Below are 144,179 nucleotides of genomic sequence, written 5' to 3' on the forward strand. Positions count from 1 at the left end.
AACCGACCGCTATCTTAAACCTGTCAAGGGTCACGTGATAATCAGCATCGGACATAATCTGAGACCAGTTTCTCTTATCGTGCTGGTCAGACAGAAGTATGCTAACAGATCCAAGGTGCAGCTCATTTTACTGACTGACTGACTGAGTTTGGTTTTACGCCGCTTTTAGCAATATTCCAGCAAAATCACGGTGGGGGACACTAGAAATGGGCTTCACACATTGTACCCATGTGGGGATTCGAACCCCGGGTCTTCGGCGTGACGAGCCAACGCTTTAACCACTAGGCTACCCCACCGCCCGCAGCTCATTTTAAAAATACGTGTATCTCCTTAGTATGTATATGAAAGGGAACGTTAATATTTCTTCTGTATCACAGCCATCAATATTCCAACCATATTGCTAAGGCATGCATATAGTTGTGTGATTAAGCAAACTACTGGTTGGAGAAATGGGCAATGATAACCGCTGCCTGGGAACACGACATTGTTACCACTCACTCACTCACTCACTCACTGGTATTATAAACCCTCTTCAGTAACGGGTGGTCAGGTTCGCTGACGTGGTTGACACATGTCCCAATTGCGTAAATCGATGCTCATACTGTTGATCACTGGATTGTCTGGCCCAGACTCGATTATTTACAGAGCGCTGCCATATAGCTGGAATATTGCTGAGTGCGGCGTTAAACAACCAACCAACCTTCGTCTCTATAATGTGAATTAACACTCCTTACATCTGACGTATGTAATTGTACGAGGGGTCAATGACCTTGCGCCACATGACGTAATATCTCTATCTATAAAACCTTACAGACACTGTCAGTTAGGGACCGAGTGCGAAATATGCATTATGTCGGAAAGCGCACGAAAAATCTCCAAATCATCACCAGTTAGCGTGACGGGCCCAACTCATCGACAGAAGTGGACTGTGCAGATAATCGTGGCGTCGGCCACAACGTTGCCTCACCAAAATCTACGTCGACGATGAAGAAGTGATATCCGACGTCTTACAGGTGTAATAATGACAGACTCCGGAATGAGTGAGTTTAGTTTTACGCCGCTTTTAGCAATATTCCAGCAATACCACAGCGTCGGACACTAGAAATGGGCTTCACACTTTGTACCAATGTCGGGATTCGAACGCGGGTCTTCGGCGTGACGAGCCAACGCTTTAACCGGTACCCTGTAACCTCTAGGCTACCCCACCGCCCGACAGACTCCGGCACACTGGCCTTTGGTCCCGATGTGTGTTAATCATTAGCATGTACCTTTTCGACCACCATTCCGCTTCAACAATAAATATCTGCTGTCGTCCTAAACTTCACTCCTTTGTCTTCCGGTATCACTTTAAACAGCATCCGAGGGCGCAAAACTCTCTCCCTTGCACAGTCACACCAAGTCAAAGCCTGTGTAAAGCTTTCGTTCAAATCTCTCACACACTGTTTTCTTGCACAAAACATTGGTGATATTTGGTATCATATTATCTTGGAGACATGGACGGAGAAACATTTGTCTCGTGTCCTCAGAATTCAATAGCACAGCATGAAGGCGGTGTGAAAAATGTGATTTTTGTGAAACAATTTTGAAAATCAATACAACTGAGCACTTTTTGAACATGCGATGTCACTGTAAACTAATTAAAGTCAGCTCCACGCAAATTCTGTAATGGATTTCACGTCAGTTCCCCAAACCGTGTTCGATGCTTTTGATAATTCAACACTGAAAACTAGTGCAGATAGAAGCATAGTTGTCACCATTTTTCGGTATTAGAATACTTCAAAATTATTTTCGTTCACGAAGCATTCCTTGAAAGGTTTCTGGACATTTTGGCTTGTTTTTGTCTTAGAAATGCTCTGAAAGATCGACACAGGGTTTAAAAGAGTGCCTGTGTAATATTAAAGTGCAAGGAAGTTTAAAGTAATTTGGCAACACTTCGTCCAATATGGGGTGAGTACTGAAGAACTGAATGCAATCATGTGTACTTGGGCACACTCTAGTAAAACACTCACGTACATTCTAATTGTATACGCAAAGTTACAATTTCCACTTACAAAAATTTCCTGTTATTACTCGAAAATCATCATGCGAAATAGGTCATCAAAAACGTAAAAATAAACCTCTCAGGAATATATTTTCAGAATCACCTAATGCAATCGGTGCAGTAAATATGAATGTTTCGCCACTTAATGTGACCCATTAGCGTCTGTACCTAGTTATTAAGTCGTAGCCTGTAGACATGGCGAGGTATCCCGTGTGGAACTTGACTCCCTACGAATTATGAAACCTATATGCAACATCAAAGGAATGGCACGGTGGAACAAGACGCGACTGGGGGATGACTCTTAATGCTCGTATAAAAAACGCTCATGAGTGTGCAGTCTAGTTTTTATGGCATGGAGTCACATATTATGGCGCAGGTCGACCTTTAATAAGCCAATACGGCACTTGGGACTTCCTACTTGGTGTAGAATAATGACCCCGTAGAGAGAGTCTGCTTTCAATAGGAACCTACATGCTAGAAAGGGATAGGCCTTCTCAGTTTCAATTTCATTGTCCGACATCAAGTATTTCGATAACGTGCAGTGCGGTTCTTTAAAATGTTAATTGCCCCTGATTCACGATTCGACACCTCCGAGATACACCGACGCCAACAGAAGAGGCTTTACATTGATAACCCATGTTTGGGTTAAATCTATGGATCTGTTAATTTACTGACTGCTGTACCGTATTTGACAAAAATTGTAGCTTAGGTTGCTGTGAGTGAGTTTAGTTTTACGCCGCTTTCAGCAATATTAAAAAACATTACAGCGGAATTGGGCTATACATATTGTACCCATGTGGGGAAAAGAACCCGAGTCTTCGGCGTGACGAGCGAACGATTTACCCACTGGGCTACGCCACTGGCCCCCGTAGTTTACTGGTCAGATTTGTGAGAAGAAACAGACACATGCATTGAGATAGTCTTAGATGAGTGAGTGAGTGAGTATGGTTTTACCCCGCTTTTAGCAATATTCCAGCAATATCACGGCGGGGGACACCAGAAATGGGCTTCACACATTTTACCCATGTGGGGAATCGAACCCGGGTCTTCGGCGTGTCGAGCGGACGCTTTAACCACTAGGCTACCCCACCGCCCCTATTCTATGAGGAAGACATCGGGGTGGTTATGACTGACGTGATAAAATGTTATTTGTCTAGATCTGATGTAGTTACGAGTGTGTTGTCTATGTATTGTTTGACCTGTAAGGTGAGGTGAAATTGGGTTAAAGGTCGTACACAGAATATGACGACGTGCATGCGTGTGTATGTGCGGATGCTTGTACTAGCCCAGACTTAAGCTGGTTTTATAGTGCAAGCTCACTGAGATACCATGCCGGATGAATACCCCACTCAGACACATTATACTGATTCCGAGCCGACCAGTCCTTGTTGTAGCCTTTAATATCGAACGCCAGGCAGGGACCAACAAGTACCATATTTTAACGTCTTTTGGTATGATGCGGTCGGGGATCGAACACCTTCCGCTCTCCTTGCGGACGGAGGCGGTGTAGGTTTGACGTGTAAGTTGACAAGGTCTAGTGTGATAAAATGTGGGCTGACAGGATATGATTCGATGAAATAAGGCCATTTACCTAACTCCACGCCGCTCGGATGTGATCAATGCGCATGCAACATAATTGACATTATTGGCCCGGATAACCCTAGCTGCCTCTGAGGCGCTAGAAGATTACTATGACTTATCCCACCAGGTACCCATTCACTGCTGGGTGAACAGAGGACCTTTAGAACAAACTCGCTTGTCTGAGGTGAAACCACATGTGCTTTGTTGTGGGGCAGAAAAGTAGTCCTAGAAACTCTCAAGAGTCAAGCTGCCAAACACGGTCACCCATCCAAGGACTCTCCATGACCAACGTTGCTAAACTTCAACTGAGTTGTGACCTGGGCTCTATGCACAGGGGGCGGTGGGGTAGCCTAATGGTTTAAGCGTTGGCTCGTCACGCCGAAGACCCGGGTTCGAATCCCCACTTGTGCACAATGCGTGAAGCCCATTTCTGGTGTCCCCCGCCGTGATGTTGCTGGAATATTGCTAAAAGCGTCGTAAAACCAAATTCAGTCAGTAAGTCTATGCACAGGACCACAACCATCAATATGGGCTGCGATGAAGTGCCTTTCGTAAAGATATAAGTGCAGGTTTGCCAGGTCTGTTTTCATGAAGTAAGTTTTGATAATGTCCAATGTGATGAAGTCTTTTGTCGTCAATGTCTGATATGATGTAGAGTGACTGACAGGAACACACTCCTTATTTGGTGGAGAGTAATCCTCGAGCAGCTATGGGACATTCGTGGGTGTGGGGGACAAGTGTGAAGAATTTGGGGGACGAAATATTTAGTGAAATGGTTTCGGGTGATGAGGTTCATGAGTCAGGATGTCAGTGATGAGGACAAGCTCTTAAGTTAAGACGTTGAAATAAATGAAAAGTATTAGATCGATTTTTGTAACTCAAGTGTCAAGTAAACAAGACACGCCTGTCATTCTCTGGGTTTAACGTCTCACTATGCCAGTCGGCAGCTATGTGGCGAGGAGGAAGTGACTGACTCCAGACATACCTGTTATCGAACCTGATGACCTATTCACTTGACTCTTACGACGAGCGGGGCGCTGGGGTAGCCTAGTGGTTAAAGCGTCCACTCGTCACACTGAAGTCCCGGGTTCGGTTCCCCAGATTGGTACAATGTGTAAAGCCCATTTCTGTTGTCCCCCGCTGTGATATTGCTGGAAAATTGCTAAAAGTGGCGTACTCACTCACTCGTCACGCTAAAGACCCGGGTTCTATTCCCCACATTGGTACAATGTGTAAAGCCCATTTCTGGTGTCCCCGCTGTGATATTGCTGGAATATTGCTAAAAGCAGCGTAAAACCAAATTCAGTCAGTAAGTCTATGCACAGGACCACAACCATCAATATGGGGCTGCGATGAAGTGCCTTTCGTAAAGATATATGCAGGTTTGCCAGGTCTGTTTTCATGAAGTAAGTTTTGATAATGTCCAATGTGATGAAGTCTTTTGTCGTCAATGTCTGATATGATGTAGAGTGACTGACAGGAACACACTCCTTATTTGGTGGAGAGTAATCCTCGAGCAGCTATGGGACATTCGTGGATGTGGGGACAAGTGTGAAGAATTTGGGGACGAAATATTTAGTGAAATGGTTTCGGGTGATGAGGTTCATGAGTCAGGATGTCAGTGATGAGGACAAGCTCTTAAGTTAAGACGTTGAAATAAATGAAAAGTATTAGATCGATTTTTGTAACTCAAGTGTCAAGTAAACAAGACACGCCTGTCATTCTCTGGGTTTAACGTCTCACTATGCCAGTCGGCAGCTATGTGGCGAGGAGGAAGTGACTGACTCCAGACATACCTGTTATCGAACCTGATGACCTATTCACTTGACTCTTACGACGAGCGGGGCGCTGGGGTAGCCTAGTGGTTAAAGCGTCCACTCGTCACACTGAAGTCCCGGGTTCGGTTCCCCAGATTGGTACAATGTGTAAAGCCCATTTCTGTTGTCCCCCGCTGTGATATTGCTGGAAAATTGCTAAAAGTGGCGTACTCACTCACTCGTCACGCTAAAGACCCGGGTTCTATTCCCCACATTGGTACAATGTGTAAAGCCCATTTCTGGTGTCCCCCGCTGTGATATTGCTGGAATATTGCTAAAAGCAGCGTAAAATCACACTCACTCATTCATTACGACGAGCATGTGTTACGAAGACAGTCTACCCGGGAATGCCCTTGAAGCATTGGATGAAGAGAGAGAGAGATTGTTTGTGATGATATCTTCGCATATATAGGTTGAAGTGACAAGGCAATCAGTTGTTCAATGGCTTGTTTGGTGGAATGGGTTTTGACGGGACTATGTTATACAGTAAATATATTCATCCTTATCACCTCCAAAACATTTACACGCAGCAATACAACCAGACTTTATAAACCCAATTACTTAACTATGTATTAGCATAACGATTCATGTTACAAGGGAACAGTGTTATAACGTCTCAGATAGGTCATTCCGACATTGAACAGGAAGTCAATCAAAATAGATCGATAATCTCCCAGAAGATCAACTGCTTTAGACATGCCTGCATAGAAACACATCCCGATCGCTTGTCTTTTAATAATGCATGTTTTGTTATTACCTTGAGATTGCACGATGGGACTGGCCATATGTCACTGATCTTAACAACTGAATATCTAAAATATTGATGTGATATCCCACCGCACCAGTACCGCCGACCGGGGTTTATCCAGTGCTGAAAGATGTGAATGTCGTCATGGTTACCGGAGTATTAAACAGAAAAATAACGGCTCTAGCAGCATAATGTATCTAAAACTTAAATCTGTGAATGGCATTTAGAAGTGATACAAGTGTACGAGAGAAACGTTCCTTATAATATAGACGTTGACGTCAATGAACTCTCTCGTTAATTTGTATTAGTTCTAAATGCCACTCAGTGTTTCCTTTGATGAAGAAGTTGACACGCAGAAATTCCTTACTTTATATGAGACATAATTCCAAAATCACATTCAAGGATCTAAGGTTTCACTATCCCCGACGTTAATTATCCCACCCCCGCCTTAAAAACAAAAAAACAAAAACGAAACAATTGTGAGTGTTTGAGTTTTGTTTAACATCAATTTGAACAGTACACCAGATATACCACGTGATCAGTGGGATGTCAGCTTCGGTATCGTACTGACAAACCAAGAAACACTTTTCGGGATTCGAACCACCCGATCACAGATTTCTGGTACGCATAAAGGGTTCTGTTTAACATGCATGTGTTTATACACCTGTGCTCCGTTTCACAAAGCGATCATAGTTAAAAAATAGGAGTTACGACAGTCGCAGTGTTACATTCGCTTTGTGAAAAAGGGCCCAGGGCTTAGATTTTCGAAACGTTCGTAGCCCTGCGAACTACTTAAGCCCATTCGTATCACACTGCCTACGATCAAAGTTAAGAATTCTTGGGGTTACGAACGTTTCGAAAATCTAGGCCCTGGATCCCGATCCACGAAGTGTTCGTAGCGCTATGGCGTTCTTAGGCATATGGTAAACTGTACAGTTACGAGAGGTCGTAACGTTACGAATGCTTTGTGGATCGGGACCCTGTGCTTTACGGATGTGTTTCAAATACCTAATGAATTAAGATATACGATGATAGTAGTTAGGTACAGTGTACGCTGTTGAAATCTTGCCTCTTAATACATCGTAATATAATCCTGTCCAGATTGTGTTATTATCATGAGGGCTGATCGATATCTCACTATTGTGATCGATAATCACAATATGTTGAACCACGTGGAATGTCGATACCGATTCTTGAAACCGAAAGAATGTTTCTTTTTTATATGAATACGCAATGCCATTTAGAAAGTGGTCAAATGTAACATATGTTATATTTGGGATTACACTTTCTTAGTAAAGTACAGATTCTAGTACTTTTGTTGAGTCCCAAGCCGCGGTGTCTGAATGGGTTAGGCCTTTAGGTGCCTGGCTCTGAGGGCGTGGGTTTGAATCCCGGATGCGACTCAACCCCCAAACGTAATGGAATCTGTACTTTACTAGAAAGATTAATCCCAAATATAACATATGTTTTTTAGAAGGGTCTCTTACTCTTACCGTCACCAGTGAAGACCCGGGTTAGAATTGGTCTTCAGCGAGTTAGTCGTTAGAGGCGACTAACGGGATCGGGTGGTCAGGCTCGCTGACTTAGTTGCAGATGTCATGGTATCCCAATACGTAGATTGATGTTTATGTTGCCAATCACTGGATTGTCTAGTTCAGACTTGTATTTTTACTGACCGCCGCCAAAAATCTGGAATATTGCTGAGTGCGGCGTTCACCAACAACAAACAAATTTTAGGTTCGTCATATAGCGACACGTTGCGCGTGGGTGCTGTAACTTGGGCTGGCATAATGAATGTTTTGAAGATTTTTCTCACAACAAATATAATTCGTCACAAAAATGTTGTGTGGGAAAATATTGCGGAATTATTTCTCTTTTTTCTTTATCCCTATAATTACTTTAGTAATTACAATGACAAATGACTAGTATACATGTTTCAGTCCGGTTGATGAATAGTGATGATTATGTCAAGTTACAGGTTGCTGTGCGTGGTGGAGTCTGGTATGATAATGGGCTAGTTTTGTGGAATCTCGATTGTATAGAATATATTGTCGTATTTAAATTCAGTGTTCGTTTGTGAACTTGGTGTCACACATGCCTAAATGCCCGGCGTTCCTTTTCCGACATCAAGCCTTATTAGAAATATGTGACACTTATATAATCTTATATCATCACCATCATCATCATCATCATCATCACCTTCACCATCGTCGTCATCACCACCACCAAGACCATCATCACCATCATCATCATCATCATCACCATCACCATCATCATCATCATCATCATCATCATCATCATCATCATCATCATCATCATCATCACCTTCACCATCGTAGTCGTCATCACCACCACCAAGACCATCATCATCATCATCATCATCATCATCACTATCACCTTCATCCATCGTCGTCGTCACCACCACCATCATCATCATCATCATCATCATCATCACCATCATTACTTTCACCATCGTCGTCGTGACCACCACCACCATCACCATGACCATCGTCGTTGTCATCATCATCATCATCTTCTTCTTCTTCTTCTATGTTAGATGCATAAGTTTAATTGTAGAAACCCGAATCTAGAAATTAGTCACAACGATCAACACACCATCACAATAGTTTTGCACAAGTATCAAAGGCAATGATAATTTGGCACAATTCCTAGATTATGTAAGACCGAACCTTCTCAGGAGTGTAGCGTTTCAAAACAAAATTACCCAATCTAAAATGATTGTCGTTTTTGTCTCCCTGGATGTAAAACACGTCAGAATCGAAGGCTTAAAAAACCACAAGGACTTTGTCTCAACCAGATCAAAATACATTCAACTTGAAATGTTCCCAGAGTACACAACAGAGTTCAGCTGATTATCTCACAACCATTGTTTTCGCATCACGTCTTCCAAAAACAAATATAAAACAAATCAGGCAAATTGCAAATGAATTTCAAAAAAGTAAAAAGCTTTCAAGACATTTCACCAGCTCCGTTAACACTTCAAAACAAAAAGCCTGAACAGGAGCGAATGATCTTCTCAAATGTCACTTTGAGGTGTCCTTTTGAGTAAGACCTGGAAAATGTGTTTATATTGATGCAACGTGTTTGTCACCTATCCGCCTGTCAACACTGTCCTACAGGTCCAAGCCGGTGTATAGATTATGACCCAGTCGTTTCACATACCCTGGTCGTTTACGCAGCTGTATGCAAAATGCAAATGGACGAAAAATATTCTACGGGTATGGAGATTTCATTTCTGTTAGAACGCTACGTCCGCGATTCATTTACGTCATAGTAAAGGATACTGTCAATTTGCTGAAGATCTCAATCTCTTTGAAGGACGTGTTTGGTTCAAGTTCTCGAACTCTGTGTCTCGTTCAGCATGAAGATGACTCTTTAATGTGTGCGATCGAAAATGTTAGATATATTTCCTCTTCATTCTATAACAACATATATACATCGTTTGTATTTCCGAACACATTATAAATAAAGAAATTGTATTTGAGAAGTCATCTCAATATTTTCTTAAAATATTCAATGATGATTATCATAATAAATATATTGCAAACAGGACTAAACCCAGTATATGTTCTTGATCTATTGACATTTTTTATCAAGAAAGTCAATAGAAACTATTTGACAAAATTAAATCTTTGTTTTCCTCCCTGTTATAAGTGTACTTGCAATATGAAATGTTTTTCGTGTTACTGACATTTCTAACTGAATTGTGTATCATTTGTAGGAGTTATAACATTGGCATTATTACAATATAGCGGAAATTCTTCACTATATATACAGGATAACATTGTGCCAGTAGTTGTGTGCAGATCTGTCACTTATTTCATTTAGAAGGGAAAACAACGATGTTGACATGACATTCCATATTTTCTTTGACAATATTGATTAACATTATAACACATGAATATCAAATCTATGACCTACCTGTAAATCTTCTTAAGCTATAAACTCGTCAACAGGTAAAGACTTTCGTCTGTTACTTCCTTGTATTAAGCATACTTATTACCTTGAACTTAATTACGCCCAGACAATAACTACTTGATTAATCAACAAACTAACCACTTAATTGTTAATGACAACCTTGGCATGTTTAACGAGAACACCAACAAACTGTCCAGGTCAGTGAAAAGTAGTCAGCTGACAATCTCTGTGTTCATTTTATAACGGCCTTCAAGAGCGAGTCACAAATAAAAACTGTAAATATCAAAATGTAATTATCACACCAAAGCAAATGGTTCATAGTTGCATCTGTCACATCAGTAAACATAACACATCGACCATGTAAGGCTCCTCTTTGAGTTGTGTTTGAGAGATGGTCAATATTGACCGGGCGGTAAAGCGCAGACGACAACTGTTGCTTGCACTATGACGCCAGCGTCGTCTGTTCGCTTCAGCAGACGATACTGAAGGCATGAGTGCAGAGGAAGCGGATTTCAAATACATTTTCCGGGCTTGGTTCAATAAAGTTATGCCCTAAACAAGGATAAGTGATATAGCTGACGGGCTGAATGCATCCAACGCGCACAGCAGCCGACACTGTTCTGATTGGCTGGCCGAGCACCTCAAACAAAAGGAACATCCTCAGCGAACAGATATGTCGACCCTCTGGTATGGTGTTGACTTCTGCTGCATGTGTCTACAACGATCCGGGCGCTTTGAACGAATAACCACCTGACCGAGCGTGCTTTAATAGAGTGATGTCGACATTTAAATCACGTTTACCTCTTTCTAAGTTCATTGTCAGTTAAACAATGAAAAAGATGGTACCTGGAAGTTCGGAAGTGGTCTGTGCTGCCACTTGTGCATAGCTGTAGTATACAGGACACTGTGATCATGGATTTTATTCTCCTTTCTGTATATATCCTGACCAACCTCTGCTTCTCCCTTGGAGGGATGACACCCAAGACTATCATCATCGCATCAGGTGAGGCTAGCCTTTATATTCTGTATCCTACCACACCATTCCATATCTATGTAACATGTATTAATGCAACAAGTTCTTACATTAAGATTACAACGAACTGCGACCGTTCACTTGCATATAGGGGCGGTGGGGTAGCCTAGTGGTAAAAGCGTCCGCTCAAGACCCGGGTTCGATTCCCCACATGGGTACAATGTGTCAAGCCCATTCCTGGTGTCCATGACGATATTGCTGAATATTGCTAAAAGCGGCGTGAAACCATACGCGCTCACTCACTCCCTTTCATATAACCAAATCAACGCTCAAATAATACTTTAACTGCATATTCATTATTCCTTAAATGCGACACTTTCATATCTTATCATGTACATTCGAAACTTGTATAACATTTTCCATACCACCATGACTATATTGTGTACCAACTCTTGTTGATGTTTAAGTGTTGCTGCAACGTTGTAATTTTGAATTTGAAATCACACAAATGACATATGTAGAAATGTACTTTTCTTATAACCTTGTAGCCTACTTTCACTTTTTGAGAATATTTGAATCTTCCAGTATTTACATAATACGAAGGTGTTCATGGCAACTTCTACTGTATACATGACCGGTGTGGTGTGTATAGATCATAGTAACACTAATTACCTTTGGAATAATAACATGTAACACTTACTATATACTGTGTATGTATATTAAAGCAGTTTGACAGGTCATGACCCGGTTCATGGAGTACCGGCAATATGGAATTACTGCTTACGTAGTCACAAGTATAAATGATCTTCAAATGATGGTTCAATTTTGTTCAAAACACACACATCACTCTGTATAATTTCCACTGGTCTGTTAAACCATGCAGCGAAACACTATTTACGCTCAATAGAGAAAACAATCCTCAAACAGCATTATTGAAACTGTCTCTTTTACTCGATTTTTCGATACCGTTTGTATGAATATGGCATGTGGCTCTTTAGCACGTTGGATATCAGTAAACATTCTACACAGGAATTTGTGGGATAGTTTGCTAAGCAGACATCTTCGCTCACGTTAATAAAAATCCTTATTGATTGTTTCTATGCTGTGGTGTCAAGGGCCTGTTGGTGATATTTCTCAGTGTTTCACGGATATCCTTCTCAAGGTAAATCGTTGGTCGTTACATGTTCAAGACCTTGTAGACACCTGGTACTTATAGATACTTGTGCTTCTGAACATAGTAGCCAAACAATTTAACATTGACAGAAGATTATGAGTTGACGCCACGTTCATGTATGTTAAGATTACTAAGCTCGACATCCTGGTACCAATGTCTGAAGTTGAAACTGGTATTGGTAAACTGTGTAGGTTGTGTTCCTATGTATTTAATGAAATCTGTTATGTTTGTATGGAAATGGGTTTACTTGAGTAAGTAAGCAGCAAGTGCTAAATGTACCAGCACATATACCGACATAATGTGCTGAAAGAATAAACGTATGTATTGAAAGCACAGTTCCCAAAGTTCGTACCACTTAGAGATGTAGTTAACTGTTGTAACAGGACCAGAGGAAAAGGAATACTTGCTTGACCATTCACAACATGTTCAAAGTACAGCTCATTTGAGCATATACCTCCTATTTAAAGTAATTCGTGTCTGAGCCTATTACTCCTGTTCAAAGTAATATTAGTCTGAGCACATACCTCCTTTTGAAAGTAATACTTAACCACTGGGATTTGTCGTGTGACCGATTGTTCATTACAGCTGTCTTCGTTAAAACTAGTTTACAATTTAATTGTTTGCATAAAGACCCACCATCCCACCACCACCCACACCCATCACCACCCACCACCTTACCCCCACCCATCACACATCATTCCTCCTCCCAAACCAACATTCTAAATGCTGTTGTTAGTAATTATAAAATGAATTTTAAAGTTATACTGCACACTTTCCTCATTGCTGAACCTTTATCATATAAGAGTAAACATCCTTCCCCTTTTCTAGATTTCAATTTGATATTCATATCCTGTAAGTCCCATTTATCTGTCCTTGGTCGACCAGGCAGATATGCCGGGAGACAAAAACTTTCACGAAAATCTCTTCAAACATAATGAAACTATCGCGCACATAAAAGTTAATAAGTTTAAGCTCCATTGATTTTTTTTCTCAATGCAAAACCTCGAACACAAACCGGACATCATTCTGGTTAAATTATCTTAAATTAATTTTATACTGTTGTTAGGAAATTAAAATTCCAAATCAAACCTGAGCATGTAAGCTTGTTTTAATGCAGTAGAATAGGAATGGGACACTCTGAACGTTTGCAGAACAAACTGTCAATGCATCCGGTTTCAACATATATAGGTTCGAGGGGTATGAAGTTTCAGAACAAAAGAGGAAGAGGTTATTTATGAACATGATATGAACATTATAATCTACAACACCACGCCCTTGACGGTCACGTTTACAAGAAACAAGGAAATACATTGTTCGGTCACTCGCACGGCTTCCTTCCGTCTGTCAGATTTACCGCAATAACATTTCGGCGAAATACGTTACTGTTCTCGAACACTTTTATATCCCTGCATTTTCCGGTATATATTTTGTTACGTCTTTGCTCATTAATGTATATACATGGACTGTTTTATTACATTGAGATTTTTTCTTGCGTTTTGATATCCAATATATAAACACGAGACGATAAAAGTTTAAAACTCTGAGGAATGTTTGATATCAAAAGATACGCGGTGGGATTCTATTGATCCTCCCAAACCAGTCCTCCAAATTTTAAAGTTTGTGTAAACAGCATTAACCACTGTCTTGAGTGGGGCGAGTTCAGCTATCCGGTTTCAGTGGCAGACATAAGAGGTGTCAATTTATCAGGGTTTTGTGGTATTACAAGAGTCAATAAAAAAGGGGATTGATTGTTTTAAAGACTCTCTTTGCATCCCTAGCAAAATAGTTAATGCTGGAAATGATATGAAGCATTTTCAAAATGTGTTCAAAATGTACACAGTATATAAGTAGTAACAGATAAATGTATAAACGGGACGTTAAACTTCATTTCACCTCATATCACTGCCATCAGTTCATCAATCACCATCAAATAGTGTTTGCGAAAGGATAAAAATTTAACCAGCCCAGTGGCCTCCGTCAGAAAGATCTTCATAAGGAGCAACCACATAATGGAGTTTCATGTGCTGTAGAGGGTATTTTACAGAACTTAGAAGTTTCCCTTTGACATGTAGTTGTTGCTGATTGACTCGTGGAGACTACAGCATAACCAGCGATGCTGAGATGAAATCAGAGACGCATTAGTGGTCGACGAAGCCTTGAGTTTCTGTGCGGAGTCGCATCCCTTTGAGATGTCATGATCCTGTGATCATGACTTCAGATGTGAGGTTCACCCTCATTCACTCACTCATTCACTCACACATGATGCTGGGACTCCAGCGTTGCAACCTTGCTCCTGTATTTTGCTGTACTTGTTACAGAATGGTCAAACAAAATGTCATCATTTGGAGTTTACCTTAAATTATGTATGTAACGAACAGGCCTATAACATAATGACAGATATAACGAACTGTGTCTTTTACCTCCAAGTCACCTGCTGTATATTTTAGTAGAAATGCGTATAACGAACTGCGGATATAACGAACTACGGTTATAACGAACTAAATGTAGTGGACCCATTGAGTTCGTTTTAGCTCGACCCGTGAAGGTCCGGGTTAGAATTGATCTTCAGTAACCCATGCTTGTCGTAAGAGGCGACTAACGGGATCGGGTGGTCAGGCTCGCTGACTTGATTGACACATGTCATCGGTTCCCAATTGCGTAGATTGATGTTCATGCTGTTGATCACTGGCTTGTCTGGTCCAGACTTAATTATTTACAGACCGCCGCCATATAGGTGGAATATTGCTGAGTGTGGCGTAAAACCAAACTCGCTCACTCACTCGTTATAGCTGTAGTTTGCTGTCTGTCAACTTCCTCATTGAAAATACAACGAGAATGCAGTAACGTTTCGTTATGTGTACTTTAAAATCTTCTCCCAAAATCTTCTTGCAGTGGAGTAGCCGAGTGGTTAAAGGTCTCTCGTCACTCCGAAGACCCGGGCTCGAACCACGATTCCCCATATGAGTACATCATAAATGGGCTTCAAACATGTCCTCATACAAGGAGTCAAATTCAAGCTTTCCCTGTAACAACGAGAAGGCTTTAACATCAACACTACCTTACGGCTCCTAAATGGTTCTTAACCCCGTGAGAATTAGTGGGGAGACTTTAGATAGTATCAGTTGCAAAGTGTACCTAGAGCTAAAGTTTATACAATCATATACAATACGGAAGTATCACAAACGCACACGGCTTGAAGTGGGGTCGAAATATCAGGCACATGTGAACAGGGTGTACAGATCGGAAATAACAAGAGGTTTCAGATTATATTACTTTCCGCCATTGAGATATAGTTTTTATATCCCTGCAGTTTCATAAACTGTGAACATAGGACTGATGACTGGCTTCTGAGTCACAAATTCAATAACAGGCTATGAAATTGGAGACACGCCTCGCAAAAAATGCTTGTCTGTAATTAAAAACGACAAAAACATTTCTATACTCAAAACATACATCTACTACGAGTTAATTTAAGACGCCTGGCGCTCGGCATTAATGGGTACAACAAGGACTGGTCGGCTCGGAGTCAGTATGATGTGTCTGAGTGGGGTATTCATGCTTCACTGCGGCATGGTATCTCAGTGGACTAGCACTATAAAACCAGCTTAAGTCTGGGCTAGTACAAGCAGCTGCACATACACATACACACGCATGCACGTCGTCATATGAGCGAAATATTCTCAAGCACGACGTTAAACACACTTTCACCTCACCTCATTTTAAGACTCTGTCTGTAGTTAATCATGTGTTCATGAATCATTATGAAACAGTAATGACACCAGGTGTTAACGACAGGTTTGAGTACCCGTCCTCACTTGTCGCAAACACATGCAACTCCAAGTCAATTGTTCACCTGGAAAACATGGGAACCTATGGTCCAAGTAAAAGTAGGGAATTGCAACAGCGATCATTTTTATCATTGATGCGTCAGATTAGAAAATGTCCCCCACATGTGTGCCAGAAAACATTTTGAAAACCTTACTGAGGCCTTACATGTTATACTTAGATCAAAACATAACGTGTATCAACAAATCAGACAAAAGCCTTTCCATAAGCGTCAGACTAATCTCCTTATAAGACGTTCCACCTTCCTACGCAGAACACGATTTCGACGTTATTGTCAGAGCAGAAACATACCATTCCTTGAACAAGTCAGGATGTCTTAAGGTATCATCAAATCAAGGAAGGATATTAAAATCACGATGAACAGAATATTTTGTGTCGGCTTGAATTGAATACTTAATAAATACAATGGCAAATTCAATTGTTCATAATCATATATATAGCTGTAGAACACACACAGACTCTCTGTCTTAAATGTCCCCTAATCACGCGTCACCTCCACTGAAGTACAGATACTGTTTTGATGCCAAAGCGGAAAGTATGTAGACTTTATTTGACATCGTTATGAGGTATCTCTATTTCTTAACATGTTCATGTTGAACTGGCTTTACGCTTGCACTTCATGGTATACGAAACATGTCATATTATGTTTGCTGAAACACAGCTATGCTCCTTCAATGCTTCCTTACCATGGACTCGCGTTCCAGGAAAAATACGCCATGTTTCCCATGTACATTATATACGTGCTTTTATCCGGTTAACCCTTGAAAGCCATGATGCATTATTGATGAGTTCACATTCAAGACAAAATCCCATAAGTGTACAAATGATGTCATATCCTTTGAGTCAGTAATCTCAAAATGCTATCATCAAAGGCCGTCTTGAAATATTGCCATTCCAATCGACATCTCAGTACTTTTTAGAAAGTGTTCTACATGTTGCACCTATGTGTGTTTCCCTGTTCCCTTAGACGCGAATAGTTCCTGAAAACATCATATTGATCAGAATAAGATGGTTCTGTCTACTATCCATAGTTGTTGAAGCAACAAATATTTAAATACACTTTGCTTTTTTAATATCACAAGAAAATAGACACTATTTACCTATCTCTTTGCTTCCATTCCTGACACTACGCCTGCAAACACGTGTATTGATTTATATGAAAACAGAAAACAATGTATGTAATTCAATTTCCGTTTCCTGTTTTAGAAACAGATGAAATCTCGTGCTATTTGTATTTAGTATAGTCTAACTTCCTATTTGAATCTCGAGAAAATAAACCATCACTGACTTTAAATTTTGTGGATATTTTTACTTCCCCGTGGCAATAACAACTGGGTCTTCTTCATTCCTACCCCCACCCCTTCCCCACATATTTCTCCAATAGTGACCCCGGGGCTGTGTGAACAATGGTTGGGAGGGGTTGAGATGGCAGGAAGGTGGCAGGGGAAAACAGTCCTGATATTGGGAATTACAACAAGGATTTCTTCACACGCACATGCCAAGGCCTGGTTGGAATTTGCGTTCCCGTTGATAGGCGTGAAAGCTAATTTAGATGAGGCCGTTAAATAAAACAATGTTGTAATGTACCGTTTCGACTGTTCAAGTATTTTCTGGAATGGCTGCGTTTATTTGATCAGTTTCGTCAGGGACTGTTCAAATGGTATTGTGTCAACTGACAGGGCTAATGACTAGCATGCCCACGAAATAGGTGGAAATGAAAAAAACAACTATAACCATCAAAGATATTTTTCAGTTTTTTACTTAGGTACATCTCAGCTATTATTCAATCAATCCATATTGAACACTATATAATTGAATTTAACGTTTCCTTTCTAAACTCTCTCAATTCAGTTTGAACACAGAACAGAACACTATTTGATTGAGTATAACATTTTCTATCTAAACTATCTAAACACATGCAACTCCAAGTCAATTGTTCACCTGGAAAACATGGGAACCTATGGTCCAAGTAAAAGTAGGGAATTGCAACAGCGATCATTTTTATCATTGATGCGTCAGATTAGAAAATGTCCCCCACATGTGTGCCAGAAAACATTTTGAAAACCTTACTGAGGCCTTACATGTTATACTTAGATCAAAACATAACGTGTATCAACAAATCAGACAAAAGCCTTTCCATAAGCGTCAGACTAATCTCCTTATAAGACGTTCCACCTTCCTACGCAGAACACGATTTCGACGTTATTGTCAGAGCAGAAACATACCATTCCTTGAACAAGTCAGGATGTCTTAAGGTATCATCAAATCAAGGAAGGGTATTAAAATCACGATGAACAGAATATTTTGTGTCGCCTTGAATTGAATACTTAATAAATACAATGGCAAATTCAATTGTTCATAATCATATATATAGCTGTAGAACACACACAGACTCCAAAATGTCCCCTAATCACGCCGTCACCTCCACTGAAGTACAGATACTGTTTTGATGTCAAAGCGGAAAATATGTAGACTATATTTGACATCGTTATGAGGTATCTCTATTTCTTAACATGGTCATGTTGAACTGGCTTTACGCTTGCACTTCATGGTATACGAAACATGTCATATTATGTTTGCTGAAACACAGCTATGCTCCTTCAATGCTTCCTTACCATGGACTCGCGTTCCAGGAAAAATACGCCATGTTTCCCATGTACATTATATACGTGCTTTTATCCGGTTAACCCTTGAAAGCCATGATGCATTATTGATGAGTTCACATTCAAGACAAAATCCCATAAGTGTACAAATGATGTCATATCCTTTGAGTCAGTAATCTCAAAATGCTATCATCAAAGGCCGTCTTGAAATATTGCCATTCCAATCGACATCTCAGTACTTTTTAGAAAGTGTTCTACATGTTGCACCTATGTGTGTTTCCCTGTTCCCTTAGACGCGAATAGTTCCTGAAAACATCATATTGATCAGAATAAGATGGTTCTGTCTACTATCCATAGTTGTTGAAGCAACAAATATTTAAATACACTTTGCGTTTTTAATATCACAAGAAAATAGACACTATTTACCTATCTCTTTGCTTCCATTCCTGACACTACGCCTGCAAACACGTGTATTGATTTATATGAAAACAGAAAACAATGTATGTAATTCAATTTCCGTTTCCTGTTTTAGAAACAGATGAAATCTCGTGCTATTTGTATTTAGTATAGTCTAACTTCCTATTTGAATCTCGAGAAAATAAACCATCACTGACTTTCCCAACTTTTTAAATTTTGTGGATATTTTTTACTTCCCCGTGGCAATAACAACTGGGTCTTCTTCATTCCTACCCCCACCCCTTCCCCACATATTTCTCCAATAGTGACCCCGGGGCTGTGTGAACAATGGTTGGGAGGGGTTGAGATGGCAGGAAAGTGGCAGGGGAAAACAGTCCTGATATTGGGAATTACAACAAGGATTTCTTCACACGCACATGCCAAGGCCTGGTTGGAATTTGCGTTCCCGTTGATAGGCGTGAAAGCTAATTTAGATGAGGCCGTTAAATAAAACAATGTTGTAATGTACCGTTTCGACTGTTCAAGTATTTTCTGGAATGGCTGCGTTTATTTGATCAGTTTCGTCAGGGACTGTTCAAATGGTATTGTGTCAACTGACAGGGCTAATGACTAGCATGCCCACGAAATAGGTGGAAATGAAAAAAACAACTATAACCATCAAAGATATTTTTCAGTTTTTTACTTAGGTACATCTCAGCTATTATTCAATCAATCCATATTGAACACTATATAATTGAATTTAACGTTTCCTTTCTAAACTCTCTCAATTCAGTTTTGAACACAGAACAGAACACTATTTGATTGGGTATAACATTTCCTATCTAAACTATCGTTCGATCAAGTCCATAAAACACTTCTGGATTGCGATTGCCATTTCCTACCTACAGTATCGTTCAATCCAGTCCATAAAACACTTTTGGATCATGATTGTCATTTCCTATCTGAAGTATCGTTCAATAAAGTCCATAAAAAACAGTTCTGGATTGCGATTGCCATTTCCTGTGTTAAGTATCGTTCAGTCCAGTCCATAAAAAACACTTTGGATTGCGATTGCCATTGCCATTTCCTATCTATAGTATCGTTCAATCAAGACCATAAAAACACTTTTGGATTGCAATTTCCCATTTCCCATCTAAAGTATCCAGTCCATACAGAACACTTTTTTGATTGCGCGTAAAAGTTTCACGTACTAACATACAGTGTGTAAAATATTTCATGACACAATGCATTACTTAATACTTTCTTCCCATGCTACTTTCAGATACAGATAGCATATGTTATCATACATTTTTATCACTGTAAATGCAGGCATCTTACACAAACTATGCAAGACTCGACTCTTGGGGCAATGTTACGAAAGACATGGCTCCATGATGTGATTCTGGGCTGATAAACAAACAGGTTCCATAACAGAACTCTTTCCAAACGCATCTGATTCTGATACGCCAAAAGTTTAACCTCGTTGACATCCATGATAGCCTTCTCTTCACACCTTGCATTATTTAGCGTACTTGACAGTAACATTGGTGGTAACTACAGAATCATGCGTGGTTTGAAGCTGAAATGATATCTACTTATAGCAGAACGTTACTATGATCATTTTCTGATATTCTTTTTCAAACTGTATACGTGTATTTTGTTTAACGTGAAGCTTTTTAGCGTTTTATTTCAGTTAAAATAGTTACTTCAAACTCAATCAAATTAAAAATGTCACTTTTAAATCCTGCTTTTCATCACATGACTAAATTCAGGAGAACTACTGTAAGAATTAAACGTCCACATCGACATTCCCAAAACATCTGAGCCAAATGTTCCGTTTTGGTTTTTCAAAGTCGAGCTAAGCAGTATAATTGGGTGAACTAATTCCAAAGATTCCCAGCACTATTTCTGACCATTCCAGTCACCCTATAATCCTAACATTTGCTAGCATCACCTTAGCCTTAACCTTGACTCTTAAGCTATTGTTTGAGATTAGGATGGTAATTTCATTTATGTGTTTATGGATTTGCTCAAACAATGACACTTTTTCCTCGACCTTCCCAGTTTCACATAGAATGTAATTAGTGAGTTTGTCAAAAGCGCTCAGCTGTTTATAACTGGTCTGCAACTAGTAAAACTACTCCGGCACATCACACACGGGCAAACAGTTTGTTTGGCTCAACTGCCGTCGAGTGCCCAAGGGCCCATTAACCATTTGTTCAAATATCAACAAATGCTTTGTTTTAAACGGTGTTTTGTTACGGTCAATTTACAGAGGGGTTTAGATGTTGGAATCCTTGAAACTTCGTCTTGGTTCCTCATTGTTCGCATTTGTTAGTACATGTTATGTTTGCATGTTGTGGTAAGGTGAGCAAAATGAAAAGGAAATGCATTTTGCACTCAGCGTTGCATGGGAAAATGTGTATAAGCACACTGTCCATTATTTCATTCTTACGTAAGAAGTAAACGTATGTTTATGAAACCGAATTGTATGTGTCGTGTTATTTCCCAACATGTTTTCTTACCGCGATCTCCACAATGAAACGCGTTGCAGTTATAACACACTGAGAATAGACAGGCACTGTTCCTTTCTGAAACAGATCGTTCTATATTTTCCCCTCTCAATCTTGTGATAATTTCACAAAAAATACCAGCAGGGCCACAGAGGGTCGTCCCAATCATTCCTTGAACATATTGCATTATGCTGAAGAATCTCATGAAATCTAAAATAATCAACGTCAATGCGACTTTAAAGGTTCCCCATGGCCTTTACAGAGGCATGTCATCAAACAGCATGCGTAGCAGAAATCCTTTTAGTGTTTGTACAGATGCATGTATTTGTCAGACGTATTCTGAAATAAAAACATGTCGTCAATTTAGGAATATCTTGTCACACCAAGCACGTTGATGACAATGGTAGTATTATTCAAAGGACATCTTGAACTGACATGTAAAAACCAAAAATAGACGTTATCGGGACGGGATCATTTTGCATCTGGGCGATTAACCAGATCAGAATGCTATGACAATCATGTTAGCGCCATTGAATGAATCCAGAACTAAGCTTACAACTTGATAACGGTGAAGAATCTGCTTTGCAATAACAAGAAGTTCTTATCAATATGATTGTATGCTTCGTTATTTACCCGTCAATTTATGGATCTTCTTTCAGTGCTTGGCAAATGGAGATACGATTGTTTTTTAACTTGATTTCAACAATTCATCGTTGTTTAGCTACATCCAACTACGAATTCATTACAGTTTTATAAAAAACAACAAATAATTCATAATTGCAGTTGTTTAAAGGCAGACTGCAATTTACTTTGTGATTACATGTATATGTTTTCGCATGTCTCCTAGTAAATGTGCTGATAAAGATTGTAACTAGAAGTAGGTAAAGTAGGAGATATCTGTAAACAAACTTTTTTCTAATTGTCAATGCGGTCTGCGCAAGTTCTCTCTGAACTAAATCCCCTTGTGTTACACATTCAGAAGAGAAATCCTAAGCACAAAAATAGTTTGTGGAGCCTGGCTTAACAGATTCCATTTTTAACAAGGATCGTCCTTCGACGTTACGTTTTCTTTTTTCTGAAACAACGTTCCAGTGAAACGTTTCTCTGAACTAATGGCTTTGCCACTTTGGGTAATATCGGTTCCTAATTATGGCGAGAATGTGGTACTTGGTCTAGTTTTTAATTAACACTCACTTGACAAGCAAGTCCTCCTCTTGTTAAATGTTTAAAACGCTCTATATCGGGTCTACGGCAAGGAGATCGTTTTGTCCGGCCGTTTCACTTAACAATGAGAAAATACTCAAGCACGTTTCAGTTGGGCAAAGGAGTTCAGGAATGCCTCCTCACAGCCTTTCAATGTAATCGAAACTACAAATTTAGAAAAGCAGGCCAACATGAAGCAGAAACACTCAGCCCATTGTAATTCGCTTGCGATAGCTGCAAACAGGGGAGCTGGGGTAGCCTAGTGGTTAAAGCGTTCTCTCGCTGAGACCCGGGTTCGATTCACCACTTGGGTACAATGTGTGAAACATTTATGTGAAATTTATGGTGTCCCCCGCCGTGATATTGCTGGAATATTGCGTAAAACTAAACTCACTCACTCACTCGATACAAACACCACTGTGTCGAACTTTTCGAATTTACGGTTGCCTTTCAGTAAAAGCTGATAACTCGAAGTTTTTACGAAGGAACGCTTCCTCTTCGACACAACGGTGTTTGGCTGTATCTTGTGTATTTATGACTTTCTTTATCTTTGTTCTTTTCACATGAGATTAGGAATTCCGAACACACAGCCCCAGTGGGTAGACTTACGCGTAGTCTTTGAATACATACGATTTTGATAGTAACAAAAGAAAACATTTAAATTGAAAAGGAGAATCTAGACTTGCTTCATTTAGGACTTAAGCATTGCAGGGAGGGCTAGGTAGTAGGGAAAATAATGTGGTTCAGGGACTTTGAGACAGACCACCCAGTGGGGTATGTCCCAACAACCAGTGCTGGTCCTCCTTTGTTGGTGGCGTGTCACCGAATCCATGTCAATGATAGCAAATACTGGTGTCTGGTCAATCCAGATTATTTACAGGCCGCAGTCATAAATCTGGACTGTTTAAACAATACCCAAATGAAATGTACCATGTAATAGACAAAGATGAAAAGTTGATTTTTGACGGATTCTTCAATTATGTTTCTTATCAGTACTATTCAAGCCATTTCCTGATGTGTATGTCGCGTTGGCCAGCGGGATGTTGACTTTAAATGAAACGGTTGTCAGTTTTCAGTTATGAAAGTATCACACTGACTAACCCACTCACTCACTCTAAATACATGGTGCATGGTCTGGTGGAACCGGAGGTTACATGAAATTAAACGAACAATGATGCAATATTTCTATTTATTTCATTTATACCAATACTCATCATCCACAAAGTGGCATAATATATTGCGATAACTAAAATCACTTCATCTTTCCATAAAACTGCTTTCATTCAAGACTTTTATCCGATATAAATCATCCTATTAAATTTCCCCATTTACATTTAAATATAAAGTCTTCGTTCACCACGCAGAGCCAAACACAGATATAATGGGCAGAGCGGCATGTCTAAGACTGCGTGAGAGAGCGAGCTGTATTTGCCAAGAGCATGTAACGGCACATATGCACAATAAGACTCCTGTGTGAATTACTCGCCGTGTTTATACAAGATACATCTTTGACATGTTTGAAATAGTTTGCTGCACAGGGATGAGGGCTTCCTTAAGGGAGGATGATGAAAATACAGGAAACGGTAACTGCCAATTTTTTAAAAACCTGCTGGTGTTTGTTAATCCGCATATATGATGGAACCATTGCACGGACGGAACTCGAAAGATAATCGTGTACGTAATGCCTAGTGTTCTATTTTTGTAAACAATAGTTGTCGTGCCATAACGAACTAATACCCATTCCGGGATAATCTACGATCCGACTGAGTGTTCAAAGAGTAAACTATTCAGTTTTTAAAAGTTAGGACAAACAAATCTCCAGAATATATAAAAGATAAACTTGTTTCCCACAAAGCATATTTATTTCGACAAGTTATGATAGTTTTGTTTTGAAGGAAGTAGTTTTTTGCTCTTCACTAAGTCCAATTTGCTATACTTCCATCTCCTGTGACGTCTCGTCTAGCCACGCGAGCGGTGCCGATACTTCACGGTGTTTCCTCAATAGTACAGCTAGTGTTTCCTTTATTTCTTCAATAAAAGCGCTCATGTAATGCCGTGAGAACTACAATAGATGCGTATCGCTGTTTCCGTGGGAGAAATAGGGCGAGGTTAATTAATGGCGCAGAGGAAATTACCAGATTCTCTGCCACGTGCTTATGTATAGGGAATGCAGTCGAGGTAATATCTGGCCTTATCTACCGATAATCTATGAATGGGGAGATACGTGAAAAATTTGCTTCATAAAGGTCAATAGTAATTGAGCGAATTGTGTTAACGTCACTTTGGAAGGATATACACATGCATTTTTATCTCATATCATCCGAGTTTTATTAAGCTAACTTCGCGTATATCTATTTTTTCTTAAATCCATTGCTGTGTTGCTGACTGATCAAGGCTATTAATGAAGTATTATACTCGAACTAACATAGGATACTGGCAACTAAGGGGAGTAACTCTGCAGAGGGTTACTGGAATATTGATAAAAGTCGGCGTAAACCCACACTCACTCACTCTGTCGGTGAACTTTGACACGCAATTAAGCCTGTCACTGAACCTGATACCTGAGTCACTGTTATAACGAATCGTAAGTTACTGTTGGGCTACATAATCCTGGAAATTCCCTAGGTTCATAAGTTATGAACTGGAACTCGGTTCTCCGATCCTGGTAGCTAAGGGAGGGCACCCTGCACACACAGACTGCCGATGATCCGTGTTCCTTGGATTGTAACATCAACCGTGGTTAAAATATGCATCCACATGAAGGGTGGTCAGTGAATGTAATGAAAACGCACACAACGTATAAAGATAACGAGCAGAAGCTCGGTAGTTTCACCCCAAGACGTGTCATAGCAAATGACGTCAGAAGATTGTACTTGTTGTTAACCTGTCTGGTGTTTTTCATTATGATATTTAGACAAGTACAAGTCGCCTCGGAGTCTAATAGGTCTGAATGGGATATCCATGTCAAAAGTCGGGATGTCTCAATGGGGCAACTCCAAACAAACTGGCATGTGAATGCTTGTTGATTTATCAATGAAATAGTATTCAATGCGACCTTGAACTTCATTTCACCTCACAGCATCTATTCTTCTTATGGTGACCTCGTGTCACTGCCTTAGTGGGCGTGTATTGATGTGCCTGGAATTGGGATTGTCTACATAGGAATGAAATTGATTGTTTCAAAGGCGATCAATTACTTCCTTTGAATTCCTAGCGAATTGTTTAAGCTGGAAGGTCGATATGCCATATGGCATATTTGTTCGATTTTTGTTCAGTTTTAGCACAAAATACCTATAAATATACACTGGATTCATGAAGTATGTAGATATCGACTTCTGAATTATGCAAATTCAAATCACCAAGACATTCTGTATAAATTAAATAGGGTCATTTTAAGTTCAACTAATCCAAGTAACGTAGATAATAGGGGTCAGATAAACCAGTGTTTGATGACACGACTATTCCCTACGTAAAACCATCAGCCAGGTTATACCACGTGATCTACTCTATTCCTGAGACACTTGAGGGAGAAATACACATCGTGAATTACACTCGGGTGTTACAACATCTACAACTTTCCGTGACAAATTGTTTTGGTGATTTGACACATTTCAGGGCGAAATATCGCAACGTTTCTACGTTTACCTTGTTGACTGTATGACCACACCCAACAACTACAAAATGTCTACACAGTATGGCGTAAAACCACTCAGAATAACTGGAATTCTTTAAATTTGAATTGCTTTCACCTCTCGCCATTATCTTATGTACCAAAAAGTCAATAATATGTGAATAATATACGTATACAAAAAACCGTTCCGTTTTTAAAATGTTCAGAATAGTTTCAAAGAATAACAAACCTCGGGCTATATTGGCTGGTTGAAGCGGGTTTTATTAGTCGCTGAAACATCATTTGTTGTCTCGAATGCAGCGTGTGTTATCTATATCCAACTAACAGATACAGATTATACTAACATACCCAGACAATCAACATGGCATAGCCTGGTGTCTCTGCTTACAAGACATGCCCACAGTAAGGTTCTTGTCTTGCTGGACCTGCATGTGAACATCTGTGCCCACGGGTTCTGTTCTCCCATATTCCTGGTGTAATGCACGTTTAGGAAAAGTGGAAATCAATGGCAGGGGCTATTTCGTGTTGGAGGAGGCATATGGTACAGATTATTGATGGAAACCAGTGAGATCGATGTCACAGCTTTCATGACAACAAGTTTACGCCTTTGATATTGAAATCACAGCTCCACCTAACGAACTGACGATTCGATTAATACGGTGCATTGCCCACATAAACCTTATTATCTATCTATCTATCTATCTATCTATCTATCTATCTATATATATATATATCTTTGATAAAGATATATATCTCTGAGTGTGCGTGTGCCCGTGGGTGGGTGTGTGCGTGCGTGCGCGCGTGCGTGTGTGAAAGAGGAGAGGAGGAGCGGGATGAAAAATCAACATGGTCACCTTACACTTCATCATCTCTGTGAAGTCCGGGTAGTTTTGGTCTTCAGTATGTCACACTTGTAGTAGAAAACGACTAACGGGATCGGGTGGTCAGGCACGTCATCGTACCCAAAATACGTAGATCGATGCTCAACATGTCAGTCAATGGTTTGTCTGGTCCAGACTTGATTCTTCATGTGGCGTTAAACAACAACCAATTAAACAACCTGGTCCGATCTTACTGACCTCTGGAGACCTTTTGTAATCCGAATCCCACGGGTACACGTTTTATGAGAACATATCATGTACGGAAATACATCTTTGTACGTGAAATGTTGTACCGGTATAACGGATGTCGAAACAAGAAACTGTAGGTAAATATCACATTGTGTTCAGGCGTCACAGGACGGATGAGTGAGTGGAGTTCAATCAATAATCGAACATACACTATTTCGACGATGAGTGCGAGTTAGTTGGGTTTTACGCCGCTTAGCAATCTTTCACCGGTGACAGCAGAAAAGGGCTTTACCCATTGTACCCATGTAGGGAGTCGAACCCCGCCTCCAGTGTGACGAGCGAACACTTTAATCACTGGACTACCCCACCGCCCCCATTTTGACGATGACGTCCCCAAAAGACACATTAGACCTACACACACTAGAGGATGCTGCCACATGATCTGTCACTGTGTCTTTCAATCTGCAAAACCAAACATATTTAGCTTAAGGTTTTCAAGATACCTTCTGAAGTACCTGTTAATAAATAGATTTTTCACCAGCACTTTTTTTCTAACTGTAGGAACTCTAAACTTTCTGTGTGAGTTTCCGATAAAAAAAATTTCTATGATCATTAAGCTGAGAAGCCTAATCTTTGCATAACACTTGAACAGATCTATCAATTTTTCTTTATCCTGTAAAGATCATAACTGAAGAAGACTTCCGCCTTCGATCGACGGTACGGCTCCAAAGCATCTTATAAAAACTCTAAGCCAAATCCCTAATGGGGAAAAAAGCTTTAAGACTTGTACTAAGTTATCCCGAGGTAGGATTTCTCAAAATCCTTTTTCTGATTTTATATAATATAACCTATTTGATGAACTGTGTGACAAATCGACCATACGTTCCCTTTGTGTAGGGAATAGAGAAAGATAAAAATGATCAAATATGATTCGAATTAATTGAAACTATGAATTTCATACGCAGCTTATGATTGAATTCGTTTCAAAATGTAGACTGTCTCTTTTGAGACGTTCCCTTCGCATTGCTTCTAGTCCCAGACATCCGCACAAAAGGATTATCCTAACAACAAGTTGCTTTTTAGCGCCTTGGCACTAATTCCACTATTTGACATAGACTTACTAAGGGTTTTCGGTGCTGTGCGGCTCGCGGTGACAATGCACTGTCAACAAGGGGAGATAACTCTCATTTTGGCTGGGGTCATTTCCGTATGGTTGACCTTTTGCTGCGCACGTCAAAGAGCTTCAACGTTATGGAAGTTGTAGGAACAAGTGGCGACTTCCCTATGTTAATTGATTGTTGGAGAATTTGTGGTGTTAAATCGAGGGACAATCGGAACAAGTGTTAAATGGCCGGACGATGGCCTGTGACAAATATAGAAGCGTTTTGTTCCCTTTTGGACAACAAACACTTTACGTAGGCGCCTAGCCGTCTCGTGTAGACGTGGGTGCGTAACTGTAAGCCTGGACAAACAGCTAGTAGGCAGATTCGTGAAATGTATCACACTGATTGTTAGGCTTCAGTACGTGACGGTCAAAGTTGCAGTGGAAAACACATAACCCATGTTGGAGCTGTGACTTGATACAGAAGATGTGTCTGATACCTACTTATATTATGCCTTCCTACAGTTTATATGTAGGCATGTCAATCTCTGGAATTGTACTCCAGCACTTTGTCACCGTGCTGTCTCGCGGGATTTAGAGACCGTCTATGTCACTCTCCTACCCAGAGTTCCATGCGGCCAGCCAGCATAGTACCTCTGCCACAGGCCAGAAAGATGTGACGATTCGTCACATCTTGCACATTCCATTCAATATAATGTACATATTTCTTAACTCTTTTATTTTTTACGAGTCTACACATCTAATTAAGCATCTTTGATAGAATGGTTTAGTTTCACTGAGAAAATATCTTAAAACGTAAAACTATTTCGATTTGCGTAGCGATCCTTTGTTTACATAGGTTGTACGGCTCCACGTGCTGTCATCGAAGTCGACGGAGAGCAAACGATGCAGCCAGTTTGATATCTAAATATGTACTGTCATAAACCTTGTGGAAGAATATATATGTAACAATGTAAAACAGTATGAAGAGCGCGCCGAAAAGCTTGCGTAAGGCCAGTCTCTTCTTATTATGAATATGCGCGTTTGTTTACAAACAAGGGAAAAAGTCCGGTCACGTGATATGCAAATTAGCCTGTGGCAGTGATGTTATGCTAAGTCCCAGAAAAGAAACGAACATTAAACTTCAGCCTATGAAAAATGAAATAATCTACCGCAATATCTTCATTGGGAACGTTTTGTCTTTTTAAAAATACGCACACAGCTTTAATTGAAAGAATATCTGGTTTTGCAGCTGTAGCTGCAGCTGTAGCTGTACGTCTATGCACACGTGAAGATCCGGGTTAGAATTGGTTGTCAGTAACCCATGCTTGTCGTAAGAGGCGACTAACTGGATCAGGTGGTCAGGCTCGCTGTCTTGGTTGACACATGTCATCGTATCCCAGTTGCGTAGATCGATGTTCATGATGTTGATCACTGGATTGTCTGGTCCAGACTCGATAATTTACAGACCGCCCCCATACAGTTGGAATATTGCTTAGTGCAAAAAAAACGTGACTCATTCACACTCGCTCTCCTCTATACCAAATGCCAGCTCACCCAATCCCGTTAACTCGTTCTATACGCTCCTCCGATCGGTGTCTGGTTTGTTCAGCAATAAGTGAACTGCTGTTACATGAAGCATTCGCGTGGATTAAACCACATGAGCAAACTGTTTACAGTCGTCATTTCACCATTTACATTTGGTTTATTTTAATATGGATGTTTGTATAAACCAAAAGTTGGATCAATATATGCAAGATGTTTCTTGTCAATCTGACGTAAAGGTTTTATCGTATAGATCTCTATGTATATAACGTTTCAGCAAATAAACCGCCTACGTATTTAGTGGACAGAGTACTTTCCTTGTGCGGGGAAGGTCGGGTGTTTTTGCGAATACCTGGTACCATCACTATTTCATAGTGATTCATAAACACATGCTCTGTCATTGTATTGCATGGTAACATTCACTGGATTGTCTGGTCCAGACTCGATTTGTGTACAAAGAGCATCGTACAACGTAATACTGCTGAAAACAATATACTCATGGAATAAAGGAACACATTAAAGTACAAGTGTTCCTTTATTCATTCCCAGAATTTCACCCACTTTGCAATACATATCTTGCGAAGAAACCTGGAAAAGTATAAAGGACAACTTGTACTTTCAAGCGTTCCTTTATTCATTTCCATTTGTATATATATACTCATAATACAGTCACAATTGTACAATCGAATCTGCTTTTAGCAGAGATTTCTTATGGTTGGCTGTATGGGGTATCCATGATACAATGCGTCCTGATATCTAAGTTGTTTTGCGCAATAACACCTTTGAAGATACGGCTTAGAATTGATCTTCAGTTACCCATGCTAGTCCTAAGAGGCGACTAACGGGATCGGGTGGTCAGGCTCGCTGAGTGGGTTGACACATGTCATCGTATCCTAATTGCGCAGATCGATGCTCATGCTGTTGGCCACTGGATTGTCTGGTCCAGACTCGATTATTTACACACCGCGTCCACATAGCTGGAATATTGCTGAGTATGGCGTTAAAGTAAACTCACTCACTCACTCTTGCGCAATAGCACCAGCAGCCACGTGAATGCGCGTCGACATCAGTCAAATAGTGTTAAATTCGACGTTGAACCCCCTTCACCTTCAACACTTCTGAAGGAGAGATTAACCATCATCCTCAATAACCATGAAACAAAGGAACCATATATAACTTGGGTTTGGACACAATCACACGTAGTGTTTGTTGGCTTTGACTCAAATTTACTAGGACTGATAACTGGCTCAAATGTTGATCTCATTGAAGTGCACTGACTGATTCATGTAGATATGTTTTTCAATCGTTTCCTTATTTGGACACTATGCGAGACGTACAGGTTTGTCTGATGCGTCCTCAAACAGCATCCCAGTACAAGCCTCGGTCATGGGGAAACCTCGGTCGTGGAAAAGCCTCGGTCATAGAGAAGCTCCTTGCAGTAGCACTGTGTTGACACTGTATAGCTCCCGGTGTTAGGTCAGGCTGTGAGTGTGTGCTGGTGTATATTCCACTTCCTGTAAGAATACACTATCTGTGTAGAGAGGAAAGGTAGTGACGGCCTTGTATCGTGTTTTCACTAACCACAAAACTTATCCCCACCTGGACATGTTGATATTTGGCCGGACTGGGTTGGACTGACCATCGTTAAGTAGCTGCAGGTTGTGTACTGCCCCTCCCCCTTCCTCAATTCCCCCTTCCGTGATGGACAAGCTAAGAAAATGTAGTTTAACCGATATTTTCGCAGTTTTGTAGGATATGTAAATAGGACGTCCGTCTGTTTATAATCCAGTGGTTGACATCACGAGCATCATGGGATACGATTGCATGCATGATAAGTCTTACCACCCGATCCTGTTTGTTGTACTATACGACATGCATAGTTTGCTGAAAACCACTGACTGACTGAGTTTGGTTTTACGCCGCTGTTAGCAATATTCAAGCAACATCACGGCGGGGGACACCAGAAATGGGCTTCACACATTGTACCCATGTGGGGATTCGAACCCGGGTCTTCGGCGTGACAAGCTAACGCTTTAACCACTAGGCTGCCCCACCGCCCCTGCTGAAAACCAATTCACGGCGGAGTGAGTGTGTATGTGGGTGAGTGAAGTATTACGAAACTTTCATCAGTAGCAGATATATCGCTCCATGGCAGAAAAGAAAGAGATGCAGAATAAAAGCACTTATGGCACTTCATAGCACATTAGTGTGAAGCTTATCAGAATAGTTATCGTGTTGACGAAACAAGATAACTGATAAGAATCTAGGATTCGAACCTACGATCATGGGAGTTTAGCATATCTGAAAGACTTTAATTTGCATTCATGGATTGTTAGCGCTTAAGACCAGGGCCCTTATTCTCGAAACGTTCGTATCCCTAAGAATTCTTAACTTTGATCGTAGCCAATGTGTTAAGAATGGGCTTAAGAAGAATTCAGAGCTACGAACTTTTCGAGAGTAGCTAGCCAGCCTGTAACGTTTCTCGTAACTACGGCTGGATGATTGGATATATTAAAAATATTCATTTTGTTGTGATCAGAACATCGATAACTCGTTAACCCAAACTCTTTCTCACACAATGGTCTGATGGCCAAGTACCTTGAACCCGATAAGATTCCAGCCAAGAATGCAGGCCCCTAGTAACCTGTGCTTGTAGTAAGATGCGACTATCTGGAGCTGGTGGTCGTCACGGAATCTCTGCCAAGTGTATGACATCGTATTCTGACAGCACCAACAGATGATCATGATGTCAATCACTGAATTGTCTGGTTAAGACTCCATGTTTACAGACCGCCGTCATAGAGCTGGCATGCTGTTGATGTGTGGCGTCAAACAACAAAAAACAAATGTACACACAGAACTCTGAGTTAAGATAAAGGTCTGAACACAACAACAATAATAAAACCAGTGATACTGATATTAAATTAGATGTTTTATAGCGCTGTTTCTAGTGAGTGAGTGAGTTTAGTTTAGTTATACGCCGTTCTTAGCAATATTCCAGCAATATCAGGGCGGATGACACCAGGCACGACCTTCACTCATTGTGCCCATGTGAGGAATCGAACCCGGGTCTTCGGCGTGACGAGTGAACACTTTAACCACTAGGCTACCCCACCGTCCCCGCTCTTTCTAGACAAGTACTCCAAAACGTTCTTGGTCATAAGCTGTAAGACACAAGTAAGCTTTGTGCTAAGATCTGAAAGTGTTTAGGTATTCGCAGTTCCTCATATAGGGAAACGCTTCATACCAGTTGGACTTGGCTGTTCTTGCTGAAAGCAGTATCAGGTCTGTCGCCGGGAGTCTTTTGTAACGCCTGTAGATGTGATTTCGCAGCGTTTTGTAACACACTGACTTTTCCAAAAGACGTCAGTGTCAAGTTTGTATCGTTATTTTGTTAAACTACCCGTACAGCAAATGCCATATGTCCATTTGTCATTTATGGATTAAAAATACGATCGACTGGGCGATTGTATCAGAATCGCGGACGGCTTCCTGGCAGTGGATGTATCAAATCACTTTCCAGGTTAATCCTACATGTAAACAGCTGTGAACTTACGAATTCCGACAGTCTTCATCAATGAAATATCCCTTTAATCCTTTCCGTGCTTAACAATTGTAATCTAACTAAAACACCGTGCTTCGTTTCTTTGTGTCTACATCATCGACTGCACTTACTTTGTGCAACACTTTCCAAATTAAGTTCATCTGCTTTGAGAAATTAAGTTCTGTGATTAAATTAGGATGAACTGCGTTAAATCTTAATCTCCTTTAATTCATCCAGAGCCTCAGATGCGGGAAACACGCCTCGACAACTGAGGATCAACTACTCCCCACGCGACAGGATGTGGCCATTTCGTTGTATTTACTGTCTACAAAAGTCCTCGTGTTTGAAAGGACGCTGTGATATTTTAACATCGATTTTTTAACTTGTAATTACATCGCTGAAGGCTTTCCTTTATATAGTGCTCACATTAATCTGAGAGCAAACGCCCGTCTTGGAGGAAAGATAAGAACTTAATAAAAATTCCTTTGCGCATAATCACGCGTGATGACCTATCTCTGAGAACATCAGTATATGTGTATGATAGTGAAGAAAATGAACTTACACTCACTTCAGAGGATCCTATGTTCTCTGTGGTATGTTTAATGACTGGTTCGTGCTTCCATGGGAAAGTAGAGCCGGTTGTCTGTGTATATGCTAAGATTAATGCTCTGCTCTTTCTCGTGTAGAATTTCAGCGCAAAAAGATGTTGTGTGTTTTTGGAGATTGTGTGTGAAAGGTAGAGATAATGACTGCACAATATCATTACGCCTAGCTGTGTTGTGTTTCGTTAGTTTACGAAACCCCGCGATAAACTGAGGTGACATATCGCATGGCTGCTGTGGGCATATATTCTGGGATTGTTGTTTCTAGAAGGTCATTCTTTTTGTGTGCCTTCGACGCAGCACATTCCTGGGAAACAAGTGTTTGAACCTATGTACATGGGAAATAGCGTCCGACTGATCAAGTTCTTAAGAGCTGGTTAAGTTTTGCCATTATCATTATCGATTAGTTCATCGTAGACTGTCGTTTTATAAGGACAATACTTCATATTTTTCTTCTGAAAAGAATTTACGTGTAAGGTCAGTACATTGTGTAATTACTGACATCTTATTGTCATTAACTACCTCAAGTTATCTGAATGGACATGCCATCACCGCGTTGTGTCATTATTTATCACCTTTTACCAGTCCGGACACAACATCATCACGTGTCATTATCTACCACCTCATAACAGTCGGACATCACACCATCACGTGTCATTATCTACCACGTCATAACAGTCCAGTCATAACATCATCACTTGTTATCTACTACTTAATACCAGTCTGATCATAACATCATCACGTGTCATTATCTACCACGTCATAATCGTCCGGTCATAACATCATCACTTGTTATCTACCACTTAATACCAGTCTGATCATAACATCATCACGTGTCATTATCTCCCACGTCATAATCGTCCGGTCATAACATCATCACTTGTTACATACCACTTAATACCAGTCTGGCCATAACATCATCACGTGTCATTATATACCACGTCATAATTGTCCGGTCATAACATCATCACTTGTTATCTACCACTTACTACCAGTCTGATCATAACATCATCACATGTCATTATCTACCACGTCATAATCGTCCGGTCATAACATCATCGCTTGTTATCTACCACTTAATACCAGTCTGGCCATAACATCATCACGTGTCATTATCTACCACGTCATAATCATCCGGTCATAACATCATCACTTGTTACCTACCACTTACTACCAGTCTGATCATAACATCATCACGTGTCATTATCTACCACGTCATAATAATCCGGTCATAACATCATCACTTGTTATCTACCACTTAATACCAGTCTGATCATAACATCATCACGTGTCATTATCTCCCACGTCATAATCGTCCGATCATAACATCATCACTTGTTACATACCACTTAATACCAGTCTGGCCATAGTATCATCACGTGTCATTATATACCACGTCATAATTGTCCGGTCATAACATCATCACTTGTTATCTACCACTTAATACCAGTCTGATCATAACATCATCACATGTCATTATCTACCACGTCATAATCGTCCGGTCATAACATCATCACTTGTTATCTACCACTTAATACCAGTCTGGCCATAACATCATCACGTGTCATTATCTACCACGTCATAATCGTCCGGTCATAACATCATCACTTGTTATCTACCACTTAATACCAGTCTGGCCATAGTATCATCACGTGTCATTATCTACCACGTCATAATCGTCCGGTCATAACATCATCACTTGTTATCTACCACTTAATACCAGTCTGATCATAACATCATCACGTGTCATTATCTACCACGTCATAATCGTCCGGTCATAACATCATCACTTGTTATCTACCACTTAATACCAGTCTGGCCATAACATCATCACGTGTCATTATCTACCGCGTCATAATCGTCCGGTCATAACATCATCACTTATTATCTACCACTTAATACCAGTCTGGCCATAACATCATCACGTGTCATTATCTACCACGTCATAATCGTCCGGTCATAACATCATCACTTGTTATCTACCACTTAATACCAGTCTGATCATAATATCATCACATGTCATTATCTACCACGTCATAATCGTCCGGTCATAACATCATCACTTGTTATCTACCGCTTAATACCAGTCTGGCCATAACATCATCACGTGTCATTATATACCACGTCATAATTGTCCGGTCATAACATCATCACTTGTTATCTACCACTTACTACCAGTCTGATCATAACATCATCACATGTCATTATCTACCACGTCATAATCGTCCGGTCATAACATCATCGCTTGTTATCTACCACTTAATACCAGTCTGGCCATAAAATCATCACGTGTCATTATCTACCACATCATAATCATCCGGTCATAACATCATCACTTGTTACCTACCACTTACTACCAGTCTGATCATAACATCATCACGTGTCATTATCTACCACGTCATAATAATCCGGTCATAACATCATCACTTGTTATCTACCACTTAATACCAGTCTGATCATAACATCATCACGTGTCATTATCTCCCACGTCATAATCGTCCGATCATAACATCATCACTTGTTACATACCACTTAATACCAGTCTGGCCATATAGTATCATCACGTGTCATTATATACCACGTCATAATTGTCCGGTCATAACATCATCACTTGTTATCTACCACTTAATACCAGTCTGATCATAACATCATCACATGTCATTATCTACCACGTCATAATCGTCCGGTCATAACATCATCACTTGTTATCTACCACTTAATACCAGTCTGGCCATAACATCATCACGTGTCATTATCTACCACGTCATAATCGTCCGGTCATAACATCATCACTTGTTATCTACCACTTAATACCAGTCTGGCCATAGTATCATCACGTGTCATTATCTACCACGTCATAATCGTCCGGTCATAACATCATCACTTGTTATCTACCACTTAATACCAGTCTGATCATAACATCATCACATGTCATTATCTACCACGTCATAATCGTCCGGTCATAACATCATCACTTGTTATCTACCACTTAATACCAGTCTGGCCATAACATCATCACGTGTCATTATCTACCGCGTCATAATCGTCCGGTCATAACATCATCACTTATTATCTACCACTTAATACCAGTCTGGCCATAACATCATCACGTGTCATTATCTACCACGTCATAATCGTCCGGTCATAACATCATCACTTGTTATCTACCACTTAATACCAGTCTGATCATAATATCATCACATGTCATTATCTACCACGTCATAATCGTCCGGTCATAACATCATCACTTGTTATCTACCGCTTAATACCAGTCTGGCCATAACATCATCACGTGTCATTATATACCACGTCATAATTGTCCGGTCATAACATCATCACTTGTTATCTACCACTTACTACCAGTCTGATCATAACATCATCACATGTCATTATCTACCACGTCATAATCGTCCGGTCATAACATCATCGCTTGTTATCTACCACTTAATACCAGTCTGGCCATAACATCATCACGTGTCATTATCTACCACATCATAATCATCCGGTCATAACATCATCACTTGTTACCTACCACTTTCTACCAGTCTGATCATAACATCATCACGTGTCATTATCTACCACGTCATAATAATCCGGTCATAACATCATCACTTGTTATCTACCACTTAATACCAGTCTGATCATAACATCATCACGTGTCATTATCTCCCACGTCATAATCGTCCGATCATAACATCATCACTTGTTACATACCATAATACCAGTCTGGCCATAGTATCATCTCGTGTCATTATATACCACGTCATAATTGTCCGGTCATAACATCATCACTTGTTATCTACCACTTAATACCAGTCTGATCATAACATCATCACATGTCATTATCTACCACGTCATAATCGTCCGGTCATAACATCATCACTTGTTATCTACCACTTAATACCAGTCTGGCCATAACATCATCACGTGTCATTATCTACCACGTCATAATCGTCCGGTCATAACATCATCACTTGTTATCTACCACTTAATACCAGTCTGATCATAACATCATCACATGTCATTATCTACCACGTCATAATCGTCCGGTCATAACATCATCACTTGTTATCTACCACTTAATACCAGTCTGGCCATAACATCATCACGTGTCATTATCTACCGCGTCATAATCGTCCGGTCATAACATCATCACTTATTATCTACCACTTAATACCAGTCTGGCCATAACATCATCACGTGTCATTATCTACCACGTCATAATCGTCCGGTCATAACATCATCACTTGTTATCTACCACTTAATACCAGTCTGGCCATAACATCATCACGTGTCATTATCTACCGCGTCATAATCGTCCGGTCATAACATCATCACTTATTATCTACCACTTAATACCAGTCTGGCCATAACATCATCACGTGTCATTATCTACCACGTCATAATCGTCCGGTCATAACATCATCACTTGTTATCTACCACTTAATACCAGTCTGATCATAATATCATCACATGTCATTATCTACCACGTCATAATCGTCCGGTCATAACATCATCACTTGTTATCTACCACTTAATACCAGTCTGGCCATAACATCATCACATGTCATTATCTACCACGTCATAATCATCCGGTCATAACATCATCCCTTGTTACATACCACTTAATACCAGTCTGGCCATAACATCATCACATGTCATTATCTACCACGTCATAATCGTCCGGTCATAACATCATCGCTTGTTATCTACCACTTAATACCAGTCTGGCCATAACATCATCACGTGTCATTATCTACCACGTCATAATCATCCGGTCATAACATCATCACTTGTTACCTACCACTTACTACCAGTCTGATCATAACATCATCACGTGTCATTATCTACCACGTCATAATAATCCGGTCATAACATCATCACTTGTTATCTACCACTTAATACCAGTCTGATCATAACATCATCACGTGTCATTATCTCCCACGTCATAATCGTCCGATTATAACATCATCACTTGTTACATACCACTTAATACCAGTCTGGCCATAGTATCATCACGTGTCATTATATATCACGTCATAATTGTCCGGTCATAACATCATCACTTGTTATCTACCACTTAATACCAGTCTGATTATAACATCATCACATGTCATTATCTACCACGTCATAATCGTCCAGTCATAACATCATCACTTGTTATCTACCACTTTATACCAGTCTCGCCATAGTATCATCACGTGTCATTATCTACCACGTCATAATCGTCCGGTCATAACATCATCACTTGTTATCTACCACTTAATACCAGTCTGATCATAACATCATCACGTGTCATTATCTACCACGTCATAATCGTCCGGTCATAACATCATCGCTTGTTATCTACCACTTAATACCAGTCTGGCCATAACATCATCACGTGTCATTATCTACCACGTCATAATCATCTGGTCATAACATCATCACTTGTTACCTACCACTTACTACCAGTCTGATCATAACATCATCACGTGTCATTATCTACCACGTCATAATAATCCGGTCATAACATCATCACTTGTTATCTACCACTTAATACCAGTCTGATCATAACATCATCACGTGTCATTATCTCCCACGTCATAATCGTCCGATCATAACATCATCACTTGTTACATACCACTTAATACCAGTCTGGCCATAGTATCATCACGTGTCATTATATACCACGTCATAATTGTCCGGTCATAACATCATCACTTGTTATCTACCACTTAATACCAGTCTGATCATAACATCATCACATGTCATATCTACTGCCGTCATAATCGTCCGGTCATAACATCATCACTTGTTATCTACCACTTAATACCAGTCTGGCTATAACATCATCACGTGTCATTATCTACCACGTCATAATCGTCCGGTCATAACATCATCACTTGTTATCTACCACTTAATACCAGTGTGGCCATAGTATCATCACGTGTCATTATCTACCACGTCATAATCGTCCGGTCATAACATCATCACTTGTTATCTACCACTTAATACCAGTCTGATCATAACATCATCACGTGTCATTATCTACCACGTCATAATCGTCCGGTCATAACATCATCACTTGTTATCTACCACTTAATACCAGTCTGATCATAATATCATCACATGTCATTATCTACCACGTCATAATCGTCCGGTCATAACATCATCACTTGTTATCTACCACTTAATACCAGTCTGGCCATAACATCATCACATGTCATTATCTACCACGTCATAATCATCCGGTCATAACATCATCCCTTGTTACATACCACTTAATACCAGTCTGGCCATAACATCATCACATGTCATTATCTACCACGTCATAATCGTCCGGTCATAACATCATCGCTTGTTATCTACCACTTAATACCAGTCTGGCCATAACATCATCACGTGTCATTATCTACCACGTCATAATCATCCGGTCATAACATCATCACTTGTTACCTACCACTTACTACCAGTCTGATCATAACATCATCACGTGTCATTATCTACCACGTCATAATAATCCGGTCATAACATCATCACTTGTTATCTACCACTTAATACCAGTCTGATCATAACATCATCACGTGTCATTATCTCCCACGTCATAATCGTCCGATTATAACATCATCACTTGTTACATACCACTTAATACCAGTCTGGCCATAGTATCATCACGTGTCATTATATATCACGTCATAATTGTCGGTCATAACATCATCACTTGTTATCTACCACTTAATACCAGTCTGATTATAACATCATCACATGTCATTATCTACCACGTCATAATCGTCCAGTCATAACATCATCTTGTTATCTACCACTTTATACCAGTCTCGCCATAGTATCATCACGTGTCATTATCTACCACGTCATAATCGTCCGGTCATAACTATCATCACTTGTTATCTACCACTTAATACCAGTCTGATCATAACATCATCACGTGTCATTATCTACCACGTCATAATCGTCCGGTCATAACATCATCGCTTGTTATCTACCACTTAATACCAGTCTGGCCATAACATCATCACGTGTCATTATCTTCACCACGTCATAATCATCTGGTCATAACATCATCACTTGTTACCTACCACTACTACCAGTCTGATCATAACATCATCACGTGTCATTATCATACCACGTCATAAATAATCCGGTCATAACATCATCACTTGTTATCTACCACTTAATACCAGTCTGATCATAACATCATCACGTGTCATTATCTCCCACGTCATAATCGTCCGATCATAACATCATCACTTGTTACATACCACTTAATACCAGTCTGGCCATGGTATCATCACGTGTCATTATACCCACGTCATAATTGTCCGGTCATAACATCATCACTTGTTATCTACCACTTAATACCAGTCTGATCCATAACATCATCACATGTCACTGATCATAAGTATCATCACGTGTCATTATCTCCCACGTCATAATCGTCCGGTCATAACATCATCATACTTAATACCAGTTGCACATAGTATCATCACGTGTCATTATATACCACCAGTCTCCGATCATAACATCATCATCTACCACGTGTCATTATCTATCCACGTCATTAATCATAATCGTCCGGTCATAACATCATCGCTTGTTATCTACCACTTAATACCAGTCTGGCCATAACATCATCACGTGTCATTATCTACCACGTCATAATCATCCGGTCATAACATCATCGCTTGTTACCTACCACTTTACTACCAGTCTGATCATAACATCATCACGTGTCATTATCTACCACGTCATAATAATCCGGTCATAACATCATCACTTGTTATCTACCACTTAATACCAGTCTGATCATAACATCATCACGTGTCATTATCTCCCACGTCATAATCGTCCGGTCATAACATCATCACTTGTTACATACCACTTAATACCAGTCTGGCCATAGTATCATCACGTGTCATTATATACCACGTCATAATTGTCCGGTCATAACATCATCACTTGTTATCTACCACTTAATACCAGTCTGGCCATAACATCATCACATGTCATTATCTACCACGTCATAATCGTCCGGTCATAACATCATCACTTGTTATCTACCACTTAATACCAGTCTGGCCATAACATCATCACGTGTCATTATCTACCACGTCATAATCGTCCGGTCATAACATCATCACTTGTTATCTACCACTTAATACCAGTCTGGCCATAACATCATCACGTGTCATTATCTACCACGTCATAATCGTCCGGTCATAACATCATCACTTGTTATCTACCACTTAATACCAGTCTGGCCATAACATCATCACGTGTCATTATCTACCACGTCATAATCGTCCGGTCATAACATCATCACTTGTTATCTACCACTTAATACCAGTCTGGCCATAACATCATCACGTGTCATTATCTACCACGTCATAATCGTCCGGTCATAACATCATCACTTGTTATATACCACTTAATACCAGTCTGATCATAATATCCTCACGTGTCATTATCTACCACGTCATAATCGTCCGGTCATAACATCATCACTTGTTATCTACCACTTAATACCAGTCTGGCCATAACATCATCACATGTCATTATCTACCACGTCATAATCATCCGATCATAACATCATCACTTGTTATCTACCACTTACTACCAGTCTGATCATATCATCACGTGTCATTATCGACCATCTTATATCAGTTAGGACATAATATCATCACGTGTCATTATTTACCCCGTCATAACAGTCCGGCCATAAAATCATCAACTGTTATCTACCACGTCATATCAATCTGGTTATAATATCATCGCGTGTCATTCTCTACCACGTCATATGTTCTGGTCATCATATGTTAAATTCCCCTCATGGCATCGCCAGGGAGAAAACCTATTGAACATCCGTGACTGGCCCGGCCAAAATATCCCAGTGCCTGATACTACCTTTATCGTATGTTAAAACTTCCATTGTGTTGTGTTCTCTTGTACCACCGTGGATTTGAGAATGAAAATTGATCGACTATGTTAAAACATAAATATCCCCGATTCCTCCTCTCGCCATAAAAATCATTTTCGATTACTTGACTTTACATCCGCTGAAATGTTTTCAGTGGCCGGTAGAGATTATATATAAACCATTGTATCTTCGGGAAAAATCCGTTAAATTTTAGAGTGCATGGCAGCTCTGCCGACACTGCAAAATGGCCTCTTGGCGTTATCAAGTTGAAACCGTTCGATGAAGAGATGCATCGGCTAAACATCACGTATTGTTGCAAAATAAAGAGAGAAGCATGCGTATTGTCCTTCCTGATTATTTAAAAACGAAAAACATCGGTGTTATTCATACACACCAACGTCTGTCACGTTTCTGTAACTCACAAGCACGTGTTGACATTGATTATAATTATATCCCCTAGACGTCCATCTTCGTGACACTGGCTGGTAAACTGAGTGTTTGGCGAGAGGCACATGAAATTGATAGGAACAATATAATTCGTCGACGGTAGCTATTTGACTAACAGTTCGAACTGAAGATACACACAGCACCGAACGCAGGTATTTCGTGTCCCACAAATGACCTCTTGACTGCCGATAACGCCACTGACTTGATCAAGACAGGTCAACCCCGATATTATGGACCTCCGTTAATCCAAAAACCAACATTCCGGACATTCGCTGAATACATAAAAAACATAACCCTGTAAATGTTATTTGATAATCCGGAAATGTGTTTATTCGGATGGTGCTCATAGTTCCCTCATATCCTTATACTCCAATTTTTCGAACATATTCAAATTATTTAAACCGCTTATCATTAATCACTTAACTTTAAACCAATATTAATTTGTCATAATTTATAGAATATTGAGAGTTCTATAGGACCCGCATTTGGGTGTTTATTCTTGCCATAGCAATTTTGTGGCATGTTTGAAACGCCTAACTGGTTCGTTAGGTTCGAAAAAAATCGACACAAGCCTATCAGCAAGCTAAGTGGACGCTTGTGTAAATTCCAGTATTTATTTTCCGTTTAGTGTCAAAACACTCGAGCAGGGGAAAACCTGTCATATCCGGTCAGTATTTGGGTGTATTTCAACTCTAATGAGTTGTTACAGATCAGGAGCTGGCACTTACGTTCGCCTCAGAATTCGTTCAAACACATACGTGAACGTGGAGCCCAGGGCTGCGGCGCATGGTTTGACTTCCATAGCTCAGCATTATCTTACAAACGTTGTACGCCGCACGTAATTAAGTTTAAAAAATAATCTGAATCCATCTTGCTTGATATATGCTGGTGTTATCTGACATACAGTTTATACACATTTATCACAAGCACACGATACATGTAAACATTGTAACTCGCTGTTGTGTTGATTAGACATGAAGCGATAGGTATGTTTTAAACATGTGGAGAGGGACATTTTGTTTACTCAGATGTTCCTGATGAATGTCTATTGTCGCGAACCCCTGGTGTTATCAGTATTTAAGAGTGATTCATAACATATAATTATGATATAGTCGGAATCGTACAATATACGCTGATTTTAGCAGATAGTATTGCTTATTTAAATTAATACTCTTGAATCTGTCTGTAATGGAGTGAGTGAGTGAGAGAGTTGGGTTTTACGCCTCTTTCAGCCATATTCCAACATCACGGCGGGGGACACCAGAAATGAGCTTCACACATTGTGCCCATGTGGGGAATCGAACCCGGGTCTTCAGCGTGACGAGCGAACGCCTTAACTACAAGGCTACCCAACCGGCCCGAAGTTGTCTGTGAAGACACTATCTTCAGGGAAGACTGTTCAATTTTGTCACACGTTATAAATGACCATCTATTTATTACAGGTGTACAAGGGCATTTACCTTTAAAAATATAAATTCATTGCTTTTTTAATCCATTTTCCCCAGAAGCGCGAGTGCATGATCCATTAGTGAGTTAGTAGGGATATATGCCGCTTGTAGTAATATCCCAGCAATATTACAGTGGGGAATACTATCATGAATGTGAGGAATCGAACCCGGATTTCGGCATGAAGAGCGAGCGCTTCTACCACAAGGCTATCTCAGCCCTACTTTATTCATGAGGCTTTATGGCACTGACAGATAATTGTAAATCTACACTGTTGCCATTATTCATGAGGCTTTATGGCACTGACAGATAATTGTAAATCTACACTGTTGCCATTATTCATGAGGCTTTATGGCACTGACAGATAATTGTAAATCTACACTGTTGCCATTATTCATGAGGCTTTATGGCACTGACAGATAATTGTAAATGTACACTGTTGCCATTATTCATGAGGCTTTATGGCACTGACAGATAATTGTAAATCTACACTGTTGCCATTATTCATGAGGCTTTATGGCACTGACAGATAATTGTAAATCTACACTGTTGCCATTATTCATGAGGCTTTATGGCACTGACAGATAATTGTAAATCTACACTGTTGCCATTATTCATGAGGCTTTATGGCACTGACAGATTATTGTAAATCTACACTGTTGCCATTATTCATGAGGCTTTATGGCACTGACAGATAATTGTAAATGTACACTGTTGCCATTATTCATGAGGCTTTATGGCACTGACAGATTATTGTAAATGTACACTGTTGCCATTATTCATGAGGCTTTATGGCACTGACAGATTATTGTAAATCTACACTATTGCCATTAAGAAATCGGAAAGGAAAAGGATATTCAGAACAAGTGATACACACTTAAAAATTGTATTTGACCAAAACAAGTGTTATCAAAAGGCTACCAGAATGAATCCATTTACAGAAAAACAAACTTGAGGTCCTAAACATAAACACAAATAATACATCAACTTGGAATACAAGTAATCATTTTTGTTTGTTTCATGTAGGCACCTTCACACATTGACGTATACTTTGTTTTGTCCAGCAATTTTTGTTACAGATAAATAATTGTAAACAAACTGACCCCTCTTTTTCTCCTTTGTTCGTCTCATTTGTATAAAAGTGAAAAATTTAATTCGTGAGTAAAACTAATTTTAACCTCAGTACATAATTGAAATGTCAATATGGTTAATGATATCACGAAATACATTGACTCATCGGTAGATGTAATGTAAATGTTGAATAAAACGGATTTCAACTCCAGTACATTATTGAAAAGTTAGCATTGTTACTAATATCATAAAATATCACTCTTTGCACTTTAAAGTAAGGGTGTAAAATTTTTATTCTTGCACAACGCCGTACATATAAGTCATGATATTATCAGCCCTGCTGTAGTCAATAAAACAAGCCCCCAAGAGGCCACATGAACCTACGCCAGGAAATATAGCACTTCAGTACGGATCTGTCACGTATCTAACTACTTCCTTTACAGAGTAGTACCAATTTGTCTTGACAGTGAATTAAGTTTTGATGCGGTAACACGCTACCTCTAAAGAGAGAACTGTGGTATCTAAATAACACGTCGGGGAGATATTCGAAAGAGAAACAGACAGTAGTGTTTACCTTCAACAAATCCGGATACTGTTTCCACAAGACGCAAATGAGAGATGTCGTGAGGATAATCCAAGGCTATTTATTTTATCCCCGAAGCATTTGATATGGGAAGCTGTGTGTTGACTTTCGAGCAACTGGGATCTGTTAATTGTTAAATATTGTCTGATGGCTGTTTGCCTGTTTACAGTTGTGTCTGGATCGTGTTCTTGTCAGGGAATATCAATGTTTGAGCAATGCTGACAGAAAAAAGTGCTTTGACAGCATGTATATTTTAAAATCAAATTCTTAAATGTTCTATAAAAGTTTTATGTCTTTATAAAAAGAGACCAGTCAAGGCCCGCGTCTTCAGCAAACCATGCTTGTTGAAAGAGCCGACTGACTTAGTTCCGTAATGAGTGAGTGAGTGAGTAAGTGAGAGAGGGATAGAGGGTGGAGTAATTGTGTCTATTTTGTGTGCAGCTCTTATTCATGGGACTCTTATATGTGTAGCAGGTATATACATGTACGTGACCCATATGTGTGCGGCTTACAGGTGTGACTTTCTCAACATGAGGCTCATATATCTGTGTAGATTAACTTTGATAGTAACGAACAAACCCATTTACATTGAAAAGGAGCCCCAGGGAGACCAGAGCCTGAGGAAATCTAGACTTGCTTTATTTAGGGCTTTAGCAGTAGGGAAAATAATGTGGTTCAGGGACTGTGAGACAGAGTAATATCTATGTTGAATATGTGTGCCACGAAATACGTGATCAAGACTAACAGTTGTCAGTCTTCCATCCTTGTGGAAGCCGAGTTGGTTACATCGCAGACTCTGTATGCTGGCGATGATGTGTCTCACTCCGAGGGTGTGGGTTCGAATCCTGGATGGTACTCAACGAGAAATGCACTAGAATCTGTACTATCTTCGAAAGTGTAGAAAGAAATTCTGGTGTTGATTGAGTTCCCTCGGAATACCTGAATGATTCTTATGACTGTAGCTAATCTGCCATATCAGTTTAACTGTAGTCATGAAGAATTTCTGGTGTTGATTGAGTTCCCTCGGAATACCTGAATGTTTCTTATGACTGTAGCTAATCTGCCATATCAGTTTAACTGTAGTCATGAAGAATTTCTGGTGTTGATTGAGTTCCCTCGGAATACCTGAATGTTTCTTATGACTGTAGCTAATCTGCCATATCAGTTTAACTGTAGCCATGAAGAATTTCTGGTGTTGATTGAGTTCCCTCGGAATACCTGAATGTTTCTTATGACTGTAGCTAATCTGCCATGTCAGTTTAACAGAAAACCTGGCATTGTTAGCGTCCCAATGGAATGCTCTAAGACCATTGGTATATTGCGTTAATCCTATTCATCCATTGCCCGGACAATGTCGCCATTGTTCGCTTGTATATACCAGTCATGAATTAATGTTCTTTGCTTACTTTTTGCATTGGACGTTTCGTCAGTATATACTGCCTACGAAGGTCGGGGTGAATAAGATAAAAAATATCTATGTCACTGACGGTAAAACTATCAACAGAGAAACTGCATAATAAAAGGTGTTCTACATTACATGTACACCGAAGAAAACACGTCTTTCAACGTCTATTCATTTGCTCTTTCACTGAGGGTTTAGCCTCGTGAATACACCATTCATTCGTACGTACCAGACAAACAACCTTCACACTAGATGTCAAGGGCTTTCGTGATATTTACCCAGGTGTCAAACAATATACTACAGTATGAGAGCCATCTTACTGGAGAAAAGGCATTCCAGTTTAACTCTCATCTGACCTTTTTAATTCCAGTTTGATCGTTGATTGTGACTTATTTACACAAAATGTGCTACCACCTTGTGAATGTCATTGATAGCAGCATTGGCTTGCCAGGGCGATGACGATCATATTTCAGGATCGCCCACATTATCACAGGCTTGTTCCCTTTATAGTCTTCTACAGTGGCTGACACCTCTCTGGAGTTGAGACAAGCGGTGGTTTGATAAAACGCTAGCAATGCCCCTCCTGTTTGATAAACAGTGCTTGGTGAAATTGTGAATCATGGGCATGAGATTTTGCCGAACGTGCGTTAAATTGGCATGGCGACCTTGAGTGGTGGTAACAGGTCAAACAGAATATGAACAAACAGTATGTTGGTTTGAGGTATACAGGGAAATATTCAAACACGTATGAGTTTAGAGCAGTTAATGTTACGAGTTCAATATTTGATTAGCAAACTGTGACAATGAGTCGAGGATGTGAAGAATAATCACTACAGGTGTGGCGTTGATGAAAATGTTATTAGTACATTTAGCAATGCTTCTGGTTTCCTGTTTCTTGATGTGAAGAGAATGTGTGGTTCTAATAGATATGTAATTAGCATATTGAGGCGATACATCTTGTTCCCAGTTCAGAAAGAGGGTTTTAACGTCGTGCTTGAGAATATTTCGCTCATATGACGATGTGCATGCGTGTGTATGTGTATGTGCGGCTGCTTGTACTAGCCCAGACTTAAGCTGGTTTTATAGTGCTAGCCCACTGAGATACCATGCCGCAGTGAAGCATGAATACCCCACTCAGACACATTATACTGACTCCGAGCCGACCAGTCCTTGTTGTACCCACTAATGCCGAGCACCAGACAGGGACCAACAAGTACCATATTTTAACGTCTTTTGGTATGACGCGGTCGGGGATCGAACCTGTGACCTTCCGCTCTCCGGGCGGACGCTCTAACCACTACACCACGGAGGCGGTCAGTTCAGAAAGATAATAGTGACCTGACATAATTAGAATAACATATCTTTTATTGTTGGACCCACTTATCTTATCAAACGAGTCATAGCACTTTGCTGGACAAGAAGTTATTTGGGGGCTCAGAACCTTGATCATATTATTCACTGAAGCAAAATGGCAATGCAAAAACAAAGACTAAGCTGCCTTTGCTGATACAACGAATGCAGAATACTTTTTTTCATATAAAACCACATTAATACACAATTAATACCAATAATACTATTGCGTGCGTCTATTAGTATAAATTCTTACTAATCACAAAAGATATAATACATTGTCAAATATAATGTTTTCAATATGTAAAATATCTTTAAAGTTTTCACAAGGATTGCAGGATCAACTTCTTTACTTTCAGAAACAAGTCGATGGATTCACCAGTCCGGAACACCTCCTTTGACGGATTATCATACATCCAAACAAATGTCATCACACAACAGAGCATCACCGTACATGACTATGACATCAGTTCCGGTTCAGACGTCTATCACCTCATCCAAAACTTCCTCAATATCTACCACGACTTCTACCTCGGTAAACCAACCAATTGTGCCATCCCGATCTACAACATATCACCAAGCAAGCGCAAGAAAGGTGATCTCTCCGAGGTATTCGGTTAATCATACAGATTCAAGTACAAAACATCCCGTGTTTAGTGATTCAGCATTAGATTCGTCCACACACACAGAGTCTGTAATGCACTTGACTGGCAATGCACAAAGTGAGCTCCTACTCCAGAGTTCCATGGTCGAAGAAGAATATGATAGTGATACACTTGGCACAAGTAGAGGTACCAGTACCAGAACTGTAAATACAGAAACAGTGGACAATCTTTTCATCGAGAAGTCTTTGGGAACTGTAACAGACAGTTTGAAATTAAACAACCATCAGACACAAAAGTCTACATCTTCTATATCAACGTTTGACATTTTGAGAGACTCTAACTTCACTGCTTCTCAGATAGCTGATTGGTTTGAGTCTGTTGTTTCTATGTCTACGTCCAAATCAAACACCACATCAGCATCCGGTAATTCTTCCCAGACTGACGTTATTGAAGCCCAAAGTGATTCTGAAAACCATCACACTTCTATATACTCTGAAGATGGTGATCAAATATCTGAAACTCTTTTGACATTATCCACTACCCCAACCAGCATTCGCAGTACGTTAGAAAGTTCTGTCAATAGCAGATACTCATCCAGCGATTTTAGGTCCACAGATGCTGAGAACATAGTCAAGAAAACAGATTCTATCAAATATTCATCAGCATCAGATTTCTTAGTAACCTATTCTCTTATTAACGTATTCAAGGCGCAAAAAGAAGAAGAAACACAAACGACCAAGGGAACCTATTTCGCAAATGATACGTCTCTGTTAGGTATTACGTCACTTTCCGAAACTTCGCGGGACGATAGTGTATCTGAAACGAGTGATTTGCAGAAAGATGAGGAGACATCTCTAAGTCGGGATCTTCAGTCTTCTTTACAGACCACTATATCGACTTCAGCATCACCATCTACACAAAATACAGACTTTTTGAAGACTCCATCTCTTCAATCACACTTTATGAGTGAACCAAGCAGCCGCCAATTCAGTACAAAATTATATGACAATCCTGTAGAGATTCGAGGACATAAAACATCAGAGTTAACTGATACTGATAATAGCCTTTCAGTAATGGAGTCCAAAAATGCTGGGTCAGCGTTTTCATCTCCATCAGGGAGGCCCACTCTTCCAATTACATCCTCAAGAGCTTGGGGTACTGATGTAACAAGAACCAAGATTTCAGAAATTATATCTGTGTCAGAAACAGGAGATGCTGACATTCCCAAAACTGCTGCAGACCTTCATTCTTCTATTCTGCCCGATACAGAAGAGGCCTTTGTACCTGCACGTTCTGAAGATGTCATTGTAACTTATTCAAGGAAGCAAGCCTTTAGTCAAACCAGCAAAACGTCATCCTATTCCAGCAGTAAAAGCTTCGGTGACATCAAGCCATCTGCCAGTAGGAAAGCATTTAACAGTACTCTGCTTATCAGTGACAAACACAGTTCAGCGAGTGATATGACAAGACTTTTAAGTAATCAGCCAATTGGTGAAAATAGTTTGCGAAATCATACGGTAATATATTCCAGTGATCAGTCCCTTAAAGTCTCTGCAACGGATTTAGTGATCGACCCCAATGATCTGCCTGTCAGTGATATCAGAGTGACTGCAAGTGATGTGGAATCATTTTCGAGCTTGGAGTCCATCGATGGCAATACAGTGTCAACAGTTGATATGAGTACATCTTCCAGTACATCTTCCAGTTATCTGCCTTTTGATGTCAGCACAGTGTCTGCGAGGACTCTGAAAAGTTATTCCAGTGATCTGCCAGTCAGTGGCATTACAGTGTCGTCATTGTCAACACAGCGACATGCATCCACGTCCATGGATATGCACTCGTCTGAATTACATTCAAAGTCAAATGCTGAACCATACTTGCAATTTCCATCTATTTCAATAAATATCAAGACAAAACATTCCAGGCAGAAAGGTACCAGCGAGAACATTCCCAAAGATTCACCAACAGCTTTGTCAACAGCACAAGAACACAGCACAATCTTTGTTAGGAAAGAGAATACACCTGACATAGCAGTCGCTTCCATGCGTACCAGCATGTCTACATTTGATTCCATCTCAAGTGATAACAAACTGTTTCCAAACTCACACAGTGATGCTGGATATATCGAATCAAATTCAAGCGAAACAAATCCCAGTGATTACAGTATGGTTGACACAGTAGCAGATACACTGTATTCTAGTCAAGCCGCTCTAGATTCTGAGATCAAAGTGTCATATGCTGCAACAATTAGCCACACGACCATCAGAGAAAATGGGTCTATCCTCGGTGGTGAAAGTTCATCTTTTCCTATCTCATCATCATATGAAGATAATCACTCACAAAAGATACAGAATACCAAATTTGGCCGTGAGATTCCTGATGTTAAGATGTATTCATCAATGGTAGATTCATCACACAACCAACAACCCCAATTAGCCATGACTGTGTCTCAAACTAGTACATGGCCAGAATCTTTTGAAATTTCAATTCCTAAACATTCAAATACACGGAATGGGGATGGTGACTCGACTGTACACGAAGTATACAGATTGACATCTGATGTTTTGTATGACCATCATCCGTCTTCCACCTATCGGCATAAAGATCAATTAGAATCAAGCAAATTCCAGTGGGAGGGAAGGGAAGGCGAATCCACTGAATCCTCATTACCTTACGTTGGAGAGAAGTCTCATAGTGTGTCCACATCCTCGACAGCTCTTAACTGGGTCTCATCCAAAACAGCTTCATATACACACACTCACTCGTACCTCCCAATGTCAACAGATACGATTGTTAGTAGTTCAACCATGGACCAAATTATGGAGCAATCGCTGATTCTTAGAGTAAATCAAGTTGCAGATAAGATGATAGCTCCCCAAGATGATAGTGCTTCACTAGGTAGCTCTACATATGACGGCCAAAACATTGGATCCAAGACGAGTGACCAAATCCATTCATCATCAGTGTTGCTGTTTGATCACACAAAGTACAGTACAACACAACTTGCCAGAAGTACCACTCCTGTTCTCCACACAAGCAAAATTCTGGAGCAAAATGCCCCTTCATCACATATCATACAATCAGTTTCAGTCGTTTCCTGGGTGGAACATCGAAATTCACTGATTGGCTCTGATGCCGTTGACAAGCTGGAATCATTAGGGATTAATGTTGAAAGCAGTGATGTACATAGTTCCAGAGCTGGAAAGGCAGGAGAGACCCTCCAGGCAACACTTTCGTCTACAGACACATCGCATGATCCCACATTAAAGTCCACACAGAGCAACAGGCAGACTTTACTATTGTCAGAAATGCGAAGTAACCAATTAACCTCAACATATGTAAAGTCACTTCTCCAAACACCATCTGTAGTTATGACATCATCATCTAATCTACATGCAACTGATCACACCCAAGGTCCCGAAACAGAAGCACAAGAGAGTGACTTTATTCTCAAGTGGGTGTTCGATCCCAAGGGAGAAGATGTAACCTCTGCAGAATTCCTGGCTAAGGTAGTAAAAGGTAAATACTGGTCCCCCCTACTCTCACGCCCAAACGTTTCGTAGCTATCCAATTACAAGTGTTCAAATGTAAATCACATCGTTTGTGCAAAAAGGAAAAGGAATTCCACATCACTAAATGTTCATTTCTCTCATGCTAAAATTTGCCTCATTTCAGGTCTTGAGCTATCTTACGAAATTGGCTTAAAGAGTCAAGTGAATGTAAGATTGCGGAGAGACACCGCCAGCACAAATAACGTCAATGTACAGGTGGGTACATATTTCTTACGAAACATAATATATGGAAGAGAGTTTTTTTATGGATGTCAACTTCTTTACGTTTCGGAGAATATCTGATGAAGGAGTAAGGATATACTTTGAAACGTTGTGTTCCTCATAATAAAGAAGTTGACGTCCATAAAAAAAGTCTCTTCCTTACGTGTATCACTTCCAAATGCCATTCGGGGCGGTGGGGTAGTCTAGTGGTTAAAGCGTTGGCTCGTCACGCCGAAGACCCGGGTTCGAATCCCAACATGGGTACAATGAGTGAAGCCCATTTCTGGTGTCCCCCGCCGTGATATTGCTGGAATATTGCTAAAAGCGGCGTAAAACCAAACTCAGTCAGTCAGCAGTCAGTCCAAATGCCATTCAAAGGCCTGAAACATAGTATGAGAGTACCAGAGCCTTCTAATATTCTGTCCTTTAAAATAGTTTCGAAATGAAAATGAGACATGAAAATGAGATGTTTTCCCCTGTAGTAATACGAACGAAGGATCGCGATGGCAAACTATTACTGTGTTTGCTTGTTGTTATATATTGCTGTCAGGGGGTCATGCAAATAACCGTGTGAAGATCCTGGGTAGAACTGATCTTCATAAACTATGCTTGTCTTAAGAGGCGACTGACAGGATTGAGTGACGTGGTTAGTGCAGGACCAGATACTAGTACTTACAGACGGCTGTCGTATAGCTAATAAATTGCTGAGAGGGTCATTAAATAAACAACTGTGGTTCAAAGTCCGAAGTGATCCACCAATTGATCCAATATAATAACCTCTCACATGCAAAAGTGCGCTGTGGACCAATCTTATATCTTGGGTTCAGATTGTGACGATGTTTTTATCCACAAATTACCCACACACGTTCAATATTGATAATCTGTAACACAAGTATGGACATGTGTTGATAAATATCTAACGAGAACTCTTTCTTTATAGATAAAGAGTACCAAACCTCGGCCAGACGGTAGTATAGAAATGGAGTTTACAGTTACCAGAAATGGACGAAAGATCCTTGCTAGGGATGCAGAAGCAGCGTTCAACAAAATATCATTAGAAGAACTCAATCGTAATACGGGAGTGACGGTAAGATCTGTCAGGTCTTCTGCTGTTTTTCGTTTTGCACAAATTCCAGCACCTCCATTCCCTCCTGAAGCGTGTCAGTAAATGTCTCATAGTGTCATCAAAAAGATTCAATTGTACATGTTTGCTCCTGGTGTATGACACAACTCCACTATTTGATTTATGCAACAATATTCCTCTGTGTTTATCTACTTAACACATACTAACTTTAATGTTTCTTTATGCAGGGGCCGACCCGCTTTAAAGCCTTTTGAATATAAGTTGTATTTCTATTACGGATTTATGTATATACTATTATAGAAGCTGTTCATATTTTGTCTCCTGTAATCCAATGTATTATTGTTCCATTTTATCATGAAATATGATGAAGCCATATCTACGAATGATATAATGCTATGTAAACATGCGAAAGAAACCTGTGAGAAGATCCTGATAAGATAGTGGCATGATAGACCCATTTCAAAGACATCCATGGTACCTACCCTGTTTGCTAAATGCAATGTATAATGCAGTGGATATTTGAGGATGTGTATGTATACTTTCTGAGATGAAGCACTTATTCACAAATGTTTACCGTTACAGAGTCTTGGCATGATGGGGTTAACGTCACTGCAACAAGAACAGGTCTTAGTTAATGATCACTTTGGTGAAGAGCCCCAGCGAAAAAGCAACATTAACTCAAATAATGGTATTCAACCGTCTGCCACTCCTGCTGTCGAAACAAAAGACAGTCATGGTGATGTATCATCTAAGTCCAAGATTCCGTTCAGACATTCCACTGGTACATTTGTAAGTTCTGATATTGCTGCACAAACTATAACTGACACAAATGTCATTGACCACGTGATGACGTCTATTGATAATAGTTATGTATCCAGTGACTACTCAACTGATGTGGTAATTGAAATGGTCATCATATCCAATCAACAAGAGCCAGATATCCCAAAAGAGATGTACTCCGTATCATCACCTGATATTTACAACGGATCCCAACAGAGCACCCGGTCCATATCATCCATAAGCACGAATATTCGGCCAAGTGTAACTGTGAGTGAAAGTGCCTTGATGTTTGAGGATACCACATATCATTCCGTGTTGGAGCAAGTCAGAACATCACTTGAGTCAGAACTGCAGACATCTTCAGAAGAACCTTCTCCATCTCTCGATCATGACCATCAGGCCACAGTCTTTAAACCTGTAGAAACTGAGAATGACACAAGCTTCCCGAACGCAGCTGCTGCTTGGGATGACAAACTGGTCACAACGTTTTACGATGAAAGATTACTGTCATCGCCCATTTACATTGAATCATCCTTGTCAGGGATAGATGTGACAAAGTCCACAGCAAATCAACTAGTATATAAAAGCATGTCACAAAGCAGTTCTGATCTATTTGTCACGTTGGCTACAAATGGACCTCAAATGTCTTCTTATACAGCTAGTGTCAGATCATCTTACGAGCCATCATTTTCATCATCACCATCCATCACAGAACTTGTCCAAGAAACACCACTGATGACATCAACAAATGGAGTGACGTTGAAGCCAATGACATATGGATCCTCCAGTGTTCCAGACCCCAAGACTTATCCATTCTCTTTGGCATCCAAATACTCTGATGTAACATCGCCCTCCGACATGATTGATGACTTCTCCTCATTTTCAGCTGACATGGATGCTCTTGCATCATTACCAGGCACAGTTTCGATGCCTATCAGTGTTGGATTTAGCTTGACGCTCGTTCCATCTGAGTCTCGGAAAGATTCATTATCTTCGTTGATGCCATCGGATTATGGATTTGACACGTTATTTGAAGCATCTGGGAATAAAGAAGAGATTTTTGTGTCCCGTGCAGAAAGCACCTCATCACCAATCTCATCTACATATGAGCCTTCTCCTCCTTTACTGAATATAACCAGTTTCCCACCAGCAAATGAAAGTAGTGCAACGAGAACGAATTTACCTTTTCCTTCCAATGAAAGGATGGACTCTAATGGCGCGTCCTCATTTCCTTCCATGTTTGAAGACGTATCTAGTGCTGACCTTTCAAATTTTGAAATATCAACTCCCGTCTCTGATTTAACCCCAACGTATGATGCATCAAATGATGCAATCTCATCGCATTCTACAGGTTTGAACATAAATCCAACATCAGGTGCATTTACGAATGGCTGGAATCCCAGATCAGACGCTATAGACTCAAATTTATATGGAACGGATACCATACATTTGACTGAAACAATCCTGCCTTCAACTCACTTGAGATTCTCTTCCATTTTGTCTCCGGAAAGCAAGGTTTCACAGATGGTATCAAGCAAGTACATTGACGCTGCTCCGTCAAAAGGAACAGTTTCATTGCCTAGAGAAACATCATCAACATTACGTGTATTCTTTGATGCCTCTAGCCCAATTACAGCTCCAACTCCAGTTGAGACAGCATTTTCTACAAAAGTCAGTGGTACAAAAGGTTTTATTCATAGTTCTGTATCTCAAACCCCTGATTTGAAAACCTCAGTGTCAGGTACGCCACGTTTACTACCACAATCTACTTCATCATCTCCGATATTACCCCTTTCATCATATAGAATATCAACTGCAGATGTATCAGAACCACCACCCACCATGTTTTCGGGAGATATGGATTCATCTGAGCATATCATATCCTCTAAATCGTTCACGAATGTGCCAATGACAAGCTCAGGTACAACGCCCACAGTCAATGCAACGAATGGTAGATATTCCCTTTTTCAAAGGTTCCCATCAATGACGTCTACAATATCCAGTTCACCAGTCATGTATGCCACACGTTCTTCTACAGATATCCTATCTATTGAATCGTCAACAGTGTCGGTCTTATCGTCAACTATACCAGTTATTTCTGCCTCAGGGTGGACATTGTTGTCGGTATCTTCTTCACATTTGCCAAACACTAAGCGGTTTTCATCTTTGTCAGTTCTGCCCCCGTCTATTGAGGCGTCATCAGCGTTATCAACAAAGGCCTTGTCTACTGAGGAGATAACATCCTCTGAGAAACCATCATCATTAGCTGCACTGCCACCCTCTACTGAGAAGACAATGCCAATGTCCATATCCATGTCTTCTGAAGGGTTGTCGTCTTTATCAACAAGGTCCCTGTCCGCTGACGGATCACCATCCTTATCCACAAGGTCCCTGTCTACGGAAGGGTTATCGTCTTTATTTGCACGGTCACTGTCTACCGAAGGGTTTTCATCTTTATCTACAAGGACCCTGTATACTGAAGGTTTATCATCTCTATTTCCAAGGTCACTATCAACTGAAGGGCTATGGTCATTATCTACAAAGACTTCGCCAACCGAGGAATCATCACCTTCTTCATTTCTCCTATCAAGTGAAGGATCTCTATTTTCATCCCCAATCCCATTTTCTACCAAAGTGTCGACATCATCTACAACAGTGCTCCTATCTTCAACTCGACCACTTTTGTTTGAACATTCTTCATCATCTGTGTACCCAACAATGACAGTATATTCACACGAGCTGACACGAGTTGATCCTTTTACAAGTTCACAGCCATCAGTTCTTCCACCAGTTTTGACTATTGTATCTTCATTGTCTTCATCTCCAGGAAAACCTTTAGTTTCAACTACAACTCTTCCCTTTAACCCATCATTTTCAGCAGAATCTTCGGCATCAGCTACAAGAACAATTCCATTCAATCAATCATCTTCCAGAATATCTCTGGTATCTGCCACAACAACTGGACCAATCAACCAATTATCTTCAGGACATTCTTCAGCATCAGCCACAATAACTGGACCAATCAACCAATCATCGTCCAGAGAATATTTGGCTTCTGCTACAACTCTTCCAATCAACCCATCAACATCAGGAGAATACTTGACTTCAGTCACAATCAACCATTCATCTTCAGCATCATCCACAACTGTTCCAATCAACCCATCAACTTCAGGAGAATACTTGGCTTCAGTCACAACAACTGTTCCAATCAACCAATCATCTTCAGCTTCATCCACAACTGTTCCAATCAACCCATCAACTTCAGGAGAATACTTGGTTTCAGCCACAACAACTGTTCCAATCAACCCATCTTCGGGAAAACCTTCCGCTTCAACCACAACAACCCTTTCCACCAAGTCATCCTCTCAAGATATATCTTTAGCTCCCACCGCAGCTCTGCCTATCAACCCCTCTACCAAATCCCGTACACCAGCCACAGGACAGATGTCCTCGAGTGTCCCCTTATCGACATCAGTACCTACACTGCAGCCTACCATGTCGGCCATGCCTACTTCAGTTCAGTCAGCAGGCCCTGAATCTTCAACCATCTCTACCGCTCATCCTGACTCATCTTCACCGCCTTCTACATCAGTTCCTGCTTCAGACGGTCCTCCTGTAGATACGTTGATGCTGCTGGTCATGAACATAGGCCTGGATGTCAACATAACGAGCGCACAGTTTAGCCGCCAGCTTGAGAAAGGTATGGTTTCAATCTATTGGAATGTATATATCAGAAATGGGAGTGCAGTAAACACATTCGTAAATAAAATGAACACTTAAGAAACAAACAATGCATGACGTCGGAATGCATCTATTTGATGTGCAAAAGATAATCAACACGTTTAATAGCACTAAATAGGCATAATTTTCATGAAGAATATTAATATATGTGTCTGAACTATATGTATATTTATCCGTGCATGTTTGTGTCCACCTCATACTAAAACGATTACAAATAACATCCTAACTTACATTCTAAATGCAGCGGTTAGAACGTTAACTTCTGTATTGCGGGCCAAAGGCCTCTATAATGTATAAATTGTCTTGTCTTGTATTGTAATGTATACAGAGAAAGTATTACCCTAGTGTCTTTCCTATCACACAAGTCGATAAAGGTTTAGAACTCAAGAGGCTGAAAATACATATATCATCATTCTTTCAACTTCCTCTGGTTTATAATTAAGAAATACAGTTCGCTATACCACCATGTATAATGTAATAAACCACACTTTCGCCCTGATCTGTTATAGTTCAATACGAAGACGCAAGCGTCCTCGCACTTTAACTATAATAGTTCAGGGCGAAAGTGTGCTTTATTTCACTATACATGGTGGTAGAGCGAACTGTATTTCTTAAATAAAGTACTGTCGGTGCCTTTGATCTTTCACCGAAGCGGTAATACAGAGCCTCCTGAGTTGCAATGAAAACAGCCAACGGTGACAGAGATAAGTGATTATGACGTCATGGTGTGCAAAACATTGTGATGTAATTCCACTGAAGCAGCATCTCCTCGGAGACAATGCTTGAGCCCACAAAGCTATATCTCCTGTCTAAATAAATCAATGAATGAATATGATTTCCCCAGCCGTGATATTAATGGAATGTTGCTAAAAGCGGTGTAAAATCATACTCAGTTACTCTCTTGGGGGTATTTCCCCGTTCATATCCCCAGTGACCTAGGCTGTTAAAAGTGAATCCGTTCAGAGTAGTCACGTAAGCCCTGCCATCGTAGTCCTGGAGCGATTTCCATGCAATATCGCACTGGTGCAGACTCGTTCATCAACAAGACGCCTCTGTAGGTCGAACATTGAGGACATTAACATCCACTCATTCACCAACATTGGTAATGGTATTAAAACGTGTGAGGTGATACATGCGTGAATCCGGACTCAAATCACTGATTGTCAGTGCCTATGATTCGTAGTTTACTAGTACCATACTCGTGTACGAGGCTTCGGTTAAAAGGTAAACCCGCAGTGGCAGAGTGGGTTTGATGGCTGACTTTATACAGGCGATTAGGCGCGATTAGACTCTGAGAGTGTGGGTTCGAATCCAGGATGGGACTCAACCCAACAAATGTACTCTGTCTAGAATCTGTACTTTATTGAGAGAGTGCAATCCCAAACAAAACGTGTCACATTTGACCCGTTTCTAAATGTTATTGTGTATTCATAAACTGACGTACAAAAAAAAGTACACACTTGATGCTTTGGTAAAATATTTTCTTAAAAACAGCGTTAAAATTAGAAAAGTGTTTTGATTGTGACTTACAAGTCACAAACATTGTGTACGTGTTGCAATAACACCAGATATCGTACCCAATTACAACGTTGCTAGCAAACTATTTATTTGGAAATAGTCTCAATACACCAGGTGTGTACTTTCTTTTGTATGTCAGTATATTTCACGTAAACGCCTAAAGCCTGCATATCTTCTGTCTTTTCTTACACGAAAAGCTATCATGTCTAGTTAAAACTGAACTACCTCTAGCACGACAACGACACAACTCACTCTCTCATTTCAGATCTGGCAGAGCTCTATGCGACTGCTCTCAAACAGAGAAGAAGAAGAGATATTACACAGCGGCTGGCCCGACACAAACGTCAGAGTGGAGTTAACGCTCAGGTATACATCGTGTACATTTTGCTGAAAACAAATATTTATCAGTTGTCAATTCTTCCATACATTCATCTCTCGTGTTTATTCAAAAGAGGCGTTTGACATAGGATTATGGAGGATTACGTGTGAAACACCTCCGTTCCAATGCAATTCTAGCACCGACATGTTTGTTTAATCACATTCCTCGAAAGCCAACCCATTTTATTTGGAAGTGATGAATAAAAAAATAGTTTTTAATTCATTTCGACATGTCAAATGCCTAAAATAGACATGACATTTCAGATGCTTCTGCCCAAGAAATTGTGTGATTTGCAAAAATCAGATTTTTGTATTCTTTTGAGGAATGTTAGAATTCTGTTTCAAGAAAGTTCTTTTGTCCCCAGTGTCACTTCAATGAGACTTGTGTTCCTGAAACAAGGTGTCCGGCTGTTGAGTGAATAACCCTATACTTTTGCAGAACATATAGTCATGCCCAGAGGCTAAATGTGTTCAAACTACAGATCAAACTAAAGACTAGGGTAATACGAGCTGATGTATTGACCAGTCAAGCTAATCACAAATAATCTGGCAGTTCATGTTAATTTTAAATGAATACCTCATGAATGAACGGGGTGTATCAGAAAAAGTAGATTTTGAAGATTTTCATTCATTGAGACGTCTTAAGAATTGACATAAATATCTTTTGAGTTAATGGAGATATAAACACCAAACCTATTGAGCACATTCTGAAAGTGCTTCGATAAATGGGCTTCAAACGACGTTGGGACAACAGCCCGCCACGAGTTACCTCCCATGTTACCACGATTTTACAGGCTATTCAATATTCGCAATGAGAAACATTTTGTCTTGAAGTCTCTGCCAAATACATGACCCCATGAACTGATGTAAAGTAATGCAGTATCATCCGGCGTACAGACGTGCAAAATTATTGATAACAAGTGTTCACAACAAAGAGACAATATTGTTTTTTGTCAAACAACTAACGGTTAAAGCTAATTTAATCAGAATCCATGCCCTTTTATTATTACTGTGAGATAGGAAATAAGGTTATTGTACTACTGAACTTTGTAAGGTGCAAAAAGTGGCTTTTTGACACAGGAAACTATATTAACTTGAAACAATTGAACGTGAAGTTAGAAATCTAATTAAAACAAAGCAGATCCTCTTTACCAACCAAATGAATGCCAGCACTAAATACATCATGGAGGCATCAACTGAATGTCCATATTCAAACAAACATTTTTGTTAAAAGAAATAGTCAATACGTTTCAAAATCTAAACATTTGGAAAGCCTCTCCGTGTCTGTTGACGGTGGTGCGGCGTTTGAAAAGCGAGAAACGTCTTGGGTATCGCAGACAGGTGTTGTATGTAAATCATTTCATAGTGAGTTCACTGCTTCCGTGATGTAATCGATCGGGCGTCTGACCGGTGAGCGGAAGGTAAGGGGTTCATACAAAACGATGTTGTTTCACTGCCTGTCACTCGGCAATAAGGGGCGGTGAGGTAGCCTGGTGGTTAAAGCGTTGGCTCGTCACGCCGAAGACCCGGGTTCCATTCCCCACATGGGTACAATGTGTGAGCCCATTTCTGGTGTCTCCTGCCGTGATATTGCTGGAATATTGCTAAAAGCTGCGTAAACTGTACTCACTTACTCGGCAATGAGATAAAACACAGACTCAAAGTCAATACCTTGTCTGGGTGGGGTATCCATGTTTGCTGAAGCATGGTATCTCAGTGTGCAAGCAGAATTAACGCATTATTCCAATCATGTGTAATCACGCACACGCACACACGCGCGCACACTCGTGTACAGTTCACGCCTATAATTTCAGAACGAATCTAAAGGAAGGAAAGCCCTACACAGCTTTATTATCGCCTTATTAGTCATATTACACCACCAGCCTTTTTTATTTCATGCCCCTAGGCTACCTTACGTAACAGAGACCCTGTCTTATAGTTCATGCATATTCATGCATTCCCAGGAGTGATTATGCTTCAGATATATACCAACCACATATATGGGTTATACACGCAAGACGTCGCTGTCTTACATCCCAAGAGACCTGTCTTACATCCCAAGAGAGTTTTCAGTATTCACAGCATATAATGAACACAACTGCTCCATTTCAGGTTGTTTCGAATGAAAGGGATCCGGGTGACGATTTCAAGGTAACGACGACGTTTGCTGTGAGTGATGGTGGCGACTTCGTGCCGGCTGACGTCGCTGTCCCCGTCTACAACAGGATATCCCAAGAACAGACCTCATCCGCTCTCGCTCATTCCGTACGTTATCGCTGTAACCGGTCATCAATGAATAAAACGTATATTATAAGTGGCATGTGTCACTAACGGGTGTCCTAAACTCGCATCCCGTAACAGCTGTGTGAAAATTATCTTTGAGAGTTCACAAGTTACAATGAATTATTTCAGTGATATATTTGTGTGAGACGGACTGTCTGCATGCTCCTTTTGTATTTTTCGCTTTCTGCAATATTCCAGTAATATGGCGGCGTTCTGTAAATTCCCGAGTCTGGACCAGACAATCCAATGACTGTAATCAAGAGCATCGATCTATACAATTGAGATATGATGACATGTATCGTCCAAGTCATTAAGCCCCTGGGTGGCATGTTTTTGTTTGTTAAACGCTGCACTCAGCAATATTCCACCTATATGGCGGCGGTCTGTAAATAATTGAATTTTGTCCAGACAATCCAGTGCATGGATCTACGCAATTGTGATGCAATGCCATATGTTAACCATGATTGAGTTGCTGAAGACCAATTCTACCTCGAATCTTTACGGATGGGTCGGATGGTGTGGGGTGGATAGGGTGCATGTTTTAAGGGGGTTGTGGGTGAAAAGGGTGTATACTTATGACCGAGAACCTGTTTAACCTTCTATTGGCAATACCTCCAAGTACGAACATATTACTTACAGGTGCTTGAACCAATCACTGCTGCCCAGACTTCCAGTAAACCCCAACTTGAAGACAAGAAGGACAACAGCTACATTTTGATCCTGTGTATCGTGATACCCGCTGCACTACTGGTCCTCGCCATCTTGTTCCTGGTTACCCGGATGAGGCGAAGGAGAAGAGCTAACGCAGTTGGGGACCTCCCTCCCAGATATCAAGTATGGTTTGCGTGATATAATTTTTCATTATTACGTTACAATGATCGAGGACAACAATCCGAACTGAAGCGACTGTTTGATTCGCCATCTTGGTTGATATAAACACTGGGAATTGGAAAATAGCGAACTACGAAACACGCACTGTTTAGTACACAACGAAAGATAATTATCTCACCGTTTTCAGATTAAGACGTGACTCAATCTTTTGATAAGCAGTATCACTCACTAGTTCTAAGGGGACTGTCTGTAGCCCACAGTTTAAAATATTTATATCTGATAACCATCTAAAAGTACGTCTTATGTTATTCCAGAGAGGAGACACGCTTGAGGATCACAATCTGACGGTTGACGTCGAAAAGGGGGAGATTGTGGACAAGACCCCTGCCAGCACTCCATCCCTTAGCCCCCGGTCCAACTCCTCCACAGGCAAGAAGGTCCCACTGCTGGGTGGCGTCTGTGTGCTGCCCGGTGTGGGCGATGGGGACGGACTGCGGAGGCAGGATTCGGACAAGTACCGTGAACTCACCGAGACGGACTACCCCGAGCAGGTTCTCCTGGCCGACCAAGAGAAGGATTCCCACAGGAGTCTCATCCTCAGAGAGAAAGAACTCCTGGAGAAGCTGGGGGTTCATGAAAATCAGAAGGAAGTCGATTCCTGTGATGAACAAACCTTGGAACTACCACGGAGAACCAGATCCAAGAAGGGAAAAGGGAAAGCTGCCTCCTCCCAGTATAACACCGTGGGAAGTGAATGCCCTCTTCTTCCTTCTTCTGGTTCTATGACAACGGTCAGCTCCATTGACAGTGGTGACCACACTGATGCGTCTGACGAATTCACAGTTATTATACCAAAGACAAAATCTCCAAAGATCGAAGCCAAAATCCAGAAGGAATCCACCTCCACTGACGTTTCGGCATCAGATGATGCTGTTGCTTCTGTGCCTATTGTGTCTGAAGCTCGGTTAACGTCTGTGGCAGTACAAAGGCTTCAGCAGCTGAACCGGTGAACGTTTGCCCTGAGATGCGTTCCGTGGACACACAGACATCGAAAGATGCCAGCCTCACGAGCGACACGGATAGTAGCCCGGATGAGAAGGGAGAGACGTCGAAGATGAGAGACACACAAGGGTATCAGCCTGAAACAGAGTGCAAGCAGGTCCAAACGCCATGGGTTCGCAAGATGTACGGTTTTACTCCTCTCAATCACTTTTAACGTCTGGTGGTAATATATAAATCTGAATATCCTGGCTAATCGGATCTAATCATATATAATGCATACTTTCTCATGTTAACCATATTCTAATCCTAAAGAGTAATGATTTGTCTGATTTAGAGGGTGCATGGGATATATCTTACGTGTTTATTGATCGGTTACAAAAATGTTATTAGCCATTTAACCACTATAAAATATCACCTAAACCAATACTGTTAAGGGCAAAAAGCAAAATATGGATATAGGAATGGATCACTGCAAGTCATCGACGACACCAGGGTAAGCATATCTTACTCTTTGGTGATAGCGATAGGGATTCATAGACACATGTTTATGACATAACCTTAACATGAACCTTTCTCCCAAAAGATTCCACATGACTATAGAAAGTTAAGGGTTTCATCGCATTTGTTAGTTATTATTCCGAATCTCAAGAAGATGTATGTAAAACGAACTTAAGATATCTGTGAAGCGTTTTTGGGAAGTATTTTGCATTGCTTTGACGTTAACCTGCTCATATACCAGTAATCACACCATTCATTATTTAGAGAGCCATATCCTTCGTTCTAATGGAATCTTCTCACCTGTAAGTTGGTATCGATCGTAGCCTCATCTTCATCACCGCTAACGGTGTTGTTGGTATATATGGCCTGTCAGCTTTATTGATTACCTTACCAATAGACTGAGGTTAGAGAAGTCTACTGGCAGCCATAACGCAAGCTTCGTTCATGCCTTGTCATGTCACCCAGTTCCTTTTGGGTAGATTTAGTTGCATGCCATTCTTTCTCTGAAACGAAGGAACGTTGTGTCCAATTTTTGAGTGTTTGTGATGCACATCCGTTATACATCTACATACGTGTCGACTCCTACAATATCCTGACTATAGCAGCCAGTGCGTCATACATCATGTATAACCAGGTGGGCCAATTACCTGACGTAACGGGGAAAGGAGTCAGACTGGAGATTCTTAGGTTCATGATCCTTCACGGTTCTTCTCTTCTCCCCCAGACGCCAGACACACGACATCTTTATTGATGACGACGACCTCAGCTGCCCAAACTCCCCCGTCAACACACGCCTTAGCATCAGTGCCGGCCCTGGAGAAACAGCCAAGTTCATCTTTCCCGAGACGGCGAACACGGTCTACAACCAAACTGTACATAAGGTATTACTAACCCAGGTTGTGATTATTTTAATTACTAACAGCGTATAGTAGGATCGGGGGCCCGATCCACAAAACACTCGTAGCACTATGTCAGTCGTATGCCTATGTAACCCATGCTTGTCGTAAGAAGCGACTAACGGGATCGGGTGGTCAGGCTCGCTGGCTTGGTTGACACATGTCATCGGTTCCCAATTGCGCAGATCGATGCTCATGCTGTTGATCACTGGATTGTTTGGTCCATACTCGATTATTTACAGACCGCCTCTATATAACTGGAACATTGAGTACGGCGTAAAACTAAACTCACTCACTCGTACGCCTATGATAAAATATAGAGTTACGACAGGTCGTAACGTTACGAACGCTTTATGGATCGGGACCCTGGTCATCAAACTGGGTTTGTGGAGTGACTGAATGAATTTTACGCCGCAGTTTATCTCGTTTGCAGTGTCCTTGTTTATTTGTTTGTATTACACCGCTCTCGCCGATATTCCAGCTTTCACTGTAAATAATGGTGTCTGAATCAGACACTCCAGTGACTAACATCACGAACATCGATCTTGCAATCGGTCTAGGGATAAGTGAGTAAAAAATGTTTAACGCCGCACGGCTTTATGCATAGGTGTGAGTTAATATTGTACGGCTGTATTGGAGTGGGTGAATATTGTTTATCTCCTCAGTGCTCTGTGGGAGTGAGTGAAAATTGCTTAACACCGAACAGCTATCTGGGAATGGTATTTCTTACCAGACCAACTAGTAGTAGAAAGTGTTCAGTAGTTCGAAACAAGACCTGTCATGTCACCTTTCCTTATCCATGTCCACAGTTTAGTCACCCTTTACTTAACATTGTAGTAGCAGACAGGTTATACATAAAATTTTGAACAAGAGGTTCCCAACTTTTAGATCCGCTTCTTGTGGGTGCTTTTCAAGGATTCATCCTTTGACATCTACAATTCTTCAGGCTATCTCAAAGCTTGTGTGCAAAAACTACTAAACAATGGGGATTTCTGTTTGAATGGCATTTGATGCATACCTACACATTGGCAGATCCAGTGTGTGTGTGTGTGCTTGCGTGCGTGCGTGCGTGCGTGTGTGTGTGAAAGATAGTTTTTATTTAGATGTTGGTCCCTGCCTGGCGATCGGCATTAATGGTACAACAAGCAATGTTCGGCTCGGAGTCAGTACAATATGTCATGTTTAACTGCGGCATGGTATCTCAGTGAGATAGCACCATAAAACCAGCTTCAGTCTGGGCTAGTACAAGCACATACACAAGCATGCACGTCGTCATATGAGCGAAATATTCTTAAGTGTGACGTTAGACCCCATTTCACCTCACCTGACCTACAGTTTGAAAAGCGCCAAACATGTCATGTGTATGGGTATCCCTTCTAAAAGTGTATTTTGATACGTCAGTCTTATGTTTATTAATTTTCCTTTTAACCTTTCTTCACCGATTCCCGTTTCAGCGTGAAGAGGAGGCCAAGCGTGCCAAGGCCCAACAGTTGATGGTGGAGGTGGTACAACAGAGGAAGAACTTGACAGAACAGCCTTATAGTCAGGCTGAACAGGACCTCAACTCTCCCTCCATCAGTTCACTGGAGTCTGACAGTGACTTGACCATCAACTCAGATCAGCTTTCCCTGGAAGACGATAGTCTGGAGGACGCCATTCTAGCTCTGGGGCCATTACAGATAGCCCAACAATCGGAGATGACGACAACTTGGAGTAGAAAGTCAAGTGGTATTACATACGTTGGGAGTGAATCTGGTGAATCGCCTAAGGAATACAGGGACATTTACCCAGCACAAGGCTGTGTTGGAGGCACCGATAATGTTACAGACTCACCCCAACCTAAACCAAGGACTAGTGGACACAAGTATGTCCACGATAGTTCATCGAAACACTCATTAGCAGCACAAATAGAACAGGAGGCAATATTTGAAGAGGAGGAAGCTGTGAGGAAAACAGAGGAGACCACACGACGAGCTCAGCAACTTTTAAATCAGACTCATGCACTTGGGTTCGCTCTTGCGCCTATTGGGGAATCACAATCGCATTCTGGCCTGATGGAACGTATACGGGAAGAAGTAAGGAACTCTGGGACATCTGTTCCTGGTTCCAAGCCACCTTGTTCAACGAGTCCCGAAACGCCTGTCCCGAGACCTCGAAAAGATCATTCAGGAGGTTCTTCTAGCAAACGCAAGCAGGATCCATCAGAGCCATCAGGATCACCAGATCACCAAGGTGCTTCAAACACATCTCGTGCAGCTCCCAAGTCTTCCAAAGCACGTTCAAGTGACAACACGGCAGCATTGTTGGAACGTGTGAGGGGAGAGCTCCAAAGATTAGACTCTCAACAGTCGGACAGTGATTCTGAAATGCCTGATGATATACCTTCACATCAAACCCGTCGATTATAGGGCCATCCTTACTCGCAAGATTATGTCCAATACGAAGTCTTTCAATTCATCTGTATATATTCATTGAAACATGTGTCAAGTATAGCGGATCAGAGTATATATTATAGTCATACTCCACAGCCATGACAATCAGACTTGATATGTAAGGGAAAATAGACTATTGCGTCACCGATGTGTTTCTTTTACGTACTCTATCATTATTCGTCTTGTGTCTTTCTAAAGTGGCCAGTTAGTGTCTGACCTACCAAGGTAACTTGTGCCCATACATGCCAAGATGCAGTTACATTCCTGTATAGATGTCTGACAACAGGTAGTCGTACAGTGCGTGTTGATCATTGTCGTGTTAAAGAATGCATGTCCCACGTAACAGTGACTGGTGATATAGACATTTATGTTCCGAATGAAGTTCGGTGGTGATGTTTGAATAAGATGTGATAGTGTTTTAGTTCAAGTGGTAAATGGCTCACCAATACTCACTGAAAGATGATGTGTGACGTTCGAATGTATCCCTTTTCATATGTACTTCCTAAGGTTCAAGGTCGACATCTTCCGGTTCTTACAAAGAGAGAAGGACTCTTAAAAGTGCCAACAAAAACAAGGGTATGTGTGCATACCGAGTGGAGACAGAGTGACAAGTGCTTGGTTATGTGTTTCACTCAACGAAACACTCCCAGCTACCTAAGACCAATCCCATATGCTTATAGTGCTTCTTTAATTACAAATATCCATATGAATCACGCTTCAGCGTTATTTATCTACGAGCTGTAACAGGGTTGTTGACCCACAGAGCTCATGTTGTTTCCGTCTGGGAAGGACCACTCAGAATGTTTGACCAATGAAACATATTGTGTGATAACTATATTGCGTTGTAAATAACATATCCTGTGTGATAAACATGAATTATTTATTTTGTCACAAATGCATTTGATAATGAACAATAAACTATTTTAAGGAATAACGTTGTGTTATCAACTCCTGCTGAGAGACCGAACCCCAGATTCGAACTGTGTAATTGCCTTGAATGTTTCATGTAATGGTGGAGATTGAGTGTTGTGACTTCCGGCATTTGTGCCACCGCCATTTGTGCCATCTCCTACCCAGAGTTCCGTGCGGCAAGCCAGCATAGTACCTCTGCCACAGGCCAGAAAAATGTGACGATTCGTCACATCTTGCAATGTCCATTCAATATAATGTACAGATTTCTTAGCTCTTTTATTTTTTACGGGTCTACACATCTAACTAATCATCTTTAATGGAATGGTTTAGTTTCACTGAGAAAATATCCAAAAACGTGTAACACTATTTCGATTTGCGTAGCGATCCTTTGTTTACATAGGTTGTACGGCTCCACGTGCTGTCATCGAAGCTGATGGAGAGCAAACGATGCAGCCAGTTTCATATCTAAATATGTACTGTCATAGACCTCACTGTCGCAGTTGTGGAAGAATATATATGTAACAATGTAAAACGTTATGAAGAGAGCGCCGAAAAGCTTTCGTGAGTCCAGTCTCTTCTTATATGAATATGCGCGTTTGTTTACAAACAAGAGAAAAGTCCGGTCACGTGATATGCAAATTAGCCTGTGGGAGTGATGTTATGTTAGTCATCGCTGTGCCGGAGTGTGCCATCGCATTATATCAATTCTTAATGTCGATTGGCCAATTTAAGGGATTGTAATGTTGATTGGCCAGTAGAAGCGATCGGACTTCTTTTTGCTTCTTTGTAGAGAACAGTACATCGTGACGTCACTAACTGTTCTTGACACAAATTGATAAAATTACGACATCTGAACAACATGCTCACAATCCCAGTCTGTAGGTCATTCGTAAATAAAAGTGCGACATAAAACATTTCATCATTTATAACATCATATATCAGGATATCTCTGCTAGAAGTAGTGACCATTACAAGATTCCGACTATACCATGGACATGTGTTTATGAACCCCTATCAAGTAGTGATGACACCAGCTGTTTTCTTAAACGTGAAAATATTTTACCCCATCGGAGACGTCCATCACAAACACATGCAGAGGCACGTCAATTGTTCACCTTAAAAGCACTGCAAACTATGGTACAAGTCACAACGGGGAAACGACTTTGAGACAATGCTGTAGAGTCGTCCCACGGGGTTTCACCATTCCTGTACACGAGACAAATAATTCGTAATTCCTTGCAACGTGTTGGTTGTTCTCTTATTGGCAAGCATTATACCCCTGCTCTTGCTCTCCTCCAAACTGTAAACATTTTAGCCTCTCATAACAAATGCGAACAAGCAACAGCGACAACAACCGGTTTTAAGGCAACTCACTTCTGCGCATTTTTAAATACTGACTATACAACTCCGTACAGCAACCAGTAGCTTTAAAACTGATGACGCAACTATACGCTAAATTGCACTACTGCAGAAGCAGCTGAACCTAAGTCACCATGATACCGATTGAGTTGGTTGCTTATAGTCCGTAGTTTCACAGTTATAATATATACTGTTGAGGGAAAATATGCACGACAAATTTGATTTTAAAAAGAACTTTGTATTTCTGATGCACATGTGTATATATAAACTCTGTCTTATCGCTCTAAAGCTGAAATGATGATGTGACGTTACATTTGAACATACTTAACAACAGAGACACATACTCATAAAACTTAAAAGGTAACAATGCGTGTAACACACCGTGTATAAACTGAGGGGCAATAGAAAGTATACGGAGTTCGTTTTTAAGTAACTAAAATTGAAAGAATTGTAAAATTTGATAACGTCTGTATAACGATCACTCATTCCTGAACAGTTTTTAAAATTAATCTGTGGAAGGGTACATTCGTGTTGAAACAAATTGGTTCCAGTTGAGACTGGAGTAAGAAATGAATTTACATACAGGATATTACATTTTTCAAATCAATGATTGCCAGGACAAGGTAACGTGCACATGATGTTTTTAATGGAACATGAACACGTAGTTTTTACATGGAACAGTTTTGAACACTATTGAGTAAAGGAGCACACTTCATTTTCACCCGAGTTTCAATGGTCATTTAACAAACTTTCAGCACAAAAGGGGGGGTGCGCACCCCTGCACCCCCCCTCTGGATCCGCCTATGAGTATGGAGGTATGGTTTGTCGTGTAAGGTGAGGTGAAATGGGGTTTAACATCGTAAGAATATTTCGATCATGTGACGACGCCCGCGTGCACGCACGCACACACACACGCTTAGCCATTAATTTTGAACGTTACCTAAGGAAGGTAAGGTTTTGTTATGTATGACAACTTCTTTACTATATTATGATGCGACCTTTCGGTATAGGTTCTTATACCATTGTCAAGCAAGAGTGTATTACAGCACAGAACAGACTTATATACATCAACACGGATTAAGTAAACACAACATGTAGGCATAGGCGGATCCAGGAATTTTCAAAGGGAGCTCCGCCAATGCAAAACATTAATTTCTATGTGGTCTGTAGTCATTTTCAAGATAGAGGGGTGGGGGGTTTCGCACGCACGCACGCACACACACATACACACGCACACACACACGGATCCGCCAATGTGTAGGTATGCATCAAATGACATTCAAACAGAAATCTCCATTGTTTAGTCGTTATATTGCACACAAGCTTTGAGATAGCGGAAGTAACGTAACCGATCGCGATATTATTATATACAGGGACATCTTCGTAAATAATGTTCAATGTACTGCTTGTACTAACACAAATGATCCAGGCATTGTTGTAGATGTCAAAGGATGAATCCTGGAAAAGCACCCATAAGAAGCGGTTCTAAAATCCTTCTAAAGTTGGGAACCTCGTTTTGACAGCGCCGCGCAATCACTTCCGGAAAATGGCAACTATTTACATGAGCGACAGCGTGACAACGAAATAATGTCGGTGAATGATATCTGCAGGACGGGCTGCTAGAGTATCACCAGGTAACAGATGAATCACGGAATGTGCGGTTGTGTAGCAATATGGAAATACGGTCATTTCAAAAGGCACAAATTGAGTTCATTGATCAATATTGCTATCTTGATACGGGGCCGAGGGACCGTGGGAGTGGCAACTGGTTTAGATTCTATAAGTGAGCGTTAGCTACCATACCATCTGATTCCTGCTTAAAACTGTCAGTTTAAAACTTTTAGCGAACTTTATTCCGAATTGTTCACACATGTATTCAGTGTACGTGAAACCCTGCATTAGGCGTAGGCTTGACATGCTATGGGGTCTGATTCCAAATGCTGACACAGGCTGCTAACAGTGACCATATACAATGCCGTCTGGTAATTCCGCGCACCTAAGCACATCGATCGCAACACGGCAACTACCGTCTCTTAGTTTTTGTGGTTTACGTGACTAAACATGCTGGTATGCATTATATTTACCTAGAAATATAAGTTTTATTGACGACTATAAGATTCTAACGTTGCATTATGCCATACGACTGACCTTACCGGCGTTCTGACGACATCGTTTGCTGTCCGGTAATTCTGCGCAGCAACTGATGCGCGCATAACATCCAACTGGGGATCCGAAGTATGGAAGCGTATTAGGGCCAGATTATTTTCAAAAGTCAGTTCATCAATGAAAAGAAGAGTGTTTTATATTAAATCCAATTATGAATAATGAAGAAAAAGGTTTAAAAGTCTGAAGAAAACAATTTTCATAAAAACTGTCAATTTATCTGTCAAATACTGTTATTTACCTACCTTTAGTGATTAAAAGCCAGTCCCTTGTAGAAATGTCCCATCTCTGATTTAGCCAACCTTTTTGTGTTTCTTAGAACAATGATCGGTTCAGACTGTCAAGATATATTTCTAATGACTTCATGCCGACAAACCAACCATTATAACCAAGATGATAAGAAACCCTGATAGCTGACTCCAGCTCGGGTGCTATCTCACACATTGACACATCACACAAGCGATAGGCTACGAGAGTTAAAATCAAGCTGTCTGTGCAAGCGCTACATCCAGGTGTTGGCGATACCTGGCACGGTGGCGATAACTGGTTGCTAGCCAGTACAGCTCCCTGAACATGAGACCGAAGTTACATGTAACCAGGCACCATTTAACGTGCTGCGATGGTCTGGGTTTACAGTATGGCATGGAAATAGTATTTCTGAATTTGTTTAAGGACTCCCAATTACAGTGAAAATGTCCAGATGGTTGTTGTTACAGCAGTGATGATATCATATTTTGACAGTATCAAATTTTATTGTGATTGTCACTTTTTTATATAGAAATAATGTGAAAATCATGAGCGCTCTTGAACTTAGAGCCAGGAGCTGTTTATAGATGGTAGCCGTTTCAGTCCTATTTGGGCGTTTCACCTACCTTTGTACCATAAAGCAGGTAAAACTGTTAAGAATAGAACTTACAAAAGACAATGACTTGTGTGTGTACTCTAGACAATCAGTTATCACCCAGCAGCCTTGGATTGTTATTTAGTAGAACTCTATGAAAACAACCTAGTGAGCTTTCAAGCCTATTTATCTCCTTACCCATGAAGAATGAGGTTAGAACTGGTCCTCAGCAACCCATGCTTGTCGAAAGGGAAGACTAACTGGTTGGGGTGGTAAAGCTTGCTGACTTGGTTGATGCTTGTCATTGTATATATAGGATGTAGTGTTGCACTCAATATACCATCAACATCAAGACAGAAATAGACTTCACATGATCAGCCACCACTTGTTGATGCCATAACATGATAACAACTCAGCCTCTTGGACTGGTCTTCAACAACCCATGCTTGTCATAACAGGCGACCAACAGGATCAGAAAGCTGACTTGGTTGTGCATTTCAATGTTTTCAGACTGTACAGATCAGTGTTCATGATGTTAATCATCAGATCATGTGGTCCAGACTCGATTATTTATAGAGCGTTGTCACATAGCTGGAAAATTGCTGAGTCCAGCGTCAAACAACAACCAACCAACAAATATTTATTTCTTTACGTTGATTGTACTTGACAAACAAGATTGAGTACAATTTAATATTCCTTATTCATAAACCTCAGTGCTTATCAATCGTTTTCAGGAAATTCGCTGATATTACAGAAGTAGGACTCATCAGTCAAGATGTCGTCTCCATCGGTAAGGTTTCAAAGCTTTATCATGTTATAGCTTTCATAGCATGACTAATGGCCGTTAATCAACAACCCTGAAATATAACACAGTACAACATGAACCCAAAGTATGAGCAAATACCTCAACCAAAGCTTTGTTTATTGTTCTTGCTGAATCATGTTAACAGGATCTGCAGAATTCCATGTTTTCCTGGCAGCTTATCAACAAGTCTAGTGCTCTATGTCATTTAATGTTTACTTTAGTCAGTGATTTGAGAACGTCTCATTACTGATAACAATTTTAAAATTGTTCAAAATAATGATTTTTTAATTCAAAATTTGAAAACTGAACAACAGAAATTCTGAAATGTCTAATAGAGGGGCAAAATTGTATGGTAGTACTTCCGATGGGTAATGAAAAGTGACTTGTGCATTTCACATGATCATGCTGAGACCTGTCAAATTGTATTCTGCAGTACTTTTGGCTGGGTGCCATAAAATGTTTTTTGGGTACTCAGTTGGGCAATATTTCAATGTTATCTCATTTACCTGAAAAAAGGGTAACAATTCAACAATGTTGTAGCCTTAAACTTTATAGCACACATAGCCATGCATTCTGTGTGAGAAATTTAAAATTTTCTTGAGTCATGCTGAAAAGACTCCACATTTCTCAAATTTTATACCACAATACATTGAGTGGAATGCCTGGATGAGGATGGCATAATCAATAATTCAATTGTCTGAGAAACATTTAGCCTTTTTAAGCTGCAAAGTCAATAAATTTTATACATTTTGGTCTTTATACCATAGCCATATTTACTTTGTGATATTGTCATTTGTTTGTTGTGTGTTTCTTTGTACCTTTGTTGTATACGTATTTATGATCACAACTATATGGCAATGCAACAAAAATAATAAAAATTATAAAAAAACAATTAGTTGTGATTATTGCCAGATAACTTGCCTGATATCTTTTGTTATGATGGATAAAGGATATTAGTACTTATTTTCTTTTCAGTATGATCCCCGTAACTTTGAGTTTGTGGCACGGATGGGTCGAATTGTCGTGCCAAACCAGAATTCTAAGGCGCAAGAAAAAATCCCTGTGACATTCCGCATCCCAGAACCTCCACAGCAGGAACTGGTGGTAAAACTCTTTGGCATCTCTGTTGGGCTTTGTCATCTTCATCTGATGTCACACTAGAGATGAGATCGTGGCATAACGATATGGCTTTATAGTATTGAGGATAGGAATACAATGCTTACATTACAAGATTTATGTAAACAAATGTGAATAATGACAGGAACTATTCAAGAGCCAGTTTATGCAGATTCTCTGGCAGTTTTTTGATTGGCTATAGTAACAGAATCTGCAGTGTGTCCCCTATCCTATATGTTTCTTCCATACAATATCCAATTTTCGCTGTCTTAAACTTAGAAATAAATTATCCATGTTGTGATTAACTGGCAAAACGTGAGAGAAAAATGAACTCACATGACAGTACTGTATCAGGATACAAATCTTATCACACACATATTATCGGTATACTTTTCGTATCGCATCCTTGCTGTGTCATTACAACCCTGGTAATTACACACAAGAGGTGGACTGAATCATAAATACTGAAGCATTGCATATCCACTGTATTAAATATCCGTTTGATTATGTAGCAGATTCACAAAGACAGCTAGTTTTGAGTCTAATGGCCTGCTGCTGAAGAGAGTCATTCATTCAAATTACAATTCTTTCTTGATCACGGTCTGACCAGTACCCGACTCGCCCTGTCGTGTGCCCATCTCAATTTATATGACAATTTTTTTTAAATCTACTGATTCCATTAAATTTTCTTATTCTTATTGATGATGATCATGATGTTGGTGATGATCATGATGATTAATGATTGATGATGATGAAACAAGACTGATTCCCAAATGAATTGCCTTCCATTTAGAAAAAGCCAATTGTACAACAAGTAAGTAATTCATTTCTTCAAATGTTTTTCCAGCAAGATGTTCTGCTTGGCCGGAACATGAGGGCTGCTCCCTTTGGAAAACCCATTGATGCATCTTTTAACCTGGATGACTTTACACAAGATGTGAGTACACCTTAAACAGAACAAACAGACTTGGGGACTTCGCTCATATTGTTAGCGTGAGCTGACAGCATGGATTGTTGCTCATAGTGTCAATCACTAGAATATTGCTGAGTCAAGAATTAAACAACAGTGAGTGAGTTTAGTTTTACGCCGCACTCAGCAATATTCCTGCTGTATGGCGGCGGTCTGTAAATAATCGAGTCTGGGCCAGACAATCCAGTGATCAACAGCATGAGCATCAATCTACGCAATTGGGAACCGATGACATGTGTCAACCAAGTCAGCGAGCCTGACCACCCGATCATGTTAGTCGCCTCGTACGACAAGCATGGGTTACTGAAGGCTCATTCTAACCCGGACCTTCATGGGTCATTAAACAATAACATTGCCTTGTTTGGTCACATAGTTGTATGCACAGACATTTCTGGAATTGAATTTTGCAGATTCTTTACACAGATTATTATTTAATCTTTTTTTTATTTCAGCAAAGTCATGTTCATCTAAACTTCCTAAAATTATCATCCTATCAGATAAACCAGTCCAAACTACAAATCATGGTTACATTGAAATTACCCTTCAGCTGTTGTCTCCCCCTAACAACAAGCTGCACTTAGTCCAGAAAATCTGGGGCGGTGGGGTAGCCTAGTGTTTAAAGCGTTTGCTTGTCACGCTGAAGACCCTGGTTCTATACCCTACATGAGTACACCATTTCTGGTGTCCCTGCCGTGATATTGCAGGAATATTTCTAAAAGGGCGTAAAACTTGCCTCACTCACTCCAGAAAATCCCTCATACTATGTGAAACTATGCAGCAATAATGAGTGTTGTTGTTTCAGTTGAAAAATGCACACAAAATTTTTGCTCCATCATCAGATCAACTTGATACAATACTTAGTACTTGATTCTATAGAGTACTAATCAAAAAACGTTTATAACAGAGATGATACAAACTGTCTCTGAATTTCCCTGAACAAGGGAATTTTTCCTTATCCTGACTCATGATCTTTTGCTTATCTCCCTTTCAATTTCGAATGGTAGTGGAACACTTGAATCCCTTGAAGTTCCCGAAGCGGACATATAAATACACTCACCCACGAGTTACCTCCCTTTGCCCTTTCCCACGCAAACCAGTCATGTGACGTGCCTTACTTGTCACTCTCTCACTTTTCAAGGTTGGGCGAGCACTGAGGTCCCGTATAAAATATCATTTTTACTTAAAAAATTACATTTTCAATTTCATGCTGAAACAATATTATTGTGATAATGCACAGCTGAAACATCTCTTACAGTCATGAGCAAAAGTAATTCAGTTCTCTAATTCACAAAAAGCAATCTGATTGACCTTGAACATGATATTGAGCCCTGATGCGATGGCCGATTTTAACGATACAGCTATTGCAAGGCCATTTGAACTTTGCACTGCAATCGTGGGTCTTTAGGTTAGGCAGGGTTATTTCAAAACCACAACTCCACACTCATTTTACGTAAAATAAAATATCTTCCCACAGTGAGTAAGTGAGTTTGGTTTTCGCTTTTAGCAATATTCCAGCAATATCACATCGAAGGGACACCAGAAATGGGCTCCACACATTGTACCCATGTGGGGATTCGAACCCTGGTCTTCAGCATGATGAGCGAACGCTTTAACCACTAGGCTATCCCACCGCCCCTATCTTCCCAGAACGCCAACCCCTATACCATAGCATCACAAACTTACATTATCATCTGATCAGCAATACAGAACAAAAGTATTAAAAGGTTTATTCCTAAAGTGGTAAGTTCAATTCATATATGAAAGTGAAGTTTTATTGGATGAGGTAGACTGTTTTGTGGCCTTCGTCATGATCTCCATGAATTCATTACAGCTTCCTCGTCATAAATGCAGCCTTGATGATGGTGTAAGTTTAGGTTTTTGTAGGCTAGAGACCTTGTGTACACTTGTCACATGGCCTTCCCAGATTAACCCAGAATTAACACTAGTACTGCTTTATACAGAAGTGATAACTTTACTGCTTCTGCAAAATAATATATATACTGCTATATACAAAATTGATAAACATACTCTTTGTGCCCAAATAATATATATATATTGCTTAATACAGAATTGATAAATGTACTGCTTCTGCAAAATAATATATATATACATTGCTTAATACAGAATTGATAAATGTACTGCTTCTGCAAAATAATATATACTGCATTATACAAAATTGATAAATGTACTGCTTGTGCCAAAATAGTATATATATATATATTGCTTATGCAGAATTGATAAATGTACTGCTTCTGCAAATTAATATGTATGTACTGTTTTATACAAAATTGATAAACGTGCTGCTTGCGACAAATAGTAAATATACTATTTATACAAAACTGCTGAGTATAGCACTTTATGCAGACTAATAAATATACTGCTTTATACAGAATTGATAAACATACTGCTTCTACAAAATGATATATATATATATGTTTATACTGCTTTATACAGAATTGATAAACATACTGCTTCTACAAAATGATATATATATATATTTATACTGCTTTATACAGAATTGATAAACATACTGCTTCTACAAAATGATATATATATATATTTATACTGCTTTATACAGAATTGATAAACATACTGCTTCTACAAAATGATATATATATATATTTATACTGCTTTATACAGAATTGATAAACATACTGTTTGTGCAAAATAATATATATATATACTGCTTTATGCAGAATTAATAAACATACTGCCTGTGCCAAATACTAAATATACTGGACCTAGATTATCGAAGCTCTCCTAGTGTTATGATGGTCGTAAGTGCCAAACATTAACATTAACTTACAACTATCTTAGCTCTAAGAGTGTTTTGAAAATCTAGGTCCTGCATTATACAAAACTGCTGACTATACTGCTTTATGGAGAATTCACCATAATATTGCTTCACATAGAATTAGCTTGTCTGTCTCTAAGACCCTTGAGTATAATTTTTGAAAAACATGAACTCTAGCATGATGGGGCATGACACCTGACATTAGAAACTGTTTTGGGCTCTTCTTGGAATATATTTAAAAAATTGAAAATAATTGTTGATATATACTGAGGGAAACAAATAAAGGAACACCATTTCATGGCAGTGTTCCTTTATTTATTTCTCAGATTTCCTCCCATTAGCTATTCACAGCTGGTGATTAAAAAAACTGGAAAATATGAAAGGAACTCTTGAATTTTCCTGCGTTCCTTTATTTGTTTAGTCAGTATATATAATAAATAACTTTTATAACTTTACGTCTAGGAATAGACATGTGAAGGTCCGGGTTAGAATATTGATCTTCAATAACCCATGCTTGTCTTAAGAGGCGACTAACAGGATCGGGTGGTCAGGCACACTGACTTGGTTGACACGTCATCGGTCCCCAATTGCGCAGACCGATGCTCATGCTGTTGATCACTGGATTGTCTGGTCAAGACTCCATTATTTACAGACCGCCGCTATATAGCTGGAATATTGCTGAGTGCTGCGTTAAACTAAACTCACTCACTCACTCATTCTAGGAATAAACATCAGTTTGACAATGAACAATATTATTGCTTTATACAACATGAACCAAAACACTGCTTAACACACATTTAGCAAGCTACTGCCTAATATTGATTTTCAAACATATTACTGCATACAGAGGAAATATATTGACTGTTTATGCATCATGAAAAAGTGTACTGCTTTTGCATCTATGAATGCTATTCTGTCTGAGATTTTAGACTAAGTGCCCTTGGAGTCAAATAAGAAGAAAAATTGAAAACAAATGTTCAAAACTGGGATTTGTTTAAGTTCTTGCTTGTTCAAAATATTAAGTCGTTCTTAAAAACGTTCAATGCAGTTATGCAATGTATGCAAAAGATGCTTTGTTAATATTGGTACTTCATCAGTGGTACATATCTTGCCTCTACAAATCCATGACTTTACTTCTTGTTACTAATTACATGAATCAGGCAATTTCTAGTACCTATCTAGGAATTTCTTTTTCACCTTTGTTGTAGACTTTGAGTTGAATATCAGCATCAATATATACAAAATGAATATATACTAGTATGCTGCAAGATGCTGATTTAGTGGGTTTGGTTTAGCTCTCCTTTTAAAGTATTTCATTTATGTGACAGTGTGTCAGCTTATTGTTGGAAAAAAGCCTAGGTTAATGCAGTTTTATTTTTATATTACTATAGGTTATTTATACAGTGCACATATCCACGCAACTAGTGCATGCTCAAGGCGCTGGGTTTATTTGCCTTGATCATTGGGTGTCAATCTCAATGGCACATTGTAATATCAATCTCAACTCCCTGGGGAGCATACAACTCTTACAGCCACTAGGCGCACCAAGTTACTTCTCGTCCTTACAAGGTACCCATTCACAGCTGGGTGAACTGCTACACATAGTCACAGTACTTTGTCCAAGTTCACTGCACGTTGCTGTGACCGCAACTAGGTGTTTGCACGTATTCATGTGGCCAGCATCTGGTCATATACCAACGGATTCGTGAGTTGTTTTAAGTGCACAGGCTTGTGTACTGTACACTAGGGGTTGTGACAACACTGAAAGCGTCTGCACACAAAGTTGACTCCAAGGTTTTTACACCCAGTCACAGGTGGGCTCGATCCCGGCACCTCAAGCTCGCTGGATCACTAGTCTGGCGCCTTAGACAGCCCACCATGCCCCATGCCCTATATGTATACCACTCTGATTAAATCAATACTGACCACTGGTGCTGACAAAGCTGGAAACACAGTCAAACAATTTGGGGATTTGAACCTAACAACGTAGGTTTGTAGAATGTTGAGAGCTCAGCTAATGCCCATGTGGTTATATATGAAGATAGAAATATGTTCATCTGAAGAACAAGGTTTTCAGAATCTATTTCCATTAAAATGATGAGTACATATTTAGCTTGCAACAATGTTTTGATTTCAGTTTTGTTTCAATAACCAATATCTTCATAAAGACAGTGTGTCACGCCGAAGACCCGGGTTCGAAATCCCCACATGGGTACAATGTGTGAAGCCCATTTCTGGTGTCCCCTACCGTGATGTTGCTGAAATATTGCTAAAAGCTGCGTAAAACCAAACTTAGTCAGTCATAAAGATTGTGAGTGAGTGAGCAGGGATTTACCTTGAGTTCTGTGTTTGAGGGTCCCTGGGACTCATGCTCTTAATTTTCAGGGGTCCTGGACAACAAAATGGGGGTCCAGACATTTAATTATTATTATTATTAATAATGTTATTGGTCTTGTGTATCATGAACATCACATTAATTGTTACAGTAATTGAATTGCAAATGATACCATAACCCAGCGAGTAGCAATCTCTTTGAAACCATATTGTTACTTGATTGGAACTTTTACAAAAAGTATTTGGATTTTTTCTGCGTCCCTGTGGATACGCTTATAAATTTTGTTGCGTCCATTGTCAATTTTTATGTATATGGGACACAGGAATTCACGTCCTGTAAATCCCTGAGTGAGTATGGTTTTTCTTGGGTTTTAGTGTTATCCATGCAATGTAAAGGAAGCAGACACCTGAAACTGATCTTATATTTTTCGTGTTCGGGACATCAAACCCCTTTTCTGCTGAGAGCAAATACCGGTACTTCAACCTCTCAGCTACATCACCACAGTCAAAGAGTAATAAATGTGTTTATTTCAGACAGCCTGTAGACGTTCTTGAACTGATGACATTTGTTGTTTTAAGTTTGAAAACTTTCTTTTCAGGACAATGCTTTGAGAAAAACCATGTTGAGGGAAATGTTGGAGAGCCGATCAAATATCAACAAAAGGCGTGCAACACAAATGCATGCCCAGCAGCTGGTGAATGAGGCCCTGCTGCAGAATGAGCTGAAGGCATCGAGGAAACGAGAAGACATGCTTCAGAAAATTATGGCCAAGCTTGACGAAGGAGAAAAGAGATCCGCGCCAAACCTGAACGGTGCTGAAATATTTGAGGAGGGAACTCCCCCAGAACTTAAAGAATGCATAGAAGAGGAACTCCATCGTCTTGTTCCTATTTTGAAAGAAACTGAAATATAGAATTTCCTGTTTCTTGATGGATTTGGAGTCCAGTAGCCTTACGGACAATGTCCTTGGTAGGTAGTATGTTTTACCAGGGTAGAAAACTATGGGATCAAGGATCGACCAAAGACATATTGTGCCATGAAGATACATGCATCGTAGTTGAAGATCAGATATCAATCAATACCTCAAAACATACCGTATATGCATGTATTTGAGGAGAACAGACTGCATGGTATGAAAAAAACTATGGCACTATCCTGTGATATATATGTGTACAGTTTTTTATGTCGTTACGTGATATACTCAACGTTTTAGATATGTCTTGTGTTTGGGTCTCTTATAATCCTATTGATTATGGAATATGGCTTCTGACATGACTGTGACATAAATACAACGTAGTTATGTGGATGATATCATGACTTTACTATTGAGGCACATGTTTCGCAACAAAATGTAGCAGTTTTGCCCATTAGGCATCTGAGAAAACATGTTATACAACATTCTGAAATTAACCACAAAGCTTCAGTTTGTATCTCAGGTATTTTTGTTTTGTTGAAGAAAAGCCACATCACAAAGCCACAACAATTCTAATATAATACAGAAAGTTCTATGTTTTTCAGCACCGTTCCTAAACATGGTCAATACTGACCAAGATAATTGTAACCTCAAAATTTTTAAACCTTAAAGTTTTAAATTGCAGTCTACAGCAAATAGTTTTTTTTCTGTAAAGTGACGAATGAAGATTTCCAAATGTAGTCATATGGTTGGCAGTTTGAGGGACTCGGCCTTACTCTTCAAGGGTCCAAGAATAACTGTTTGTTTTGTCTGTACAGTATTTATGTAGACAAAATGATGCCTGTTGCTATTGACACAAGTGTTATATGTAGGACTGCCCACCAGTATATGCCTATACTATATCATGTATATTGGAAACTTTGCCATGTGTATATGCTGAACATGCTGAAGTAGAGAATGTTCTACACTGATGTGACATTAAGAAATCATGTAAAACCTTCTATGATCTGAAATAGTGACTGTTACACACACAAGAAAAAAACAATTTGAAAAAATGTAGTTATGAAAAGCTGGGAATTCATAAATTAGTAACAAGGCGGAACAGATATAGAATAAGCATTTTAAAAACCATTGTAACAGGTAAAATTCCAATTAATCACCAAATGATTTGTGAAAGACGACAATCATGTTGTATACCTCTGTCAGGTAGAACATTCCCGTTAATAACAATGACACTTTGGCTTGTGTATTCTACACTATATAAAAACCCAGTTACCTTGAATGCTTTTGTATCCACTTTTTACAGCTGAACAGATATACCTTCTTGAGTATATTGTGCACCCAAGTATAATGCTCACCCCCTTATAGGGGATTCAGTATTTTGCCAAAAAAATGTTTCATGTATTATGTACAGACAAAACCTACATTGACACTGTCCCCTTCTGTGGAATTCCAGTATGAATGAATGTATGAACTGAATTGTAAAAAAATATTTTGGTTTTGAGATGAAATATTGCAAGGCGTAATAATTTACCGTTTAAATTAGATCTCCTTCTCAGCTTGCCATTGTTTTGTATTCACAGATGAGATGTATGAGATGGATATTCTTGTAACTAAGCGATAATTACCGTATATGACCGTCTATAAGCCGAATTTTGAGGACCAAAAAAAGCAGTCTGTAGAAGGGGGTCGTCTTATCCATGGGTTACGCTTTCGTCAAACTTTTTTCCAGGGGTAAGAAAACAACATCGTATCACTTCACGTGAACAAACACTGATTTTAAGGGTCAAGTTTGGGGGTCGTCTTATCCATGGGGTCGTCTTATAGACGGTCATATACGGTAGCAATCAGCTGTACATCCAAATCTACACTGAATAGCTAGAAGCACACCCAATTAAATTACTTCTAACGATTTTGATACAATAAGAAACATTATATGTGAGATGGATTCTATCATAATACATGAAATATATTGTATTGGGTTGTTTCCATCACAATTTTCAATGATTATAAATTTGTCATAATATCATGTGTAGCATGTTGGCTCAGCTGATTGCTATATATAATACGTTTTACGTGTTGAGCTATTTGACTGTTAGTCTGTGTTATAGTGAAATATTAATATATTTCGTCCATCTTCCATTTATGTCTATTGAAAAAAATACAACCTGGCCTTCATAAAACCACCATATATGTACATGTACCTTGGCTGAAAAACAGCAGTGGCATGATTCATTATACTATTAATGTATTATATTGAGGCTGCGTTTTGCCGACAATTGGTATGGTGAGACTAGGGAGTCATGATTTGACACAGTACTGATGTATTGAGCCAGGTGGGCTCACTGTCACCATAACAGTACTTGGGTATTATGGTTTTAGATGAACATTTGACTTGCCTTTGCATGTGTTTGTGATGGCTCTTCAGTAATACCTTGTGTGACGGTGTCATGAATGTTTGACATTCAGGCCTGAGATATTTTGTGTGCCTAATATATACATGCAGTCGATGAATTTGTGTTTTTAAATGCATCAACTCATATTTTATTACGTATTGTTCAAGAGTTGCACTGTTTGAATGTTGAACACAGGAGCTAACATTTCAGCCATTTGAGGCTGCTATTGCATCCTGGATGTTTTTTGTCAAGTGACCTTGTATTTCATTTCAATATAAAAGTTCTCATGGTTATTGAACTCCTCTTTCTGAAATAAGAATGCTTGCAAGTGAGAATATGGATGTTTTTCAGGAACAACAGAATAAAAACACCTTTCCGTCGGTATGAAGTAATGGGGATAAGAAGATACTCTTTGTAGAACTCCACTTTCTAAAATGAGAAAGCTTGCCAGTGAGAATGTTTATGGTTTTTTTTCGAATGACGGAATAATATCATGTATCTGTTCTGTATGCAGAAATGGAGTTATTCTTTGCAATTAACATTTGTGCCTTGATAAATACTGAAATACATGTACTAATATTTACTTGATCTGATAAATAATGTTCTGTAAATAAGATTACAAACTCCTCCAAATTTCCAAGTGTCCCACAGTCAATTGTGAGAAAGAAAGCTTTTCAACTCTGTCTTTAGCACCCCATATTTGGGAAATTTCTTTCTCCTTTCATTGTAGATGCTTCCACTTGGACCTGTCATGTATATGTTACAGTGAATATGTAAAACCAGGTATTATGTATAATCCATGAAATTTTCAGTGATGATGTTTAATGTCTGATTCACTCTATGTTTATACATTTTGTTTCTTCAATTTCAGGAATTATGCATAATTACTGAAATTTTCGGTAATTATACATATTTACTGTTTATACATATTTCCTGTAATATGTTACAGTGAATATGTAAAACCAGGGATTATGTATAACTTCCGTCTTACTGATCATGAGAGAATTTGAGATTGACTAATTTGAGGGCAATAGTGCATCAATAGCTATCAGGGACCAAAGGGGAAACAAACAAGGAGGAAATGTCTAAAATACTAGTCTATTTTGGAGTGGTTATGTATAATTCCTGAAAATTTCAGTGATTATGTATAATCACTAAGTGAATCAGACATTATACATTATCACTTAATATTTCAGGGATTATACATAATCCCTGGTTATACATATTCTATGTAACATATATATGTGTATATATCTGATTGCAGTCAGTGACCTCATGTCTTAAGAGTTAATTTTATTTGTTGCTTCTGGATGTACATGTTTCCTGTTCAGATCAAATTTGTTGAGGCAGATGTGGATGTTACTTTTGGACAACAACATCTCTTTGGTCCCTTTGTAATGTGATGTTTAGGGACAGTCGGGTAGCCTAGAGGGCAAAGCATTCAGTCTTCACGCTGAATGGCCAAGTTCGATTCCCCACATGGGTACAATGTGTGAAGCCCTTTTCTGGTGTCCCCGGCCGTGATATTGCCAGAATATTGCTTAAAGTGGCGTAAAACTCAACTCACTCAACATATGTTCACAGATTCATGTTGTCTCTACGATGGTCATAATTCTAGGGCTTATGTCTGTTACTCTACTCTGGTAAAATAGCAAGAGACATAGAACAGTTATTACTATACCCGTCAATATGTCTCAGCACTTATATATACTGGTGTATTATCATTTTTGCATGGCACAGATTTCTCTGAATTATTTTCATATTTCATCTTTGAATGTTGTCTCATAGATATAAAGTAGATTTGCATATACAGGGATTTTTGTAATATATATTTACACTCTTTCCTTTATTAACAAGGTCTTGGATAAAAAGACAAAAGACTGAGACAAATTGGTATCTGGATATCAGGTTAGTACCAAAAAAGTGTACCAAAACAAAACTATAATGTCAATTTAAGGCTTGGTATCTGCTAAAACACAAAAGACAAGCTTTCTCTTATGTCTCAGTAAAATGTTTTCCTTTTAGGTTAATTTGTTAATCCAATTATACAATTATTGAAAGAGAATGTTTACATTTATTGTTTACAACCATTGTAATTAGCAGGCAGCACATCAATTTGAATCTATTTCTTATATGTAATTTTCTTTTGCCTATCATTAAGAATAAACTGAAAACATGCCCAATGTTCAGTGATGCCAGTTGTCTAGGTTACATTATGCGTTCATAAGATTCTTTTCATTAATACGAAAAAGTTACAATTACATTGAAAATCATGACCTATACAGTTTCATACTTTGTGAAAAACAATGAAATGTTGATGCGAACTAATATCCAATATTGAAAATGTACACAATGTCCAAAATGTTCAATCAAGTTCCGAATGTTGTACTGTTTAAATGTGTTATTGAAGGCCTCGTATATTATAATGATGAGAAACAGTGAATTCCTGAAGGTATGTTATTGATGTGGTGTTGTATCTTCTGTGTTTTGAGATGTAAGAATGGTTGAACATTGCAATTGATAAGCATTACTGTGATAAAAGTCTCACCTAATATCATATTTCATATATTTTCTTTTAATATATTCAATTTATGTGGTCTGTTCTCTGTTGATCAATGGTGGTAAAGGCACTGATATTATAAATTAACAAAGCACAGTGTCATTCTGTGTATGTGTTGGTTAATGTACTTCTGTACTTTCTGTAATGTGTGACATATTTTCAGCTTCAGATTGCAGATGTTGGAATTTTCTTTTTCTTCATTATGTCAGATCATAATCATTTTCGGAGAAAACACCCTAATTTGTATATGAACAATAAGTTTCTTTTACACAAATTTGGCTCATTTTATGTCCTTGTGTTTAAAAATATACATATTTGATTTTGATTGTGAACCATGCACTCAGGTTAATCACATGATGTCGCCCAAATGTAATTGTATGTATTTCTCTAAGAAAAAAGTCTGAATAGTTCATGTTTTACCTGGCCGTTGATACAGAACTTTTATTTATTTGTCCATGAACCTGTACGTGAAGTTGGTGGCCTTTATGGACAAAGTAGCTGTAATGATTAAATATCAGTTTCTATATTTTGAGTTGTTGTCATTGGATTCAGTGGACATTCTATGGATAGGTTACTTCTAGAAAGCGATGACTTCAATGGAGACTGTTGTTTTAGCAATATTCTAGCTAAATGACGTACTGTAAATAATTAAGTTCAGACCAGACATTCCAGTGATTGGCATTGTGCACATCGATCTACTCAAATGTGACACGATGACATGCAACTGCTAAATTCTGTGAGTGAGGTACAAATTAGCGTCACGTGGGCAGTATTACAACCATATGGTAAAGAGAACAATTTATTTTTCCTTATCCTGACTCATGCTTATTGCTTGTCTTCTTCTTCTTTGCGAACATAGTGGAACACGTGTATTTCCCTATTGAAGTTCCCTTCAATAAAAAATCACTAATTAGAACTCACCATGAGTTACCTCCTTTCCACAAGCGCGGGAACGAGGGTGCCACCTCCACCCATGTGCCTCACTCTCTCCTTCTTCGCCCAGTGAGCAAGACGTGAGAGCACCTGTGTCTCCCTGCACACTATATCCTTTATTTATATTTAGTTTGTTACCTCTTATATTCATCTATAGAGGTGTAACTAGTATCCTTATTCAACATGCATTGATAATTATTCGTGTTTCTGCTGCTTGATTCACGGTTCGCCGTGTTTGCTCAGCAGTTTGCGTTAATAAAAATCTGCACTGTTTGTAAATTACGTTACTCTGCTACTGATCCGCATTTAAGATGCCCTAGTTGCATATCTCCATGCTCTATTGTTTCACGCTGTAAATTATGTATTAATTTGTCTAATTCTGCCTTTGATAAATATTTATATTCCGTCTTGTGACGGATGGCAGATAGATCTTGGAAACAATCTTCAGTCATGGCTAATAGATCGGAGTCAGATATATCCTGAGTTACCTTCGGGGGATAAGCGTGGGACGCAGTCCGCTATATCCTAGAAGCGACCTGCATCCCAGGACGTTCCTTCATCACAATCTAAGACTAGAAGAGCTTCCACGTCGTCTCAACGTACGCTCCGAACCCCCAGGTCTACAGCTTCGTCAAAAGGGAAATCCACGAAGGCTACTAAAAAACTTTGCTTCTGATATTCAGAATTATGTTTATATGATGATGACATTCCGATTATCATTCCAGATGTACGTTATAAGAAGTGACCGGTATCGGCTACCGTCACTTCAGCGCAGATCAACATGCAACCAGAGATGCCTACGCTGACGCCGGAGATTATAACTGAGGGTCCCGTCACTATCACAGAGAGGACACCCTCAACGCCAGCGCAGACCATCCCAGACGACCTGGTCAACCAAATCATGAGACTGATGGAGGACCGTTACGGTTTACAGAGGCCCCAGAGCCCAACCCATAATAAGTCATACAGGGCCCCAGAGCCCGCCTTGGCTTCGCGTAGGGCCCCAGAGCCCACAAACACGCCTCCGCGAAGGGCAATCCAGCCCGTAGCGAACACTTCGCTAAGGAAGTCCCAGGCCGCCTCCGCGAAGGAGCTAGAGCCTCACCAGTTGCGAGGGACATCGCGGAGGAGGAGCGCTTCGCCGAGCCCACACCCTGTAGAACACAGAGGTCGTTCGCGAAGCAAGCGCTCATATATTGAGCGGACTCTAGACACTTCGCTAAGGAAGTCCCAGGCCGCCTCCGCGAAGGAGCTAGAGCCTCACCAGTTGCGAGGGACATCGCGGAGGAGGAGCGCTTCGCCGAGCCCACACCCTGTAGAACACAGGTCGTTCGCGAAGCAAGCGCTCATATATTGATCGGACTCTGACTCGATACTTTCGCGAAGGTCGTGAAGGCTAAGTGGCTCCAAGTCTACTTCACCCAGAAGATCTAGAAGGGATACTTCGAGAGCTTCGCGAAGTCCCCGGCGTTCGCCGAGGAAGTCTCCTCCAAGGTCTCCATATACTAGCCACTCGTCATATATAGCCACTCGTCAGTCCGTTCAAGACATCGCATGAGTTGTCTATCAACTGTATGCCATATGCCGTCTACAAGCCTACGCGAAGACAATTGCACAGGCTATTTACAACACAGAACGTCACTGTATTATTTTATCAACAGATGAAGAGCCTAAATAAGGATCTTCAAGCCGACTACCTACATCAAGGGCATCAACGACGTTTCGTAGATCTTCACAGGAATCAACTTTTCCGTATAGATTGCTAGGTATGCAATCCCGGACTACGATACGATTATCTACATGCGTGACCATTACGCAGATCTGCAGACAATTCAATAACGAAATTGAACAGCAGCCTTGTTACAGCGAGTATAACTCATAATCGTCAACGATTTCTGAGAAGAAATATGTACAACAAGTTCAGCTTTAATTCTACAATTATGACGATACATTCATGTATACAGTCTACAAGCTGACAACTTGCAAGTTTTATTGAACCTTTATATAAGGAAGTCGGAATTATCTTCAAGACTGAAGTTACTTTCACGACAGCCAGGAAAATAACCTACCCAGCATTAATATTACAGAGCGAGGTATTTCGCACCGGAGGTTCGCGCGTTTACCATTAACCCTCGAAACACGTGGTCACTCGGGTAACTTCGGGAAGCTACGGCGAAGACCGACGATTGTTCTAATATCAACGCGGGTACTCTACAGAATCAAAATGCCTTGTTCTGATTGGACCGCGATGGACAACGCCCTACGCAGAGGTCGATCATAGTTCACAGTTCAAGACTTAGGTTGCAAGTGACAACAATATATCAGTGAACGAGCAAGCCTCCTTACAGTCCAGCTAATCTGAACCTTCATGATTGGGCTGCCTTCTTGAGGTTAGAGACCTCCCCTGTCAAGTAAGGACGAGGGCACGGCAGTCAGGCGATTTTTTACATAAAGTTCAACGATGGCAGTCACACCTGGTTGTGCACCTACATCGTCAAGGACTTCGCAGCGAATTTACCTAGACGACGGGATACAAGTGGATCCAAATCCACAGCATCTCAGACTACAGTTGAATTTCATCATCAAGCTACTAACACAACTAGATGGTTAGTAAACCTACCTAAGTTGGACCTAGAACCTTCGCAAGATCTGCTAATTCTAGGTTTTTTGATTTGTAACGGCGCAGAATCGTATAATTGTACCGGAGGACCATGGATCAAGATCCAACAGTCAATTCCACAAGCCTTACTCTCTCCGCTACCACTACGACAGTGGCAGAGCCTGTTGGGGTTACGCACAGGCAGAGGCAGACTACAATTACATCCGTTACAAGTCATCATCAATTCGCATCTAGACGAATCTCTACCGTTCAATTTACCGGTTCAGGTCAAACCTCATCTACTATGGTGGACCAAGAGATCGAATGTTTGAATAGGCGTCTCGTTAATAGAGCTGGAATCGATAACACTTCTCTACGTAGATGTGTCACTACAAGGTTCGGGAGCCCATCTTGCCAACAGGACGGCATCAGGGCTATGAGCAATCAAGAGAGCAAATTACACATAAATCTGCTAGAGATGCAAGCAGTGTTAAACGCCTTAATGCACTGGAGCAACTTACTACAGTATACCCAGTGGATGATTCACACAGTCAATTCGACAGTGGCGTTTTTATGTGAACAAACTAAGCTCAACCAGGTCCCCGAACCTATCGACTCTATGTTTTCAATTGTTCGATTTTATCGACAATCTCAACATACATGTCAGAGCATATCACATTCCAGGAGCAAAGAATGTGATAGCAGACGCTCTCTCTCGGCCACACATACCATCGCCGACAGAATGAATGCTCCATACAGAGATATTCATTCAAATTATCAAGGAAATAGGAACTCCACTAATAGACCTATTTGCCACTCGATTCAACAAACAACTGACACATTCGTATCGCCAGTTCCAGACCCACTAGCATTGGCAACAGACGCACTAAGCATATCGTGGGAAGGACTCAACGCGTACGCTTTTCCGCCACCAGCGTTAATCTCACAAGTTTACTCAAAATCAGTCAAACGCAGAGCCTCCATCTGAATTTGGTCGCGGCCTACTGACCAGCGAGAACGTGGTTTCCAACTCTTATTCAAGAAATCGGACAACCAATACTACATCTTACAGAGTGCTCGAATCTGTTAATACATCCGCACGGAAAGCCAGAAATATTCCAACTTCACGTATGGATTGTATCAAGGCGTGTCTGAATAACAGGTTATTCAGCCAGAGCGGCAAAGCAGTCTAGCTTGCCCTGCGTAACTCAACTTGCAACTTATACGATGACAAATGGCACAGTTTTGTCAATTATGCTGCAAAGGAAGGATTTACAGCTAGATATGCTACTCATCCTCAAGTGGCTGACTACTTATGTTATCTACGTCAGACTAAGATTTTAAAAGGCTCAACTTGTCCACCTATCTTGCAGCAATAGCTCTGTCATAACTGAGAACGGGCGTCAAGTTAACCTTAACCCAGTTACTCGCCTTGCTACGAGCTTTCCGATTGGAGGATTAAAACGGAAGTTTCACGCTCCAACTTGGGATCTGAATATAGTGCTCCAACACCTCACAAGTGAGGTTTATGAACACGCTTTGATGATATACTTGGACCCCATGATACGATGAATCTATCACGATGGCCAGTAAGAGCACTGAAAATATATCTCCACCGAGCCAAACAGGAGGGAAAAATTCAAGAGATTTATTTCCTCTATCAACAAGCTACGCAGACTGAAGTCTCACGTACTACTATCTCCTTTTGGATCAGAACTGTCATACTACGTGCCCACAAGACTGCAGGACTCGACCCTCCAAGAGCTTCTAATCCTCATGATATTAGAGCGCTAACATCTACACTTGATCTACACGGCAAGTGCTATTGAAATACCATAATGGAGGGTTATTTCTGGAGATCCGATATGGTATTTGCCAACCACTATCTGAGAGATATCACCACCGAGGACGTCTCAGGTATCCACCAATTCGGTCCCATGGTCCTCGCACAACAGTTGACAGTTCCTCGGAGAAGATAAGTCAATCTTACAGATTTCTACTTATCTTATAACAGTACTAAATAGCTACATGTTTATTCATATCTTAAGCTCAGTACTATGTTTATATCATATAAGTATATTAGCTAACAAACTCTAAAGAGTTTTTGCTATTATATATTTAGCTTAAGTTTCATCATATCTTAAGCATTATGGTTACATTATAACATGTATTAGCTAACAAACTCTAAAGAGTTTTTTGCTATTATATTTAGCTTAAGTTTCATCATATCTTAAGCTCAGTACTATGTTTATATCATAAAAGTATATTAGCTAATAAACTCTAAGGAGTTTTTTTGCTATTTTATATTCAGCTTAAGTTTAATCATATCTTAAGCTCAGTACTATGTTTATATCATAAAAGTATTTTAGCTAACAAACTCTAAGGAGTTTATGCTATCATATTAACAAGCTTAAGTCTATTAGTCTTAAGCATTCTATTAATGTTATATATACTTTTATCATAATAAGTAAATTGTAATAACCTTTATATGGCAGCTGATAAGTTAGCAGCATGAATTCATCAGTTTAGTGCCTTTATGAAGTTCCCATAGGGTTATTACAATCATCACAGTTCAAATCACTAATTATTAAAATCCAAAGTATTATATATTCCCACCTCCTTTTCCGTCGGATTCTACAAGCAATAAGCATGAGTCAGGATAAGGAAAAATATGTAATTTTTAGAGTAAAATTTATATTTTATACTTATCCTGACTCATGAGGTAAGCCCTCCCATCCTCCCCACATAACACTTTGGATTTCCCTGAAAATTCAAATGTTGGGCTCAGTATATGAGGAGAGAGTGAGGCACATGGGTGGAGGTGGCGCCCTCGTTCCCGCGCTTGTGGAAGGGAGGTAACTCGTGGTGAGTTCTAATTAGTGATTTTTTATTGAAGGGAACTTCAATAGGGAAATACACGTGTTCCACTATGTTCGCAAAGAAGAAGAAGACAAGCAATAAGCATGAGTCAGGATAAGTATAAAATATCAATTTTACTCTAAAAATTACATATTTATTAATATATTTAGAACCATAAGCAACATATGATACTTTATGGGTGACAACTATTATGATGTGACGTTTCGGTATAGGTTCTTACACCGTTGTCAAGCAACGTCTAAAATGTCAAACAAACCAAACACTTGTCGTTGATGACAGTACAACTATTATGATGTGACGTTTCGGTATAGGTTCTTACACCGTTGTCAAGCAACGTCTAAAATGTCAAACAAACCAAACACTTGTCGTTGATGACAGTACAACTATTATGATGTGACGTTTCGGTATAGGTACTTATACCGTTGTCAAGCAACGTCTAAAATGTCACAGAAACCAAACCCCTGTCGTTGATGACAGTACAACTATTATGATGTGACGTTTCGGTATAGGTACTTATACCGTTGTCAAGCAACGTCTAAAATGTCAAACAAACCAAACCCCTGTCGTTGATGACAGTACAACTATTATGATGTGACGTTTCGGTATAGGTTCTTATACCGTTGTCAAGCAACGTCTAAAATGTCAAACAAACCAAACACCTGTCGTTGATGACAGTACAACTATTATGATGTGACGTTTCGGTATAGGTTCTTATACCGTTGTCAAGCAACGTCTAAAATGTCAAACAAACCAAACACCTGTCGTTGATGACAGTACAACTATTATGATGTGACGTTTCGGTATAGGTTCTTATACCGTTGTCAAGCAACGTCTAAAATGTCAAACAAACCAAACACAAACACCTGTCGTTGATGACAGTACAACTATTATGATGTGACGTTTCGGTATAGGTTCTTATACCGTTGTCAAGCAACGTCTAAAATGTCAAACAAACCAAACACCTGTCGTTGATGACAGTACAACTATTATGATGTGACGTTTCGGTATAGGTTCTTATACCGTTGTCAAGCAACGTCTAAAATGTCAAACAAACCAAACACCTGTCGTTGATGACAGTACAACTATTATGATGTGACGTTTCGGTATAGGTTCTTATACCGTTGTCAAGCAACGTCTAAAATGTCAAAGAAACCAATCACCTGTCGTTGATGACAGTACAACTATTATGATGTGACGTTTCGGTATAGGTTCTTATACCGTTGTCAAGCAACATCTAAAATGTCAAACAAATCAAACACCTGTCGTTGATAACAGTACATCTATTAGAGTATCACAATCAATCAGTTGAAACATGTGGTCATACAAAGATATCATTAAATAGAACAATACAAAGTAAAAAAAGGGGTTGTAGATCAAAGCAACTGAAGGTAAAACACCATACTAGGGTTCATGGGGACTTACAGTATTGTTGCTACCTGCATTGACCGTAGCTAGATTTACATAATATCTTCTTCGTGTGTTGCCTCATACATGGAGCCACCCGTGAAGATCTGGGTTAGAATATTGATCTTCAGTAACCCATGCTTGTCGTAAGAGGCGACTAACGGGATCAGGTGGTCAGGCTCGCTGACTGGGTTGACACATGTCATCGGTTCTCAATTGTGTAGATCGATGCTCCTGCTGTTGATCACTGGATTGTCTGGTCCAGACTAGATTATTTACAGATCGCCGCCATATAGCTGGAGTATTGCTGAGTGTGGCGCAAAACTAAACTCACTCATACATGGAGCATGGGTTAGGATTATAAGTGGATCGTCACGTCTGACACGTGATTAAATGAACAGGCTTGGTGAAACTCTTAATTTAAGCGAAAAGATCATCTACAAGTTTCTCATCTCCGTCCTCAATCCGCAAGAGAGCGGGCGGGCGAAAATGAAAATGTTACAAAATAGAAGGAAAACAATACTTTTGTTGTTCTTGACAACGCTACGCCCCATGCTGCAATTCTGACGTACGTCGTCATACGTAACTGCGGTGTTGATGTCATGTACTGGCATTCCCGTTCCCCAGAGACTTGAACCCAATCAAACACATGAATCAACCCCACACCTTGCAAGAAGGTTTGGAAACCCAGGCGATTACTCCCTGCAGGAGTGTTCCGACAGGTCTTCCTGTCAATGAGGAAACACTCATTATTGACTTCTTCTGTTCCAACGTTTTAATTAGCGTGAAGGTCGCGTTATTATTATTATTATTATAGGATTTATATAGCGCACATATCCAGGCAACTAGTGCATGCTCAAGGCGCTGGTATTTTTCCCTCGATCATTGATTGTCAATCTCAACGGCACATCGTATTATTAATCTCAACTCCCTTGGGAGTATACAGCTCTTGCAGCCACTAGGCGCACCGAGTTATTGTGGCTTTCTCATCTTAACGAGGTACCCATTCACAGATGGGTGGACTGGGACACATAGTCACAGTACTTTGTCCAAGTTCACTGCACGTTGCTGTACCCCCAACTAGGTGTTTGCACGTATTCATGTGGCCACCATATGGTCATATACCAACGGATTCGTGGGTTCTTTTAAGTGCACAGGGTTGTGTACTGTACACTAGGGGTTGTGACAACACTGAAAGAGTCTGCACACAAAGTTGACTCCATGGTTTTTACACCCAGTCACAGGTGGGCTCGATCCCGTCACCTCAATCTCGCTGGATCACTAGCCTAGCGCCTTAGCCAGCTCGCCCACCGCGCGTTGAGGGGTCATGGAACGCCATCCATTATCAATACAAGACAAATCTTATCGATATCAAGATGTATACGGTGAGTGTACGGTGAGAAACAAAGAAGTTATCCGTAAGATTTGGACAAATATTTGATAACAACTTCTTTGTTAAGATTTGGACAAATCTTATGGATAACAACACCGTACGCTAACCGTATACATCTTGTTGTTATTCACAACATTTGTCTTGTATTACTACACCAACTTCTAAAAGCCTTTGAAGAATTTCGTCATCCATTATTGTTCCAATCGAATGATGCCGCAATCCGCTGTTCATCGTGTGTATTGTTACCTAGGTGATAGCAGTATGATATACCTCTATTTACATACTTCATGCACTCACTACTTCCATTATGGGATTCAATTTAACAAGTGTTTAATTCGACTGAGTATTTACAGACAACTGTAACTCGCTCATTGTATGTATGTGCCGAGCACTAAATCCTTTGCTGATTGTATCAGTTTTCGCCTAATGACTGTTCCGAAGCATTCCAAAGCGATAAATCCAGTCTCAGATCTTGAACATGAGTCCAATTCTTAAGTACTCATAATAGGTCACTTGCATAACAGGACAGCATATTTCTCGCTTCCCTGAATCCCCCGATAATAAAATGCCTGGTCCAAAGCATCCTGGTAACCATGTAGATGTTCAGTGATGTGGAATGGATTGCTCACAGCCAATACTCTGCTGCTTGTGCATTGTAACAATATGCACCAGAGCGTCACAGTGCTGGCGGTGCTATCTGGTACACCCAGGTGTCCGTGCATAACACATGTACATATGATAATTATATTCCCATAATTATTGTATTGGCTACAGACAAATGCCCTCTTCATGTATGAACGTCTTGACATTGCAGGTCACAGACACGCCTTCACATTACAAACACGTCTTGACATTACAAATATCTTCTTGATATGATGCTTGTCTTGACATTACAAATATCCTCTTGATATGATGCACGCATTGACTTTACAAACATCCTTTGATATGATGCACGTCTTGACATTACAAACATCCTCTTGATTGATATGATGACATTACAAACATCCTCTTCTTGACACGTCTTGACATTACAAACATCCTCTTGATATGATGCACGTCTTGACATTACAAACATCCTCTTGATATGATGCACGTCTTGACATTACAAACATCCTCTTGATATGATGCACGTCTTGACATTACAAACATCCTCTTGATATGATGCACGTCTTGACATTACAAACAGGTCTTGACATTACAAACATCCTCTTGATATGATGCACGTCTTGACATTACAAACATCCTCTTGATATGATGCACGTCTTGACATTACAAACATCCTCTTGATATGATGCACGTCTTGACATTACAAACATCGTCTTCATTTGATATGATGCACGTTGATTGACATTACAAACATCACTCTTGATATGATGCACGTCTTGACATTACAACATCCTCTTGATATGATGCACGTCTTGACATTACAAACATCCTCTTGATATGATGCACGTCTTGACATTACAAACATCCTCTTGATATGATGCACGTCTTGACATTACAAACATCCTCTTGATATGATGCACGTCTTGACATTACAAACATCCTCTTGATATGATGCACGTCTTGACATTACAAACATCCTCTTGATATGATGCACGTCTTGACATTACAAACATCCTCTTGATATGATGCACGTCTTGACATTACAAACAGGTCTTAACATTACAAACATCCTCTTGATATGATGCACGTCTTGACTTTACATAACAGGTCTTGACATTACAAACATCCTCTTGATATGATGCACGTCTTGACATTACAAACATCCTCTTGATATGATGCACGTCTTGACATTACAAACATCCTCTTGATATGATGCACGTCTTGACATTACAAACATCCTCTTGATATGATGCACGTCTTGACATTACAAACATCCTCTTGATATGATGCACGTCTTGACATTACAAACATCCTCTTGATATGATGCACGTCTTGACATTACAAACATCCTCTTGATATGATGCACGTCTTGACATTACAAACATCCTCTTGATATGATGCACGTCTTGACATTACAAACATCCTCTTGATATGATGCACGTCTTGACATTACAAACATCCTCTTGATATGATGCACGTCTTGACATTACAAACATCCTCTTGATATGATGCACGTCTTGACATTTACAAACATCCTCTTGATATGAACGTCTTGACATTACAAACATCCTCTTGATATGATGCACGTCTTGACATTACAAACATCCTCTTGATATGATGCACGTCTTGACATTACAAACAGGTCTTGACATTACAAACATCCTCTTGATATGATGCACGTCTTGACATTACAAACATCCTCTTGATATGATGCACGTCTTGACATTACAAACATCCTCTTGATATGATGCACGTCTTGACATTACAAACATCCTCTTGATATGATGCACGTCTTGACATTACAAACATCCTCTTGATATGATGCACGTCTTGACATTACAAATATGATCACTCTTGACATTGATATGATGCACGTCTTGACATTACAAACATCCTCTTGATATGATGCACGTCTTGACATTACAAACATCCTCTTGATATGATGCACGTCTTGACATTACAAACATCCTCTTGATATGATGCACGTCTTGACATTACAAACATCCTCTTGATATGATGCACGTCTTGACATTACAAACATCCTCTTGATATGATGCACGTCTTGACATTACAAACATCCTCTTGATATGATGCACGTCATTGACATTACAAACATCCTCTTGATATGATGCACGTCTTGACATTACAAACATCCTCTTGATATGATGCACGTCTTGACATTACAAACATCCTCTTGATATGATGCACGTCTTGACATTACAAACATCCTCTTGATATGATGCACGTTTTGACATTACAAACAGGTCTTAACATTACAAACATCCTCTTGATATGATGCACGTCTTGACATTACAAACATCCTCTTGATATGATGCACGTCTTGACATTACAAACATCCTCTTGATATGATGCACGTCTTGACATTTACAAACATCCTCTTGATATGATGCACGTCTTGACATTACAAACATCCTCTTGATATGATGCACGTCTTGACATTACAAACATCCTTGATATGATGCACGTCTTGTCAAACATCCACGTCTTGACATTACAAACATGATATGATGCACGTCTCTTGACATTACAAACATCCTCTTGATATGATGCACGTCTTGACATTACAAACATCCTCTTGATATGATGCACGTCTTGACATTACAAACATCCTCTTGATATGATGCACGTCTTGACATTACAAACATCCTCTTGATATGATGCACGTCTTGACATTACAAACATCCTCTTGATATGATGCACGTCTTGACATTACAATGATGCATCCATCTCTCTTGATGATGATGCAGTCGTCTTGACATTACAAACATCCTGACATTTGATTCTTAACATTCTCTTGATATGATGCACGTCTTGACATTACAAACATCCTCTTGATATGATGCACGTCTTGACATTACAAACATCCTCTTGATATGATGCACGTCTTGACATTACAAACAGGTCTTGACATTACAAACATCCTCTTGATATGATGCACGTCTTGACATTACAAACATCCTCTTGATATGATGCACGTCTTGACATTACAAACAGGTCTTAACATTACAAACATCCTCTTGATATGATGCACGTCTTGACATTACAAACATCCTCTTGATATGATGCACGTCTTGACATTACAAACATCCTCTTGATATGATGCACGTCTTGACATTACAAACATCCTCTTGATATGATGCACGTCTTGACATTACAAACATCCTCTTGATATGATGCACGTCTTGACATTACAAACATCCTCTTGATATGATGCACGTCTTGACATTACAAACAGGTCTTGACATTACAAACATCCTCTTGATATGATGCACGTCTTGACATTACAAACATCCTCTTGATATGATGACATTACACGTCTTGACATTACAAACATCCTCTTGATATGATGCACGTCATTACAAACATCCTCTTGATATGATGCACGTCTTGACATTACAAACATCCTCTTGATATGATGCACGTCTTGACATTACAAACATCCTCTTGATATGATGCACGTATTGACATTACAAACATCCTCTTGATATGATGCACGTCTTGACATTACAAACATCCTCTTCTCTTGATATGATGCACGTCTTGACATTACAAACATCCTCTTGATATGATGCACGTCTTGACATTACAAACAGATCTTGATTACAAACATCCTCTTGATATGATGCACGTCTTGACATTACAAACATACTCTTGATATGATGCACGTCTTGACATTACAAATATCCTCTTGATATGATGCACGTCTTGACATTACAAACGCCCTCTTGATATGATGCACGTCCACACCTGCGGACATTGGTTTTCATTATCTAGTCAATGTCGGAGATACGCCTTGATATAACGTGAATATTGTTCACAGCGGCGTTACAATATTTTAAACTGACTCACTTACTCATATTTTTATTTCTAGTTTTTAAAGACGACAATGAGTTGATAAAAGCGGCAAAACTCGTTCCAAGTCCATAAAACATCCAATGTAGAGTTCTGACTACGTCATAAACATGTGTTATGAATAACTATCAGGTAAATCCTGTACTTTGCTGTGGCGATAGGGCAGCCTACTGGTTAAACCGCTCGCTTATTGTGTTAAGGTTTTTTTCCGTCGCTAATGTATTGTGTCACTCGCTTTGACGTTGTTGGAATATTGCTAAGAGCGGACCAAACCCATATTCATTGATTCACCTAGCGTTACACCATTTCTTACCCAGTTATCATTACGTTTGTAACCCTAGCCGTGTTATCCGTGCGTGAATACCAAGTGTCCTCATTATGAGACATCGGATATAGATGTCAAGGCGACCGTGATCAGTCTTGCCATGCGGCACAGGCAGACAAGGTGAATAGGAGCAGTTTGCATGCCAGACAATACTATCTTTGTGCTAACTCAAAACATAATTACATGATTAATAAAACATCTTTTTCAGTCTCCAAAGAGACTTGTCTAATTAACTAGATTGTTTTTACAAGTAGTCTGTTATCACGGTTATGTGATACACTGCAGATTTACAGTGCATGTTTGTGCCTCGATCGTTGTGGTATTGATTGCTTTGGAAATAATACCGTAATTTCAACAACCAGCATTTAAGGTGTGAAAATTACGCAAAACCCCGAGTTCCAAGAAAACAGCAGTTATGTAAACAAATCGATGATTTACAGTCCGGACAGCGGTTTGATCGTACCTGAGCTGATCGAACCATCCAGATCGACTCGGCGGGACTAAGGCGAACCAGTGCTGTAGAAGTATCTGGATTGCTTTTAGCACTCTCAACATCTGCATGTTATGGACTGGATCAGTTCATGAAGTTTGCGGGAAGGTAATCACATGTGTTTTTGCTCATTAATCATTGTCTCTCCTTATTGATTAAGGTTTGTTGTGTTATGCCTGACCAACTCGTCCATATTGTCCTCTGTTACTACACGCAAATATACACGGAGCCTTTTTATCATCTTGGCTCTCCTGATATTACCCTGAATATGGGAATTCCAGATTATATTAGATTACCCAATAGCTTTAACATTGCTGAGTGTGGTGTTAAACAACAAACAAGTGAGTGACTGGGTTTACTTTAACGCCTCTTATTATGACGGGGCACAACAGAAATGGGCTTCACACATTGTACCCATGTGAGAAATCGAACCCGGGCCTTTGACGTGACGAGAGAACGCTTTAACCACTAGGCTACCTCAGCGCCCCGAACAACAAACAAACAAAACCAAGCCAGCGAACCTCACCACTTGATCATGTAAGTCGCCTCTTACGACAATGATGGGTTACTATCAAATTCTAACCCAGATCTTCACGTGTCCGGTTTTGATATTGCGAGTCCACTTAGATACCAGGTACTACTTTTCAAGGCCTTTTGGTATGCATCGGTCAAGGGATGAGACCTTCCGCTCTCCGGGCTGACAAGACACTGGTGCGGTCCATAGGTACATGTATGTGGTATTGATAGAGACGCCGATGAAAGATTTTTTCCACAGGCGGATCCTGGCACGGCCAAACGGAGCAACTCTGCACAGCAACTAGCGACGCCTGAAGAAAGTGCGGTTTGAGGAAGATACGCCAGACATACGTCATTGAAATAGAGCTATAAAGGAATGTTACAGAAAATGTTAGTCTGCTGAAGGTGACGTTCTATCTTTCAACATCCCGCTGTCCTTGACCTTTGCGATGCCTCTGTTCAGGGTCACCGTGATAGGAGGCAGCTGGTATGACCGCCACAGGTACCGACTATCGCTGTCTAATGGATATGAACCACAGAGGGACGGCATTTTTTCCATGCATATTATTACTGTGTCAATGTCAAACCTGAGCATCACGCCAGATTTTCTACGAACAGTCAGCTAAAGTGGAATATGGTGTTAAAATCAGCGTTAAACCAACTCACTCACTCGATATCATTCATCCCAATGTTAAACTGCTGCAATCTAGCAGCGTAACACACACGCAGACCTCCCAAAACGCAGACCCGTTAAAACAACACTTGTTATGATTGGTTGCATCCGTGGTTAGTAGGCTGTACCCTTGATTAAGAAAAATGGTATCACCCATGTAACGAGTTTTGACAATGTAGCAAGTGATCCTTTATTTCATCAATATTTATGTAATCTGGTGCAATTTAGATATCATTTGTGAATATCAGGCCCAGTGCGTTCAGGGTAAACCATTCTACAACGGACCACATTTTTACACTTCAGGCTATCGTACAGAAATATTCATGTAAAGACAGAGTAGATTGTATTGTCTTTTTATCAACTTTTCAAAAGTTTACACTTAAACATAATATGCTTATAGATTCTCTTCGTAAGGTTAGATTAGAAGGAAAGTTTTTAGATATTATCACCTGTATGTAACAGATACATGCGCATTGCTGTATAATAGCAATGGCCTTGAACGTAGCGACAAACCCATTTCACCTTATCTCATCAATACAGGTTGCCACACATAACACAGCGCGATACAGGTTTTGTACATTCGGCAATAAGATCATTCAGCGACAAAACCGCCCTCAACAGATTCCCGAGGAACTAGTGTTTCCACACACGCGATCCGATCTACAATACGCACGTTACGCGATGTTATAAAGGGGTTTTCGATAACGTTTTCGCGCCGACAGCAGTGAATGATAGAGCGCGTTTTAAACAGGCCACGTCAAAATATTACGAGAACAGAAACATAGCTTTGCCTTTCAATTTGCACTGGCAGAAAGTGTTCAATGCAGGTAGGTAAAAGTTACGTACACATCTTTCATGGATTTTAAACGTTTCTACATTTCTTGTTCAATATTAGTATTATTATTAGAACTAGCATCAGCAGTAGTACTAGTACTAGCATTAGTACTAGCATCAGCAGTAGTACTAGTACTAGTACTAGCATCAGCAGTAGTACTAGCATTAGTACTAGCATTAGAACTAGCATCAGCAGTAGTACTAGTACTAGTACTAGCATTAGAACTAGCATTAGCAGTAGTATAAGTACTAGTATTAGTCGTAAGTCCCAGTACATTCATAGTAAATTTAAACCTACTACTACTTTAATCGTAATATATATGTTATTGTAATGTATGGCTAGATTTATCTAAATTGCTAACAGCTGAAGGGATGGTGTAAATCCAGCTAGGGTCCATGCAGAAAGCAAAACTACTGTTTACAAGTCCCCATGGTCACTGGCATGGTGATCTACCTTCAGTTGTTAGCAATATATAGCCTGTTTTTATATTGTCTTGTCATCTATAGTTAATGTTTCTAGTGTTAATTGCTATATTTAAATTGAAATCTGTGATGAACTAGTTGTTTTATTGTCCTTCGTTGACAGGTGTTGATAATTTATTTTAATCATTATAAATCTATAACTTGTTTGAGTCACGATATGGCAGAAATATTGCCGATGTGACTTAATATCTTAACTCACTCACTAGTATTATTATAAGTATTAATACTAGTATTAGTATTAGTATCGGTACTAGTACTAGTACCAGTATTAGTATTAGGTAAAATCATCAACAACACATCGGACAGCTAGAACTAACACAAGGTAAAGTCAACAACACATCGGGCAGCTAGAACTAACACAAGGTAAAGTCATCAACAACACATTGGGCAGCTAGAACTAACACAAGGTAAAGTCATCAACAACACATTGGGCAGCTAGAACTAACACAAGGTAAAGTCATCAACAACACATTCGGCAGCTAGAACTAACACAAGGTAAAGTCATCAACAACACATTCGGCAGCTAGAACTAACACAAGGTAAAGTCATCAACAACACATTGGACAGCTAGAACTAACACAAGGTAAAGTGGGCAGCTAAAACTAACACAATGTAAAGTCATCAACAACACATTGGGCAGCTAAAACTAACACAATGTAAAGTCATCAACAACACATTGGGCAGCTAGAACTAACACAATGTAAAGTCATCAACAACACACTGGGCAGCTAGAACTAACACAATGTAAAGTCATCAACAACACATTGGGCAGCTAGAACTAACACAATGTAAAGTCATCAACAACACATTGGACAGCTAGAACTAACACAAGGTAAAGTCATCAACAACATATTGGGCAGCTAGAACTAACACAAGGTAAATCATCAACAACACATTGGGCAGCTAGAACTAACACAAGGTAAATCATCAACAACACATTGGGCAGCTAAAACAAACACAAGGTAAAGTCATCAACAACACATTGGGCAGCTAAAACTAACACAATGTAAAGTCATCAACAACACATTGGACAGCTAAAACTAACACAATGTAAAGTCATCAACAACACATTGGGCAGCTAAAACTAACACAATGTAAAGTCATCAACAACACATTGGGCAGCTAGAACTAACACAATGTAAAGTCATCAACAACACATTGGGCAGCTAGAACTAACACAAGGTAAAGTCATCAACAACACATTGGGCAGCTAGAACTAACACAAGGTAAAGTCATCAACAACACATTCGGCAGCTAGAACTAACACAAGGTAAAGTCATCAACAACACATTGGACAGCTAGAACTAACACAAGGTAAAGTAATCAACAACACATTGGGCAGCTAGAACTAACACAAGGTAAATCATCAACAACACATTGGGCAGCTAGAACTAACACAAGGTAAATCATCAACAACACATTGGACAGCTAAAACAAACACAATGTAAAGTCATCAACAACACATTGGGCAGCTAGAACTAACACAATGTAAAGTCATCAACAACACATTGGGCAGCTAAAACTAACACAATGTAAAGTCATCAACAACACATTGGGCAGCTAAAACTAACACAATGTAAAGTCATCAACAACACACTGGGCAGCTAGAACTAACACAATGTAAAGTCATCAACAACACATTGGGCAGCTAGAACTAACACAAGGTAAAGTCATCAACAACACATTGGGCAGCTAGAACTAACACAAGGTAAAGTCATCAACAACACATTGGGCAGCTAGAACTAACACAAGGTAAAGTCATCAACAACACATTCGGCAGCTAGAACTAACACAAGGTAAAGTCATCAACAACACATTGGGCAGCTAGAACTAACACAAGGTAAAGTCATCAACAACACATTGGGCAGCTAAAACTAACACAATGTAAAGTCATCAACAACACACTGGGCAGCTAGAACTAACACAAGGTAAAGTCATCAACAACATATTGGGCAGCTAGAACTAACACAAGGTAAATCATCAACAACACATTGGGCAGCTAGAACTAACACAAGGTAAATCATCAACAACACATTGGGCAGCTAAAACAAACACAATGTAAAGTCATCAACAACACATTGGATAGCTTCAACTAACACAAGGTCGAGTTATCAACAACACATTGGGCAGCTAGAACTAACACAAGGTAAAATCATCAACAACATATTGGGCAGCTAGAACTAACACAAGGTAAAGTCATCAACAACACTTTGGGCAGCTAGAACTAGCACAAGGTAAAGTCATCAACAACACATTCGGCAGCTAGAACTAACGCAAGGTAAAGTCATCAGCAATACATTGGGCAGCTAGAACTAACACAAGGTAAAGTAATCAACAACACTTTGGGCAGCTAGAACTAACAGAAGTTAAAGTCATCAACAACACATTGGACAGTTATAACCAACAACAGGTAAAGTTACCAACAACACAACTGGTAGCTAACAACAACACCAGTTGAACTGCCAACACCCTGCATAGTCAAAAACAACATAATGAATAGCTAATGCCAACAAACACCGTCGCACAACACAAATGTAGAGCTAACACAAACATCTGTCAACAACACAATGGAAAGCAACATTCGTTAACATTTGTTTTTTTAAGCGTGTGCACACTTCACATCAATGCATTTAGAACGCATGCAAAGTCGTTCATGCATAATGTAGATCCACATTGTGCACAATGTGCAAAGCTTGTGAAGATTATACAGACTGTGTAAACCAAATACCTTTACAATGTAATTCCATATGACTGTCATTATCGCGATTTGAGTTACTGAACCCGTGGTATGACTTTGTATTTAACGCCTTACATGTTCTTCAGCCTTTTAACGGAATGTCGGGCCCTGACTTGAGCTGGTCACACAAATTTACTGTCATGCTTGCGACTAATGGTGTACACGTTACTCCGTTGCCAGATTAGATATGGATTTACAATTCAAAAGTTCATAAATGTCAATTTAACCACAGAAATGGATTGACGGTGTTGGCAACCAGAATAACGAAACTTATTGATTACAAAGTACAAAGCTAATCTCAGCAAACATTTCGCATAAAGCCATTTGAAAACATAAGTCGAACTTTACCGCGCGACTCAATCGGTAGTTGCCGGTACTTGGGCACTTTTAAGTACAATCTGTGATCTGTGTGCCAATGTACTTGGTGCGCAATACTCAAGGAAGTAAAAATCATATTATGACATCAAAACTCTTAAGTGCGAAATATTGCTTAGCTATTATTTTCTTCAGACTGACATACACTTGACAAACGTTGTGTGTGTGTATGTGGTTAGACCCATTTTTCTAAACTCTACGAAATCCAATATATCTTGTACCAAACGTGCACATTGATAACTTAAGTATATGCCAAATTTTGTTTGTTTGTTATTATAATTACTAGCTTTAAGGTATGTCCCCTGATATCCCCACAGTTGAGGCTTGTCAGGGTCCAAGCTATATCTAAACGTCTGGCGTTCAATACACAGATTCGAACTTCAAATATCCAGCTTGACTAACACGTACTTTTGAGTACAAGGTATATTAGGCACAAATAGAAACACATTTTTGAAAGACGCAATTAGGAATAATATTCTGGTCGTTATCAAACATACACGTGTGTACTTATTAACAGTCACGCATCATCTCCTATTGTAGTTCACAAATTAGTAAGTCACAATGAAACGGTTTATGTATTGGTGAAGCATCTATACAATAACGGCTGTGGTCGGATCTCGTTTACATTGACGGCTGCACTTGCTTTGTCCTGTGTAGGAGCGAGAAGGGTGTAGTGTTGGTTGTGGTAGTAAGATGTTTAATCAGAAGAGCATTGCTCTTGTTGTTTCTTCAGTCTTGTTACCGTTCAGGAAGGTGACAGACACTTTGAAAGACCGGTTCACGTGGTATCGTGATGCAGATATATTGCTGCCATCAGATGCAGAAATACAGACAAAGAAGCCTGTCATCTTGATGGCTAAACCAAATTCAGAAAAACTTTACTGCATGGGTTACGTTGAGAACGATCGCTTGCATATCCGTACAGCCAAGTCGATATCTTGCCGCATATCCCTTGCATATTCCTACAGAAAGTCGAAAGATTGCTCTCTCTATATATTTGCTTTATACAGGAAGATATATGCAAGAAGCAAAATTCGCCAGGTCAACACATAGTTATAGTATTGACGATCAGCTTCTGATCATATGCCGGCGGAATGTTAGTTGCAAAACATTTCGTCTTTTCAAAGTTTGGACTGTAATTAAGTGAATATTTCTGTAGCGAAAATTCTCAAGATCAAAACTGCAAGATGATTTTCACTTAAAGTTTGATATCTCAATGATATCGTAATCATGGGCAGCAACTCGGGTCATAAGTATTTCCACAAGATGGCCGCCGCAATAAGAGCGGTCACAAACGACATGGCGATCATAATGGTTTTATTGTCACAAACCAATGTTTAGGTACTTATCTGTAAACATTACAACTTGGTAATACACCCATTTACTCTCAAAACCTGTCGGATTCTTTTAGGTAGACTCTTAAGCTTGTACAAGGATTCGGTATAGGCAGGGGTAAAGGTGGACCAAACGTCTTGAACGACCCAGATCAAGTCATCCCGACAATGAATGTCGTGCACTCGTCGCTTAAAGGTCACATGCAACGTAAAACACAACTTTGCAGATTCTGATACCTTTCGGTATGGACATACCGAAACAAAGCGTCAAAAATGCAAATTCAACTTATAAAGTTGAAAAATAATGCGATGAAAAAAACCGCGCGAAATCGAAGTTCAAAGGTTTCACTAATTTTCCCCAGACTTTTCTGGGGAAAACGGGTTTCAACAGCTGGGCTGCGCTCATAGCACGTGCGCAAGTAAATAGGTTCGCGCAGCTTGGAAGCGGGTTGTCGGGTGAATACTCTGTGAAGGCTTTGGTGTGAGCTATTTTTCTAATGTTTTGTTGATATCTCACAGGCGCGAGCTTTTTATATGTTATTACAGTAAATTAACTGTTTATATAATTTCATTTGTCTATTTCACCACACGTTCTTCTTACCGAGACACTTTCTCAGTTCGATACCTCAAAGCAATGTCATTATTTAGCGTTGACAGAATTTCTAACTGTGATATAGATATGTCGTTGTCACAGACAAAACTCAATGTCTTGTTTTATTGACACCTGTGTGTCTGCCTGCCTGTCTGCTAATGACAATAATCAATACACAGCTGCTATCACTGACCACATGCAATTTGAACTTAACACCAATCAGGCTATACACCATAAACAAAATGCATTGATTTATGGCCCGACTTCGGTCTCTGTCACATTATGTAATTACACAGACAGGCAGGTGTGATAATGAGCAATCAATCAATGTATTGGCGGTTAATCCTTTGAAGGAAGGACGTTGTTTTACAAAGAGACCAATGGGACTATACACCAATGTGAAAAACCTGAAACGATTATCGCATATTAGACTGTTAAAAGACACATGGCATTGGACAGGATACTTTGTCAGCTGCAGATGAATGGCATCTCATTCCTTTATGTGGATATTGTTCCCCGAACAAGGTAATAGTCTGATATTGTTTTTTATTATATTATGATATTGTCGGTTTTAATTTTAATATTTGCATTTTGTTTGTATTTATTTGTTATGACATTCAACAGAATCATTTTTTTTGCCGTGAAGTGTAATGAGACAGACAACATACACTAGGTCGCACTCAGGGCGCGTGTGCGAAATATGATACACGTTGGCAATCTATAAAATGTCTAGATATTACAATCATGTTATAAATTCACTAAGTATAAGCAGATTGTGTGCATTTCATAAAGTTTCAAAATGCATACCAATATGATATTAAACTAATTAGGATTATAAGACAAAATATAAAGATGTACATTGACTTCGTTATTTCAGTCCTAACATTTTTTACCACTGGCAGATGGTTAAACTTAAAATGTTTTCATTTGTTATAAAAATATTGCCATTAAATACAACATTCAGATTGACTAATAGTGAACCCAAGCTCACTACTCTCCCCAAGACTCCCTATGTAACTATATTATCCCTGTTTTAGTTATACATTTATATTATATTCACATGCATATAAGCCAAATGGCACTTTGTATTTATCAAAATATATGTATGTTCTCGATATCATTTTGTATGATTTATGAGCATATAAAATCCTGAATCCTGTTAGCCTTACTTTCAAAACAATGCTATTGTATCAGGCTTCTCACCAAATTCAAGGCCAAACTATTTCTTAAATCAAATTCTCCATCCACTTACGTTAACATTTTTATAAAGTCAACATTACTATGAAATCAAAATTATGCATCAAAATCAGCATTTTTATCAAAGTGAATAATTTTTTAGAAGAAACCAAATTATTCATCAAAGTCTACATAATTTTACAACAAAATCAGCATAAGATTATCGAGTAAAACAGATTTCATCTTTGTTGATCAGACTATACTTATACTATCAATAGCATGAGGATGGCGCAGCAGAGGTAACGAACCAGTGATGAATTCTGGGATATCATCCGGGTACTCACTGGAGAAAAACAATAACAAAGCAACAACCAGTCCACGGAAATTGCTCTGGATCAGTGGCCCTTTAACACGTTTGCATGCGTGAAGGAGATAAAAGTGTCGGGTGCAGCCAGTGATCACGTGATGTGTTCATTATCTCTCTGACATGTTGACCTGCCTGCTTGTCCTCAACTCGGGGAAGTCATTAATGTGTACATGTCGATAATGCAGTTTCGGTTTACGCACATTGACAAAGGAGTCTGTTTATTCTTTCGTGACTGTGGATGGCTTGCTCGGGGATCAAGTCGCCTGCCTGAAGAATGGATTATAGATCTCCATGGCGTGTAGACCTGCACATAGAAGCATTATACGTCATTATAGCCAAAAATGAAATATAGAGGATACTAAACGACCTTCCGTGTAATACCAATTTTATTAAATGAGTTAATGAATGTCTTCGGCGTGACGAGGTTACCCACAAGGTTACCCCACCGCCCCCCTCACGACAAGCCCTGGGTAGGAAACCTTACTTGCCTCCCATAATCTGCAGTCATACATCTTCGACTGCAAAAGAGTTGTGGAAACACATGCAATCAAGTAAATCGATTTATTGTTTGGATTAGCGCAAACGTCAGGGTCAATGTGGACATCTAATTCATCTGTCACACCACTTAAAGGCCTTATTAAACAAGCTGTATCACCAACGTATTCAAAGTCAGTAAAAATATTGCAGCACATTTACAAACTCAACTTCGTTAAAGAGTAGTACTATATATAATATATTTTTGTGTCATCTTGATTAATTATGCATAATTTATGCTCATATATCACCGTTGGTGGCTCAAATTGATGATAAGCTGACTGACTAAACTTCGACAAATCAAATACGTCATACGCTGACTGACCAAACTCCGACAAATAGGTGATAAGTATGGGTTTAAAGGCGACGGTGTACCTGTATGTACATGTAACGGCTGTTGACAGTCTAGATAATTTAAAAATAAAACGTTACTATAGATGCCTATGGTAACATTTGGTTCCGTGTAACCTGTAAACGCTCAGGATGTCAGTGCACGTGAACCATGAACGCGCTCCACTTTTCGCCGTTGAAACTCTGAACCCAGGATAGCGTAGCCTGTGCTGGGTCGTTACGAATAATATTGTTACCATCGAAACAATGGACAAAACATGCAATGATCATAAAGAAAAGAAAATTTACTTTCATTTAACCTCAACCATTGTAAACTTCATGGTCCAAGAGCTGTGGGGCGGTATGGAAAACTGCAACACAAGACAGAGACGGATTTACCGTTGGAAGGGACGGGGCGGGGGTTGAGGATTCATATTAATACATGTTTATCAATTTATAGTATTTTTATGTTCATTCCCATTAAAGTACACACGGATTCGTGAAAGTACATTAGAAAAAAACTCACATGCACACAAGATCCGGGTTAGAATTGATCTTCAGTAATCCATGCTTGTCTTAAGACGCATCGGGTGGTCAGGCTCGCTGACTTGGTTGACACATGTCATCGTATCCCAATTGCGTAGATGCTCATGCTGTTGATCACTGGATTGTCTGGTCCAGACTCGCTCATTTACAGACCGTCGCCATATTGCTGGAATATTGCTGAGTGCGACGTTAAACCACAACCAAACCAACCAATCATACGTACAAGCTCGCACGCTCTCACATACATATACGAACATACAATAAATATCCCACATACGTAAAATATAAACGATATGTAATCATAAGTGGCCCTAGTCGTCTTAGGCGCCGCCATACGTTGTGCTGAGTTGCGTTCTGTGGTCGTGTCTGCGTCCAATTGGCGTGGGTTCGAATCCTTGATTCTCCCTTAATTGTCCTGGTTTGTTAGCACCATTCATAGGTTAGTAGTTTCACCTGAGTCACTTTGGACTTTAACCACCTGCAAACTGGACTATGCGAATATGGGAGTTAAATCCACCATCATTATAGAGTTTCGTAATCCGGACTCAAATCTACCATCATATAATTGTCTTGAGAGTCAGATCGGTTCTGGGATTCAAACCCAACATACATGTTGTCTAAGGAGTCCGTTCAAACCTGGAACTCAAATCTGACTCGAGTTGAAAGCAAATAATCATGTTCTGATCATAAAAATGACGATGATGATGTAGATGCCTGTAGACGGGCCCCTGAACTAATGAAGAGCCTAATCACCCGAAACCTCTTTGCTGCAATTATTTATTATCAATATGTAAAAGAAAAATAATAACAATTTCAGATAGGGTAACTCCAACAGCCAGCAGCCAAGAACGCTAAATACAGAAAGAAGACAATCCAAACCATCAGCATGTGTGCAGCTCGGGTAAGTCACATCAACACATGGGGTCTGTTTCTTCACATGTTTTCAGCACTTAATATCAATAACGTCGATGTGTGATATGATATGCCGAGAATATAAACATTATTAACACACGGATTGTTATCATTTTTGGAACTATACAATGCATCGGCAAAGAATGTTCTTAAAGGTATCTTCATGGCAAGGAGCGTGAAAAAAATGAAATGATTAATCAGTATGTTTGGTTTCAATTTAGCATGATCCTGGCAGATTCGAGTTCGTGGCCAGGATGGGGCGGTTGACAATCGGGACTGATGAGGAGAATGAATCCACGAATAGGGTGCCCCTGTCCTTTATCATGCCAGTTCTACCTCCCAGACAGGTAAGTAGCTCTTCCAGGAACTCTGTTTTGACATAAATGGCAATAATCACTCATAATGTGGTGTCAAATCTGTTTTCGGAACAATAAGTGAAACTCACTTTTGGTGCGCCGCTTGATACTGCTGGAATATTGCTGCGTAAAACCATACCCACTGACTCACTAAACCGCTGTTCGATTCTGAACTGAAAGTTTTTGAGTTACTGAGATCTTGGTTGTATGTATTGCATTTGCACCAGCCTTAGGAACATCCAGGTGGTAAAGAAAATGTATGAACTATTGCTGTCCACAGCAATATTAAAGCTGATTATCAATGTATGAACTATTGCTGTCCTAACAGCCGTATTAAAGCTGATTATCAACGGACAATCTAGTGGTCGATATCGTGAGCAAGACCCCGTCACGATGATTGTCAAGCAAATGTCATCTGAAGTTAACTGTGAAAACATTACTTGGATTTCCTCGCAATGAACATCTCCATGGAAGTGGAGGATAAGACATTTATGCAAGAAGTAGGTGTGCCTGTATAATAAGTGTATTACCTGATTTGATGACTTCATAGTTGACTATATAAACGGATATTACTCGTGTATGTTACTAATAGAGCGTTGTATTCTCGTAAGGAAAAACTTGGGAGAAGTCTGCGTGCCTCTAAGACGGTGGATCTACCTGGCGACTACCAATGTGACGAAGATACAAACAGGCGGGTAAGTCTTTTCTCGTTGTACCTGCATACAACCTAACCCGTAACCAGCCATATAGGATTTTATTTATTTCTTTTCTTAGCGCTGCACCAAACTATCGTGTGTGAAACTGTCAAGTGATTGACATTATGAACATCTGTCATTGCAGTTAGGATATAGTGACGTAACCGTGCCTGATCCTTCGGTCCATTTAGGCTCACCTTGAGACAAGGTTAGGTTTATGGGTGTCTAGTTTATTACGCGGACTCAACGCAGTTTCCACCCGCCTACCCACTGACCCACCCACCGACCGATCAACAGACTCGGATGCAAGCGTCCTCGCTCTTTAACTATAATAGTTCAGGGCGAAAGTGTGTTTTATTACACTATACATGGTGGTAGAGCTAACTGTATTTCTTAAATCATTCCTTGTACTGGTGTATTCTGGTACAATCTGATATAGATCATATATTCAAGAATCATCCCAACCTAACGTACCCATATACCCATCTATCACAAGTAGAACCTGTTTACGTCTTTATTATAACACTACGTGATTTTATTTCGTAGGCAAACACATCGAGAACCGACACCCCCACGAGCGCTACCACAGTGAGTGATGCCTTTATGCTGTGTTTTACTCTCTTAATACTTACTCACTACCAAAACTAAATATCTAGTACAAAAAGAAAATTTAGTGTAGAAGTCTTCTCTGTGATGTGAAGGACTTCCTCATTGATGGCATATGTGTTAAATTTTAGAGATAAGATACTGAGGCTTGAGGTAGGTTTAACCATGGGCACAAATTGTCCTCCCGTTCCTGCTGCTTTGTTTCTTTATGCACATGAATTGCATTTTGATTGGCTCGGATTGGCAAACGTTTTACAAATGAATAAATTAATTCTCTCATATTGGTGATCTGATAATAATGGAATGATAATAAAAATATAAAATGGTTATACATTCAATTCCCTTCCACTAATTTACCTAATACGGTAGAACAAAAGAGTTCAATCGGGCAGGATCAAACAACGAGGGCAATGACTGTTTGAAAACAAACTGAGAAAAAGAAATGGCACGTAATAATTATTGGTATGTGTAAGCGCGTGCGTGCGTGTGTGGGTGTGTGCCTGAGAGCGTGTGGCACTGATCCCCATTTTTCACCAGTGAGTGAGTGAGTTAAGATTTTAAGTCACATCGGCAATATTTCAGCAATATCTTTCACCAAACGCCAGTCATTACATGATCATGAAGATGCCTACACTATGTCAGAGAGACAACAAAGTAGTTTGGAGGCTGAGTAATTTTACGTGGAAAAGGCTTCTATAATTTTTATAGGGGCTGCATTTTCGATAAAGCAGGCCGATAATGTTGTGTCCATATCTGATATATGAGTTCATCTGTCTGGAATATTTCACTTTAGTACATGGAAACATATCTTAAACTGCGAAGAATTCAGATTTCTTGCGAATTACGTTATATCATATTTTTATTTTAACTGTGATCCATGCCAATCTGGGGTGGAATTTATGCCTCAGTTGCCTGGATCAAATAAACCACTACTTTAAGTGAGTGAGTTAGTAATACGCCGCTTTTAGCAATAATCCAGTAATATCACGGCGAGGGACATCATAAATGGACTTCAATACATCGAACCCGTGTTTTCGGGGTGACGAGCGAACGTTTTAACCACTAGGCTACCCCCCGCCTCAATCGCTACATTGTCTAGGCCAAATTCGAATGTTTTACTGACCGCCGTTATATGGCTGGCATATTGCTGAGTGCGGTATTAAAAACCAACCAACAAAACAAACTAAACCAAAAACCCTTCGTGTGTTCCGTATCATATGTAAGGGAACACATGAAAGTAAAAGTGTTCCTGTATTCTTTTCCAGAATTTCACGCACTGTGCAATACAAACCTTGTGAAGAAACCGGGAAAAGAATAAAGGAACACTTGTACTTTTGGGAAAAAAATCGGTTCAAGTTGAAATTCAAGCTATGTAATGATATGCCTTTACCTAATGTGGTTATGTTACCCACATACCCATCTATCACAAGTAGAACCTGTTTACGTCTTTATTATAACACTACGTGATATTATTTCGTAGGCAAACATCGAGAACCGACTTCCCCACGAGCGCCACCACAGTGAGTGATGCCTTTATGTTGTGTTTTACTCTCTCAATACTCACTCACTACCAAAACTGAATATCTGGTACAAAAAGAAAATTTAGTGTAGAAGTCTTCTCTGTGATGTGAAGAACTTCCTCATTGATGGCATATGTGTTAAATTTTAGAGATAAGATACTGAGGCTTGAGGTAGGTTTAACCATGGGCACAAATTGTCATCCCGTTCCTGCTGCTTTGTTTTTTTGTGCACATGAATTGCATTTTGATTAGCTTGGATTGGCAAACGTTTTACAAATGAATAAATTAATTCTCTCATATTGGTGATCTGATAATAATGGAATGATAATAAAAATATGAAATGGTTATACATTCAATTCCCTTCCACTAATTTACCTAATACGGTAGAACAAAAGAGTTCAATCGGGCAGGAATCAAACAACGAGAGCAATGATTTTGACAGTTTGAGAACAAACTGAGAAAAAGAAATGGCACGTAATAAATATGGGTATGTGTAAGCGCGTGCGTGCGTGTGTGGGTGTGTGCCTGAGAGCGTGTGGCACTGATCCCTATTTTTCACCAGTGAGTGAGTGAGTTAAGATTTTAAGTCACATCGGCAATATTTCAGCAATATCTTTCACCAAACGCCAGTCATTCCATGATCATGAAGATGCCTACACTATGTCAGACAGACAACAAAGTAGTTTGGAAGCTGAGTAATTTTACGTGAAAAATACTTCTATAATTTTTATAGGGGCCGCATTTTCGATAAAGCAGGCCGATAATGTTGTGTCCATATCTGATATATGAGTTCATCTGTCTGGAATATTTCACTTTAGTACATGGAAACATATCTTAAACTGCGATGAATTCAGATTTCTTGCGAATTACGTTATATCATATTTATATTTTTACTGTGATCCATGCCAATCTGGGCCGGAATTTATGCCTCAGTTGCCTGGATCAAATAAACCACTACTTTAAGTGAGTGAGTTAGTAATACGCCGCTTTTAGCAATAATCCAGTAATATCACGGCGAGGGACATCATAAATGGACTTCAATACATCGAACCCGTGTCTTCGGGGTGACGAGCGAACGTTTTAACCACTAGGCTACCCCCCGCCTCAATCGCTACATTGTCTAGGCCAAATTCGAATGTTTTACTGACCGCCGTTATATGGCTGGCATATTGCTGAGTGCGGTATTAAAAACCAACCAACAAAACAAACTAAACCAAAAACCCTTCGTGTGTTCCGTATCATATGTAAGGGAACACATGAAAGTGAAAGTGTTCCTGTATTCTTTTCCAGAATTTCACGCACTGTGCAATACAAACCTTGTGAAGAAACCGGGAAAAGAATAAAGGAACACTTGTACTTTTGGAAAAAATATCGGTTCAAGTTGAAATTCAAGCTATGTATTGATATGCCTTTCCTAATGTGGTTATGTTACAGTTTCGTCGGCAAAGTAGTGAAGAAAGTCTGGAAAGAATATGTCAAAGTCGGAAGAAACAGGACCATGCAAGAAAGATCAAAGTACAAAATGTAGTGCCTTCTCCCACTTCGTCACAGCGTACAAGTAATGGCGCCTTGCCACAGAGTTCCCCTACTCCCCCAGAAACCAGCGATGTATCCTGAAGTCACGGTTAAGATATGGTTACATATATGTCTCATCATTGTAGCGATAATATGTACTGCAAAATAATTTCTATCAATATATATAAGAATTTTTCGTAATCACTAACGTATTTTGTTTAGTATATGATAGTCTGTAACATTATATCAAATACATCTATAATTATGCCCAATTATGTGTAGAACGTAGTATCAAGGTATCTGTTAGTCTCGAGTGTCCAGCTGGGGTGTGTATTTTGTCCTTCGTTGTTAAGTTTTTATTTTACAACTCTTCCTTCGACAGTGAAGTCGGTTTGGTACAAGGAATTAAAAATAACCCTGAATTACAGTTACTGATGTTTACAGATGAATCTGTGTTTATGTCTGACACAATATTTGGTCTTTTTGACGTGTTGGAAGTGTTTAAGAAAGACCATCAGTTTAAACAAAATAATTTATAGTTTCAAGTATGGTTGTGCGACACACAAAGAAATCAGCCCAGCAGATAAGTGCAGTGTTTTTCACTGAATTGTGCACTACGTGTTACAAGCATGAAATGTGGCATGATTGTAGCTTATTCCCTTCTTATCAAAGAAAGATCGAGAGGCCTTGCAGATTTTATATATATATATATTTTGTTTTTGGAGGGAAAAAATTGAAAAAGAATATATAAAATTACTATTTTCGTCATAACGTTTTCTAAACTTCTCCCATTCTCATAAATCATATACCAAATTGTAGGAAATTCACAGCTGATCATGTTTCAGCATACATACCTTTCTCTCTTTAACGGTTACGTCTACGATAGTCAATTTAATGGAAAAAAGGGGAAATTGACATATTTTTCAAAATGGCCGCCATAAAGACTACATCAGTAAAATAAGTATGAGATCATCCTGTGATCTAACTTTTTTATCATTTGTTAGCAAATTCTAAACGAGAAGCCTCGCAGATATTGGACATTTTTCTTTTTCTTTTTTTTGTTTTGGAAAGAAATTAATTTTCCGAAAACATTCATCTTAACTCACTTTTAAATTTCCAAATACTAATAAATTATGTATCATTGATATAGCGAGAACAAAAATATTATTAGATTTACTCATATGTATAATGTATGAACTTGATTGACTATGGATCACCTATAAAAACCACATCAAAACCAACGCAAACATGTTTGATTTGGCAATCATGCCAAATTTCATGCTTGTAACACGAAGTGCACAATTTGATGACTTATCCGCTGGGATAAATATGGTACACAGTTAGAAACTGTTTTTTCGCATATTTACATGTAGATGCTATTTTCTTAAAATATTTCGTATGCAGTAAACATGTAGCCAATACTTTTTCGGATGCTGATCAAGTTCTCTTGGATTTAATGCAATCTTTGATATATGTTTGAAAGAATCTATACATAGACCGAAATAATTATATGAATAACATTTGCCATCGCCTCTGTGATGGCTCATAAACATCCAGGATGGGACTCAACCCAACAACAGTACTAGAATCGGTACTTTACTGAGAAAGTGTAATCCCAAATATAACATGTGTTACATTTGACCACTTTCTAAATGGCATTGTGTAGCCATTTTAACATAAACTTAAAACATATTTTGTCGTTGCACCCTCAACCAAAGTTCCTATTAACCTAAAAACCACATGTACTAGGAAAAATTGTATGGAACCTTATAACAGAGCTGCGATCCATGTCTGGTATGTTTCGCATCTTTAAAACATTATTCAGCTTCAAACTGGTGACGAATGTACAAAAAGGACAAATACATTTAACCTTCAATGTTGCACTTAAAAGTACTAAACCTAATGACTTGTATTCGATATTTGAATCAGCCTGGTGATGGGGATATTAAACTTATACATAGAGAAAATATAAACGCTTTATTTGTCATTATGACTCTGGGCACAGGCTGGTGGTTTGCTTCAATTTCTTGTGCCAAGAAAAGATGTTGTTTGCAGATGGTAGTTTTGTTTAATAGAACGTCTGGTATATACTGCTGCCATCCTGAGCTTTTATTTTCCATTGCCTTGGTATAGTAGCTGGTTTCATGTCAGACCGCTGAGACGAGGCCTTGTAATGCCGTGAAAGGTTTGCCCGTTTTGTACCTGAGTGCCATCCTAGTATTAGCGCTGATGCATATTTTACAGGTAACTGAGAACCGTCTTCGTAACACTTTTAGAGATACATGTTTTGTATGTAACATTCCGCCATGAACGGTCAGTGTAACACTCTGCTAGAGATGCACGTTTTGTATGTAACATTCCGCTGTGAACGGCCATGATAACACTGTGATAGAGATGCACGTTTTGTATGTAACATTCCGCCATGAACGGTCATTGTAACACTGTGATAGAGATGTACGTTTGTATGTGACATTCCGCTGTGAATGGTCATAGTAACCCTGTGCTAGTGATACACATTTTGTATGTGACATTCCAGTATGAACGGTCATGGTAAAACTCTGATAGAGATGCACGTTTTGTATGTGACATTCCGCTGTGAATGGTCATAGTAACCCTGTGCTAGTGATACACGTTTTGTATGTGGCATTCCGCTGTGAACGGTCATGGTAACACTGTGATAGACATGCACGTTTTGTATGTAACATTCCGCTGTGAACGGTCATAGTAACACTGTGATAGAGATGCACATTTGTATGCAACATTGCGTTGTGAACGGTCATGGTAACACTGTGCTAGAAATGTTCGTTTTGTTTGTGACATTCCGCTGTGAACGGTCATAGTAACACTGTGATAGAGATGCACACTTGTATGCAACATTCCGTTGTGAACGGTCATGGTAACACTGTGATAGAGATGCACATTTGTATGCAACATTCCGTTGTGAACGGTCATGGTAACACTGTGATAGACATGCACGTTTTGTATGTAACATTCCGCTGTGAACGGTCATAGTAACACTGTGATAGAGATACACGTTTAGTATGTGACATTCCGCTGTGAATGGTCATAGTAACCCTGTGCTAGTGATACACGTTTTGTATGCAACATTCCGCTGTGAACGGTCATAGTAACACTGTGATAGTGACACACATTTTTATGTGACATTTCAAAATGAACGGTCATTGTAACACTGTGATAGAGATGCACATTTGTATGCAACATTCCGTTGCGAACGGTCATGGTAACACTGTGCTAGAGATGTACGTTTTGTTTGTGACATGCCGCTGTGAACGGTCATGGTAACACTGTGCTAGAGATGTACGTTTTGTTTGTGACATTCCGTTGTGAACGGTTATGGTAACACTGTGCTAGAGATGTACGTTTTGTTTGTGACATTCCGCTGTGAACGGTTATGGTAATATCTTATTGCTGGAATATTGCTAAAAGTGGCGTAAAACTACACTCACTTAGTGAAGTGTCAAAAGTTTTGAAAATATTTGACCAATAAATGGAAGCAGATTTATTATAAAATGCAAAGAAAGCAGGACTAAAACCCGTTTGATTTTAATATCAATATCCTATATCATATGATTACATGTACCTGTGTTTTTACTGCTTTGGATGTAATTTTTGTCACCTTTCTTAATTTTTTCTTAATTATACCAGATCAACGTATTCCATCTTTTCTAAGAATTTTTGGGGGAATTTTCTACATCTACTGAAGATATACGCACAAAGTTCCAGTCATCACAAAAGGAAATAGTTTCAATTTAAAGTTAATCATTCTTAAACAGATTTAAATTTACTGATTGATCAGTTACCGTCATTACATCTATAATTAACTTTTCTCCTAATTACCTTATTTTTGTAGATTTCGAGTCAATTATTAAATAGGATTTAAACTTTCTAAGAATTAGATTATTATTCATTTTAACCCCCATTCATGTTGTATCAATTAGCTTTCTTTTTCGGAAATGGGGATATCCTGTAGTCAATAAATAATATTTCCTTTATGTCCACATGTTGTCATTATGTCTTTACGTCTCTTTTTCAGCAAGTCTTTGCAGAAAATATGTATACTTATATCAATTATTGAAGAAAGAGAAAGAAAAAACGTTAATCTACATGTCACCCCTAGATTCCTGATTAATTTGGACAAATATGACTATGAAAAAGCATGCACATAACAGCGCTCTTAGAAATCCATCACATTGTTAGGCCACACAGCATGGCACATTTGTTTTTCATCCCAGCTTTGAGAGAGGGATATTAAACGAACAACTGGCATGTTTCTTGCTGATTTTTTTAAGAGTAAGAATTTCTGCTGGGATTAAATAAACAAGGGACTTTGGCCATGGAATTTACGTTAAGCTTTAGGTATATTGACGGTTTAATATCGAACATTAATGGTCAAATAGACTATTTCAATCCACTGATTTCAACCGGAATGAGAAGGAATGAGACCAGTATAACCACTCTTTTTTATACTGTGCTAATGGTTACACCATTTGCTGTCTCGGTAAATCTTTCAAAATGGTTCAACTCAACATCTTGAAGGACATGTCCGACTTAAAACACCAAACATGACGTCCGATGTCCCACTTTCATTTGAGTCATTTCTCCCCGTTTTGTTTCTAAAAGGCGACCCCCCTCACCGTTTCGCAAAACCTAATGTCACCTAACGGGTGAAAGCATTCGCTCGTCACGCCAAAGACCCGGGTTCGATTCCTCACGTGGGTTCAACGTGTGAGGCCCATGTCTGGTGTCCCCGGCGTGATATTGCTGGAATATTGCTAAAAGCGGTGTAAAACTAGATTCACTCACTCACTCAGTGATACCAGGTGTTCAAAGGCTGTACAAAAAAGTGTGACGGCAAAAAACACACCTACAATACAGTGTAAATTCAGTGATCATAGCAACAAAGGCAGAGGTGATAATAGTCACCTCGCTGCCTTGGCTGAGAATCCCAATCAAGGTTCAACTAAATGCAAACCAAACGGCAATTACCTAAATCGATGGTCATGCTGTTGATCACCGGATTGTCTGGTCCAGACTCAATTATTTACTGACAGCCGCCATATATATGGACTATTGGTCAGTGCGCCGTTAAGAACAGACAAAAACAAACGAAACGGCAAGGGAAATTGCTGTAAACTTTAACGATGCTGTTGGAGCAGAGGTTACGGGTCTCGGCTACATTCAGCTCATCTCAATGTTTTTCGGAAACGTGTTGTGCCTTCTCAAATCTTCATATTGCAAACAGATATCAGCGGCTGGGAAATCGGAATGGTTAACACAAAGTTGAAAGTAGGTAACCGTCATATTTTTAGGTGAATGTAACTGACTTCGCACTTCTTTCATGGGCGTGGTTGAGTCTTGCGACGTCCATATGAACGTCAAGTGAATGCCAGCCTGGAACATCTTGACGGTAAGTCGGATTCACACGGAATGCGAAGGTCATATTTCCTTGGCATCGTTCATAATGCATTAATTACAAATGCAAAGAGTTTAAAACTCCCCTTACATTGATTGTCTTTAAGTATTACACGCATAAGATGTACATTGAAGGGGACAAATGACAAATGACAAATTCAGCTGGGTAAAGCAATCCCAAATATAACCTATGTTACAGTTGACCAATTTTTTAATGGCATAGTGTATTCTGGCATATGCTTGTATGACATTGAGAGTCAAGGTCTAGGCGATCATAGAGTTCAAAACATCAAAACATGACTGAAATGTCGGGAAAGGTCGTTTTCTTTGTGTATTCATGAAACATCAAGGCACACTTTATGATGAGTTATAGAACCTGCTGTTAATTTGCCATTTTTGTCGTGGCCCGAATATTATTTGACAACAGTTACACAGTGGTCTGGTCTGGTCTGGTCTGGTCGTCTGGTCTGGTCTGGTTGAAACTGGTCTGGTCTGGTCTGGTTACTGGTCTGGTCTGGTCTGGATCGGTCTGGTCTGGAACCTCTGGTCTGGTCTGGTCTGGTCTGGTCTGGTCTGTCTGGTCTGGTCTGGTCTGGTCTGGTCTGGTCTGGTCTGGTGGTCTGGTCTGGTCTGGTCTGGTCTGGTCTGGTCTGGTCTGGTGTGGTCTGGTCTAATCGTCTGGTCTTTGGTCTGGAGTGGTCTGGTCTGGTCTGGTCTGGTCTGGTCGTCCATCGATTCATGTGGATTGTCTATACCAAAATCCTTATTTAAAGTCCACCACCATACAACTGAAATATTTGGCGTTAACTCTGATTCTCACAACGACGCATCAAGTTCTTCACGTCTTCATATGTAAAGTCGTACTCACAGCCACCGATGCTGTTAAACAACAATTTGTCTAGGTATGGTGGATGCCCTGGTGGATACTCTATTATCGGATATGCCATATCTTTAGCGTTGATGCCATTAAACATGGCGTAGCAAGCCTTTCGAGTACCCAACATTAATCGTCCTTTGATTTTGTCTATTACCACAACAAATCTATCAGAGACATAACTTCTCTTCATTGATTTCGTCCTCCGCGATTTGAAAGTAATGCATTTCTTGTCAACGACTACAGTGGCCAATGCCAGTCTGGTGGAAGCAACTTTCAAGGGGTCTGTAAAAGCAACTTTGAATGATAGAGGGTTTTTTAGTGACATTATCCTATCGATGTCTAAAGTCATCAGCCAGTAGTATATCTTCCTTTCTGCAAAACTTTTCATGCCAAAGGTTCCCATCAAACGTTTGAACAAACTTAATTGTTTGTCCAGAGGACAATTTGCTGACAAGTCATAATAAACAAAATCACGTTGTATTTTGGGCTGTAGTAATTGTACATCTGAAAAAGATTGAACAACAAATCATTGAAATAAAAAATACATACAATCAGAATGTTGTATGTATATTCTGACTCAGATAATAATGGAGTTAACAAACAAAGCCATTGGTGACAGAGGAACAATTAACGCCGAGTTTTTGCTCATTTGAGTCCATTTCCTAAATGAACTGACCTTGAAACATTGCGAGATGTCAAAAGTTAAATATATCTCCTGTGCCATTAGCAAAGCAAACTTTTCCGTAACCCAGATAAGAAGCATTCGGCGTTTGATTTTGTTAAATAACACCTCATATCCATGCAGTACAAGCCCAAATATAAATCAGCTCCTTTAACAAGACTGGAAATATTCAATTTCCCAGAGTCGATCCGCGATAACAATGATCATTGGTACCCAGCGTGTTTGCTGCCAAACAAAACAAAAACTGACGATCGCATTCATGTAGCAAAATGGTACATTTTTTTATAATCCACAAACTGTCGAGGCAGTCCAGACTTTCTCAAATTGCTTGCAATATGAAACCAGTTATCAGTCTGGACGAGTACAAGCAGACACACGCATTGTTCTGATTACATTGTTTTAACCATAAATGTGCATATCTACACAGATTGTTCATTGAAATAACGAGAAGGCAAATCGCTGAAAGCAGTACCCTGCTTAATGCATGAATACTTACAGCGTATTTTTCCACGACATTTCTGCAGCGTGTCCACGGTTGAATGTTTCGATCCTTTGGAGATCCCCTGACTTGGAGACTTTGGACCTTGAATGGAAAAAGAAAAATATCTATTCAAATTTGATTCATTTTTGCATGACGAAAATTGATACAATGGTTTAACAGTCACATTATCATCTCATCCTACCGGGTACCCATTCACTGCTACCACCTACAACTAAGTATCCAATCTACACGTCAGTTTGAAAGAGGCCTCGAATCAGTCTTTTGTAGCTTTTATACAGCTCCAGACATCATTCTGGAAACAGTCCCTATATGAAACTTCTCAAACGATCAAACCTGCCACATTTCCTGAATACGCCAGATGACTTTAAATTCAACTCTATACCTGTGACAGTAAAGTGCTACCAAATAATTCCTACAAATATTCTCACAACCGTATAGACTGCCTCATAACCTAGGCAAACTAGGTAGAGACTAGTTTCTGGAAATACAAAACTAGTTTCTACCTAGTTTGCCTAGGTTCTGCCTAGTTCGCACCTAGTTTGTACCTAGTTTGTACCTAGTTTGCCTAGTGTGCCTAGTTCGCCTAGGTTCTGCCTAGTTTTCCATATAGACAATTGTGCGAATGCAGATACATAGTACACAAAATGACTCCAAAAAGCCAACTATCGCAAGACCAAGTGGAAGAGATTCGCAAGATGCGCGGACAAATCTCTGCACAAGAAACGAAACAACAATTTGGAATCGGTTCCAATCGACTACGCAAAATATGGAATACAGCTACAAAGCCCATTTCCTCTTCCCTCACTACAAATCCGAACTCTGGCACATCCATATCGCCAGCCGCAGAACCGTCGACCCTCTTGCCCGCCAGCGAGATAGCTCCAAATCCGATGTCTACCTCCAGCACAGCCGTATTGCCTGCTGCAGAACCATCGACTGCGCGCACCATCCAGGACTTTTACGACCGCTTGGGGAGGTTCGAGGCCTGTGTGGATCAAAACATGACGATGTTCTGGGCCCGTGAGGAGCAAACCACGACGATGTTGTCGGCTCGTAAGGAGCAAACCACGGATTTGTTGGTCGACATTTTATCTAGGCTGGACGACGATGACGACAAAGAACTCCGGGAGAAAATAGAAAGCATCGAGGAGGAACAAGAAGAGACCCATCTGGATCTCCAGAAGGTGCGGCAAATGCTAGAATCGGCCCAAAAGTGGACCTACATTTTGATAGCCGCCGTGTTTCTCTGGAAGGTCGTCTACAAGACCTGGAAACACTGCACACCGCCGACCGACAGACCATTTGACGAGAAGACACCCAAACCAGTTTCCACGGCCAAAGCCCGGGACCCCTTCCAAATGGAGTAGAGAAGAAGAGGTGTGGAATGCAGCCTATTTGGAAAAAAGTATTGTAGTAGGGTATACGAACCATGCAGGGTTTTTTATCGTCCGGGCCTGCGCCCTACTTTCCGTACCACGAATTCCACAAAAAGGAGTTGCAATAAGAAAATGGTCCGAGACAAGTCTACGACTCCATTCGTCCTTTGCAACCCGAAGCCCACGATTGTACATCTGCAAAAATACTAAAAAAAGGCCTTGGTAAGTCCCTTATCCCGTTCCGCTATTGTGTATACTACTGGTGGAGGTACATGCAAAATTTCACGAAAATCTATGTAACGGTTTGGGAAATATTGACTGTTAAGTGAGCATGGGGTCTGTATGGCAAAAGGCTAAATGTTCAAGGTATTGTCGTAATTAAGTCTTAGTTAACCTAATAAAGTCTTCGAGAGTGTCCTAATCCCGTTCAGTTCTAGTGTATACAACTGCTGAGATGCATGCAAAATTTCACGAATATCTGTTGAATAGTTTAAGAAATAATCACTTTTTAGTGAGCATGGGGTCTGTCCGCCGAAAGGTTAACTATCCAACGTATTTACGCCTTCTCATTGACGAGTTTTGAAAATGAAGCACGTGTAAAATCACATTTTTTTTATTTTAAATTTTCATTCTGAGCAATCGGTTGCGTTCGTTAAGATAGTCTCTTTTGTCAAGTAGATGAGATGACCTCGGACCACGTCCGCTCCGTGGGCTTTGCAACGACGATAATGGCATTTCACGCCCACGCCGCCCATTTCGCACGTGTCATTCACGAAACGTTTTCGTATGGACATCATTTGTATGCTGCAATATTCGGTGGTGCATTTCCTGCCGCAGGTTTCGGTTTTTCCGAGAAGCACATACTTGCAGTTATACGGTGCACGTCTTCCCATCTTTATATATATACACATAAATATATTTTTAGTCTAATTGTTAGGCGATCAACACAGTCACCGCAATCAGTTTCCGGTCTTTCTGTTCCGGGGAAGGCGTGTAATACTGTGAGAGGGTGGGTTCATCGCCAAAAGGTTCGATTCGTGTGCCGGTGAGCAGGTAGTATTCTCGCATAGCGTCGTTGACGTTCTTGAACGTTTGAATTGGGTGGTTTTATCGCGCGAGTTGGTCGTTGGTGAACTGTATTCTGTACACGATTTTTTTGGCGTACTCGGCTTGAGTGGCTTTCAGTTTCTCCAAGGCCAAATCGCGGCATTTACGTTCCGCTAACACTTCAGCCGCGTTCTGCGTTCGTAATTTGAAGAAGAGATAATTGCTGCCAGAAAATGCGAGGGCGTTGACTAATCAACCATCGACCATCATGGCGATCGTAGCCATTCTTTTATATTATGTGTTTTTAATATTACTTCAAAATATTTTCCGGTATAATTCCTCGTTTCACGAGAATGAGCTTGGTGGCCATCACTATCCCTATGTCCATGACGAGCATACCCATGTCCTCACGTTGAAATCGAGTTTGATTGTCGGCTGTTTGAAAACCATTTTCGTTAAGCGCGCGTAACCTACGCTTAGTCCGGCCACCACGGTGGCGTGATATGCATCGTTGACGAATGTTTTTCCTACAGATGACATCGTGTGTATATAATATATATATATATATATATTTAACAAAAATTATAACATAACATGCAGATTTATTTCTAATTGTGATTGAATCATCTGCTGTTGCGGTGGTGGTTGTTGCTTGTTATTATATAGCAGCACAACGACGACCATGCTTAATCCTGTTGCCACGGCTGCAACAATCCACAGAGTGTGATGGGTATTATTATTATTATTGTGGTGCTTGGCTAAACCATCTTTTCTACCAGCGGGGACTTTTTTAGGATTCTTTGTGTTGATTAGTCGTATCGGTGTCGTCGTCGTTGCTTCCTCTGTCAGCGATTGCGTTTCCTCCTCCTGTTGCTAATCCATGTTGCATGTTATTATCATTACTATTTATTTTTTTCTTCTTTAAATTGACAATGTTTTGCCGTGATGATCGCAGTTGTCACCGGAGCCAAAAACATGCCGTATCTGTGGTACCGCACGCAGCTGACGGCACTCAAAGCATGGTCGATGAACGTATCTTATGACCTGCGTTATGACAGACCCTATGGTTTTCGTCATTTCGGCGCCGAGTCTGGCTTCGTATCTCACGTACTACTTGTCGATTTCCTAGGCCGGCATTTTGTGAATTTTATCGGGAGTGTGGTCGCCCCCACCCAAGTATTGTTTGGCTTTGCCACCGACCGCGAGCACCACTAGTCTCTCTCGCTTGTAGTTTTTATTATTATGGTCATCCAACATTTGTTTGAGCAGTTCGTCGCACTCCATCTTATAATGTAACAAACGATTTTTAAGTTTAATAAAATATTGTTGCACACAACGATAGTTTTGAACATCGTTTTGCTTGAGTTAAGCTAGAATTTGCTTGAATTTTGCTAGAATTTTGCTAGAATTTTGCTTAAGCTAGCAGACTTTATATGCAACGGGTTGATCGGTTTTCAACAGGCGTTTGGCGTGTTTCATTTCAGTGAGCTGTTTCTTCACTCGTTCTCGTTCTTGTTTGCTCGGGATCACGTCGTTTTCCTGTCCTTGCAGTGAAACAAGGCAACCCATCGCGCCTGTTCCCGTAAATCTTTCAGCACCGAGTTGAATTTCTGCGTCAGAACTCAAACGCTGTGTTTCGTGTGTCGGCCCGAGAAGCCCAGGTACGACAGCGCGTCTAGTTTTTTAACCATCTCCTTGTTGGCGCTGCAGTCGTCCAGCATGAACAGATTATTCCCCTTTCAGCTTGTCGTGGTAACTGGGTCTGTCATCAGCCACGGTCTTGTTCTCCCGTAAAGTGGGGCAGAGAATGACGTTGCGGTCGAACACGTCATGATAGGATCCTTCTAACATGTCCAGCACGAATGCCATCTTGTCGCATCCCGTCTGACCGCCCACGATTGCACAGTGCAGATCGCGAGGTAAATCAATAAATGGCTTGCACGAATCTTCAGTTGTCTATATTGTGTTGTGCGTCCATAATCACGTACAAATATAAATTTAACTTGCCTTGGATGAACAGCTGGTTGGGAACGCCCTCGACGGTCACTTCCACTTTCGTGATCTCGGGATTCATAATGAGTTCGCTGTCTCTTCGAAACAGCTCATATTCCGCGACGGGAATCATCAAGATGCCTTGCATCGATCGAGCCGGCACATTCAGGTTGATGTTGCACAACGTGTCGCTCATGTCTATGACGATCGTCCGGTGCCGCAGCACACGATCGTACAGGATGGACAGCTTTCCCGAGAACTGGTTGCGAATCTGCCGGGCCAGTTCCGAGCTCGTGAGCATGTTGAATTCCAGCGAGATGTTGTCGACGGCGTAGCTGCCTCGGTGCCGTCCCGCGTGAAGATAACCTTGCCGTAGTCATTGAACTTGATTTCGTATTACAGCCACCGCAGGCCTGGTAAAGTCGGCGTGTATCTCGAGCAGCCGGCTCAAGCGGTATGCCAAACCCCCGTAAGCATTGGTGGCGGCTTTGTCCCCTGCCGGTATCCCATCAAGGTTGTCTTGCTTGTAAGCTTTTCCCACACGTATGTCGTTCGTTTTGCAGGTAGCCCAACAAAGTCCATGATACATGTTATCGCGTTCATTCTCGGTTCTCCATCGGTCCATGTAAATGAAAAACACGTCGCTGTCGTCGATGCTCAGCACCTCGTTCCCGCTGATTTTGATGGCGGTTTTCTTGACGATGGCGCGACCCAGGTTGCGCACGATCGTGCGTTTGTCGCGTTTCAGAGATTGTTTGTGGACTCCGGGGACGATGACATCGATGTGGTGAAAGCCAGCAGCGATCCGTGCTCGATTGTTGGTGGACGATGACGCACGTTTTCACCCAGGTTGGTGAATCGAACCAGCAGCATTTGGTTTTGATCACTTTGAAACTATATTATAAGTTTAATATAAAAATAAATATTCAGATGGACGATTTCGACTTTCAGCCTCTTGACGATGCTCTAAAGCGAGATAATAATTACGTCGAACCATTGGGTCACGACTATCCGAAGTTCAAAATCGACAATGCAGTGACGCTTGCAATGAGCCCAGGGATCTCTGAACAAACACTGCGAAAAACGCTCGCTTTGTCTACACTAGCCAGTCGCCATGGCGGTAGTTAACAGATCGCTACGAATTAAACCTGCGAGATTTCGGCGGCGCACGACCCAAAAACTTCCCACCGAAGATCGTTTGAGATCTGCAAAACGTACGGACCGAACTCGGTGCTGGCGCTGCCGATCACACAGAAGTGCCCCAGCCCGCCAAAGAAGCGTCAGACGAAATCGAAAAAATATTGGTCACATACTCGACCTAGCCCTTGCCTGGTTTCGAATTTCCTCTTAGGGAACTTCAGGTCTAGACAAAGCCATGAAAAACGTGCGCCGAGAACTCGTGAACACCATGGGTAAACTGAACGAAATTCACGAGCACATCGCTCACGAGAAAGGAAAACTCAGGATCGTGGATGATGACGAAGCCACGAAAAACATCATCGAGAAAAGATTGCGTGACCTGGAAGATGAGAAGACCGACCCGATTGGAAGATGCTTCCTCCACCTGGGAAGCCCTCTGATCGCAAATCAGCCGCGTGCGCGAAACCATTGACCAAGTCTTGAACGAGGACACCACATCGGCCTACAGGATCCGAATTCTGTTCCAGGAACAAGGGATCACCATAGCTAGCGTTCTGACGGCTTTGGGCTTCATAGTATCGACCCTGGTCATATCGTGGACGGGCGGCACACCACCAAGCCCAACACCACCACCAAGCCCATCCTCATCATCAGGCGACTGGATAAAAAATCATTAGAAATCTCTCGGAGAAGCCCTGGCTAAACTGGCCAGCAAAGCTGCCGAAGCGCTGCCTGGCATCTTGGGCATCATCGTTTCCTGGTTGTTAGGCCTGTTGTCGAAAACGGTCATGTGGCTCGGTCAAAAGCTGTGAGCTTTTGTAGTCACCGTGGCGGGTCTGGAAGTTTTACCAAATGAGGCACAGTCCGACCGTGATCCCGCCGACCACCAGCGCCGTTTTGCGATCGACGTGCCGCTGATTGTTTGCTGCATGCACATGCAGGGCAGCTGCTGCCGCTGTTGTTGTTGTTGTCGTTGTGGTGGTGCTTCTACTTCTTCCGTGTCGGTGCCACGATGCCCTTTTTCGTACTGCGCATGACTAACTTCACATTATTGGCATTGGGTTGGCGCCCAACTTTGATCGCCAATGAAGATTTCATTGTTGTAGCCCACCACTCTGTTCACCCTCAGTTGCTCAATCGGATCCATGTACAGTCCGGCGCCTAACACATAGTCGACATTCGAACGGGCGTATTCAGAGCATTTACATAGCGTTCGATGGCACTCGTAGATCGACCAGTCTAACAATGGCACGAGTACAAACCCTTTCGAAGCCGTCCAGCATGACGATGCATTTTCCAATCGTATGCCTAGCAAGGGTCCGTACGCTCAAACCTCCAAATGCGAGTAATCCTTACTGTCGTGTCCAGCATGAACATTTAACTCCTCGGGTCCCTGCTCAAACCTCAAACGAAGTAATGATACGACTGTTGTTGAAAGCCCCAATCGTTCACTCGCTCGTCGTGACTGGATACGACTTGTAACCCCAATCGTTCACTAGCTGTTAGCTGGCTTCCACGAGAGACATGTGAATGCCCAAACCTGCCAAACGCCAATTGACCGTCTTCGGATCTAGTTCGAATTCACCGCAAACACGTTCGTACGCACGTCGATTGTATGGATTGTTTACGCCATTCCACGCCTTGTCCTGTGGAATCGGGGCAATGATTTCTTTCAGGATAGGTCTGATCTGGTAGTACACGTGAAACGAGAATACAGATCGACTCAGCACATCACGACGAGTGTTGTTCAACGTCACGTCGCGCGAGGTGGTCGCGCACCACACGGCGAAGTTGAATTGATTCTGCCAGAACTGAATCAGGTTGTAACACCAAGTGTGTATCGTTTTCACATTCGTGACCAAAAACCCGTATTTTTTAAACACATCAATTAACCGAACTATGAAATGTAAACCATCCTTTGCATCAACCACAATACTCGGTTGCGTGAGATCTGTAGCACTTATATTATCACTTTTAGAATAAAACACTCACGGTTTGTACATATTGAATTGTTATATTTAATTTTAGTATACATATCTACTTTCAATATGTATGTAATGCTTCCAGGAATAACGAGCAGCGAGTCCGTTCAACTGCTTCACGCCATCGATAACATGCCCGGTCAGCTCGAAGTCGGGCTCTGTGACATCATCTACTACCCGCGATGGACCAACATCAACGGCAGAAACAACAGGCTGTTCGTCAATAACGCCCACAACCAAATAATGGATGGCTACTACAGCGTGTGCTTGCTCAACGAAGAAATCTTCAAACACATGGGAGCCGAACTCAAAATGAACAACTCAAATGGCACGGTCGTGTTAGCCAACAACAGAAAAAACAACTTTAGACTCAGTCGACCATTGGCTAAAACGCTCGGGTTTACGTCGAACGACATACCACCGGAAACCGCTGTGACCTGCATGAAATTACCCGATCTCATTCCGTATCATCTCGATCAGCTGAGCACGACCGACAACGTTCAAGGTGAACGACCTTCCACACTGCTGAGAGCCATGCCAGTGAAAACGTAAAAAGTACAACGACGGCAGAACCTAATGGTCTTCATCACGACAGTACAAGAAATTAATCCGAGGCAAGATCACGGAATTGAAAATATCAGTTTTAGACGTTAAACACGATCCCGTAAGTATAGGATATCTCAGCTCGACGCTGCACATACGGCAATGACGGAGTCTCAAGGTCCAGTAACACACATTAGAAAATGCGGCAGCATAGCAATCTCGGACCTCGGGGACATGCGCGGATTCCACGAACCCGGATTCGACGCCAAACTGTACGCCTTGCAACTGAAAAACAGCATTTACAAACGCGTCGAACTGCCGCCCTCTACTGCCGCCGGTGGTGGTGGCTAGAACAACGACCTAGGCAATTTCGTCGATACCGAAGGGGCGGTCAACAACAAGCGGTACGACCTGATCCGCAACGACGAGGACGAATGGATGATAACCCCAGCATTCCACGGAAGGTTGTTCCACCTGGACGACGTCGAGACCACGGACGTCTCCAGAAACACATACTACACTCTCATCTTCAATGACGACAACAAATGGGTATTAGTGCCATCCCAAATCTACTGGAATCTCAACATCACACTCGACTCTCCCCACGTCTCTTTCACAGACAACAAAGATCACTACCTGATGAAAGTCGTGAACAATGGAACGCTGCTTGTGGCTTACGTCCCGACGCAAAGACGCAGCGTGATCGTCAGCACATTGAGGCAAAGAGTAACCCATATGCTGTCGAGCAAACCCCGGACGCAAAACGTGGGATTAGCCGATCTCTGGGACACGAGATTCGATCTCTGCCTGGCGAGGAAAACACCTTGTACGTCCTGCACTTAAAAGACCACGTATATGAACTTGTGTCACTAGCAGACTTCAAACAGCCCGACTGGTTGATCAACATGACCCTCACCTCACCCCACAAATCTTTTAAAAACAATGGTTATTTCTCCAAAATTACGAACAATGGGATCTTTCTCACGTCTTTCACTCCAGAGTTTGATGTACAAGTTTTACGAATACAAGGTCACAAAGGCAACATGTTAGCTTCAAATGACGTCGCTTCATAATTACGGTTCGACGTATCCGATTACCAACGGGATTTTTTTCATTCAAATTTGACTTTCAAATCACACACCACGCTCATAGTAGATGTCTATCTCGCTGATGCTCATAGGTCAGAACAAACACTTTTGACTGGGTTGACAATACGCTGGTTCACCAGACACAATCACCAAGGGTGTCATATCGTCATAAGACCGGGATCGACACCCTTAGTAAGCCTCAATGAAGTGTGTGTTATAGAAAAAAATTCGATATTTCATGTCTCGAATATTTACGTGTACGATAATCGAAACCTTATCAGCCTCTAATAAATCGATCGGATATTAATGGAAAACCAATTAAATATTATGTTATAAAAAAAATATATATATACACACACAGCATGCGATTGTACCCAGTCGTGGATAAAGTAGGAAAAACACTGGAAACCGTAGACGGGTTTCGTTTGTGACAGATATGCCAGATCAAACAACAAGTAGAACGTGAACGCGATACATGGTCTGCATTACAGAAATAATATCACAGGGCTGTCAATTCATTGGACGGTGTTGACAGTGCTCTGGTTTCAGTCAGCATGAGATTGGGCATGGCAGGTGTTGCGTTGTTATCCACCATCGTGGCCCCACCCGTGGTGCTAGACATCGAAATAACATCCGGAGTGGTAGGGTTGATGGGATTGACCCTTAAGTACGTTTCTCACAGTCTCTGCAGTAAAGCATTGAAACACGACGAAATTAGAATTCTAGCTGAAGCAAAGTTAAACACGATAGACGATCATATTTCCACCGCTCTCACCGACTCTAAAATCTCTGAGGAAGAGTTTCGTTCGGTGCTCTCGGAACTTGCAAAATATCACAGGATGCAGCAAGAGATTCGAACCAAGTCTCGTAAAAACGCCGTCATCGCGGAAATCAACATAACGTAGCCAGCCGGCCAGCCAGGTCAGCAAGCTGTAGGTGTATAGCGGAGCCCCCACACACACACACACACACACACACAGACAGACAGACAGACAGACAGACAGACAGACAGACAGACAGACAGACAGACAGACAGACAGACAGACAGACAGACAGACAGACAGACAGACAGACAGACAGACAGACACACACACACACACACACACACACACACACACACACACACACACACTGCGACTTATCCACAGCGCTTGCTCAGTACTACCGAGACGGCAGCGAGGTGACCCAGGGAACTGCTGAGAGCTGCGGTATGATTTAGTTTCAGGCAGCTCTCGCCTCGCTACTTTATAACAAGTACGTAAATACGTTGGATAGTTAGCCTTTCGGCGGACAGACCCCATGCTCACTAAAAAGTAGAACTGAACGGGATTAGGACACTCTCGAAGACTTTATTTTCGTGAAATTTTGCATGTACCTCCACCAGTAGTATACACAATAGCGGAACGGGATTAGGAAAATTAAGGCCTTGGGAAGGACCCGTTCCGCCATTGTGTATACTAATGGGCAAGACTAGACTATTTGCTGTTGGCAATGGAAACAGTCTGTGGACTTGTACTTCTAGAGGTGGCGTTGTGTTGTAGTTTCTATTCTTATGATTCTAGCTTTCTTTTTGTTTGGTGTTGTGCGAATTGGGTTCTAGACTACACAGAGCTGGGCTTTGCTTTGTCGACAGATCTACATCCGCTACGGCACTGTCCATCCAATCTCCGTGTACAGATTGGATTTCGTAGCCTTTTGTAGTTCTAGATATTCTTCATATTCCGACATGTTCTCTATTTTCTGTATCTTCCTGCACTCGTCCAGATACTCCTTTCCCATAGGAAATGCCACTACCTGTATTTTCTTCCAACGAATCTCTTTGCTGGTTTTGTCGAAGAACGATCTTTCAGAGGATTCGATCTCGATTTGCAGGGTGTGTTCGTACATTTCGTCTCAAGAGAAATCTTTTTCTACCAACCAATACGCTTGTCGCTCGAAATAGACTCTCTTCGTTCTCTTGAAGTAGGAGTTGTGTTGTTGTAGTACTCTTTCTAGCCCCACCGGTGTGTTGAAAGGTTGGTGGTTCGGAAGCCGAGAATACCGTATCGACCGGCTATTGCTCCTACTTTGTTTGTATCCGTATTGCGGAGAGCATTTTCCACAAGCAGTTGGGATTGTCTTCGTTTTTGGATGTCTGCTGTGGCTTCTGCGAAACTGTCTTGCAGAGCTTTGATCTCCTTTTTGCGTAGTTCTGTTCGTTCTTCCCGGATTTGTATTTCCTTTTGTAGTACCTTTTCGGCTCTTCGTTGTCAATTTTCAGCCTTCTCGGACTCCAGTAGCTCCAGCAATTTCCTTCCTCGTGTTTGTGTAGACAGAGTAGAAATTTTGCGATTGGCCGCTATGTTCGGCATTTCTTGGAAAGGTTGGTCGGATCCTTCTCTGCCCAGCTTTTGGCATTTTTTCTGTCGCCATTGCCATTCGATCTGTGGAGTTGTCGGGAGAAATATGTCTGCCGGATGGATGTAGAGCTGTTGGCTTCTTGGTGGCAGCTGGCATCAACTTTGTGTCCTCGCCTTTGGCATAGCATCGGAGTGGGCCTAGTTCCACTGTATCTCTTTCTACCAATAGGATGTCCACGCGGAATATTGGAACCCTTCGAAAACTGAAGTCTCCATTGGCCCAGTCGATGTTTTTTTCCCAGGATTCTGTGTTGGTTGGACGAATGTGTACTCCGGACGTTTTCGAATGTGCGTACCACGCGACGAAGATCGTTTGCTGTGGATGGTCGCCTAGGACCAAACAGCAGTTTATCTTTTCAGCGAGACGAAGCCACTGCGCAGCTGGTGGTTGTACTACGAATAGACCGTCGCCTGCTGGGGAAACCCGCTCCAACACGTCTTGCAAAACGTTTTCTGGTCTGTTGGTGGACATGTCGGTGTCTTGGCAGGCGTACAGGGACACTTTTATGCGAGTGCAACCTCGTTGTTGTACGTCTGGGTGGAGAAAGGTTTTCCAGAGATGCTCGTTTGGGCAATCCACATAGTCGGCAAGATGGCCGCCAATCGTTTCTCGGATTTCTCTGGCTTCAAAGTTGTAAACAACTTTGTTGTACAGCTTGGTGTGCATCGTTTTGCCGGACTTTGTTGTCTATACCCACGTGCAAACATGGTTGCCGACCGAGTGTGTGTTGTCCAGGATGGTGGGTTTTCCACTTTCGATAGCTTCCATGAGATCGCTTTGTTCGACAAATTCATGTTGGCTACAGAGGAATTGCATGAGCCGTTTGCGGTCTATGACGCCGGAATAGTCTTGGGTGTAGTCGATGCTGTAGGTCCCTAGTCCATTGCCTTGTAGTTTTGTTTCTAGATTGGACAATTTCTCTTAGAGTCGGTCAATCGCGATTTCAGAGACGTCCACTTTGGCTATGAAGACCGCAAAAGGGGTTTCGTCATTTTTGGGGGGCTCGTAGCGATTTCTGTCGGGTTTTGCTTTTGATCTTTTGGATCATGCTGGCAATAGCTCCTGCACTCGTCCTTTGCACCGTGTGGAGAAGTGTCCCATACATTTTGGTAGCTTCGGTAAGCTCTTTGTAGGTGTCACATCGGCAATATCTCAGCCATATCGTGATTTATTAAGTGGAATATACTACTGGAATAAAATTCACTCTTCAAAACAAGAAACGCGTATGCCATATTTAGAAGAATGTATTGCGTTAGTTTAAGAGCAATCATTTCACGTAATTTCAATGGTAAAAAGGTGAAACTTCACACGTCTATAGACCAAGGTCGAGGTCGCTCTTGTGTATTTCTTCCCCACTCTTCTGTAATGCGATGGACAGTTGTGGAAGTGTCTGAGGCGTGTTTTGACGTTGACGTACACGTCGATCGAGTTCATCCCATAGGCATTTTATCGGGTTTAGATCTGGTGACCGGGAAGACCATGGCAAGACATTTGCGTTAGAATTGGCAAGGTAGCGGACCGTGACGGGTGCTGTATGTGAAGTAACGTTGTCATGCTGGATCAACTCCCTCTGTCGGACCATAATCGGAAGCATGTGACGTGCAAGGACTTCGTTGATGCGTCGATTTGCTTTCAAATTCCCCTGAACCACGACTAAATCAGATCTTTGTGTGGTGGATATCGCACCCAAAACGATGACACTGACTCTACCGTATCTGTCGTCTTATCGAATGAAATTGGGGGCAAAACGTTCCATCTCGACAGTGAAGAAAAAATTGTAATTCATCACTGAACCAGACTCATCCCCAATTTCTAAGGTTCCAGTTCCGGACTCTACGATACCACAGCAAGCGATTGCACCAATGGAAGTCTTTCAAAACAGGGGCAACAACTGGCCTTCTTTGTCGAATCCCCACTTCATGCAATCAACTCCTGACAGTTTGGTCATAATTCTTCTCACACCAGGGATGCGTTGTACAGTTGGGTGTCTCAAAATCACCTATGCGTTTCTTTTTCCTTTCTCTTTTTGATGAATGTAACTGCACATTATTTGATATTGTGCCATTTTTTACTGCAAAAAGATTACAAGTATTGTGTCTGTCCACCATTGGTGTTGATGCAGGGTTGGCAACGACGACGCATAGGTGACAATAAACGAGTGAAGAAAGCTTAGGGAACGTTGTTCCATGTCTGAACCATCGCTTGTCCCAGTTCAGCTAACGTCAATGACTTATTTTGGACTACACGTAGACGTCACTCCATTTCATCTCAAGTGTACGGGACAGGTCCAGAGAAACAGCTGGCTATGGGAGAACCGGAATGTTCTGCTGTCTCAGGAAATCTGTCACAACTCGAGCAACCTGTGGACGGGAATTATCTTGCTAAAGCGTGAAGTCACGTCTCTGTTCTTGAATGAACGGCAGTCCATGCAGCCCAATGATCTCATCGTTGTATCGCAGACCTGTCAGACTGCCATTGACAATGAGAAAGTGCGTCCGACCGTGAGATGTGATGCCTCCTCATACCATAACGCGCCGCTACCAAACCGTCGACGTTGAACAACGCACGTAGCAGCATATCGTTCATTGACTTTACAACCCTTGCCCTGCCATCTGAGCTGTCCAGATGAAATTTCAATTTGTCTGTAAACAAAATAAAACCCAATCTTGTCTCCTGTACAGTAGATGCTGTCTGCAGGTGTATTTGAAGATGTTTAACAATGAGCTTGTTTTTAATCTAACATACCTGAAAATACTGGTTGGTGAGAAACAGAATTTGGTACCTTAAATGTTTGACCTGGTTGAGAGGTTGAGTCGTTTAGTAGCTTCGCTGGATGCCAAGATTCAAACATAAAGAAGACTGATTTTACCTGTTTTTGACTCCTTTGTTGTAAATTCTTTCACACATTTGGTGGCTCCTGATCTGGTACCAAGACAAACATGATGTGGTAGGCACTTTTCACAGAGATGTTGCTGAAATGAACAATCAAGTATCAAACTCTGCTTTCCCATGTGTAGGGATTCCTTTGTGTTTGGCTTCAAATAAGGATGCTTCCAAAACTTGATTCAAGAGTTGAGGGCATGATCATTTGATATTTTATTTTAACAATTCTGATTTGACAGACATTTGTATGGATGAGCCATCCAAAAGGAAGAGTAATCACTGAAGCAATAGCTGGTGACACCAGGGATTAGGCTAAGCATGTCTTCCTCTACTCATGAATATTAGCAGTAATCCAAACTAATGCCAGCTTTATAGCGCTAGGCCTGTGAGATACCATGACACAGATTGATATAAAAAGACACAGTACAAGACCTAGCCAATTATTGATTTATCCCCGAAATACCGGCCTCCAGGAAAGGTAAAACCAGATACCGTCTTAACATCTTTTAGAATGAGATCAAACCGTCGACCGGGACTACTGCACTCTTGGCAGACACCTTATCCACTAGACCATTGATGAAATAGCACATACAGTCGCATGTAAGGCTTTTATCAAATCAAGGTCGTGTTGGGATATGGTAAGCTTAATCAAGAATGACTGACTGTTTGAGTTTGGTTTTACACCGCTTTTAGCAATATTCCAGCAACATCACGGTGGGGGACACCAGCAATGGGCTTCACACATTGTACCCATGTGGGGATTCGAACCCGGGTCTTCGGCGTGACGAGCCAACGCCCCTAATCACGAATGAAAGTCCATGGTACAGAACTGAGAATGTAGATTGTATCACCTACTGAAAAGAACCTAGCCTTTGGCTGGCCAAGCTCATCCGCAGCATTTACTTCATTCGCTTGAACTTAGCATCAGTACAGATAACACTGAGGACTTGATAAAGTAACCACAAAGAGACGGAACTGTAATGTTTATAGGTTCACGTTCACAAGAAAATGACTTCCGCATTTAACTCCACAGAAATTTAAATCATGGAAAATATAATAACATACATTTACTAGTAATATTGTATCCAGTGTGTTACAGATGACCGTTTTCTGAACCAAAAAAGTAGTGCTGTAAGTTCTAACTACATCAAGATGAAACATATTTCAGAAGTGAAATCGAGAGCATCTCCAAGCGACTACTCGTAATTTATGGTTGGGGGAGAACGTGATGATTTGTATTGAGAAGCATGTACAATGTGAATTAACCCCCACCCCTACCCCCTAACATCTATGTATTAAGTAAACGACACCCCCTTGCCTGTCATGTACAAAATCAATTACACCTTTCCTTATTTTTTAAGCATTCTTTATTAAATGTATAAGTACAAATTAGCTGACTCCATCCCCAGTACATGTGTACAAATTGATGATCCCCTATCTCCCCAGAACAAACTGGGTGCCCCCAGCCCAGCCCCACCGCCACCCTCCCACCATAAATTATGACTTGTGAATAATAACTTATAAATACCATAAAAGAAGACTTCGAAGTGTCTGTCGTGGAAGATGTTAATGATCGCCATACCTTCCTAACCGAATTCAAGATGTGGAAGGGACAAAACAAAACAAGACACAGCATCAGTACAGTTCAAGACCCGACCAGGTATTGATTTATCCCTGAAATATCGACCTCCAGAAAAGGTAGTGAGTGAGTGAGTTAAGATTTAAAGTCAAATCGGCAATATTTCAGCCATATCGTGACTAAAACTAGTTCTAAATTCATAATACATACATATAACATATACACCCTGTCAGCAAAGACAGTAAAAGAACTAGATTATCACACATTGAGTTAAAACTAGCTAGCATATATCTTTAAAAGTACAAAACTATTTTTGGACAATACAATGTAAAAATGGGCTATAGATCGCCAACAACTGAAGGTAGATCACCATACTAGGAACCATGGCTGGGGCTACTGAACTCCATGCAGACGCTTTATTCACTAGACTATTTTTCTAATGCTGAAAATGATGATGCTAAATGTCCCCAGTGTACATGTAAAGTATAGTATGATCAGAAATTATTGAGAATTTTAGGAATATGTTTAATTGGATTTCTTGTAAAAACAACCTTGACCAGCTATCAAGTGCTTGGTTTCATTCAAGAGAGACAACTCCGTTAATCCTTTTTCATTAGTTTGGGAAGAGTTATCCCCCTTTGTTTATTTGCTAGCAGACGAGATTTTAAGTGATCCTGAGTATGGATGATTTAGAGAAGAGGAGTGAGTGAGTGATTTATTATTTAACGGCAATATTTCAGCCATATCGTGACGAAAACACGTGTCACCCCGAAATGGAATAGATGTACACTATAAAAACCTGTCGACGAAGGACAGTAAAACAACTAGAATATCACAATTACAACTAAAACCAGTGTGGAAAATTAAAACTAATAGCACTATTTGGACAATACAATATAAAAACTGGCTGTAGATCACCAGCAACTGAAGGTAGATTAGAGAAGAGGAAGTTGATTTTAGAGTATTATAACGAGGACATCAGATCAGCTAAAGTGATTTCAAGTAGAACAGGCATCCCTTTGTCCACTGTTTATCGTGTTTTGAAAAAATATTGCAAATGGATATGGCATTGAGCACCAGGGAGGCGCAGGTAGGCCCAGAAAATTGACTGTCGGTGACAGGAGGCGGCTTGGTATTCTTGTTTCTAAAAACAAACGAAGGAGTTTAGAAAACTGAAGACTGGATATGATTGATAGAGGAACTGTGGCTGTCTGTAAGGAGACAATTAGAACTGAGCTGCATGCAATGGGTTGGCTGAAAAGTCGAGGAATTCCATCACCGATCATGAAACCTGAACAAAAGGAGCGAAGGTTGAACTGGTGCTTACGGCACAGAAATTGTAACTGGGACAATGTGATTTTCTCAGATGAAAGTTCTGTGTGGCTGTTTCCTAATACACTGAATTCTGGACCAAACAAACTGAAAAACCTTTGTATCATCGCCCAAAGTACAGTCCGAAATTTAACGTGTGGGGAGGCATATCTGTGTTAGGGGCAACGCCCCTCTGTGTATTTGAAGGGAA

At 40.3% G+C, this 144,179-nt stretch overlaps 4 protein-coding genes across 7 annotated transcripts; all 4 read left to right on the top strand.

Annotated features, from left to right (window-relative positions):
* Window positions 1-10,809: 10,809 nt before the first annotated feature.
* Window positions 10,810-65,547, top strand: LOC124254787 (serine-rich adhesin for platelets-like). The gene is made up of 9 exons (XM_046688639.1): window positions 10,810-11,129; window positions 49,904-53,668; window positions 53,825-53,916; window positions 54,863-55,009; window positions 55,589-59,486; window positions 61,311-61,411; window positions 63,536-63,688; window positions 64,346-64,540; window positions 64,852-65,547. Exons 1-9 carry the CDS (start codon window positions 11,039-11,041, stop codon window positions 65,545-65,547), a joined length of 9,138 nt encoding a protein of 3,045 aa, XP_046544595.1. The 5' UTR covers window positions 10,810-11,038.
* On the top strand, window positions 65,459-70,296 carry LOC124254789. The gene is made up of 3 exons (XM_046688640.1): window positions 65,459-65,722; window positions 66,762-66,918; window positions 68,388-70,296. Exons 1-3 carry the CDS (start codon window positions 65,562-65,564, stop codon window positions 69,339-69,341), a joined length of 1,272 nt encoding a protein of 423 aa, XP_046544596.1. The 5' UTR covers window positions 65,459-65,561; the 3' UTR covers window positions 69,342-70,296.
* A 2,882-nt stretch (window positions 70,297-73,178) lies between these two features.
* LOC124254786 lies at window positions 73,179-85,008 on the top strand. 2 transcript variants are annotated; one of them, XM_046688637.1, is made up of 6 exons: window positions 73,179-73,270; window positions 75,375-75,430; window positions 76,421-76,549; window positions 77,409-77,498; window positions 79,363-79,395; window positions 83,259-85,008. In XM_046688637.1, exons 2-6 carry the CDS (start codon window positions 75,416-75,418, stop codon window positions 83,571-83,573), a joined length of 582 nt encoding a protein of 193 aa, XP_046544593.1. In that variant the 5' UTR covers window positions 73,179-73,270; window positions 75,375-75,415; the 3' UTR covers window positions 83,574-85,008. The 2 variants fall into 2 exon arrangements, with proteins under 2 accessions (XP_046544593.1, XP_046544594.1); XM_046688638.1 differs by lacking the exon at window positions 79,363-79,395.
* An 18,031-nt stretch (window positions 85,009-103,039) lies between these two features.
* LOC124254783 lies at window positions 103,040-121,091 on the top strand. Of its 3 annotated transcripts, none has more exons than XM_046688634.1 (6): window positions 103,040-103,140; window positions 114,347-114,430; window positions 114,663-114,788; window positions 115,409-115,492; window positions 116,039-116,080; window positions 119,053-121,091. In XM_046688634.1, exons 2-6 carry the CDS (start codon window positions 114,416-114,418, stop codon window positions 119,233-119,235), a joined length of 450 nt encoding a protein of 149 aa, XP_046544590.1. In that variant the 5' UTR covers window positions 103,040-103,140; window positions 114,347-114,415; the 3' UTR covers window positions 119,236-121,091. The 3 variants fall into 3 exon arrangements, with proteins under 3 accessions (XP_046544590.1, XP_046544592.1, XP_046544591.1); XM_046688635.1 differs by lacking the exon at window positions 103,040-103,140 and adding an exon at window positions 104,825-105,048; XM_046688636.1 differs by lacking the exon at window positions 116,039-116,080.
* The last annotated feature ends 23,088 nt before the right edge of the window (window positions 121,092-144,179 follow it).

This window comes from Haliotis rubra, unplaced genomic scaffold, assembly GCF_003918875.1.
Source record: "Haliotis rubra isolate DU_JTF1 unplaced genomic scaffold, ASM391887v1 Scf582, whole genome shotgun sequence".
NCBI classification, from domain to species: domain Eukaryota; kingdom Metazoa; phylum Mollusca; class Gastropoda; order Lepetellida; family Haliotidae; genus Haliotis; species Haliotis rubra.

What these genes read in the sequence shown, in the direction of transcription:
- LOC124254786 (XM_046688637.1), top strand. An exon ending in TGGATGACTTTACACAAGAT is followed by an intron (nt 77,499 to 79,362) that starts GTGAGTACACCT and finishes AATTCATTACAG; the next exon opens with CTTCCTCGTCATAAATGCAG. An exon ending in AATGCAGCCTTGATGATGGT is followed by an intron (nt 79,396 to 83,258) that starts GTAAGTTTAGGT and finishes CTTTCTTTTCAG; the next exon opens with GACAATGCTTTGAGAAAAAC.
- LOC124254783 (XM_046688634.1), top strand. An exon ending in ACGAAGATACAAACAGGCGG is followed by an intron (nt 115,493 to 116,038) that starts GTAAGTCTTTTC and finishes TTTATTTCGTAG; the next exon opens with GCAAACACATCGAGAACCGA. An exon ending in CCCCCACGAGCGCTACCACA is followed by an intron (nt 116,081 to 119,052) that starts GTGAGTGATGCC and finishes GTTATGTTACAG; the next exon opens with TTTCGTCGGCAAAGTAGTGA.
- LOC124254787 (XM_046688639.1), top strand. Translation starts at nt 11,039, where the DNA reads ATGGATTTTATTCTCCTTTCTGTATATATCCTGACCAACCTCTGCTTC. An exon ending in CCTGGCTAAGGTAGTAAAAG is followed by an intron (nt 53,669 to 53,824) that starts GTAAATACTGGT and finishes GCCTCATTTCAG; the next exon opens with GTCTTGAGCTATCTTACGAA. An exon ending in ATCGTAATACGGGAGTGACG is followed by an intron (nt 55,010 to 55,588) that starts GTAAGATCTGTC and finishes TTACCGTTACAG; the next exon opens with AGTCTTGGCATGATGGGGTT.
- LOC124254789 (XM_046688640.1), top strand. Translation starts at nt 65,562, where the DNA reads ATGCGTTCCGTGGACACACAGACATCGAAAGATGCCAGCCTCACGAGC. An exon ending in ACGCCATGGGTTCGCAAGAT is followed by an intron (nt 65,723 to 66,761) that starts GTACGGTTTTAC and finishes CTTCTCCCCCAG; the next exon opens with ACGCCAGACACACGACATCT. An exon ending in ACAACCAAACTGTACATAAG is followed by an intron (nt 66,919 to 68,387) that starts GTATTACTAACC and finishes TTCCCGTTTCAG; the next exon opens with CGTGAAGAGGAGGCCAAGCG.